General features: G+C 37.8%; 1 protein-coding gene across 4 annotated transcripts; it reads left to right on the top strand.

Moving 5' to 3' along the window:
- The first annotated feature begins 25,106 nt into the window (after positions 1-25,106).
- Positions 25,107-137,408, top strand: LOC131029208 (elongator complex protein 4). Of its 4 annotated transcripts, none has more exons than XM_057959612.2 (9): positions 25,107-25,362; positions 25,646-25,823; positions 26,524-26,761; positions 26,859-26,991; positions 82,068-82,224; positions 106,024-106,102; positions 136,466-136,625; positions 136,812-136,903; positions 137,014-137,408. In XM_057959612.2, exons 2-9 carry the CDS (start codon positions 25,699-25,701, stop codon positions 137,188-137,190), a joined length of 1,161 nt encoding a protein of 386 aa, XP_057815595.1. In that variant the 5' UTR covers positions 25,107-25,362; positions 25,646-25,698; the 3' UTR covers positions 137,191-137,408. The 4 variants fall into 4 exon arrangements, with proteins under 4 accessions (XP_057815595.1, XP_057815594.1, XP_057815596.1 ...); XM_057959611.2 differs by having other exon boundaries at positions 25,108-25,277; XM_057959613.2 differs by having other exon boundaries at positions 25,110-25,277; positions 26,524-26,758.
- The last annotated feature ends 6,771 nt before the right edge of the window (positions 137,409-144,179 follow it).

The raw sequence follows: 144,179 nt of genomic DNA, 5'->3' as shown, positions 1-144,179 counted from the left end.
ATGAAGAAACTATCGAGATTGGCAGTGGGGAAGCTACTCCAGGTGGTGCTGCAAAGAGGACCAGGGCAAGTGTCAAGAAAGTTGTGGTTGCTTCTACTAAGGATATCCCTAATCTTAGGGAAAACATCAAAGACTTGTATGGGATTAGCAATACCCTAGCTAATGCTATGAAAAATATCAATTAGTTTCTTCTCTCAGGTCTGGCTGGTTTTTGTTGGCTTTTTGGGGCTTTAGCTGGTTTTCTATGGTTTTTTGTTAGCTTTTCGTTGGTTTGTTCCTTTTGGTTTCTTAAACACTATATCTTTTAAGTTCCTTTTGTAAAGGGTTTCAGGATCCCTTCAAAACCTATTTTTACCTTAATCAAAAACATGGGTGTAAGCCTTTCTAACCAAGAAGATCATTTGAACCATATACATTATCTAAGAGAAGCCCAATACCATCTGCTAAACTCAACATCAATGAGTATAACTCATAATACATGAGGAGATGAACATACCATACACTCATGTGAACCCCTCAAAACCAAATAATTGTAGCTCAAGATCCCTATGCATGAAAAGACAAAGAACAAATCATAATGCACCTAAAAGTAACAATGGGTAATACCTCTCAAATGCTAAACCACCAAGTAGACCAAGAGTGGGGAGTGAGAATGCTCCTCATCCAAATTATCATCACTCGTCTAAGAAAAAACTCATCATAGGTCCATGTTGAACTCACATCTAACCAAGGTATAAGCTCCATGTTCTTTCATATTGAAATCCTAATCAAGAGTATATATCTCAACACATGTCTCTAAACCATGAGAGAAATGCAAGCCTTACCCAAGTCTCCAAGTATCCATGAGTACTTGTAACCAATCAATCCATGCCAAAATCTAAATACAACATATCATCATCATGGAGTAATCAAGCAAATGATCATATACTCAATACCAAGAGAACCAACCAAGATCAATGTCACATATCTAACCTACAAATCAGGGACATAATCATGACAACTTGATCTCACATCTCCATAAATTAAGAACATGTTCTCTAATCAACATAACAAGCACATGTATAATGTAATAACTCTAATATAGTAATTAAGAGTAAATCATAACATAATAACAAATATGTCATCAAACAAGAACAACATGTCAAGTGGCAAAGCATATACAATACCTCAACCAAAGACTCCACGAGTCCTCCGTGGCTCCAAGATGTCAAAATCTCCAAAACACATGAAAATAACCATATTTTATCAATGAAACCCAATATGCTAAAGAACCCTCACTATATATGAAACAGGATCCAAGAGTCCATCCATGATGCCAACAAATATTGAAGAAGGTAATCCATCATCGAATGTCAAATCCACATTATTGCCACAAGCCCCTACTAAACCATGATACCAAGCTCTCCATGGAATCATGATAAACCATCCTCTAATTGTAGATCATCCATGGATCCAACATAATCAAGGAACTCACAACAAGAGCTCCCAAAGGGAAGAGTCAAACTACAATTTCCATGCCAAGAAAAAACAAAACCACTAAACATCACTATTACTAGTTCTCATTGAAGTGTGTAAACAAGCTATCCATGACATCATGATAACAATCTCCTAACTGAGAATCAATCAAGGCCCCTACATAATCAAATAACTCAAATGTATGACATGAGCTCCCAGTAGACAAAGTAAAACCACGATCCTTAAATAAAAAGATACATAACCATAAAAAAAATTAGGAATCCAATCAAACATCACCAACAAAGCACCTACAAATATAATCATGACATGCCAAAGTCCCTAAGCACAAGGAACATCCATGACAACATGATCACCTCCACATAAACAAGCATCTAACTCCCAATGTGTCACACCTATAAGCATCACATATTCAATAATATAGGTCCTCCATAATGACTATACTTGGCAACACCATCTCTCCTCCTCAACATGATAGCCAAATCAACAAACCAAGTGACTAAACCAAGCCACCAATCTGAATATGCATCAACAATGAAAGATCTATAGGTACAAACAACCCACATCCAAGCCATAAATGCAACTCGCTAGTATCTACTAAGTACAAAAGATTGGTGCAGTATATCGTGCACTCAACTTAGCTAGGAAACTAATCCCACATGGAGTAACCTAATGTCCTAAGCAGAGGCTCATTTAATTATTGACCAAGTACTTATCTACTTGGATGATGTTGGCACTATATATGCAACAAAGGATTCTTAAGCGATCTATCAATTGTGTTAAAGGAAATAATAACTATCTAAAGAATAAACAATACTGATATGGAAATTCTATATATATACAATAACTACAACAAGTAACTTGGTGAATGACTTAGCAATGGTTGCACCTAAATAGTATAATGACTTGGCTACAACTTGGACTCTTAACCATTAACTATATTAATAGAACACGTGAACTAAATAAACTATAAGAATGATTCTAATAGAGTAGTGATAATTTGACTAATGTCTATATATAAATGAAATTAACTAAGAAGAGAAAGAGACAGTTACACTACCTCAAGTGGCCCTTGCTTGAGGAGGATGTAACCTCAAGAGATAATAGTACTTTTTAACTCAAAATATAATCCACTTTATTCATATTGATTAATGTACACTAATAGTAACAATAATATTCTCGATAAACAAAAATCTAGGTGCAAATCTTATCTATATTACATATATCCATTTGACAAGTAAAGATAAACTAAAGAAGAAGATTTAACATAGGTAGAACTATCTTTTATAACAACTTGTGAGAAAGTATAACAATTACTTCTTCAAAACTAAGGCATGTGTTGATCCTCCCTATTGTTAAGGATGACTTATTCCAAGGAAAATTGAAATAACACCTATTTCTATCATGATTCCTATTCTAAATTGGACTCCTTCAAACAACAACAACAAATTAGGAAGTATGAGAATCCATAATTTATGCAGATTTATGAAGCATAACTTCATGATTTTATATACTACTATAATCCTTCCTTGCATTTATTTGGCGAGAGAAAGTCAATATAATATTCATTACAAACACAGTTTGGTTTATAACCCCCTTGACATCATCCACATGAGCATCATGACAATATCTCCTTTGGTTGTGGGTTGACTACGTTCCCTTGAGCTACATGTTAGTTTCTTAAAACAAGCATTTATCCACATTAAACATCATATATAACATATTGACAATATATCAACTATAAAAAATCTCATAGAATATTCATATATGCACATGTCACATATATCATGAACTGGATAAAAGTATGGTTCAAGATATAGGTAAAGCATATAAAAAGTATGATAAAAGTAGTAGTAAACAAGTCAAATATTGACAATTCTATGACTCGTTAGCAATTTTTAAGTATAGATCACCTACGACATTGAACTACTTGTAGACCCAATAATTCAACATACAAATCCAAACCAAATGTTGATAACCATGTCAAAATGAGACTAATTTGAGATACATAACTGAGTATACAATGGCACAAGCTCCAAATCTCCAATTTTTAACTTTTCATAAACTCATAGAATTGTCATAGTCAAAAGAACTCATAAACATATTAGATTATAATAGTAATAAATAAATCATGTTATATTAGCTCCAAACTTAATCCATTATGTTGTTCTCTGAACAAGATTTTCGTTGACTATTCAATGTCCAAAATCTGACTCTGTTTGCTCAAGTTATGACTCCTTAAAGTGAAAAAGGTACACCCAAGTTCTAACAAGCATTTCATTATCAAAACAAAAATGTTTGGAAAAAAAAAACCACACTATTGCATAGTGCTCTAAGACACCATTCCAATGACTATAAGAAATAAAAAAATGGACATCATATGCTTGAGTTATGCTTTGTAGAAGAAAAACATCCGATTAGGCTATTTTAAGTCAAATGGTATACCCGAACTCCAAATATTTATTTCATTCTGATTAAATTTTAAATATGTTTTTTTCTTTAATTATGGGGTCGACCCCCAAATTTGACCAACATATCAAATTCGACACATAAAATATTTTATTGGAGCGAAATTTTAATTTTTGGGTGAAAATTTTTATTATTATTTTTTTGTGGGGTTGATCCTGCCCTCACACAAGATGGGATCCTCAACTCTAAAGGGGCTCGACAACTTGCAATGCATAGGATTGGCAGAACCGACAACCTGCATACTGTAAAACTGTTGGGTGCTTGCAGTTGTAGGTACCATGGGTTGCCTCCAACCATTTTTATTTTTTTTTCAAAAAGTTGATAAACTTATAAAATTGCAGGATTTTTTTTTAAATATATTTTTATGACAACGCCTTTTTGTAGGTCATTTTATTGTATGACTGTATGAGCTAGGCAAGAGACAATTCTTTTGGAATTTTAACTTCACCAAAATAGGTTGAATTTAATGTCAAAATTTGTCTATCAAGCTCTTTGAATCCAATGACAGTGTTACTTTTTTCCTAGGGGGTCATTTGTGAAAGCTTTCCCCACCATTAAAAAAAACCATCATAATGAACATCCAACATTAAGCTTTTGCAAACAAATTTTCATAAACCCAGATCTGCAAAAAATGCCCACCAATACACAACTCCAAAACCCCAAAATTTGCAAAGAACAAACTGCACAAATCCCTCATTTCTTGTCATGTCTTATTCTATCATGCAGTCCATAGATTCCACTTTAACACAAGATTTTCTTAACCTTGGGTTATACAACCACAACCATGGCTTTGATACTAAATGTTGGAAAATATGTAGCCATGTAATGACAATTTTCACATAACCCAAAAGAGATATATATGCAAATAAGTACTTAGAATCTATATGCAAAAGAATAAACATACACATCAAAAATGACACACTTGATATACCCTAGGAAAAATCTCATGAGAGAAAAACCTAGCCTCCAAAAGCATCCATCCACCATGTATAATTTAGCAATGCCACATTACAATTCATCCATGAGCACATCTGAATGGGAAGCCCTCTACAAGTACTCCATGTGAACAGGCATGCAATTGCACATCCCATACCATGCTTCAAACCCTCACAAATGTAGCAAGAGATTCTCTCAACCGCTTAGCCAAATTAGCCAACCTTAAACAACTACCCTCATGGTTGCTTTTATAGAAACAAGCTCCCATAAAACCACCAAGTGGTATTACATAAAACCATGTGACTAGTACCATGGGATTACAAACCATTGACCCCACATTTAGTATTAGGTACTAAGTTTTTACTTTATTAAATTACTTTTCCTAATATTAAATAAATACAATTACATGTAGTGCAGTCACCGGTTAGGAGGGACCCCAAAGAGATCGATCTGGATCGGGCAACAAGAGTAAACACAACGGAAACAAGAGGATATGATGGAGGCAATGCAAAACTAAATGAATTAGATCATAAAAACTAGTTACAGATAATCGGTAACATCCGGTTTACAAGATTCGGCTCAGTTGCCTGCTACATACATGCTCAATTACAGAATTGGTCAACCCTAGACCTCCAAATCCAAGAGCTATCTTCTAACTTCTCTCCGATTGAATTTTAATGCTTAATTACAATAATTTATACGATCCAAGGGGATCCGGTCGGCCCAAAAAGGATCAAACGCCGAAGAACAAGATCAAATGTGTAAAACCAATAGGTCAGCCTCCACCAAAGAGATTCCTTCGAAAAATCCAAAGGATTAAGTGCAAAACAAAGGGAAGGTCGAACACATGCTAAGGAACATTGGAATCAACGCACTAGGCTCCACAAGTTGTAGAAGGGATCCAGTAGATTCACCAATGCAAATAGGTCCAAACAGTTCTGGTACCAGAAAACTGTCTCGAAATCCAGAATCGATAACTTACCAAAAAATGATCCAAATGCTCCACGATTTAGGAATAAGGAAAATGATCATGTCCTCGAGCCAAATCCAACTTCACAAGATCCGATGAGCCAATTCAAGAAAATGCAGAATCAAATGCTAAAACTTCAAAACATAAAACAAATAGAAAATAAATAATTTTGGTTGATGCAAGATTGTCAAGAACCGGGGATGCTCCTGCATCAAACATCCAGGGTTGTTGAAAAAAAAGTGAGTCTCTCACTTTGCTGGGGTCAAAGGAAAACCAAGGCAGTCTACCTTTGCCTGATAAATCCAAGATGAATCTTCAACTGGTCCATCCTTCCATTTCACAAGATACTCCTTATACAGACTGCTTTGGGTGCTACGCCCAATCCTACTGTCCAAAATGTTTTCAATCTGATCTGGCTCCTTTCAGGGTAAATGTTTCTCCAAGTCTACAATATTGTCCTCACTGAACTTTGATTCATGATACTGATGTAGATCTGCAATATTAAATATAGGTGAAATACTCAAACTATTCGGTAACTCCACTTCATATGCATTTCCAAAATTGAACTTCCTTAAGATCTTACAAGGTCCAAACTTCCTTATATGCAACTTGTTATAGGTTCCAACTAGAAATCTCTCTTTTCTCAGATACACCATCACTTCATTTCCAACTTCAAATTCTTTATGTCGTCTCTTCTCATCTGATGGGATGGGGTTTGGGATAGACTAGCCTAGTTTATGCTCTTTGATCCTTCCCTGGGATCACCTGGTGTTCTCTCCACACCCTAGGGTCTCTAGGACTTCCCTTGCTTGATAAATCCCCTGACCTTGCCCAATCCACCCACCAATGAGTTGCAATGCTGCTCTTAAGGTCTCACCTACTCATGAGACTCAAAACCCCTTACTATGGCCAATAAGGGCTAGGCTTGTTCCACACCTTCCAAGGTCTTAGCAAGGTTAGGTCAAGTCTTAAACCATGTTTTACATCCTTCCATGTGCCCCCAAGAAGTTGCAACCTTCATCCTTCCTACCGATTTCACTATTTTGGTGTTTTTGCTTACAAAATAGGGCTACAAGGATTTTGACCAATTAGGCCTCCTACCCGGTCCTTTAGGGCTCCCTCTCACAAATGATGCACAAACAACCCAAAACTCCCAAAATGGACTACCGTTCATTTGGCAAGGGCTCAAGGATTTTCTAGGTTTTAGGCCTCCAAGTGGCCGTACAGTGCCTTGGGAGAATTTAGGGGTTTTTAAGGGTTTTGTGAGGGTTTTATGGTCTGCCTGGGTCACAGTATATGTTTTGTGTTATAGCCACCTTGTCTGGATTGGTGGAGGCTCCTCCTTCACACCAATGGGGCTTCACACACTCCTCTACACCTCCTCCAAATGGTGCCTTCTTCTCTGACCAACCTTGCTCTCTCAGACCTCTGCACCAACAACCATTCCTAACCGGGCACTGTCCAGTCTCGCCTAGGAATGGGACTTCAAAAGGCTTCCTTGCATTTCCAAGGGCCCTGCTTGCATTGAACTGTAATACAAGGTTTGCACTCTCATTCCCCATGGTTTCATGGTGGTTCCATAATGGGAAATGGAGTTATGCAGCCATTTACACAATCCTCTCCAAAACTGGACAGTAAGAAGACAATTTACAAACTATTTACAAACACACTCAATCTGCAAATAAAAACCTAATCTAATTGCCCACAATGAAAATATCTACACCATATAAGACATTCCACACATTTTTGCACGCAAATCAATCCATTAACTTGCTTGGTTGCTTCATTCAAACTGACTGGTAACAAATTGGTAGTCTCAGTCAGGTCTTTTTGCTTGGGTCGTACAATGTCTGACATCCAACCCATTAACTTAGGGTTTGGAAATACTTATACTACCCATACCTCGATCGGTGTGCCAAAATTAGGGCTCTCCACGCTCAACAAGGGTCTTTGACCATTTGGGTGGAAAAGTTGCTTGACAACTTTTAAAAGTTGTCATGCAACTTTTGCATCTTTTAAGCAACTTTGCCATTGTTGCTTTTCATGACTCCTAAGCCTATTTTGGGCTATCCTAAGGACAGTAACATGCCAATAAGGCCTAACACACATCCAAGGCACACTCAACCTCTCCTGCACAAGAAATCACAACAAAACACTAAGGACCTAAAACTAGGACCTAGTCTAGAACAAATGAGCTCATGGCTCTTATTCATATACAATGGCTTCTAAAAAAGCATAAAACCAACAAAACAAAGAAGGAGGAAGAGCTTGGAAGGGTGCTCCTACACCTTACTCCCCCTCTGCACACAACTAAGAATTAGAAGAAGAGATGAGAGCCGGGTCTATGCCCAGTGTCTTGAACTTGCTCTCCTCCACCCAAGTTGCTTTCGACTTAGGCTGTCCTGCCCACTTCACCAGGTGTTCCATGTAGACCTGGTGTCTGGTGGACTTCTTTACTCTGGATTCCAATATCTCCTCTTCTATTCATGGCTCTTATTCATATACAATGTCTTCTAAAAAAGCATAAAACTAACAAAACAAAGAAGGAGGAAGAGCTTGGAAGGGTGCTCCTACACCATACTCCCCCTCTGCACACAACTAAGAATTAGAAGAAGAGATGAGAGTCGGGTCTATGCCCAGTGTCTTGAACTTGCTCTCCTCCACCCAAGTTGCTTTCGACTTAGGCTGTCTTGCCCACTTCACCAGGTGTTCCATGTAGACCTAGTGTCTGGTGGACTTCTTTACTCTGGATTCCAATATCTCCTCTTCTATAGGCTTCTTCACCTGTGGTAAGACATTAACATCTAGGTCCTGCAGTACCTTAGCTTGGTTCTCAATCTGCCCTTCTATCTCACCCCTGTACATGATCAGGTCAACAACATTAAAGACTGGTGATATGGCCAAATCTGAAGACAGGTCAACCTTGTAAGCATTCTCACCATATTTTGACAGGATTCTACAAGGTCCTACCCTCTTCATCTGCAGTTTAGCAGGCTTGCCACTTTGCATCCTACCTTTTCTCAAATGGACCATCACATAGTCACCCACCTTGAACTGAACCTCTCTCCTTTTCTCATCCATCTTTGCCTTCAGTTTTTGAGTGGATTCAAGGATGGCCTTCTTGACTTGTTCTTGGACTTCCTTGATGGTTTGAGTGAAGTCCTCTGCTTGCCCACTCTTCATTTCCAAACTACCAAGGTCTCTTAACTCACATACTCCTCTTGGATGTCTACCATACAGAACCTCAAAAGGACTTCTACCAATGGTCCTATTCACACTGTCATTATATGCATACTTTGCTTGAGAAATGATTAGGTCCCATGTTTGGCCATACTCCTTAGTTAAACACCTCAACAAGTTACCTAACACCCTATTGATGACTTATGTTTGACCATCAGTTTGTGGATGGTAAGCCGAGCTAAACGACAAGTTAGTTCCTAGTCTCCTCCATAATGTTTTCCAAAAATGGCCCATGAACTTGTTGTCCCTATCTGAAACAATGCTTAAAGGGAGTCCATGAATTCTAACAATCTCATTAAAGAAGAGATGTGCAACATAGCTTGCCTCATATGTAGTCTTACATGGGATAAAATGGCTCATCTTGGAAAATCTATCTACTACCACATAGATGATGTCCATACCTATCTTTGTCTTGGGAAGTCCTACTATGAAGTCCATGATTATACATTCCCAAGGTTTGTTTGGGACCGACAATGGTTGATAGAGACCAGCATTGCTTGATCCTCCTTTTGCTCTTTGGCATACACCACATTGCTCCACATATCTTTTCACATCTCTTGGCAACTTTGGCCAATAGTAGTACCTCTGTACTAAGTCCAAGGTTTTGTTGACTCTAAAGTGTCCACTTAAACTGCCATTGTGTTTCTCTTGGATGAGGTTTTCCCTCATGGATCCTCTTGGTACACACAACTAATTACCCTTGAACAAGAGACCATTTTGGAGAGTGTAATCTGCATACTCACCATGGAAATGGTTCTCAAACTCCTTGCAAAACTTGTAAGCTAATGAGAAGTCTTCATCTCCTTCATAGAGGTTCTTGAAACCTTCTATTCCTATGCTCTGCAACTGTAGTTCTTGAACTGTCAACAACTTCCTGCTTAATGCATCTGCCACCTTGTTGAGTTGCCCCTTCTTATGCTTGATGGTGAAGGTGAAGGATTGGAGGTATTCCATCCATTTCAAATGCCTATTGCTAAGATTCTCTTGAGTGTTAATGTAACTCAATGCCTGGTTGTCTGTGAACACCACAAATTCTTTTGGGAGTAGTTAATGCCTCCATTTTTTAAGTGACTGCACTAATGCATACAACTCTAGGTCATAGGCTGAGTACTTCTTCTTTGCTTCATTAAGCTTCTCACTGAAAAATGCCATAGGTCTTCCCTCTTGACTCAATACACCACCTACTGCAATTCCACTTGCATCACACTCCAATGTGAATAGCTTATCAAAGGTAGGTAGGAGAAGGATAGGTTTTGTGGCTACTTCTTGCTTCAACAATTGGAATACTTTGTCAACCTACTTAGTCCATTTAAACTTAGTTTTAAGGCCTCCTTTAATGGTGTTAAGGACTGGTGCACATATGCCACTGAAGTTCCTCACAAATTTCCTATAGAATTGAGATAATCCATGGAAACTCCTTACCTCGGTCCCTGTTCTAGGTGCAGGCCAATTCAAGATTGCCTCCACTTTGCTTGGATCCATCTTCAAGGTTCCCTTAGACACCACAAATCCTAAGTAGACCAGCTCTTGCTTCAAGAAGTCACACTTCTCTAGGTTGATGGATAACTTCTCCTCATGCGACCTCTCTAAGACTAACCTCAAATGCTCAAGGTGCTCCTCTTTAGTCCTGCTATAGATGAGGATGTCATCTAGGTACACCACCACAAATCTGCCTGTGAAGTCTTTTAACACCTCATTCATCAACCTCATGAAGGTGCTTGGGGCATTGGTGAGTCCAAATGGCATCACAAGCCATTCATACAATCCCTTTGTGGTCTTGAAAGCAGTCTTCCACTCATCACCCTCGTTGATTCTAATCTGGTGATAACCACTTTTAAGGTCCAACTTGGTAAAATACATAGCACCTCCTAGATAGTCCATCAAATCCTCTATTCTAGGAATAGGAAACCTATACCTTATGGTGATCCTATTGATTGCCCTTGAATCAGTGCAAAGCCTCCTCTTGCCTCCCTTCTTTGATGCTAGCACTATCGGGACTGCACATGGGCTGATGCTCTTCTTAATCAGTCCTTGCTCCAATAACTCCTGCACTTGCCTTGCTACTTCCTTGTTTTGATTAGGTGTGAGCTTATATGTTGCCTTGTTAGGCAAGGATGCACCAAGAACAAAGTGTATTTGATGGCTGATAGACCTTCTAGGTGGGAGTGTTGCAGGTGCTCCATCACTCACTATGTCCTTATACTCTTGCAACATTTGCTTCACCTCCTTGGGTACTTCTGCCTGCAACTTGTCTTCCTCCTCTTTTAGTTTCACAAAGATGACACACTTCACTATCTCCTCCTCATGTAGCAAGTTTAAGAACTCTTTACCAGTAGCCATTAAGATACTAGGTGTTCTTGAAGTGCCCTCTTCGTTCTATGTCAAAGACTGAATCTTAAAGGTCTTGTTGTCCTTTTTGAATGAAATGGAGTTCTCCTCTCCATCATAGATCACCTTCCTATCAAATTGCCAGGGTCTTCCTAGCAGCAGATGACAAGCATCCATAGGCAACACATCACAAAGGATCTTATCCTTGTATCCTCCAATAGAAAACTCTACCCAAGTCTATTCATTGACTAGCACACTCTACTCATGATTCAACCATGTCACCTTGTATGGGTTAGTGTGGGGTATCCTTGTAAGTTTCAACTTCTTGGTTTCCTCCTTTGATATTATGTTATCAGTTGACCCTGAATCAACTATCACCTTGCAAACTTTACCAAGGATCTTGCATCTCACCCTAAACAATGCTCTCCTATGCTTAGGTTCACTCTTGACTGATTGTCTTATCAAGACCCTATCGAACATCAGATTTTCTCCAATCTCTGATTCATTATGGTCCACCTCAGGTGTCTTTCTACTTAAAGAGTCTTCATGTGCATAAGCAACCCTCTTTCCATTATTTGATGAGGTAGGCTTGTCAGGGCATCTATATGCCGAGTGTCCTAATTGTCCATTGTTGTAACACTTCATAGTTGCAAAGTAGGAGTTACCTTTGCCGGTACCTCTACCCCTACTTGGACCACCTTGTGAACCTCTTCCTCTAGAATGGGCCCCTCTGAGATTGGTTTCACTGCCTTGTTCAGTTAACTTGGCTTCTCCTTGGTTCCTCTACTCATTTGCCTTGCTTTGGTAACCACCCCGGTGGTTCATTTGTTCCCTACCTCTGTTATTAGAGTCTCCTTTCCTTTTGTTCCTCTCTTCCACCTTGACAGCAAGCTGATGACATTTTTGAATAGTAGTAGGAGTCCATAGGCTTATCTCCTCTTGAATGTTCCACTTTAGGCTGCTTAGATACCTAGCCACCTTAATAGATTCATCTTCTTAGACTTTAGATCTAAGACAAAGTTTTTTGAAATTCTTCGGTGTAGGAGGTGACATCAAGGTCTTTTTGCTTCAAACCCTATCTCTCCTTATGAAGTTGGACTTCACAATCTTCTGGTAAGTAGTTCTCTTTGATCTTACTCACCATGGCCTTCCAATTGGCAATAGGTAGCTTCCCCATGCTAACTCTCTCTTCCTGAAGGTACTTCCACCATGTTAAAGTTGCTCCCCTCAATCTTGATTTGGCAACCTTAACCTTTTGAGCCTCTGTCACTCCCTCACACTCAAAGTGGTTTTCCATGCCCTTAGTCCATTCCATGACAGTGTCTATGTCCATCCTTCCACTAAAATGTGGCAATCCCTCAAAAGCTTTGGTGTTCAAAGCCTTAATAGCTTTTACAAATGGTTCTTCATTAAACAAGGGATCTGGTTCAGGTATAATATCATCTATGTCAATGGCTTTCATGCCTTTATCTTTGGTGTCTTCTCCCCAAGGTTCATGTGTCCTCTGATCCACCACTTCCTGCAGCTTATCCCTTATCTCACTCATAGCTTCTTCAAGGAGTTTGTTCTTCTCCTTCTACTATTCTACCTCCCTAGCCAACTCTGCATTAGTGATCATTTTGCTCTCCCCTACTGATTCACCAGTATATAGAGACATACACAGTCCAACAAATCTTTAACCTGCTCCGATACCAATCTGATGGGATGGGGTTTGGGATAGACTAGCCTAGTCTATGCTCTTGGATCCTTCCCTGGGATCACCTAGTGTTCTCTCCACACCCTAGGGTCTCTAGGACTTCCCTTGCTTGAGAAATCCTCTGACCTTGTCCAATCCACCCACCAATGAGTTGCAATGCTGCTCTTAAGGTCTCACCTACTCATGAGACTCAAAACCCCTTACTATGGCCAATAAGGGCTAGGCTTGTTCCACACCTTCCAAGATCTTAGCAAGGTTAGGTCAAGTCTTAAACCATGTTTTACATCCTTCCATGTGCCCCCAAGAAGTTGCAACCTTCATCCTTCCTACCGATTTCACTATTTTGGTGTTTTTGCTTACAATATAGGGCTACAAGGATTTTGACCAATTAGGCCTCCTACCCGGTCCTTTAGGGCTCCCTCTCACAAACGATGCATAAACAACCCAAAACTCTCAAAATGGACTACCATTCATTTGGCAAGGGCTCAAGGATTTTCTAGGTTTTAGGCCTCCAAGTGGCCGTACAGTGCCTTGGGCGAATTTAGGGGTTTTGTGAGGGTTTTATGGTCTGCCTGGGTCACAGTATATGTTTTATGTTATAGCCACCTTGTCTAGATTGATGGAGGCTCCTCCTTCACACCAGTGGGGCTTTACACGCTCCTCTACACCTCCTCCAAATGGTGCCTTCTTCTCTGACCAACCTTGCTCTCTCAGACCTCTGCACCAACAACCATTCCTAACCGGGCACTGTCTAGTCTCGCCTAGGAATGGGCCTTCAAAAGGCTTCCTTGCATTTCCAAGGGCCCTTCTTGCATTGAACTATAATACAAGGTTTGCACTCTCATTCCCCATGGTTTCATGGTGGTTCCACAATGGGGAATGGAGTTATGCAGCCATTTACACAATCTTGTCCAAAACTGGATAGTAAGAAGACAATTTACAAACTATTTACAAACACACTCAATCTGCAAATAAAAACCTAATCTAATTGCCTATAATGAAAATATTTACACCATAGAAGACATTCCACATAGTTTTGCACGCAAATCAATCCATTAACTTGCTTGGTTGCTTCATTCAAACTGACTGGTAACAAATTTGCAGTCTCAGTAGGTCTTTTGGCTTGGGCCGTACAATGTCTGACATCCAACCCATTAACTTAGGGTTTGAAAATACTTATACTACCCATACCTCAATCGGTGTGCCAAAATTAGGGCTCTCCATGCTCAACAAGGATCTTTGACCATTTGGGTGGAAAAGTTGCTTGATAACTTTTAAAAGTTGTCATGCAACTTTTGCATATTTTAAGCAGCTTTGTCAGTCTTGCTTTTCATGACTCCTAAACCTATTTTGGGCTATCCTAAGGACATTAACATGCCAATAAGGCCTAACACACATCCAAGGCACACTCAACCTCTCCTGCACAAGAAATCACAACAAAACACTAAGGACCTAAAACTAGGACCTAGTCTAGAACAAATGAGCCCATGGCTCTTATTCATATACAATGGCTTCTAAAGAAGCATAACACCAACAAAACAAAGAAGGAGGAAGAGCTTGGAAGGGTGCTCCTGCACCATCATCCACTTTCTTCTTATACTTGTTGTTCATATCCTCCAAATGTTGCTTAACCTGAATATGCAAGGCCTTCATGTGATCTGCAAATTCTTCTACCTCTGCACTCCACTTGTCTTCATTACCGACATCTCTTAATTATGATATAGCTCTAGGGTGTACTCCCATAACAATCTCAAAAGGTGTTCTTTTGGTACTTCTGTTTACTAAATTATTGTAGGCAAATTTTGCTTGTGCAAGAATCAAATCCCAACTTTTGCTCTTTTCTCAAAACAAGCATCTCAACAAACCGGTTTACTACCTCTATCTGTCCATCAGTCTATGGGTGAAAATTAGAACTGAACTTCAAATTTGTCTTCATCTTCTTCCAAAGCATTCTCCAAAAAGAACCAACAAACTTAGTATCTCTGTCTGAAATAATGCTCTTAGCTAATCCATGCAACCTTACCACTTCCTTAAAAAATAGGTCAGCTATATGCACTACATATGATGTCTTCTTACAATGTATGAAATGAGCCATCTTCGAGAATCTATCCACTACCACAAATATAGAATCATTTCCTCTCTTTGTCTTAGGTAATCCAAGTATGGAATCCATGCTTATATCCTCCCAAGGTCTTTCTGGTATTGTCAAAGGCTTATACAATCCCACATTCTGACTACTACCTTTTGCAACTTGATAAACTCTACAACTTTGCACAAATTTCATAAGATCCTTATGAATCTGAGGCCAAAAGTAATTTTCATTCACCAATGCTATTGTTTTATCAACACTGAAGTATTTGGCTAATCCCCCACTATGTTTCTCCTTTATCAGATTCTCCCTCATAGAACTTTTAGGTATGCACAACTGAACTCCTTTGAATAACATCCCATCCTGAATGAAATAACGTCACCACTTACTTCTATCTACCATAACCGGTTCTTTACATGCTCTCCAAGGTTTTGCAAAATCCGGGTCATCATCATAAAAGGTCTCCAACTCGTCGAATCCTAATACTGTCATTCTCATCTCTGTCAGCAAATTCCTCCTTCTACTCAATGCATCAACAACTTTGTTTGACTCCCCACTTCTATGCTTCAACACAAAGTATAACTTTGCAAAAATTCTACCCATCTCATATGTCTCTGGTTCAACTCACTCTGACTATTCAAATACTGCAAATCTCAGTGGTTGGTATACAACACAAACTCCTTAGGAAACATGTAATGTTTCCATTTCTTCAAGGCTTGGACTATGACATAAAATTCCTGATCATACATTGAATATCTCCTCCTAGCATCATTGAAATTTTCACTCAAATAAGCTACTGCTCTCCCTTCCTGACTCTATACAGCTCCAATTGCAATTCCACTTGCATCACAATCTACTTGAAACACTTTGTTGAAATCCGATAAAGCTAACACAGGTTGCTCAGTCACTTTTTGCTTCAACAGTTCAAAACTTTTATTTGCTCTGGTTGTCCACTTGAATTCCTTCCTATCTCCCCTCATTGTCTCAGTCATAGGGTTACAAATTGAACTAAAATTTCTGATGAACTTTCAGTATAAACTAGCAAATCCATGAAATGATCTTACCTCTCCAATGCTTTCCGGTGTAGGACATTCAATAATTGCTTTTACTTTCTTAGGGTCCATCTTCAATCCATCCGCAGATACCACAAATCCCAAATAGACCAACTCTTCCTTCATGAAAGTATACTTCTTAAGATTTATCAACAACTTTTCTTCTCTCAACCTCTGCAAAACTTGTCTTAAATGCAACAATGCTCCTCTTTTATCTTACGAAAAATCAAAATGTCATCCAAATATACAATAACAAACTTACCCAATAATTTCTTCAATACCTCATTCATCAGTCTCATGAAAGTACTCGATGCATTAGTCAACCCAAAAGGCATCACCAACCATTCATGCAATCCTTCATTTGTCTTGAATGTTGTCATCCACTCATCTCTGTCTCTGATTCTGATCTGATGATATCCACTCTTCAAGTCTATCTTTGTGTAGTATTTGGCTCCACTCAAACAGTTCATTATGTCACCCATCCTAGGTAAAGGAAACTAGTATTTCACGTGATATTGTTTATTGCTATGGAATTAGTACACATCCTCCATTATCCATTCTTCTTAGGTGCTAATACTATTGGTATTGCACAAGGAATCATACTTTCTCTTATCAGACCTTTCTTCAACAATTCCTGCACTTGTCTATTCAATTCTTCATTCTCTGCTAGTGTCAACCGATGTGCAACTTTGTTAGGCAAACTAGCTCTGGGAATCAGGTCCATGCAATGACTGATACTTCTCACAAGTGGTAATCCATTAGGCACATTATCTTAAATGATTTCTTCATACTCTATTAGTAACTGCTTTATCTCTTTTGGTTGTTCTTCATGCTCCAAGTTCTCAATCTTTTTAGGAACTAAGGAAAAACACACATTCTCATGTCTCATTCCATCCAGGAATTTCCTTCCATCCACTAAACAGATTCTAGCATTCATACAAACTTCACTCTTTAGGGGTTCCTCCAAGGGTAACAAGGTTTGTTTCATCCCATTTGCTACAATAGTGTATGTGTTCTTTCTCCCACCATGTATTGCTTATCTATCAAACTGCCAAGGTCTACCCAACAAAAGGTGACAAATATCCATAGGCATAATATCACACAAGACTTCATCATGATAATTTCCAATTTTCAATTTCACCAAACATTTCTCACTTGCTAACAACTTATGATCTTCCTGAATCCATGTTATCTAATAAGGTTTAGGGTGTTTCAATCTTTCCAACTTCAATTTATTCACCATTTCTTCTGAAACAAGATTATCTGAACTACCACTATCAATAACAACTTTAGAGCACTTATCGGATACCTTGCATCTAGTTTTGAATAGATTTCTCCTCTGCAAGGGTTCCTCATCTTCTCTGGTATGACACAAATCTCTCCTCATCATCAACAGTTCTCCATCTTCCAGTTTGTTAGCTAATCTGGTGGGGCTTTCTTCTACTAATGTTGTTCTCCCAGTGTTCTTTGTCTTCTTACATTTGAAAGTATGATGTCCTTCTCCTCCACACTTAAAGCAAGTTCCTCTAAACACTTTCTCGTCTTCTCTTTTATCATCTTTTCCAAAACCTTCATTCCGGTAGCCATCAGGTTCTCTCCTTCGGTAGAAATTTCTATCATCCTTCCAGTACGAACTACCATCCTTGCTTACTTCCTTGTCCTTGTTCTGATCTGTACAAGTTCATCTTCCTCCAGAATATCCTCTTCCTTCGAAAAACCTTCCACCTCTACTTCTTTGTCTTTGCTCGTGTCTTTTGTTCAACTTCTCTTCTGCTTTCAGGGCATATTGATAAGCTTCTTCAACACTCTGTAACTTGATCAAATAGAGTTCATCCTATATAGATATTCACAATCCATTCAGACATCTTGCAACTTGTTCAACCTCATCATCGACATGTCTGGACCTGATATTCAACTTGTAGAATTCTTCGGTATACTCTTTCACACTAGATTCCTTCTGCTTCAAGATTTGTAACTTCTGGAATAGATTCACTTGATAATTAGCTGGCACAAATTTTAAATTTAACTTTGCAAGCATCTGCTCCCATAATTTTATCTTCTCTTTACCTCTCCTCTGTCTATCAACCTGCAAATGTTCCCACCAAAGAGACACATGACCTTTCAACCACAAGCATATTTCACTTTTCTTTCTTCTATTGTGCTCTCAAAATCAAAATACTTCTCCACCTCAGAGATCCAATCCATCAATTCATCTGAATCCAACTTTCCATCACACTCCAGTGGGGTAAAATGTGGTTTAGTGTCCACTCTACTTAAAACCCTTAGAAACATCTCTTCATCAGGATCAATCACCGGTGGATTTTCTACTTGTTCTATTGGTGCTTCTTCTTCCTCATCTTCATTCACATCTTCAATATGTCAGCCTCTTCTCTAGGCTATCTCAATGACTTCCAATCGGGCTGCAATTCCTCTCACCATTTCCATCACAATAGGGTTTTCATTCCCACTCGCTCCACTGTTCCTATTTCCTCTTTGTGCCATCTTTACGCCAGTGCTTTGTAGCTGCAAGTTGGATCCACAATCCACCGCCCCACAACAAAAATTCTCAGGATAATGCAATCTCCGGAACAAAATCTTGCTCTAATACCACTTGGTGTAGTCACCAGTTAAAAGGGACCTCAAAAAGATCAATCCAGACTGGGCAAAAAGAGTAAACACAATAGAAACAAGAGGATATGATGGAGGCAATGCAAAATTGAATGAATTAGATCATGAAAACTAGTTACAGATAATCAGTAACATCCAATTTACAAGATTCGGCTCACTGGCCTGCTACATACATGCTCAATTACAAAATCGGTCAACTCCAGACCTCCAAATCCAAGATCTATCTTCTAACTTCTCTCTAATTGAATTCTAATGCTTAATTACGATGATTTATACGATCCAAGGGGATCCGGTCGGTCCAAAAAGGATCAAACATTGAAGAACAAGATCAAACGTGTAAAATAAATAGGTCGACCTCCACCAAAAAGATTGCTCCAGAAAATCCAAAGGATGAAGTGCACAACAAAGGGAAGGTCGGTCACACACCAAGAAACGTCAGAATCAACGCACTAGGCTGCGCAAGCTACGGAAGGGATCCGATAGATTCACCAATGCAAATAGGTCCAAATGGTTTCGATGCCAGAAAACTGTCTCGGAATTCGGAATCGATAACTTGCCAAAAAATTATCCAAATGCTCCATGGTTTAGGAATGAGTAAGATGATCACGTCCTCAAGGAAAATCCAACTTCACAAGATTCGGTGAGCCAATTCAAGAAAAATGCAGAATGAAATACCGAAACTATAAAATAGAAAACAAACAGAAAAGAAATATTTTGGGTTGGTGCAAGATTGCCAAGAACCGGGGATGCTCCTGCATCAACATGTGACATACAACACATAAGGTGGCCCTCAGAATGTTAATACCTAGTGATGCATGTTCATCTAGGTTCCCCTAGGTGGACCACCTACGTAATGATAAATAATACATTGTAAACATTATGCAAGGTGTACAACACCTAATTCCCAACACTCTAGTCATGTCCTCCATCTCAATATGATATTTTGAATATAATCCTGTATTGATAACTTTGTTCCCTACAAAACAATAACTACCAAGGATCTACAAGATGACATAATGAATCTCTCCAACATTGGGTTCACATATTTACTCTGAATTAACCAAAGCTTTATGTTGGCTCTATATCTTGTGATCTCCATCCCTATTATATACCTTCGCACTTAAATCTTACATATCAAACTTTGTTGACAATTGAAACTTCAAATATACAATCATAAGACCACTCCCAAAAATAACATATCATCTACATACAATGCAATTACGAGAATGTGACCATTTACAATTTTGAAAAATACACAACGGTTAGATTTGGATATTTCAAATCACAAACTTAACACATAGGTGTCAAGTTTTTGGTACCATATCTTGGGAGATTATTTCAAAGCATATAGAGATTTCTTCATTTCACATACTAAATGATATTTACCTTCAACTAAAAAATGTTTTCGTTGTGATGTGTAAATATTTTCACCCGAATCATCATGAAGGTACACTAATCTGACACCCATTTTCCCAATCTCTAAGTCACATGGAGCTACAAGTGATAACAAAAGATAGATGGATGTTAGCATCACTATAGGAAATAAAATCTCACCATTTTCGATTCCCTCCTTTGGAGAACACCCTTTCATGGACAACCATAGGTCTTATGTTTTTGAATACTATCATCTAAATCAATTTTCCTTTTGAACACATGTTTACGTCTAACAGGTTTATGTCCTTTAGGAAAGGGCACTAGATCCTAAGTATTATTTTCCTCAAAGTATCCTTTTCTCCATCCATGGATTTTATTGAAGAATCTACATCATCCACACCTATAGCCTCTCTAATAGTCCTAGGCTCATCAGTGTTAGCAATCATTTGAAGCAAAAATGCAAATTGAATCCAACAAAGAATAACCAAGACTTTTCAATTGTTGCTTAAAAAATGTAGACCTCTTCAATGAATAAGATTAGGGTTCTTTTTCTTTGGAACTTTTAGAGCTTCTCAAGCTCTCCTCATCACCGGGTTTAACAAGAGTACATATTTCATCTTTCACCAATGTAGGTGGAAGTTTAAAGTTACCTCCTTTTCCCCCTCTTTATCCGGATGCAATACAATAATAGAAGGTTTCATCTCTTCAAAAATCACTCTATTTCTATAGAGAAATGTTGTCATTTTATGACACCCTTGGTCCATCAGTGACAACTGATCAGAGATATGTTCCATGGACCAGCGCTGCCCTAGTTTGATCAAGGAGGAAGCAATGGAATCATGAAGTGTGAAGTGTTGTCTTGTCAGAAGGAAGTTCCTAAGTCCTCTCTTCCTCAACCCTGGAACTCCGGAACCCCCTTCCTAAGTCTTCTCTTCCTCAACCTTAGAACTCTGGAATCCCTAGGTTCCCAAGTTCCTAAGTACTTGACCTCAGAACTCCGGAATCCCAAAATCCCAAGCCTAAGTCTTCCCAACTTCGGTGACTTGTGTTTTCGAAGTCTTCCCAAATTTGGTGACCCGTGTTTCTAAAGTCTTCCCAACTTTGGTGACTTGTGTTTTCGAAGTCTTCCCAACTTCGATGACTTGTGTTCTCGAAGTCTTCCCAACTTCGGTAACCCATGTTTCTGAAGTCTTCCAACTTCCTTCTAGCTTGCAACATTTCCAAATGGCATGATCAACACTTAAGGGTCTTAGTGCTCCAACAACTCTTGCGACTTGTACACCTTTCCTGGAGTTACAAGGTCACATTTAATGATTTTGCAAGATTTCCATCAAGAGAAGTACATGGCCATGCTTATTTGTGGTCACTTATGTCATGTCTACATGCTCTGACTTTGGAATGTTAGACAATCCACCTTCTGGAAGTCCCTTTCTTCTTGGGATTGCGTTGTCAAGGTATGGCCAGGTTGCTTGCATGTATACAAGTCGGGTGCATGCACTTCCCTGCATTCCTTGACTGATATTTACCTGCACACACAAGGGTCAAGGCTTCTCTTCCTTGACCAATGGTTTCTCCCCTACGACCAGTTTTCTATGTAAAGGCTCTTAAGCCTCATTGTAAAGGGTTCTCTCTATGTTGGCTTGAGCTATTCTATGCTCTTTCACTTCTCTCAAAGACTTGTATTTACCTTGCATTTTTTCAAACTGTATGTTTGGCCTTTGGCCTTATAGTGAATTGAAATCATCATTCTTGCCTTACTTCAACTTATGTATGTTGTGTATGTGTTCTTACCTTCATCGTAAGTGTATGTTTGTGGCTTTCTTCCACATAAATGTTGTGTTAACCTATTTCTAGGTGTGATATGTGGGAAGCCTTCTCCCCTCTTGACATTTAGCAAGTCCTAACCTCCATACATGCGTTAAGGTCATTCATGCAACTGAAGTTTGTGCATCTCTTAGGTATTTTAGTTGATTCTTTGTGCCATTTCGGGTGGGGAGAGAAACATATCTTATCTTGGTGCATCACCTCCTTTCATTTTAAGCATTTCTCTCTTCCCTTTTCCTCTGCAAGCTGTTAGGATAGGTTTAGAAGTAAGTTTTGGAGTGTTGAGTTGGTTCAACACCTGCACTTGGATTGAGAAGGAAGCCGACCTTCTCCAGAGATTCAACCTCCTTGCGCAAGGTCCCACACTTTGGGGTTGTTTCCATGTTTCACAAGGTTGTTGAGTTGATAGCTCAACAAGGGTGCAATCTTTTGTGACAACAAGAACCTTCTAGGCTAATGGATCCCAAAGCTCATACCCTTTCAAACTGACACCATAGTCGACGAAGCTATATTTTACATTTGCTCTCCAGCTTATACCTCTTCTCATTCCACACATGAGCATATACTTCACAACCAAATACTCTGAGATGCCTCGATAAAGGCTTTTTACTAAACCCCACCTCCATGGGTGTTCGCTCAACATAGTCCTAGCTTTCTCCATTAACATCTTGTTCATTCTTTCTACAATTCCATATTTTGAAGAGGTGTAAGGAGTTCACTTTTGTTTTTCAATATTGTGCTCTATAAAAAACTTGTCAAACTTTGTGGAACAAAACTCACCATTATTGTCAACCCTCAAATATTTAATCTTTCCATTAGTCTAATTTTCAATCAAGGATTCAAATTTATTAAATCGATTAAAGACTTAACCTTTACTCTTGATGAAATACACAAATTTCCTTCTCTCGTAATCATCTATGAATTGATAGGATGTCCTTATATAAGGTTTTTCCTAGGTAAATTATCGATTAGGCTGACCTCTAGTGATCAAGTTGAGCCACGAGGACCAAAATCCATCAGGGAGGGAGAAAGCCCGCCCAAATTTAAATTGGATCCTATTTAAGGGGGGCCAGGGTGCCGCCACGTTGTAGTCCTCCAAAAATAGGAGCAACAAATCAACAAATGGGGGAGGACAACTCCAAGATGGGGCCCACTCAATGATGTCAACATGTGACATTAGAGTTAGAGCAAAAATGGGGCCAAAACGGGCCTAGGGGGAATGCATATAGGACACATTAAGATAGGAGCATAAACAAGAGGTGTGAATTGTACTGGTTACAATTTATAATGCTACATAATCATTTAGAAAATAACATATGATAAGGTAATGCATTTACATTTTACCAACATAAATATGTCTAGATAGTTGAGGAATGTGTAGAGGAGGCTTGGTGATGCCTTGTATATTGCCGAGGATATTAGCAAAAAACTTGGATAAAATTAATGCTTTGAATATCACAAAGGATATTAGTAGAAAACTTGGACAAAATTGATAGTCTATTGTGTTGTGAAAATGAGGTTGCCTATTATCCCTCTTATGATTCATTCAAAATTTAAAAGTAAATGGATTCAATTTGGTTGTTGAGTGGTTGAACTTGAAATATGAATTAATTTAACTAGGATTCAGTCATGTGAATTTGTAGTTGCCATTTCAGTATGATTTGAACAATGACATGAGCAAATTATAAATTGTATTTTGTTTGATGTTTGATAGGGGAGCCTTACACCAATTATTCTTTATGCAGGGACCTATAATAAATGGAGTTGATCTATGAAGATGTTAAAGTATGAGATAATGTGCATTTGAGAGCCCAACAAGTTGATACCAACTTGAATACATGATTACCATTAGAAACCAATAACCCTATACTAGTATACTTATATTTTAAAAATATATGTAAAATATGCTGAGAGATATCTTATAATAGAAGAGAATCATCTGTAAAATAAATGTTCTTCTAAAACACTAAACACTAAGAATACAAATCCATTAAAATCCTGCATGCAAAATTGTGTGAATCTAGTTGGAGACAAGTGGCGAGGGTTTTATTTTAATTGGACTAATAAAATAACACCTATTACCTCCACAAAAGCTGAAACATGGCATATTTTATTCATTTACCTATCATTTGCATGTCAAATTGTTTCAAAAATGGATTTTTGTTTACATATATTTTGATGTTGTTGTAGATGCCTCTCGGTATAAAACTAGTATACCTATATTCTAAAAAAAATATACATAAAATAATGTCGAGAGATATCATATAATTGTCTTGCATGTTTATTAGTTGTCAAGAAGGACATGGCGCTGAATATTGCTACACTCTTTCACTCTCATTAAAGATGTAACATTTTCATATACTTAGAGACAAGTGACAATGATTCTATTTTATTCAAAGTAATAAAATAATACTTATAGAGAAATTGAAACATGCATGCATTTACGTGTCATCTACATGTCAAATTTATTCAAAATCAATTTTTTGTTTATGGATATTTGTATGTCATTGTAGATGCCTCTCAGCATAATCAGCATAAAAATATACGTAAAATAATGCTCAGAGATATCAAATAATTGTCACATAATTGTCTTGCATGTTTATTAGTTGTCAAGAAGGACATGGAGCTAATAATGCTGCATTCTTTCACTCTCATTAAAGATGTAACCGTTTTTCATATACTTAAAGACAAGTGGCAATGATTCTATTTTATTTAGAGATATAAAATAATACTTATAAAGAAACTGTAACCGTCATTTACACATCAAATTTATTCAAAATCATTTTTTTGTTTATGGATGAATATTTATATGTCATTGTAGCCTCTCAACATAATAAAGATGTATAAATATTAAATGTTTTGAATAATTATTTTTCTTACAAAATTATAAAAATAAATATTTTCAAACAACTTGCCTAATATATTTTTTAACCACCAAAGGTCTCCAACATTTTAAAAGTTAACAATTTTTTTTTTAAAAAAAAATATTAATTTGGGGGTCTACCTTAGGCGCCATTTACATTTTCTACTTGAACATTCCTGAGGGTTTTCCATTTTATTTGCTGATTTACAACGCTTTAATAATCAAATCAGGGAAAGGAGATCAAATGAACTTGAAAAAACGACACCAGGAGAGATTCACTCACAAACAACAGAAGGGACGCGAAAATCCATTGGCGTTATACCAAGAAATTCAATGTATTTTTTTCTAAATTCCTGCTCAAGTACTAATGTCTGCAACTACATTTTAAGCGCGAATATTTTTAATGTTTATCCACAATTGGTAAGAATTGCAAGATATTCAAACAGCGTAGCTCACAACATTGAAAATAGTTTTATCGTTCATGTGGAAGAGGTTATCCTGTATAATTTAGAGATGAAAAAATCATGGATTAATCAATATTTAGTCTTGGTAGAAAGGGTTAAAAATATTAAGCTTTGTTCTTTTGTTTCCCCCTCGTTTTTCAATAACTTTCTTGGTCCAACGAATATGGTTTGAGGTTTCTGAAACATTTGAATATTTGGGTTTTCCGGAATTCTGAGGGAATTTTTTGTCTGCTCTGCAGGTTTGTTTTTATGAGTAGTTGATTATCTGCATGAGATTCGATTACTTTAAGAAATGGCCGTCAAAAGCAGAAGCTTTGTACGAAATTCAGCACCGGCAGGCCAGACATATGCAGCTGGCACCAAGTTGAGCGCCAATGGAGTTTCACTCATGTCTACTGGATTTGCAGGCCTCGATAATATCCTGCTCTATTCTATTTCAATTTTTCCCCGTGTTTTTCCTACGCAGTTTTTGATTCTACGTTGTTCCTGGTTAAAAGCGTTTGAAGCTTGAATATTGTTTTCAACTTTGCAAAATGCGTCATTCATTTTTTTAGAAATTTGTTGTGTGTGAAGGTTGCATTGACTAAATCACTGATTACACTTAGTTTTGTCTAGCATCTACTTGTGGCGCAAGAGGCTTTATATCATCAGGTTACATCTCCGAGATTCTGTATGCAATCCAAGACATCTCCAGAAACTAAGGGATCTGCCATCTCACTTGCACCTGGCCCACCTTGGTTGGTGCTTTTGGACAATTGAACCTTATTGGCCCTGAGTTGTGCATCTCACTTGTCTGGCTTTGCGTCTTTGTAATTTTGGCTTTGAATATTTCCTATTATCATAGACATGCTCTGGAAACAGAGAAGAAGTTACATATGGTTGAAATAAGTTTATTAATATACCAGTGCAGTTTCGTTGTCCAAAGAGTTTGTACTTTTCACGCTTCCAGGCATTTTGATGTTTGGATAACTCATCTTTAGAAAGTGTTACAGCCGCTCTGCTGTTTCTTGGATAGCTTACACTACAAAAATGCATTATTTTTTATTAGAACTAAACCTTTGTCTACAGTAATGCATGTTGCTTGCTTAAAAGTAATAAACCTTGACAGCATTGCAAAGGTGATAGGCGGCGGGATACCGATTGGAGGAATTGTTATGATCATGGAGGACATTGAGGCTCCTCACCATCTTTTATTGCTACGTTACTTTATGGCTCAAGGATTGGTCCATAAGCATCCACTTCTCTATGCTAGTCCTCTTGCATCACCTCAAGCATTTTTTGGCACCTTGCCGAATATTGCTCAAATAAAGGAGAGCAAACTTGAGTCAGAAAGATCTCCAAAATATACAGAGGTGGTTTGTGATTTTATCTTATTAGTGGTCGAAAGCTTGTTTTCAAGGACTGTGCCTGGAAATCTTGTTCAAGTGGAAATGATAGCTTCTTCTGTGACAGGGAGAAAACTTGAGGATTGCATGGCAGTATCGGAAATACTTCAATGAAAAGCAGTCAGCTGAGAGTCACAGATTTCAACAGTCCGAATTGACTTCATTTTCTAGGATTGCTAAATCTAATCCACTGTCGGCAGGTTAGTTGATTTTATGCTTATTTTAGTCAATTGAGAGCATGATTTTACATGTTCAGATATAATTTTGTATCTTAAGATCCTTGCAGTGTTATCTAATAGTGCTAGTCACTGTGCACGGCAAAATCAAAATTTAAATTGTTTAGGATTTTTAAATCTGTGCTAAATAGCCCTCTCACTGTATGAGAAACACCTCAAACGGTAAACCTCTATATAGCGAGTCTGCACGTTGTGAATTCCTTCATAACATTTTAATATCTTTAAAATTGTCTTAATAATATGTCAAATGAATTTTGGCTGGCTTAGTTTATATATATTCTGGATGAGACCATCTTTACAAAGAGTTCTGATTCTGTATAGTTAAAAAGTAAACAACTTGAAGTAAAACATAACATCTGAACAGGATTGTATAAGAAACAGAACTTCCTTAAAGATGAAATGCTGAGCTACGGGTTTTCCTTGACAATAAGGTTTCTTTATTCTGGACCCTACATGTTTCAAATTTGACGTTGTAGTGTGGTAGCCCTGTTATCTCTAATATTCTGACATACTGTATCATGTATATTGCATCTCTTGTATGTATGTATATGTTTATAGGAAATACTTTAACCAATCCTTTGATTCTCTACATGTTATACCTTTCATACCATACATGTGAGTACTAGTTAACCTTACGGTTTGAGCAGAACTGTGAAAATAATAATATGTGGAATAAAATAAAGGCCAGCAGAATGTGCCATCAAGAGCGATACATTGAAGTTGGTCCTAAACTGAGTACATTGGTAAAGTACATGTTGACTCTGTAAAACTAATATGGAAGGCTGTTGTTGTTATTAACTCCAAATTGTAACTCATTATGCAAATTAAATGTTAACTAATAGCCACTGTTTGGAAACTTTAAGAATTCAATTATTGTCATGGCATTGACTGTTGGGGTTAACATTTTTGAGGTTTTACTAAACAACTTCCCGTGGTTACTGGTGTAAATTTGTGTGAGTTGAGTTTATAGTGGGTTCAGAGGTTGAATGTGTGATCTTTTATGTGTTTAACACATTTTAGATCCTATGGAGAGGCTTATTGAAGCCTTAACAAGCCAAGTTTCCGAGGTAAAGGTTGATATTTTTTAATTTTAAGTGCTCAACCCTGATGTATTCTTAGACTGGGTCCACGAGTTAGAAAAAAATACTTCAAGATGGAAGACATGGACAAAGATAATCCAAAAAGAGTAAAAATTGCTGCAGCTAAGTTGAAGTCGCATGCAGACCTATGGGGGGAGAACGTGTAGAGTTTGAGAAGAAGACAAGGAAAAGAAAAAAATTAGATTCTGGCCTAAGATGCTGAAACATCTGAGAGCTTGATTCTTGCCTTATGATTACCATTAATCTTTTTTAAAGAATTTCAGAATTTAAAACAAAGGGATCAGTCAGTACAGGCTTATCATGAATGATTTATGAGGCTTCAAATCTGGATGGATATACGAGAGAGTGAAGGGCATGCAGCAGCTTACTACATGGATGGTCTAAGGATTTAACTTCAGGATGAGATCGTATTGGTGGAAGTACCTATGGTGGACCAAGCTTATGAACTAGGTAAAGGTTGATATTTCTAATTTTAAGTGCTCAACCCTGATGTATTCTTAGATTGGGTCCACGAGTTAGAAAAAAATGCTTCAAGATGGAAGACATGGACGAAGATAATCCAAAAAGAGTGAAAATTGCTGCAGCTAAGTTGAAGTCGCATGCAGCCCTATGGGGGGAGAATGTGTAGAGTTTGAGAAGAAGACAAAGAAAAGAAAAAATTTAGATTCTGGCCTAAGATGCTGAAACATCTGAGAGCTTGATTCTTGCCTTATGATTACTAGTAATTTTTTTTAAAGAATTTCAGAATTTAAAACAAAGGGATCAGTCAGTACAGGCTTATCATGAATGATTTATGAGGCTTCAAATTTGGATGGATATACAAGAGAGTGAAGGGCATGCAGTAGCTTACTACATGGATGGTCTAAGGATTTAACTTCAGGATGAGCTCGTATTGGTGGAAATGCCTATGGTGGACCAAGCTTACAAACTAGGTAAAGGTTGATATTTCTAATTTTAAGTGCTCAACCCTGATGTATTCTTCGACTGGGTCCACGAGTTAGAAAAAAATACTTCAAGATGGAAGACATGGACGAAGATAATCCAAAAAGAGTGAAAATTGCTGCAGCTAAGTTGAAGTTGCATGCAGCCCTATGGGGGGAGAACGTGTAGAATTTGAGAAGAAGACAAGGAAAAGAAAAAATTTAGATTCTGGCCTAAGATGCTGAAACATCTGAGAGTTTGATTCTTGCCTTATGATTACCAGTAATTTTTTTTAAAAGAATTTCAGAATTTAAAACAAAGGGATAAGTCAGTACAGGCTTATCATGAATGATTTACGAGGCTTCAACTTTGGATGGATATACAAGAGAGTGAAGGGCATGCAGCAGCTTACTACATGGATGGTCTAAGGATTTAACTTCAGGATGAGCTTGTATTGGTGGAAGTACCTATGGTGGACCAAGCTTATGAATATTGTTGAAAATGTTAGCTAGTTCAGATACCTGATTATCGAATTTTAATGTTGTCAAATGACAATTAAAATTCATATGTATTATCTCAATTAATTTGTTATTGGGCTGGACCCAAATGTAACGTGGGAAGCAATTAATTATGTTATTGGGCTTGGCCCAAATGTAACGTGGAAAGGCAATTCAATGACTATTGGGCTGGACCCAAATATCTAACGTGGGAAATGTATAATGACAATACAACATTAATTAATTATCATGCAAGCCGACTTGAGGATGATTAGCGCCAAAAGGGTGATATATAAACCACTTGAAGATGAGGTCATTTACACACAATCATTTTATCAAATGCTATCTGCTCTCCTAGCAGCGATTCCTTCTCATGCGAACTTGTATAAGGCGATTGTGCAAAACTCTTCAAGGTTGAATGTGGCGAAGTTGTCAAGGTTCTTCATAAGGTCTCTTGAGCGAATCTGATCTGGACATCTGCTCCTCCTCCTTATCATCTGCTGTTAATAAAGGGCTGCATTCATCACTGATATCTTGAACAACAATCTGAGATAAGTCATTGCCTTGTAAACTGTCTATATTTGAGATAATACATATCACATTTAAAGGCTGGGTTTTTCACCTCCAAGAGGGAGGTTTTCCCAGGGTATCGGTGTCTTGTGTCTTGTGTTTATTGCTGTTACTGTTTATTCACAGTCTGATTATAATCTAATTGGTTAAATTAATATCTGATTGCTTAAAATCAACAAATATGTCTCAAGGGCAGAGGAGAAATTGACCTGAAAAGGCAAATTGGTGAGTAAGTGAGGTAATAACTACAAAAACAGAGGAAGAGGAAGCTCCTCAAACCCTTGCAAAGAAGAAGAGCCAGAGGCCACAATTCTGATTGTAATGTCCCTGATTAGTGTAATGGCAAAACCCTGATTCTATTTTTGATTTATTAATGAAACTGAATGTAACAGCCAATATTTAATTATGAAATTGTAATTTTTTATTTTAAAAGGTAAACCTTGACTGTGACTCACTGTGTACTTGTTGAGTTTGTAAACTACCCTTCAACTATAGGATATTTAAGTTTCCCATCAAATTCTAGTGAATCCTATTAGGTTTAGGATTCCATGCAATTCTAAAGCTAGAGTTCTTGAGGTCTGATATTTGCTAAATTAATCATGTTTGTAATACTTGCAACTTCCTCCTGGATTCTGCTTTTTATCTGCCTCTCCATTGTGACCCAGCAATCCTTCACCTTAGTTCACAAGGCTTGGGAAACAATTGTGGGTACTTTGGGATGCAGGGGTTGGGGTATTTTTATTGTCATTTACTGGTAGGTATCCCTTTGTGAGCAGATTTTATAATTCAAAACCAGATTTTGTAGCCTAAATTTGAGAATTTTATTTATTAGGCACAAAATGTTTCCAGCTATATCACCAAGTTTAGTACCATCAACATTTCCCTAAGTTTGTTTGTGCACACCAACATTATGGAGAGGGATTGTAAAAGATATCAGGTAGGCTTATTCAAAAGTTCCTTTAATGCAAAGACAATTCAAATGTAAGGTTTGCTTCAAATTATACACAGTATAAAATGAAGGTTAAAACCTGGTTGAACATGAAAGGTAGATGCACCATGCATCAAATGGTGTGGAGCTATGCTAGAAGGTTCACATGACCAACAAAAAAGTATGAAATTTATATTAAGAACCATACAGATCAAATTCACAGACCTACAGAACAAAGGTGCTTTATTAACATAATTTTTAGATCTTGTCAGTAATAGTGGAAAGGGTTCTGTTGAATCATGAAAAATAGCTGCATTGCATACATAATGATTTTGGAGATCATGCCATAAATGTTGTCCTAATTAGAAAGGTGAAGTTGATTGGGTTTGGGGATTCATTTGTGGCTCCTATCTCAACATGGATGAAGAATATGTACAAGTTTGATAATTGTACTCATTTGGTCCAAAAAGTGCAGGGTTTTGTTGGAGGTATCTTAATATATAATATTTCAATGAACCAAGGGGTACACATTCAATCTGAGTTGTACTGGATCATCTGAAGAGATTTGTTGACCAATTATCCATTTTGTCACAATGATTCATAAGGAGTCATGGGACTAGACAACTTGGTTTTTAATTCACAAATCTTATTTGTATAACTCTTGTTTATAGTGAAGTCTAATTTTCTTCTATAGTTTGATGACCAGAACAGTAATAAGAGAGGCATGAAATAAGACTAGCAGATAAGGGCAAACATTCCAATTGCTTTGACAGAAAAGCCATTCAAGGAGGTTTTGTTTTAATATTTGAAGAGTGTGCACCATCTTTAACTATTTTTTTCATTATTGTGTCTTAGAAAAATTCAAAAGAACCTTAAATATAGGGTTTTTGTAGTAACCTACCCCCAATTTTACCCCTTTTTTTGCACCTTCTTTCTAGTATAGCTAACAGGCATTATATCAAACAGTTGACGTGTCTGAGGGTGACAAGTTTCTGAATTCTTCTCCAAGTTTAAATGAACAGAAATTTTGACAAACAGTTTGCAAACTTCCCATTGACAGGTAAGAAGTTTATAATTTTCTGATTGCAAATGGTTTACTGTGGTCTGAGTTTAGTATTTTGCTTAAATAGAGGATTATTCTTTAGAAACCCAATTAACATTTCTAAGATACAAAACAATACTGCAATTGACAACAAAATCGGCAATACAACTCAGACTGTTCATCCATAATCAGAAATTACAAAATCCAATTGAGATATTTCTGACCTTCAGGTCGAGTTAATGCCTTAAGTGATTGTTGTTTGTGCCAGCAGACAATCCAATTTTCTGATGTATATTTCCTGCATATAATACTCGGAATAGAGCACAATCCACTGAAAATACAATACATATTTGTCCAACAGCTAGCCGCAATTGGAATATCAGGATGACCATGCATAGAAAAGAACCGGAAAGATGATAGTAGGAAGAGACCTCTGATTTAATTTGCAGTACTGAAGTAACTCCCTTGTGGCAAAGCTTTAAGCTCAGCAATAGATTCCAACAGCCGCAAGAAGTGACTCATCAATTGTTGGTTCAATCAAAACCACTCCTTTTTGCAATTTCCAATGCCATTGAAGCTCCTCATGAGTAGCAGGGAATCCACATCCAATGAAAGACTCCAAGGAAATCCACATCTATATGAAGGAAACAGGATGGCTGAGCAAATGAAAGAGGCGATCACCACAACAGCTGAACGCACTCCCACATATAGCATACAAGAAGCAAATGTTTGTCACAAGAAGTAAGTGGCTAAAAGACTTCAATCTCCTTCGACCTTCATTCCCATAGATTTTAGTGCAAAATCATGAAAAGGTCGCTGACCTTTCAATAGTTTTTAAAATAATACTTTTAACAATTAATGTTTTCCCCTATATCGCACCACTTCAGGGGGTCGATTCTGTCCAAGGAGAAAATTTACCCAATATGAAGGTTTTGGAATCCATGCTTAGTTTACTCCCACAATTTCCTCAATAAGTCTTCAGCGGTTATTATCGTGATCGCACACATCCTTTTCCTTTGCGTTAGATTCAAAAATAGTATAAATGGGTTATAAGCTCCCAAGCAGCACCCAACAACTCAATAATGTTTGGCAGACTCGGGATTAAATTTTGATTTAATTTCCATGACTTCTCTTTACTTCCCAGCGCCTAGCAAATCTCATTATTCTGGCAATAACAATTGATTTCTTTTTGTCTTTTTTGAAATTTGGATTTTCCCCTATGATTTAGCTTTTTGTGCTTTTGTCTCATTCACCTTGTCTATGGCGCTGAGTCGGATTTATCTTCTAGCACCAAATAATTTTGATATACTTTATCCAAACTTAAAACTGTTAATTTTTATACTTTCAGATTAATGTAGTGTTCCACGGGGACACGCCCCCCCCTTTTTGGCCACGTCTCCCCGTAAGAAACGTCTCAGGGATGGGGGGATGGGGACGCGCCGTCCCCTGCCGTCCCGCCACTGCCACCCAAGCGCCGCCAAGACGTCTCTGCTTCTCCGCGTCTCCTAGGGAGACGTGGAGACGTCTCCTTGGGAGATGTCTGGGCGTCTCCCAGAGAGACATGGAGACGTCTCCACGTCTCCTTGGGAGATGTTTGGGCGTCGCCCCATCCTTCGAGAGACGTGCAGATGTCTCTCGAGGGAAGGGGAGATGCCCAGACGTCTTCTGTCACCCCCACGTATATGCAATGTTTAAAATTAAAATTAAAAAAAAAGTGACTTTTTAAGTTTTTTGAGGGTTAAGGGGTAACTTTAATTGGGTGTGGGCCAATAGAAAAATAACACTCAACGCCTTTAGAAAATAATAAAAGTATTTTTGGCCTCGTGGGGTGCTGCCCCTCGACCCCGCCCTATATCACGACAGGGAATGCGCAAGGGGCGTTGCCCCTCGACCCCGCCCTATATTACGACAGGGAACGTGCAAGGGGCGTTGCCCCTTGACCCCAACTTGGGGGCGCTGCCCCCAAACCCCCGTTGAAAAATATAGGGGGAAACCGCGCCGATAGAAGTAGGGAAAATCTAACCTCCGAGTCTGATTAGGCTCCATATAACAACACAACTTAGAAATCTTGATATTTAGATTTAGTATTTCAAATTTCCTATAGTCTCATTTGAAATGTAATTCTTATACTGTAATATTGTCATACATCTTTTCAAAACTAGTATTTCAAGTACTATATGTATATGTATAACTATATCAGCACCACCACCCTGCCACCCCCCCGCCGCCATCCCCAAACTTAGGCCCTTGGTCCTGTTGACGTGTATTTTGTACACAGCCTAACACAGAATAAAATACCCAAGGGTACCTTATCCTCTCTTGAATAAAGTTTCCGAATGCTGAAGATATCGCGAAAAGGATCAATCGGAGAAACTTCAAGGTTCTTGTATGTAGGATCTCTACGTGTGGATAAGCTCTCTGTGGTATGATGTGATTTGCTGGAATCACAAGGGGACTTACATTTGATGATTGAACTTCTGATCTGCTTTGCTGGAACACAGGCTCTTACTGCCTTAGATTTGAAAAAATGGAAAAAAGATGAGGGCGAAGAGAGGATCTAATCCTAATACTAAGAATGTAGGAGCAATGATTGATCTTTGATGAAACTCTAACTAGGTCTTGTTTTGACATCGCAGGACCATCTCCACAAGGCTAGTGCGATCTTCGAAGGGAAGCTTTATGATGTTCAAATCATCACTGCAGGCATAGACACCATCAGGTTGATGCATATCAATGAAGAAGCGACAATTGAAGTTAAGCTTAAGTTGAACGATTCCAGTTGACTACACAAGGCAAGTCTGCAATCAACAAACTGCTAGTAGTATGGATATGCAAATTTCACCATCAATCAAGCATATTTCTTCCACTCATCTAATCATCTACCATCTAGGATTGAAGACTCAACAAGAAACCATGCATATTGCAAGAAACGACACACTTCACCATTACTTCAATGAAAATGGAGTTTGTTTACAATCAATGGCAACAATTTCTTGCCTTGTCCTCCTATTCTACTCTAATTGCTATTCTATCAACTTCTAACTACTCTCTATCTACTAACTGCTTCCAACTATTTTCTAACTAGCTCTCTAACTGCTTTTACAAAATGAAATGCCAGGGCTTATATAGTGCCCTCAATACAATTCGATGGCTTAGATCAATTCGAGATCAATGGCCAAGATTTTACAATGAAAACCCTAATTAGGGTTTGTTACAACCATTACATAACATTTAATGCTCGACCAATGAAATAATTGTATTGCTTGGACACATGTCCTCTCTAGAAAATTCCACCAATGGATAGTCGGGGTAGGTACATCGGAGTTTGTGCCACCTTCCATGAGTTAGGTACATTGAATCTGGACGTGCTGAGGTGGACCACACTGACTGGAGAAGTGATGACTAGGATGCCACCTCGTCCGACACTTGTAACTTGGTAAATATTCAACTTGATGTTGTTGAGAAACTAGCTTTAATTAATTCATCTGGAACTATTTGCTTCTTCAACGAACCCTTGTTCTAACTCCTTGTGTCCTTGATGTGCAGGATGATTGATGTACCTCGCCTTGGAATACTGGATTGGAAGAGGTCGCCCTTATCTTGATGATGCTAGATCGAAGAAGGTCGTCCTTGTCGATGCTAGGCTGGAGGAGGTCGCCCTTGTCCTTGCTTGATCGTCCTTGATCTGGCTTGATTTTCCTTGAGGAGAGTCTTCCGACTTGTGGATCTTTCGAGCTTGGGAGTCGCCATCTTGGTACCTACACAATATTTCAAAATTAGCAATATATCTTGAAATCTAAAAAAAAATAAATTAAACTTTAAAAGGAAGATTCAAGATTTTAATTAGGAAACCTTATGATAAATCTTTGAATTATCATTTCCTAAATTTAACTAAGCCACTTGAGATTGAAAATTGAAAATTGAAAATTGAGACTAGGAGAATCTCGCCATACCTCCACTTGGGAATTAACTCTAAGAAAAGATGCAAAATTAAGCAAGTTTGCTAGGCAAAATGTGGATTGAAGTCTTCAAAATGTGCTTCTTCTATCAACTTCACCACTTCTAGCCTTCAACGTCTTGAGGAAAATTCGCTCCACCTCTAGCCTTCAACTCGCACTCCTTCATTGCTCCTTCAAAATCGCACTTGGACAAATGATTGAAAGATGGATTAACATGCTCAACACACCCCTCCTATATAGGCGCTCATCTTGATAATTGCCCCTAGGCCGACTTGGAAAATAGGCCCAAAAAACAAATAAAATTTAATAAAAGAGGGGGCCGACCTTGCAAAATAATACCCCAAGCGCTCCCTTTTTTAAAATTTTAATTTAATAATAATTAATTAAATGCCTTTGTAATTAAAAACTTCGATTTTTTAAAGGCTTTAAATTAATTATTGAATGTCCATGCGCTATTTTTAAATACCAATTTAATTAAATCTTTCACATTTTTATCGAATTTGGCATTTTAATGTAATTCGAAAATATTGGCGCCTAAGCATGGGAAGAACAAGGGATACTAACCACATCGCTCTGGTCCCTGGGAGAGGGACAAGAGCGCTCCTTCATTTTGGCCTTGTTTTCTTGTTTTTCACGTTCAGAGTCTTGTCTTAGACGTCCAAAATAGCATTTTAATTGAGAATCTTGAGCTTAATTCGTCCCTTTTGTGGAAGGAGTATGCTTTAAAGTACTTTCGCCTTGGTCCCTTGGTGAGGGACAGGAGCGAACTTGCCTTTTTCCTTGGGTCTTTGTCTCTTTAATCACCAATTTATATCGCAAGGCAAGTAATAATGTTATCCATTCATTCCATGCATACTTTACTCGTCCTTTACAATGCAAATTTGATATTTGAGTGAATATCGCCCTGGTCCCTTGGTGAGGGACAGGAGCGAACCTTTGTTCCTTGTGCTCATCCTTGTTTATATCAACTTGCAACTGTCTTCACGGTGTAAAATGATGTTCCTTACTCCCTTTTGAACACTTGAAATGTGAGTGGCAACTTAAATTTGGACACACTTGAACATTTCGCTCTGGTCCCTGGGAGAGGGACAGGAGCGAACTTGGGCATTTCCATCACCTTTGCGGTCTTTGATACTTTACTTTCTCTCCGAGGCGTTCCAAACATCATTGCCCCTTTGTGTCTTAGCTTGGAGTGATTTAAGCTTGGAGGGAATATTAAATAACCTTGAGTTCGCCCTGGTCCCTGGCTGAGGGACAGGAGCAAACTTTCACTTGTAGGCTCAATCATGCTTTGCTAACTTTTAAAACCATCTTCAATGGATCCGCTATGCTCCCCTTCACTCATCCTTGTCATGTAATTTGCTTCATCTTGGCGAGAGATTTGTCTAAGGAAGAAATCGCTCTGGTCCCTGGGAGAGGGACAGGAGCGCCTAGGACAATATGGGCTTCACTTGGCGTTTTTACAATCTTCAAATTATCTTCAACGGACTCGTTACACCTCCTTTGCTTGCCTCAAACTTAACACTTACTTGATCTTCGCCCAAAACCTGTCTTATAAAGAAAATTGCTCTGGTCCTTGAGAGAGGGACGGGAGTTATCATTTAAATTCGCCCTGGTCCCTGGCAGAGGGACAGGAGCGATTTTGCTTCTAGGGTCAATTTTCCTCATGATTGCGCTTTCAAGTTATTCAAGTTATATTCAACTGATAAAATGTATCTCCTTTGATCTTCTCAATTCGCGAAATCGTTCAAATCTTTCAAGGACAAGGCAATTTTGGATTTGAAGCTCCGGTCCTTCAGTGAGGGACAGGAGTGATTTTTGTCCTCCAGGCCCAAATGCTTCACTTTTCACCATGGAATGTCTTTGCTAGGGAAGATATCATCCTGCTTCATGCTATGAATAAAAGTTAATGTCCAAAAAAAGGTCTAAAATTGTGCATATAAAGAAAATCGCTCTGGTCCTTCAGTGAGGGACAGGAGCGAATTTGACCTTCTGGGCAAAAACTTCATCATTTCATTGCTTTTGATCAAGTCTGGATGCTCTATCATGCTCATTTTACCCTTCACTATGCCTTTGATGTCTCAATTCGTCCAAACAAGGTCAAGAATGGCTCAAATAAGTATTATCGCCCTGGTCCCTTGGTGAGGGACAGGAGCGCTTCGCCTTGGTCCTCCTGAGAAGGACAGGAGCAAAATTCGCTTTGGATCCTCAGTGAAGGACAGGAGCGAAATTTGACTTTTCGAACTCTCTATCAAGATAACTTTTATGGAATATACTTTAAAGTTATATTCCATATATACTTTCAGGATGTTTGAGAGTGGTTTCAGACCTCCAGGAGTTATATTGCAAAATCTAGTTTTTTGAGGTTTTTCAGTTTCCAGACTTAGTCAAATTTCAGGATCAGGACATTCCAGACTTAGCCAAATTTCAGGATCAGGACCTCACTCAAGCCGGACTTGCTTATCCATGTGATCCCCTGGGCGACACTCAAAATGCAAAGGCTAACTAACAAAACCCTAAAAAACCTAAAAAGACAAACCCTAAAAAGCAAAAAAAAAGCAAGGGTCCCCATTTGCAATGGGGCGATGTGTGAAAACGTCACAACAGGTCCCCCCGTCCCGGAAACGCATCCCCCACGCCCGTGGAACACTGGATTAATGTAAAACTCAGAAATCAGAATTTAGTTTCTAATTAGTTGTTTGTTGTAGAATTTAGAGATTTCTAGATTTGGGCATAACATAGAAATGAACAAATAAGAACAAAACACAATTACTATGGGAAAGCCTCCTAGGAGGAAAAAACCCAGCCAGAAAAGATCCTCAGATCTGATTATGGATTAGATTCAATATTCTGATTACAATACTTATCTCAAGTACTTGTAGAGGTTTGAGATGTTCACTCTTAGGGCTGATGAAATCTTCAACAAATCTGCACTTTCACAAGCATGAGATCTGCCCCTTTAACGCACCAATCAGCAATCAGGTTTATACACTGGATCTGCACTTTTAGTGCATCTTAGATCTGCACTTATGCTTGAAACTGATTAGTAACCCTAGCGCCTTAATTCTGGAATAGTTTGCACTCTTTTATGACAGCATGTACTTGATATTGGCTCCTTCAATGGTAGGTGTGATTTGTATAAGTTCCTTCTTCAGCCTTCGCATTAGGTAGATGTATGTTTCGCATCATTAGGCAGATGTATATTTCGCATCATTAGGATATATATTGATTGTGTGTTGAATGAGGTGAAGATGTCTTTATTTATATGTGATGCAAAATCCATTTATGTTGGCCTATAATAAATTAATAACCTTTTATTTATTTATATCTCTTTTGCCGAAATGCTTTATTAGATAGGGTCGGCCCTATTCATGGGAGCACGTTATTTTGAATGTAGCGTGGGGTTTTAGGAAGTGTTGTGAGGGAGGAGAAGGGCCCAGCCCTAAGAGTGGCGTGTGAGAAGGGAGAGAAGGGCCCAACCCTTGGCGGATTCCAATGTTGCCTTAAGGCAATTGGAATCCGCATTCTACCTAGTTACAATCAACACTCCCTCTTAACTAGGGAGAAAGATAATCTTACAACTAGGTTACAAGATTAGGGCCCAGCCCTAAGTAATACATACAATGTTTAAATTGTAATCTGAACTTAGCTGTCAACTTCAAATACTCTTGAGAGAGGACCACAACAAGTAGCCACAAATAGTAGCCCATAGTATCCATCTTGTACTGCCTGTGGAGGGTGAATTTAAAACTTTAACATGCACACTTGCAAGTCATGAATACATACACAGTTATCCATGCACATCATGGAGTCTTTCCATGCCATCGATCACGCATATCCATCATTCATTGTCTTTACCTCAACCTTCTCCCAAAGAAGAATGTAACATCATAATCTTCCATCTTGCACCCAAGCATAGAGTGGAGTTACATAATCATTGTCCTCCATAAGCATAAAATGAAAACATAGTCCTCCATCTTGCACACAAGCATAGAATGGAATCTAATAAACATAATCCTCCATCTTGCACACAAGCAAGGAATGGAATAAACATAATCAGAATATTGTAGTCTTCCATCTTGCACACAAGCATAGAATGGAACTACATAACATAGTCTTCCAGCTCGCACACAAGCATAGAATGGATCCACCTTACATTGCCCGCAGAGGGTGGAGAGAATCTTTTCTACCATCTTACATTGCCCGCAAAGGATGGTAACAATTACTCTTCTCTCTGAGAGGATTACACTACCACCTTACATTGCCCGCAGAGGGTGGTTGATACAACACAATGTATCATTGAGGTTGAGACTCCCTCTCAACCAAGGCGGTGTTCTCCACAGCTCCAAGTCTATCTTTTGAAGTACTCAAGCTTCAAGAGACTTGGTGAGAACATCTGCAACACAAGATTGTCCTGCCATAAAACACCGAATTGTCAGATATCTCTATGCAACCCTGATAATAAATCAAAACAACATAACAAGAATTTTGAGAAACCACACTGCTTCTCTTGATGCAACACTTGCAACACTGTATTTAGCTTCAGCAATACTCAATGCAACTGAGGACTGTTCCTGTAGGTCCAAGAGATCGCAGCGGGTGAATGCTTGAAGTGTTTTCCTTGTCCGTAACACTTCTTGACCAATCTGAACCTAAGCGGCTTTAGCCCATAATCAATTGTGTTTTGCAAATATATCAAAATATGCTTGGCTGCAACAATATGCTTAGCTTTGATTAGCTGAAGCACTCACCAATCAACCTGCCTCTATTCAGATGAATCTGCAAGATCATAGTTGGCTGCAGACATACTCAACTTCTTCAAGTTAGTTTCCATATAAGTTTACAATCCATAATTCTAACAATAGAAAACTTGACTTAGAATAATTTCATTAGATCCTTGTCACACTTCTAACCTAGAAGTAATGCATTTTAGGTTTAGATCTTACATCTCAATTCTGAGGTAATTCTTTCTTATATTAAATCATGAGACTATCTTTATCAGTCAGAGTTAGATCATCCACATAAGAAATCAGAATTAGCATTTCAAATACTTTAAGTAACAAGTTAGAATCTTTACAAAACCCTAGGCTTATCAAGTAATTGACAATTCTTTCATACCAAGAGTTTTATTGAAGATCATAGGGCTCCCTCTTAATCCTCAATATCAGATTGATAGCCAAGCATCATAGTATCATAGGTATTCATAAACTAGGATGAGAAATGCCAACTTCACCTTTTATGAATTGGATCCATGGTGCAATTATGATCATGACACATCTTCAAACTTCTTCTAATTGAGTGTGAAGATCCTTATGCCTTATTTTAAAGCTCCCTCTGAAGCCACATCAATCCAAGCTTATGGATTTTTGATGTCAGTATGTCCTTGGCCCTCGCCATACATCATCTACTATATGAGGTTATATAAAAATGACCTTGGGTGAGGATTACAACACTCATGATAAGTTAGATGCATCCCTTTAACAATGAACCAATGATACATAGAATGCTGAGACAATACTTATGTGACACAAATTAAAAGAGCCAGCCTGTAACACACAACCTGAAACTTGTACATCACCATACAGGTTATAACAAAAATCATTTTCTGCCTCATTAGGGTTATAACCTGAAACCTGAAACTTGTACACACAATCATGAAGGATGTACAAAGAAACTCACAAGGGTTAAGTAAAGATCATTTTTTGTCTCATTAGGGTTTCCACAAATTTGAGAGTACATGCATTCAACCATTAGTATGACCTAATAGAGTCTACAATTAACTCACAAAAGTACGATAGTTATCAACTAGAATAATTCTAAGTCAGCAATTGAGGATATAGTGTATATTATTAATTTCCATAATACTTCACACTTCATGATAGCAAATACTCAACTGAAAAGTCAGTTTTATGTAACTATTATAGAATCATTCAATTGATAGTCAAAACTCAATCAGATCATAGGTGAGGAAGTACTAATACCTTTTAATAATGAAGCACCACATGATGGTGACATAGAATGTTGACAAAGAGAGTGAAGTATACTTACCAATGAAGATACTAACCAAGCAATGATAGTGAGAGCCTATACTTCCATGAATCAATAGCAATTAGTAATCTGTAGTATATATAATTAAAATAATTCTGATAAAGGATTTCAGATCAAACCTCTAGACATCCAACAACAAATACATCAAAGGAATTAATCTTTGGATCAAACATAAAACAATAGTCTAATATTATTTTCAGATTTGCACTTTTCAGCACCCCATATTCCAACAACTGCTGGTGGTATATATATATGTGTGTGTGTGTGTGTAATGTCCCCTAATGAGACCCTCTTATATTAAGATCTCTGCATAGTGATTACAATATGGGGACACTATTGTCAACTAAGCTTGGTCTGGACCCTGCACAACAGATTAGTCAACATTTCCACTATGCCTTGATAGACTATATGTTCAACATTCCTATGTATTGCATAGTTATATGAAGGATTAAAAAAAAGCAAAAAAAACAAAAACATTTCTCTCCCTACATCAGTTCCCATTATGGAGCTCAAGGAGAATCACCCAAGGTGCCTCGAGACTATCCCTCTCCAACAAGCCCAAGAGCACCAAGGACCCATCAACTTGGCCTCTTGGCTCACACTTGGGGTTGGGGTACCTGCTAGAACCTAGTACTCTTGCTTCCTTGTATTCTCCCTCCATAATTGGATGGTGAGATTGAAAGGTATTACAGACCCCATCACATAATTTACTTAATCGTCATATGAACAGTTAGTGATAGAAAGCATTATTAAACTGTCATACATATTACAGTCTTTATTAAATTCTGCATAAGAACATTATCAGGCTTCATATATTAAGCATACATATTCAACTCATCCCCATGCATACCACAAAGAACAAAGATGTTACTGCCTGTAACTTAATAACAGTTGTGATCTGATCCGATCCATGGTGATGTCATTGGATGCTTTTGATTCCTTTCCTTTATATCTCTTCATGTGAGGGAGAGGTCACACCTCTTCATCATGTATGCCCTTTCCACAATTAGCACCCTTTGAGAGAGTGCAACTTCTCATTATATCTGCCTTTTTTTTTTTGAAAGGGACACGACCTTTCATGATCAGATCTGCAACTCTTAATTAAATTAGATCTTAAACACTACATAAGTATGCAGCCCAAACGAAATAATAAGCCCTTAACAACAACCTTAATTAACCAAGAATCCTCTTATAATATTCGGTTTAACAAGGACTAAATAAAGATTCTTTAACAAGTAGTAAATATAAGGATCTCTCAATAAGACGACTTTGATGACAATGAAAACATTAAATGTTAAATGAACGAATCTTTTATTTTAAGTTATCGAGAGAATACACCCGAATGTGTCAGATTCACTATCAACCTGACGAAGACTTCCACACGAATTGCAAATACTACCATGCAGGCTTCTCCATTGGTCGAAGGTGAATCATATCCTAATTGTTGCAACTGCGTCCTCATTTTCATTAGGTTCGCTGATCAATGAAACTTGTTTCCAGCCTAAGGAAGATGTTCATAGTTTGAAGACCTAATTCATTGATCAACATGCCATAACCTAATCTTTTCTTTTGGTTTCAATGTTGCTTTAGATATGATTTCTATTTGGACCTGTCACCAAAGAAGGAAGGAACAAGAGACTAAAATTACATGATTAAATCTGGTGAACCTAGCTTTGATACCATGTTAATTTTTGTTGTTTGTAACTAGGGCTATATAGGGTTCAGATTGCCTTAAGGTAACATCCGAACCCTTTTAGGTCTGGGCCCTAAAGGGTAACATGCCCCAAGTCTAGGCCTTGCCCTATTCCTCACGCTATCCTAAATACACACGCCATAATAATATTGGCACCGAAACTTAAAGGAGGCCGACTTGCAAATAAGGGTTAAAGGTGCATATAAATAAAAGACATTTCACAAGTCAAACACAATCATTCAATCTCAAGCATTCAGCGAATCAGCTTTGCATGAAAAGTGCGAATTTACACTAGGAGGGTGCGAACTTGTGTGAACTTGTCTAGACTTATGCGAACTTGTCTAAGAGGACAAAGGCAGTCTTTGGTGCAGACTTGAAGAGCTTAGAAGTGCAAATCTGTCATACAAGAAGGGATCAGATCTGACAAGGAAGATAAGTATTGTATTTGTGATATTAAGGGAGAATATATATAATCTGACCCGTGGGTCTTTAATGTTAGGTTTTTCCTCCTTGCAGGTTTTCCTAGGGTATTTGTGTTTGTCTCTTGTTTACTTCCTTTATTTTTGAGTTTACCTAATTATGATTTACTAAAATGTTACAAATCTGATTAACAAACTAGGGCATAATTAAAGGACATAAATCTGATTACTAATCTAGGGCACAAAATTACAATTTTTGTACTTTCAGATTAATGTAAAACTCAGAAATCAGAATTTAGTTTCTAATTAGTTGTTTGTTGTAGAATTTAGAGATTTCTAGATTTAGGCATAACATAGAAATGAACAAATAAGAACAAAACACAATTACCCTCGGAAAACCTCCTAGGAGGAAAAAAACCTAGCCAGAAAAGATCCTCAGATCTGATTATGGATTAGATTCAATATTCTGATTACAATACTTATCTCAAGTTCTTGTAGAGGTATGAGATGTTCACTCTTAGGGCTGATGAAATCTTCAACTGTTGGTTTAAATAATTATTCATCTTGGATATTATTACACCTTACTTAAGTTTACTTAGGAAATACATTTCATAGTAGTTTGGGTATGAGACACTTGGGTCTTTGTGCCACATTGGGATAGTGTGTAGGAGAATTTCCATCTTTTGTGGACTTATCTTGTTGTTACACTCCACATTCAGTGGGTGATCCACCTCATGTGGAATATTATATTGTTTCTCCTACCTACCCACACCTATTTCCTACCTACCTTTGTTTTTTATTGAGCCACATGTCATGTTTGTGTGTTCACATATCCATATAGCCTTGCCTATATAAGGAGGCTCATATTCATTATATGTAACGATTAATGATCTAGTTGATCAATATTTTCATCTTGATAGAATACAGTTTATTTCTATCATCTATGTTGTTCTCTCTTATTTGTGCTTTCCATTGCCTCTTGATCTTGGCAAAATCTCACATGGTATCAGAGCCATTAGAGTGTCATTGGTTTGCCAATTGAGAGAAATTTGATGTTATTTGAGGTTTGCATTTTGGAGCTTTCTATTGTAGGTTATTATTGAAGCTTGATGGGTCAAATCTGAGGTCACCATTGGATCGAGGAGGTCCAAGAAAGTCAGTTTTGCCTTTTGTTTCATCCAGATCGGACTTCGGAGGCCAAATCTAGAGGCATTTGAAGTTTGAAGCTGCGGCGGAAATTTTCCAGAAATTATAATTTTGCAAGCAATTTTCAAATGGCGATATCTCACTCATCCGGACTCCTTTTTTCGAGCAATTTTTTTTGTTTTGGGGTAGAATTTCGTGATCTATATAATGGTGCAGGAGTTTTCTGATTTTCGGATACAAGTTTTTCGGAAATCATGAAATCCCGATTTTTACAACTTTGGAGGCTTCATTTGGGCTCATATGGACTCCTTTTCAGGTGCCGTTTTTTTTGAAAGTGCATAATTTTTTGTCTACTTTCATAATTTGTCATTTGTTTGCAGTGATTTTGAGTAGAAATTGTACTTTTAGTATTTGGTCATTTTTGACCTATTTGGTACTTGCATTTCGCTTGGATCTCAGTTTAGATCACTAGCAGTATTTTTTGAAGTCTCTTAGATCTCATTTTGAGAAGTTTTAAATTGAAATCAGAAGTCCACTTTGCCTTGTTTTGCAAGTGGCTCATTGTATACGCACTAAGTATAAAGTGCCAAGTCACCATTTTGGGAGGGTTCCTTGATTGAGTATTTTGGGGGGTGTCTTGTGTGATTGTGCCTCTCTTTATCTTGTTTTTTTTCATTTTGGTGCTATGGGTTCTGTTATCACAAAAACTTGCACCCTTGCTGAGCTATCAACTCAACAACCTTGTGAAACATGGAAACAACCCCGAAGTGTGGGACCTTGCGCAAGGGGGTTGAATCTCCGGAGAAGGCCAACTTCCTTCTCTATCTAGGTGCAGTTGTTGAACCAACTCAACACTTCAAAGCTAATTCCTAAGCCTACCCTAACAACTTGCAGAGGAAAAGAGTAGAGAGAAATTGCTTGAAAACAAAGGGAGGTGATGCACCAAGAAGAGATAGTTCCTCTCCCTACCGAAATGACACAAGTAACTAACTGAAACACCCTGAAGATGCACAACTTTCAGTTGTATTAGTAACCTCAATGCATAGATGAAGGTTAGAATCCACTGAATGCCAAGAGGGGAGAAAAATTCCCACAAGTCACACTCAGAAAAACAGTTAACATAGCTTATATGAAGAGAAAGAGCCACCACATACACCTATGATGAAGGTAAGAAAGCATACACAACATATATAGGTTGAAAGGAGGCAAGAATAGTGTTCTTCAATTAATCATAAGGCCAATCGTCAATCTTACAGTTGCAGAAATACAAAGATTACAAGTCTTCAAGAGAAGAGGAGAGCATAAGAAAACTCCAGGCAACAGGGAGAGAACCCTTTACAATGAGGCTTAACAACCTTATATAGAAAAATGGGTTACAATGGTGATCATGACCCCTGCATGTCAGTCTGGAAGTGCAAGGAAATGCATGCACTTGACTTGTACATGCAAGCAACCTAGCCATACCTCCCTTGACGGAAATCCTGCCAAAAACATTAAATGCACCCCTGTGGCTCCACAAAAAAAGTGCATAAGTCACCAAACTGTCGGAGCATTTAAAGCCTTGAGTGTTGATCACGCCATCCGGAAGTGTTGCAAGTCGGAAGTAGTTTGGAAAACTTCGGAGACCGACCCCGTAGTTGGGGAACTTCGGAGACCAGGGTCTCCGTAGTTGGAGAACTTCAGAGACTGAGGTCTCCATAGTTGGGGAACTTCGGGGACCGGGGTCTCTGTAGTTGGACAAGGAACTTCGAAACCTGGGGGTTCCGGAGTTCCGGGGTAGAAGACTAAGGAACTTGGGGAACTTCGAGGACCGGGGTCTCCGTAGTTGGGGAACTTCGGGGACCCGGGTCTCTGTAGTTGGGGAAGTTTGGGGATAGGGGTCTCAGTAGTTGGGGAACTTTGGGGACCGGGGTCTCCGTAGTTGGGGAACTTTGGGGACCGGGGTCTCCGTAGTTGGACAAGGAACTTCGGAACCTGGGGGTTTCGGAGTTCCAGGGTTGAAGACTAAGGAACTTCGGAACTTGGGGGTTCCAAAGTTTCGAGGTAGAAGACTAAGGAACTTGGGGAACTTCGGAGACCGGGGTTTCCATAGTTGGGGAACTTCGGGACCGGGGTCTCCGTAGTTGGGGAAGGAACTTCAGAATCTGGGGGTTCCGGAGTTCCGAGTTTGAAGACTAAGGAACTTCGGAACCTGAGAGTTCCGGAGTTCCGGGGATGAAGACTAAGGAACTTCGGAACCTGGGGGTTCCGAAGTTCCGGGGTAGAGAACAGAAGAAAAGCTAAGGGAAGGAAGGGAACTTCGGAAACTTGGAGTTCCGGAGTTTCGGAGCAGGAAAGAAAGAAGCTAAGGCAAAGAAACTCGAAACCTTGGGGGTCTAAAGTTCTGGGCTAGAGAAAGAGAGGGCCAAGGAACTTTCGACAAGACAACACTTCAAACCATGATTTCACTGCTTTTCTCCTTGATCAACTGGGCAGCGCTGGTCCATGGAACATATCTCTGATCGGTTCTCACTGATGGATCGAGGGTGTCAAAAAATGACAACAGGTTCTCCTAAATTTCCACTTTTAACTCCTCATAATTATGCATCATGGAAGATTAAGGCATGGAGTAAACTAATGGAAAAAGGACTCATTCATTATGGAAACGAAACTATTACAGCACCACCTGATCCTAAGGCTGATCCTAATGCTCAAATTGAATGACTTACTAAGAATGCTATGGCACTTGGAACTCTTAGAAAGTATGTATCAGATGACCTCATTTTTCACATTGATAAGTGTACAACAATTAAAAAGGCTTGGGATATTTTTAAGAAATTGTATGGTCAAGTTGATGAGATTAAGGGCTACAAGCTTGATAGTGAACTCACAACTTTGGATCCCAAGGATTTTGATACAATCCAAGATTATGTCACAAAAGCAATTGAGCTAAGAGAAAAGCTAAAGGATTGTGGAATTGACAAAAATGATACTCAATTGGTTTATAACTTGTTGGACAAGCTTCCTTCAGAGTATGCAGCCTTTGTATCTAGCTTTCACACCCATAGGTTAGCTCAAGGTTCCTCATACACTTCTCCCTCATTTGATTCATTCACGGAGATGTTGATACTTGAGCAATCTAAGTTGACCAAGATGGGGATTCTCAAATCTTCAAAGTCACAAGCTTTGGTGGCTAATAAAGGGAATCAAAGCAATCAAGGAAAAGGCAAGAATCAAAAGCAACCTAAGTCAAAACCACAACAAGATGGAGCACAATCTTCCTCTCCACAACAAGGTGATTCACCATTCTCACCTAAGAGGAAATCATATAAGGACAATCTTTTTTGTGGATATTGCAAGAAGTCAGGACATGATGAACATCATTGTTATAAGAAGGATATTGATGAGTTGAAGAAACTTCTTGAGAAGAACAAAATCAACCTACCTTCTAGAATGTCTACATCGGCTTCTTCTTCCCAGGATAAAAGAAAGGATCACTCTTTTGGGACAGATAAAAGAAAGGGACAAGCTCTTTGTGCTATTACAAGTCCTGATTCAGGGAGATGGCTTCTAGATTCAGGGGCTTCTCATCATATGGCATCTTCACAGTCTATGTTTTCTACATTTGAGTCTTGCCACATGCCGTAGATTTTGATGGGCAATCATACATACATGGATGTGATTGGGAAAGGATCTATTGCCAAGATACCATGTGAGATTTTGCCAAGATCTAGAGGCAATGGAAAGCACAAATAAGAGAGAACAAAATATTGATAGGAATAAACTGTATTCTATCAAGAGAAAATACTGATCAACTGGATCATCAATTGATACATACAATGAATATGAGCCTGCTTAGATAGGCAAGGCTATATGGATATGTGAGCACACAAACATGACATGTGGCTCAAGAAACAAGGGTAGGTAGGAAATAGGTGTGGGTAGCATTGCCTCTAGATCTTGGCAAAATCTCACATGGTATCTCTTATTTGTGCTTTCCTATTGATGAGGTTGATTCTTCCTATGTTGATAATTCAGATTTTGAGGAGAACTTTGGGCACTTGAACTTGGGGATTCTCACATGTGACCCCATTCTTGAGCCTTGCATTTCATCTCCTTCTCTTGATATCACACCACCTATTGCACCTGATGATGCAGCTAGTGCGACAGTTTTGCCTTCTTGTGATTCAGTGCAGCGGGATATTTCATGTCTTCCAGCTTCAGTTGATTGGGTTCTGTTGTGACCATTTCACACATCGCCCCATTTGAAATGGGGACCCCCTCTTTTTGCTCGTTTTTCACTCGCCTTTCGCTTTGCTTTTTAGGGTTTTGTTAGTTTGTCAGTTGTCTGGATTTAGGGTCAAGCCTTAGGGTTTTCATTACTGTCTTTTCAGGCCAGAGTCCAGTCAGTCTTGAGAGCTTTTTTGAGCTTCCTCTCGTAGGATGCAAATTTTGAATGAAGTGAATTCGCCAGAATGGTTTATTTTCAATTGGAATTTTGAGTGCAGAGTCTTAATTTGTCTAAGTGTTAATGATGAAATTGTGAATTTTGTCCAATTGAGTATTTTTTTTTGACCAAATTTTGAGTTTTTTGATTGGAAATGATTTGTTTTTTTCCCTGTGAAGTGATTAAACTTGTGAAATCATGATATTTTGGCCTGTAGGAGCAAAATCGCTCCTGTCCCTCAGTGAAGGACCGGAGCTCGTTTTCAAAAATCTTACTGTCTCTGCAGGATCAAGATGATTTTTCGAGTGGAAGTGGTAAAGAAAGGCGTGATCTTTCCGTTGAATATAAATTGAAGAATTTCACGAACATGGAAAGGCCCCAGGAGTCCAAAATCGCTCCTGTCCCTCAGTGAAGGACCGGAGCTCAAAATCAAATATTACTTTGTCCTTGCAGGATTTTAACAACTTGACGATTTGAAGAGGCCCAAAGAAGTGCATTTTACCAGTTGAATATAATTTGAAGGCACAAACATGAAGAAAAATGGACCAAAGTGCAAAATCGCTCTTGTCCCTCAGTCAGGGACCAGGGCGAAATCCATTGTAGCTCCCGTCCCTCTCCCAGGGACCAGAGCGAAATTCTTCATAAGGCATGTTTTAGGCAAAGATCAAGCAAGTTTAAGTTTGAAGGCAAGAAAGGAGGTGAATTGAACCCGTTGAAGACAAATTGAAGATTACAAAACATCAACAAGGGACCCAAATGCCCAAGTTCGCTCCTGTCCCTCAGTCAGGGACCAGAGCGATTTTTGTCTTAGACAAATTTCTTGCCAAGTTTGAATGATTTCCAAACCAAAGGTGAATGAAGGGAGGTACAACAGGACCGTTGAAGATAATTTTTGAGGTTAGCAAAGTTAGATGAAGCCTACAAGAACAAGTTCGCTCCTGTCCTTCAGTCAGGGACCAGAGCGATATTTACCATATTGGCCATATCCTTCAAAAATCACGTTAAGTCAAGATTGTATATGGTTGCGCAGGGTCTAAGGCGTCTTAAGAAGATGATATGCAAAGGTTTCAAACGTCAAAAGACTATCAATTGAGCCAAGGAAGCTATATCGCTCCTGTCCTTCAGGCAAGGACCAGGGCGATTTTCATTAAAACACTCATGTTCCTTCAGAAATCATGACAATGCAAGGGTACACAGGATCGAGGACGCCATTTGGAAAGCGATGAACAAGAAGCAAAGATTAAAAGTTAGCAAATTTGAGCCAGAACACAAGGATCGCTCCTGTCCCTCACCAAGGGACCAGGGCGATAATCCTCCAAACATCTAAATGCCTTGATAAAACAAGTGAAACAAGCGTGGAATGGAGAAACAATGTCATTGCTTGCCATATAAAGAGGATTGGTGATTAAAGAAGCGATCAAGGAGAGAAACACCAGGATCGCTCCTGTCCCTCACCAAGGGACCAGGGCGATATTTGCTAAAACACTTGTTATCCTTCGAAGATCATGTCAAAACAAAGTTGCAAAAGGTTTAAAACGTCGTTTGGAAGGCAACGAATGAGGAGTTAAAATCAAGAACGAAGAATTTCAAGTAAGAACATAGGGATCGCTCCTGTCCCTCTCCAAGGGACCAGGGCGATAACACCTCAAGAGGCACTCATTTGCAAGGTCAAGTCACCCAAGTTTGAAATTCCTAGCAAAAATGCCAACTTCAACGTAAGGATGAAGATTTTGAACGTCAAAAGCACAAGAATCAAGACCAAATTGAGATTTCGCTCCTGTCCCTCAGTCAGGGACCAGGGCGATGAGGTTTGCACTTTTCCATCTTCAAATTTTGGGCGCTCAAACATTTTTTGAATTTATTTTAAATGCAAAAAAATCGATAAGTTTGAAAATTCAATTAAATTGCATTTAATATAGCACAAGACATTAATTAATTGATTATTGCCTTGTAAAAAAAAAAAAGATCGAATTTATTAATTTAAAAACAATGGCAAATAATAATTAATTATTAATTTAGTAAAAAAATCAAATGAAGCGCTTGGGTTTATGAAGGTCGGCCATTTTATTTTACTTAAAGTTTGTTTTTAATTACAAAGTCGGCCTAAGGTAAGTTGTGAGAGGTGAGCGCTTATAAAGGGAGGGTGAAAATTGTTATTTTCACATTATCATTTTATCATTTCACATGCGATTTGAGGAGGACAAAGGGAGAGGTGCGAATTGTGTTTAGAGAGTGCGAATTTCATTTCAAGCAAAGGAAGGCGCAAATATCATCAAAGGAGGTGCAAACCTTAGTTTCATTTGTGCGAACTTGTCAAAGATATTGGAGATCACGTCAAAGACATCCCAAAGGTGGCGAAGTTGCTAATTTGAGAAGACATCACGTCAAAGCCATCTAATTTCAAATTTTGCCTAGGCGATTTTCTTCATTTTGCATTCTAGAGTTAGCTCTCAAGTGAGGTATGGCGATATGGCTTTATTGTTCTAATTTTGAATCGTTGATCGTCATAGCTTAAATTTTGAAATTTTGAAATTTTGATTTCCGTAGCTCAATCTTTTTTAGGAAATAATATCTCAAGGACTTATCAAGTTTCCTAAATTTACTCTCTAATTTATGTTATGTATTGCAAGATCTAGTTTCTCATTATGAAATGTTGTGTAGGTATGGCGACCCCGAAGGCGGGAGCATCCACCAGTCGTCCAGCTCTCATGAAGGAAGATCAAAAGACCGAAGAAATGGAGACGAAGATTGTGTCGAAGTGGAGCAACATTGGAGATACCAACTTAGGTAACTTCAGCACGAAGAAGTTTCGAGAGGTCCCTTACATTGGCAAGCCATCACTTGTCGCCCGGAGAATAATCGAGAGTGGCATCATTAAGGCGGCCGGCTTTCCTCCAGCTGTTCAGTGCCATGAGTTGATGATCGAGTGTGCTCGTCATTATGATCCTCAGTCCAGAACGATCGTGTCCAATGAAGGAAACACTTTGGCGTACCTTTCAGAGGAAGCTATAAGTGAAGCTTTCCATCTTCCAGAGCACAGAGACATGATATACAAGAGCATAGAAGGAGCCAGGTCAATGTACGAGGATGATCCAGATGCTTGTCTAAGCATTATCAACAAGAACTGGTTACTCAAGAGTCGTCCTCGCCTGAGCAAGATCCCGAACACACCGCACAGGATTGATTTCCAGGAGGAGTACAGAGATTTGATCACAATGCTCAACCGAGTTACAGGAGTCCCTCACGCCTTCTATTTTGAGAAGTGGATGTTCTACTTCATCCAGGTGATCGTTCAAGGGAAAGGAACCATACATTGGGCTAGAATGATTAGCCATTGCTTGGACGTACAGTTGAGGAGACTCAAGGCTACCAAGTCCTTCCACATGAGTTCATACGTCATCTATGCCTTGATCAGGAGTTTTGAGTACGCAGGACTACCTCACAGAGGAGTGATTGGAAGAGGACCCGACGAGGTCAGAGTTTGTGATTCCTATGTCCACTTGCATCATCCACCAGGAAGTAACTACAAGCTAGTTAATGATACCTTTACGATGAACATCACAAGGACGTTGCAAGGTGGGATTCACAACAGATTATCTCAGGATGCACAAGAATTAATAAAGAGGTACGGTGCTTGGTTTATCCAGTTTCCGAAGTTCACTTATATTAGAGTGCATGGATGTCCTTCACCTCCCTACATGTTGCCGAGATATCCGACAGACATAATTGTGTTACTTGAAGTAACAAGACAGTTGGCAGCATATGCGAAGGCATTCAGACACAGACATGGGAATGGAGTTCCGGTACCTATCATTTTGGGCAATTCAGTTGAGGTATGTCCTAATGCTTTAGCTATGGATGACGCAGAGAAGGAGTTAGCCTTGTATTCTTTTTCATCTTTTGCTTTGAGAGAAAGCTTTGATCCACATGGATATTTAGAGGAAACAGTCGGTAGGAAGTTTAAGCATGAGTACCAAATAGAAGATTTTATGATGAATCTCTTAGATGATCTTGAAGTGAAACGAAAAATGCATTCTAGATTGCCTTTGGATTTCATCAGGAAATGCAGGATTTACAGAGTGGCCGACCAAGCACAGGACAGTGGCAGACATATCCAATCATCCTATGATCGAGAGAGTAAATCAGTAAGGTTAGATTGGAATGAGCCCGAGGTCGTGGATCTAGATGCTTTGATGGCTCCAGTCTTGTCTTGTACTCGCAGATGGGTTGATGTACAGCATCAGAAGTTGAGAGAGCAAGGCATAGCTATGACTTTCACTTTGGAAGAGAAACCAGCCGAAGGTGGAGCTAGTGTGAGCGAAGGCAATCCTAATCCCAGGAATACAAGTGAAGGCGACCTTCGATGTGCAAGTGAGGGCAATCTCCATCCAAGAGGTTCGAAGAGGAAAGAGAGGCCAGAGAAGAAGGAATCTTCAAAGAAGAAGCAAGGGGCCCATCGAGATCGTTCATCCGGTACATCTTCTAGACCAGAAAAGAGGACACTTCAAGTGGAAGAATCTATGGAGTCGATGGTACAAAATGATAGGCAGGAAGAGGTACAGGCACCGCAAGGGTCACCAGATGGATCTCTCCAAGATTATGAGCTAGATAGAGAAGATAACGAGATAACATCTCCTCCCAGAGAAGAAGAAGTAGTGCATAAGGAAATTCAAGTCAAAGAGACAAGATCGGCCATCCCAGATTGGTTGAAGGAAAGATTAACCAAGGTGATCGTGATAGAGGACGAAGATAATGTAATTGATTTAGAGAGCCTTGTTGGACGTTCACACGAAGTAACAGAGAAAAGGAAGGCTACCAAGATGTCCAAGATGATTAGAGACGAGACTGGATCTAGAAAACTACAGATAGCTACACCGGCAGTAGACAAATATGAAGGGGAGATCCTAGCAGAAGAATATGATATACAGACATTTGAGCTAGGTCCGTCTACAGCAGAGCAGACACTAGATGATGCCACCGATTCATTTGAGGCATTGAAAGACAAGCTTAGAGAAGAAATGGAGAAGAATAGAAAGCTTGAGAGAGAGGTCGGTGCATGGAGGATATATTTCAGTCATCTCAATGAACCTTTGGGACGTCAGGATCCAGCTAGATCACCAGTGCAGGCACTTCCCCTTCAGTCAATTAATGAGGCAGAGAGATTCAGGAAGATGGTCCAGCGTATGAGTACTTGGATGGATAAATCTCATACAGTTGCCGTAGAATTTGTAACAAGGATGATGAAGACTATTCACCAAGCTATCCAGGTTCTTGAGATAATCCATAATTTGATGATAACAGTAGCTGCTTTTGCTCATACCAGAGATGTTATCATTCCTGTCTTGAAAGTAATTAGACACACATCTAAGAGGGTCTTAGCGCAAGAAAAGATCATGGATGGAGGACCTCACAGTTTGCTTCAGTGTTCAACCTTACTCCATATGAAGAGTGTTCTCTTCGAGGACATCAGTGTTAAATGTGGCCAAGTTGAGGAGGTGATCAATCCGATCCAGGACAGAGTATTTGAGGTACTTCGTACCATTCTTGGCAGAAGGATCGAAGTTGAGACAGATGTGGATTTGCAAGAATTAGAGGATAGAATCAAGGTCATCTTTTGCAAGGACGCTGATATCACAGACGAGCAACAAGACCAGATGTTTGCCATCATGCTTCTGATTGAAAGAACAAAGGAACTTGAATCTTCATGGGATGCAGCTCTTCTAGATGCATTTGATCAGGTCATTCACTTGGAAGAAAGTATGAAGAATCTTCCCGAGATTCCAATTGCTGAGATCGAAGGAATCGTGTCGAGATTCATTGCATATGCTAAAAAAGAGAATTGGAAAGGGAATAAGATTCTAGATGAGAGGTTGTTATAGATGACATGGCATCTTATTTGTCATTGGTCTATGTCTCCTAGGTTTTTGTGCCAAATTTAATATTTGGCTATGCATTTAATATTGTTCAGTAAAAAGGAGGCCATTTGTAACAAACCCTAATTAGGGTTTAGGTGTCATGATCTTGACCGTTGATCTGCTTTCAATCTGGACCATTCATTGTAATTGAGGATGCTATTTATACCCTCATTTTTCATTTCATTTGGGAATAGTTTTAGAGATTAGAGAGAGAATTTGATGTATTAGAGAGATTAGAGTTAGAAGCAATTTTACTTTTGTAGCAAGATTGAGTTTTGAGGAAAGGGATTCAAACAATTGTTGTACATGATGACTTTGAAATCAATGAAATATTGAAGTTATGGTGTTTTGTTGCAACTTTCTTGGTTATCTTCATGGTTGTTCAATTCACTTGAATCATGCTCAATCAAAGTAGTGTGTTAATTCGAAAGACAAAGTGTGAGACTTGATCTTTGGTAGGATTCGCTTTCCAAACCACTAGCTTCTTGCTGATTGTAGGAACGCCTTGCGTGGTCAATTGGAGATATTTGAATCACTTAACCTTCAATCATTATTATATCTTGGATATGTACCTTCGTGGTAGTGTCTTTGATCTTTGATGCGTTGAAAATCATTTCGTTACCTTAGAAGATCGCATCAATTTCAATTGAGTTGTTATTTTATGGCGAAATTGAAGTTGGTAGAATCTTGCCAAGTCTTGTCCACATAAAGTCATTCTTAGGGTTAGATTAGATTAGACCTCTTGCAAACCCTATCCTTTTGTTACTTTTTGAAAAGCTAGTTTAGTTTAGCAAGGACTTGGGAGTGTAAGGCCCCTTGAGGACATAGCAAATCACATCATACTACTGGTGCTTATCCACACGTAGAGACCCTACTAACCAGAACATTGGAGTCATCCTAACTGATCCTTCATGCGAATCTTCAGTAGTTAGCAACTTTATTCAAGAGAGGATAAGATGCCTTTAGGTATTTTATTCTGTGTATGATGGTGTACAAAATACACGTCAACAGGTTCCTACTTGACAGACATTGCAGGTTTGTTTGTGGAGTCCTACATTGCAGATTTGGGAGACATCATTGATGACATTCATCTTCTCTTTGATGAAGATGATCCTTCTTCGATTGTTGCGAGGGATCACTTTGACCCTCTTGTGCATTCTCTACATGATCAATCTTTAGAGGTTGACATGATTGTGGATACTTTTGTCCAGCAGTTGGAGGAGGTCTCTTTATCTTTTGAGGAGACATGTGAGTCTTTGGACATTGTTCTATATTCATCTCCACTAGATCTTGGAGTGCCTTTTTCAGCAGTGTGGCGCAGTTTATCACATTTGGAGGGGGTAACTTTCAGCATCAACATGGGGACACTTGAGTAGTTTTCAAAGATTCCTTTCATCATGAGTATTTTTTCTTCATCTTCCCTTCATGATTGGGGAGACTTCATGGTTACACCTTTGGTTTTGTTTCTTCCTAAGGGGAGGAACGTGGTTCGCCGTTCGTGGAGCAGTTTCTTCATTCATCTTCGAGCTTCTATCATTGGTGCAGATTCCACATTGAGGGGGGGCTTCCTAGTCTTCCTTCTTCTTCTCTCATATAGGGGGGACTTTTTCGTCACATGGGGTTTTGTCCTTCACATACTTCTATGAGAGTTCTTTGTATCTAGTTTTCATCTCTCTTTTGGGGGAGGGTTTTTTCCCATTGGGTTTTTCTCTCTTTCTCCATTTATGGGAGATTGCATTTGCATTTGTACATGGTTACCTAACATGGCCTCGTAGCCGGGACCCATCTTGCATTGCTTAGTTGCATTGTAGACTTTAGTGCATTCCCCTAAGTTGCACTTAAAGGGGGGTGTTGGTGTAAATAATTATTCATCATGGATATTATTACACTATACTTAAGTTTACTTAGGAAATGCATTTCATAGTAGTTTGGGTATGAGACACTTGGGTGTTTGTGCCACATTGGGATAGTGTGTGTAGGAGAATTTCCACCTTTTATGGTGTTGATTTTATCTTGTTGTTACATTCCACCTCATGTGGAATATTATATTGTTTCTCCTACCTACCCACACCTATTTCCTACCTACCCTTGTTTCTTATTGAGCCACATGTCATGTTTGTGTGCTCACATATCCATATAGCCTTGCCTATATAAGCAGGCTCATATTCATTGTATGTATCGGTTGATGATCCAGTTGATTAGTATTTTCTCTTGATAGAATACAGTTTATTCCTATCAATATTTTGTTCTCTCTTATTTGTGCTTTCCATTGCCCCTAGATCTTAGTTGCATTGTATACTTAAGTGCATTCCCCTAAGTTGCACTTAAGGGTGGGTGTTGGTGTAAATAATTATTCATCTTGGATATTATTACACCTTACTTAAGCTTACTTAGGAAATGCATTTCATAGTAGTTTGGGTATGAGACACTTGGGTGTTTGTGCCACATTGGGATAGTGTGTGTAGGAGAATTTCCACCTTTTGTGAACTTATCTTGTTGTTACACTTCACATTCAGTGGGTGATCCACCTCATGTGGAATATTATATTGTTTTTCCTATCTACCCACACCTATTTCCTACCTACCCTTGTTTCTTATTGAGCCACATGTCATGTTTGTGTGCTCACATATCCATATAGCCTTGCCTATATAAGGAGGCTCATATTCATTGTATGTAATGATTAATGATCCAGTTGATCAGTATTTTCATCTTGATAGAATACAGTTTATTTCTATTATCTATTTTGTTCTCTCTTATTTGTGCTTTCCATTGCCTCTTGATCTTGGCAAAATCTCACATCAACAAGTCTGCACTTTCACAAGCATTAGATCTGCCCCTTTAACGCACCAATCAACAATCAGGTTCATACACTGGATCTGCACTTTTAGTGCATCTTAGATCTGCACTTTTAGTGCATCTTAGATCTGCACTTATGCTTGAAACTGATCAGTAACCCTAGCGCCTTAATTCTGGAACACTTTGCACTCCTTTTTGACAGCATGTACTTGATATTGGCTCCTTCAATGGCAGGTGTGATTCGCATAAGTTCCTTCTTCAGCCTTCACATTAGGCAGATGTATGTTTCGCATCATTAGGCAGATGTATATTTCGCATCATTAGGATAAATATTGATTGTGTGTTGAATGAGGTGAAGATGTCTTTATTTATATGTGATGCAAAATCCATTTATGTTGGCCTATAATAAATTAATAACCTTTAATTTATTTATATCTCTTTTACCGAAATGCTTTATTAGATAGGGTCGGCCCTATTCATGGGAGCACGTTATTTTGAATGTAGCGTGGGGTTTTAGGAAGTTCCGTGAGGGAGGAGAAGGGCCCGACCCTAAGAGTGGCGTGTGAGAAGGGAGAGAAGGGCCCAACCCTTGGCGGATTCCAATGTTGCCTTAAGGCAATTGGAATCCGCATTCTACCTAGTTACAATCAACGAAAACTCTACAGCCCGATATAGTAAAACTTTGTTTTTTTCCTCCTTTGTTTGTACGGCTTCCTCCAGAAATGAGATGGCTGGCATTTCTAACCAATAAACTTGAAGTCCAGCAAATAACCTCTTTAAAATCCATGCCAAAGTAAAGGATTGTGAGATCAAACAAAACCAAGCCCAAGATACTCTCAAAAATGATAATCTTAAAACAAACTTTGCTTCAAACAATCTCTTGCGAATCTTAAATTAATTAATCAACCCTGAAAATCTCAAAGATGTATCTTGTATGAGGGTTTTCGTCCTCACACAATCTTCAGCACTCTGCCAATCCTTGTGTGGAACTGCTCCGGTGAAGCACGAGGGTTTCCATCCTCAGCTCTAGAAACGTTTGGGTTTTTTGTCCTGCTGACTGAGTTTGGCCTCAAATGAACCCTTAGCCTCCTTATATAACCTCTTTTGGGAACTTTCTCGAAAGAATTAATAAAAATCACTTTATAAAATATTTATCCTTATTACTCCCAAAAGTGACTTAAAATAAATATTTAATATTTATGCACTTAGTCACTTTTAAATAATTAATTAAAGTTGTCTTTTAATGTACTTTTCGGGACAACTTAAAATTAATTAATTAATTGCAGGGTTCACCGGAAACCTGAAAATGGGGACATTACAATTTTTGACATTTTGTTTTGTAATTTCTGTTTGTTAGTAGTGAAAAAAGTTGTAATTTCTTGTTAGTTTTCTTTTTGTTGAAATGAAAATAACCTTGGTGACCTGCCGTATGAGAGTTCTCTAGATTGCCAAAGAAAAGTGCTTGTAAGCTTCTTTTTTCCTTTTGACCTATAAGGTGCTATGGACAAAGGGCAATTTACATCATAAAATTCATCTGAGGTTCACACCTCACTTCAATTATTTTTTTCTTCAATCAACAAGGACCTGCCTGAATGTGGATGAGTGGACCAGGCCTGAACCTTCACCTTCTTTGTGACTTTGTTTCATCTTTTTGCCACCGAGCCAAGACCAGCATACGTTTCTTGTTAGTGAATGGAAATAGTAACTTTATGTTTTGTGAAGGGTAAAAGTTGAAAATAGCTCTAAGCCAAATACCCACATGAGAAAAAACAAATTCAAGTTAAAAGGAGAAAATAAGAAATGTAATTTAAAAATTAATGTTATTGAACCCACATATAAAAGACAGAATTGAAAGAGAAAAAATAATCAGAAAAGAACTTTAAGCTTTGAATAAATAATTTCCTAGGCCCTACCTTAAATGCCTCTTATTTTTTACAACGCATGCATGTAGACAGTTTGTGGAATAGTATCTCTTGGCCAACTGCATGGCCCATATCATAGCAGCACAACTCTTTTGAATTACCTCAGATTCTTGACTTTGAGCCGAGTCAGCCTGAAAAACTCCAAAGTCAAGAATCCAAAAATTAGATGTAAAAAATAAATGACTTATTAAAATGAAAAAACTGTTTTGCTCTTAATTTTTTCACTATTGAGTAGGGAAGGAGCTGAGAACAGATCCAGAGCAAGAACATTGTACAGTGGGCAAGGATGAAAATCGGTTGCCTTGGTGAAAGCTCAGAAATTTAATGATTTTTGATTTGCTGAGTTCTTTGTAAAGTCTATTGGCAGGAGAGTATGTCCTGTTGAGTCTTGAAAGCATGGCCTTTACCAATTTTGGAGGTTAGTTGACTTGTGTGTTGGAACTTGGTGCCCATACCTTCTGAAGAAATGTTGCTGGTAATCTTATGTACCATTTTTACTTGTTATATTTTATGATTTTGAAATTTTATGCTTTGGGTCAATTCTTCTCTGTGATGGGGAGAGTGATTAAGGGAATCAATAATGAATCACTGCTCTGCACTGTCATTTATAGTCACGTGAGAGCTGCATCCAAATTATAATTTGGATGGGAGAGAGATTATGCTCACAAATGACCAAAAGTAGGTCAATGGGACTCAAGAGTACAGCAGTTTACAGTAGAAGGTTCTGGGAAGAGAATTCTAGAAAGGCCCCACAAAGGGGAAGATCAAAAGAAAAGAAATACAAAACAATGAGGGACCAACAACAGAAGTGGTCAAGAACTAGTACATATAGCCAGCAAGTGGGAACAAGAACCCCAAAGAGCAAATGTTGAGGAAATTGGAGATCATTGAGTATTATTGTCTAGAAATGATGAAGTTGCTGCAGCAATCATTGATCTTTGTGAAGGGATTGATACAAGAGTTGATAATGCTCATTGAGGAGTGCCAAGGGTTGGGAGGATTAAGAAAGATTGTCCCCTAGGATCACAACTATCATCCAAGGCTTAAGTAATCTTGTATTAGTGAAATAGCTTGTACATACATCTGCCCTTGTGGCTAGGGGTGGCAATTGAGGGGAGTAGATCAATGCCAAAAAGTAGTTGAACCACGTCGTTGGGAAGAAACATGACCACGGTGTTGAGAGGGAACATGTTGATGTAAAAGCTGTAGGAGACATTGTCTAATAGGTTTATTTGATCTATAAGAGAAGTAGTAGTATCCAAAGGTCATTTAGAGTTGTTGAGCACTTAGAAGGAGGTGATCAACTTGTGGTCTCTAGGACCTCGAGAGACCTCATGTAAGGATTTGTATTGAAGGGTGATGGCTTCTCGAAGATAAAGAGACAAACACCATCGACTCATATATCTAAGGAAAGTAGAGAGACTGTTGCTTGAGAGGCGGTAATATCTCCCTCAATTCTCATAATAAATGGGGTGGGCATCAAAAGAGGGGACATCAGTTTCTGGCTCTTTAAGGGAGCAAACACAACAAATCTAGTTAGGGCAAGGACATGTGTTGCAAGGTGTGTGCCCTTGGTCTCCTTGTGTTGTGTAGTGTGATGCTTGGGTTTGCGAAATGGCTTAATCGCCTCCTGTGGATCATTAAGTCTCGCGGTTGTATTGGGCATTAACAAGTTGATCTTTTGGTGCAAGGGCAACTATGTTTCTAACAAGTGGTATCAAAGCCTTGGCCATGGGTTCGAACCCCTCGCTTGTGCTGGGGGGGGATTGCTGCAAGGTGTGCGCCCTTGGTCTCCTTGTGCTATGCAGTGCGGCACTTGGGTTTGCGACATTGCTTAATTGCCTCCCATGGATTCATTAAGTCTCATGGTTGTATTGAGCATTAACTAGTCAATCTTTTGGTGCAATGACAACTGTGTTTCTAACAACATGATGCTTCATCTTGACATATAGTTGGTGGGAGCACACACTTATCCCATGAGATCAATGATCTTGGAGATAGTGAGAACAAAATAATATTCTATCCTTCATCTATAGGAAATGTTTAGCAAAAAACCAAGCTTCAAGTTGAGTGGCATGGGAGGAAAGGTCCAAGTGATATGGATGTATTGTTTGCAGATGTCCATTCTAGTAGCTGTAGTGATGGTTTCTTTTGAAGAAAGGAGTTGAGGGGGAGCCTCCAAGGAATATGTGAAAGGAGGTAGCCTATTAGTAGAGATGCCAATAGAATGAAGGAGTGAACTAGTTTTAGAGTACAAACAATGGTGGTGTCAAATTGGGCCCAATAAAGTAATTCTCTTAGAAGAACAAATATTTTAGTATGTATATTTGTCACAACTAGAAGCCTAAACTTTTATGGATTTGAGTTTGTTTATGTAGAAAGGAATCTAGAAGATAGTCTCAAGATGGAGTAGGTGGGCAACAAACTCAATCTAGACAATGCTTTGAGGAATAGTTTGCTTGCATTTGATAATGCGTTGCAACATGATAGTTTGGATCCTCTAAATATGGGCTTAATCAATGAATATAGGCTAGGCCCGCAAACCTTAGAGCCATACAAAAGTGTAGGTTTGATGATGGCACTGAAGTGATGTATCTTTGAAGGGATATTTTGGAAGTGGATTTTGAAGTATTGATGTTTGAAGATAGAGATGTGAATGTGAAGTAGATATCATCTTGAAGGAGGTGCTTAAAAATTGGAGCCCCAAATATAAGGAGACATGATCTCCAAGGATGCTCCCCTATAAAAGAACTAGAATTTGGAAAGAAGATGTTTGGAGATGTTGAAAATCATGACCGACCACAAGCTGGGAAAGTTCACAAAGGAAAGCAAGGGCATCAACTTGTTGTTGTAACCCTTTGGTATAAGGAGAGAGGAGAACAACATTGTTGGAAAATAGTAGAATAGCAATAATCACCTCATGTAAAATGCAATTGTAGACACTTTAAATTTTCTATCGCAATCATCCTCCTAATTTAATTCTTCCGACCCATAGTTGAATCCATAACATTTTATTAATATGCTTCTTTGCATCCTAATATCCACTTTATATTATATTAATCCATTAAACAATATTAAAACCCATTTTCATTATTTCCATATTTATCCTATATTATGTATTTAACCCATTTATCATATTATTATGACCATTATCCCATTATCCACTTCATCCATTTCTAAAACTCCCCAAACCTATATCATTTCGTATTTATCATTGTGTACCGCCTTCTTTCTTTCCACCTAGTGCATGTGGGACTAAATGCTCAAACCCTATTCTTTATCCCACATTCATCCCATACGTTGGATTCAACCCGAGGATGCCTGTTTAAGCAAAGCCCCTCTCCCATTTTGGGATCCGTTATTGTGCACCCGTATTCTTGCTTCCACGAAATTTTGCATTCATCTTGCTTTCATTTTGACATATCTTATTTTCATAGTCCATTACTTTATAGCTTCTTGTGTTAAGAGCTTCTGAGAGCACCCATTTGCAAAACAAGACCTTGAAGGATAGGACAGCAATGGAGATTAATGCCAGTTTTGCATGCGTGTGTTTGTGTCTAGCATAGTTTGATTTGTGTGATTTGCATGTGTGTTTATCAGGTTACCTCCATTGTTGATGTTGGAAGGCTTTGAATATGAGATTCAGTAGCCCGTTTCCCTCATCACAACAACCATCATTCGTATGAGTATGTTGTCGAAGAAATTCCTCTAACTCATCAATGTAGATGCTAAAGAGGGTTGGAGAGAGGCACCCTTGTTTAATCGCAATAGTACTCCTCACAAAGGTGGAGAGACTGAGAGGTATGAAATTGCCCAATAATTGTTTGATAAAGCCTCCAAGTAGCAATAATGAGAGAATTGGAAATGTTGACTTTGCATATCTTTTGGAAAAGTAGGGTCGTACAATTGAGTCAAAGGCCTTCTTGAAGTCTATGAAACAACAAAAGACTATGGAAGATTGGTGAGGAGCCTTCTCAATTATAGCTTGGGTGTAAAGACATGATCAATGGTTTATTAATCTCCCTTAAAGCTGACCTACCCATGAGCTCCAAGATGACCTTTCTCTAGGTCTTAGTTGTAAAACTTTGGCCTCGACAATAACTTTGTAGGCCCAAAATATTTAAAAACTCGGGACTCGGCAAAAACTTCTGGAAAAAGCTGACTAATTTATTGAACATTTGAAAATATGAAAGTTTTTGAAATTTTCTTTAAAAAAACATATATATTGAATTTGTAGAACATATTATTGGTTTCCATCATATTATTGAACATGACCTGTTCCTGTGCCCAACACAAATATAATCAACATGTTTGCATGCTAATGATTAAAATTCCCTTACGATCCAACATCTTGAATGAAAGTGGCCCTTAAAACAATTGTTTAAAACCTAAGGTACTGGTTTTGGTTTGGATATTGATTTGGGTTCATGGATTCAATTTGTGGATCCAACAATTTTTTTTTTTTAAGGGTCGGGTTCGTCTGTAATAAAAACCACGTAAAACTCATATAATGTTTAATAAAATTAATATATTATCTAATAATAATTGATTATAAAATATATTTCTATAATAATATATAAATATTAATATTATAACTATAAAATAATAATATTATAAATATTGCATTACAATATGTATAAATATAATATTATTATAATTTATAATTATTAATAATATAATAAGATATAAATATTAATAATACAACTATAAGATAATAATATTATAAATATTGTAATACACTATATATTAATATAAATATAATATTATATCATTATGACATATAATTATTATTAGTTTAAATAAATAGAAATATAATTTTTTTATTTTTTTTTTGATCAGTAAAAGGCCGAAGCCAGATATTTTATTATTCATTTATGAAATTATACATAACTCCACTCATGCGGGCGCCGGTAGGAAAGAGTGGAGTCCAGAAAACCTCCGGCCTAGCCCGGGACCAAAGTCCGGCATATTTCTTGATAAATTTCAGTTTTGATACATGAAAAAAACCCCGGGCCAGGGTCATCAGGTGGGAAGGTTTTTAATATTTCCTTCCCTTACAAGCCCAAAAGAAATGTTTTCAGTAGCCAAATGCTCACTATCTTGTTTTATTTTGAAGTTGTTCTATAGTAATTCAGAGTTGCTCCAAAATTGCCCATGATCACCTGGTAGCCTGCAATAATAGTTATTCAAACACTCGGCAAATTTGTTAGTAACAACCTGTTCAACCTGCAATGTCAGTTATTCCACAGCTTGACAATTATGTTAGTATTATCTTGCCATTTGTATCATTCGATAGTTTATTGCCTGATAAAACCTTAAATTATTTCCAAAGAATACATATCTCCTAAGCTTTAGAAAATAATAAATTTAAGAGACAGAATTTTAAGTACCAAATACGCTTAGGATAGAACAAAATTGCCTAGAGATCCTGCCTGCCATAAAACCTCAGTTCTCCGACTCTTGTTTATGCTCCTGGACATTATCCTTAGTAAGGGTAAAATCCAGGCTACAACAACAAGAGTGGGAGAGGGGAGATTCATATAATCCATCCTCCCTTGCCCTGAAGTTTTATAGCATAAGGAGTTCACAGTTTGCATGGTAGCCACATAAAGTTAGCCAACTTAAAATTGACATAGAGACATCAAAATATAGAAAACATCAACAGATGGCATTAAAACTTCAGCAGATGTCCCTCGAAATAAATCAAAGTGGATACCCAAAGTAATATGCTATCTAGAATATCTATTTAACTGTTTTAATAGCAAGATGGTGATGTATATCTATATAGTGGCTATTCCTTCATGTTCCTTCGGTAATAGTAATTTGTAAAATATCATACTAATTTAGTTTTTTATATGATGCTTAAGTTTGTTTGTTAAAACTACTATACTGTTTGCTATCTCAAACATAATACAGATAACTATAATTGTAATTTTACTTTAAGTCAACGTATAAACCAGCCTCTGTAGTGCTATATCAAAAAAAAGGAAGCATGCTCCCCCTGAAAGCAGAGTCACTTCAATCCTCCCTAGAGGATGGAGAAGAAGCCCTATCCTCCTCCAAAACCAGACCCTCAGCTCTGAGGTAGTCTTCAAACCATGTCGGCTTAGGAGGGAGTCTCACATGGAATAAGAAAAGCAAAAAGTTAACATTTCGGCTAATTCCCTCAGTGCTTTCCGTGGATACTGGCTCTCCATCCATGGAGATAATGGGGAAACGAGGCACTGGCCTATTATTCCGAATGAGAATGTCATAATTCCTTGGCTGCGGAATAGTCCCTTCATTGTCAATATTAACTAAAACCCTCTCAAGGTCGCCCAGAATAGAGGCATCGAAGACCTCTCTGCACAGAGCATTGGTATCTTCACGGTTTTTGGTATAACTCATAGTGACAACAAGAAACATGGCGGCCACGTCCGTATTGGCCCTGGTTCTATCCGAATTAGTGAGGAAATCAGGGCCTAAGATGTTCTCAATAGCATCAATTACCAAGGTATGAGGGAGATGCATAATGCGCTTAAGGCAATCCCGAGTGATGGCCCCTTCAAAGGCCATTTGTCTCTTTGAACTACATAGTTTGATTGGGGTGTCCATTATCTGAAGATTCACCACACGGGTTCTTAGGAAAACAGTGGAGTATCAGCTTGACAGACCTTAAGCTAAGGCTAGAGGCTAAATGATTTAAACTCTCCAGAAAATCTCAATCTGAAAACATGAATTACAAAAACTCCACTTTGGAAGGAATTCATTGGTTTCCGAAAAAACACATAACCTAAAATGATACGTCCGTAGCGGTAAAATCATGAGGAGGAGCTCGAAATAATTTTGAATAGAAAAGCAATCACATACTCTACAATCAAGAGCTCTGACAACTCATAATTATTAAGACAACAGGGGGATCTTGCCACATTTTAATATTATTTAATTCATAACTGTGGGTTGATTAATCCTTAATCTAGGGGACCCCGCCCGCCCCAATAATGATCGGCCTCATTTTAAGTTATGGACCGATTATTCCCTTGATAGAGATCCTCGAGAATTTAAATGCAGGGCCATAATCATTAGTGGTAACTGATACTATCTCTGTTATTTATTATGGCTAAGATAGAGATCAGATTAATTATTGCTATTTGCTTCGGGTAAATGATCTCAATTATTATCTGATAAGAGTTTTTTTTCCCTTCTTTTTTCCTTTTATTTTTAAAAAAAATCTAAAGTCTCTTCATTGTTATATGATTGTCTAAAGATATTTGAGGAAATCTTTATAATTGGCCAGGGTTAGTTTTATTCCTAATTTTGGATATTTAAGTTTATAAAAGTGGTAAATATATTTGTTTTTAAATGGATGGATTATATAGATACCTGTGTATATACATAACCTTCCCCTTATATTTACACACAGGTATCTTTATATACCCAATGAATGATTTTTAGATGGATTACTTGATTCACTGTGTAGTGAATAGATTTTATACCAATATACAAATTATATATATATATATATATATATATATATATATATATATATGTCCAAAAAGTGTATATATATATACTGATATATATGTATTATATATCAATATGTATATATACATATATTCTTATGTATATGTATATACACATATATATTTGTAAATGTATATAGATATGTATAAGCATGTTTAAGGTGATAATTGTGTATAGATACAAGAATATAGGGTTTTAATTATGTATCTGAAATATTAGTGATTCTATATGAAATGAGGCAGAAATAGGAGAGTTTTGAAGACTCGGTTTAGTTATAGAGGTTTATATACAGAGTCATCTGTTATAACAGCTTATTGGTTAAGGGTTGATTTTGGGAACAACATGAGTCAATGTCTTCCATCTGCTCCCAAATTGGCAAGGAAGTCAGCTCTCCTATTGCCCTCCCTGTAAATGTGGTTAAAGATGGTCCTATCAAATGTTTTCATGTTTGTCAAGATTTTTTCCAAAGAAGCATTAAGTTTCTAGTCAGGCATAGACCCTTTTCTAAGGGCATTGATGATAATAGCTGAATCATCTTCAATGACAATCTTCTTAATATTGAGTAAAATGCTTAAGTTAATCCCTGCATCCAATGCTTGCATTTCGGCCATATTATTAGTACTAGAAGGGTAGAGCCATGAAGGCCACCTCGTCCCCATTTGAATTGTGGATGCTATAGCCTAGACCCGCCCGTCCAGGGTTACCCCGCGAGGCACCATCAAAGTTCAATTTAAACCATCCCTTGATAGGAGGGATCCTTTTACAATTTTTACGAGATAGCTCATTTGCTGGGGAACCCCTGCCCATGAAGGGAGGAATTTTTAGGCCTTTCCATCTGAGTCTCATTTTTTCATCCCAGTAAGACATATTGATGTCTCTCTAGAGATTTAGGGTTTGGTTTTTTACTAATTCAACTACTGAGGCTTCAATTTTATTGACCAGTTGATACCATTGCATTTTGCTATTTTTGAAAATCCTCCTATTTCTCTCTTTCCATATTTCCCAAATCATGATAGATGGGGTTATGATCCATAAATGTTCAAACATGCTGCCAATGTTCCTGATTGGCCAGGCATAAAAAAGATCCAAAATGTTATTAGGAATGGGGGAATACCAAATCAACTGCTTTCTTAACCAACCCCAACAATTATGAGCATAATCACAAGTCACCAGAAGATGATTAGAAGATTCTTCTGCCTTTTCACATAAAGGGCATCTACTTGGCCCTTCATATCCAAATTTCTTAAAAGTTTCAGAAGTGAGGATTCGGTTTTGAATAGCCAGCCAAGCAAACAGACCTGCTTTCGGAAGGCACCTTTTATCCCAACATAACGATAAAGGTAGGTTGGAGCGAGGGGTATGTTTTTTATTAAGAATATGTTTGTATCCCTCCTTCGATTCATATCTTCCCTTTTTAGAGCCAACCCATATCAATTTGTCAGAATCATGAGTCAGGGCAATATTTCTTGAGGCCAGAATCTGAGATAAGAAGGATCTCTCCATGGCCGAAATATTAGGAAGCATTACTGATTTCCATCTCCATTTTTTCAAATGTCCAATGCTAAATTCTTCAATGTAGTCTTTTACATGAGATCCCCACAGTCCTTCTAGGGTGGGAATAATTGACTTAAGGTTAGGAAGAGTGATGAGGGGAGGGAAAGCACCCCAGGAGTCTCTCCAAAACAGGGCATCCTGTCCATTGCCAATGGACCAAGTTAATTTATCAGAAATGATGCTTCTGCAATCTAGCATGAAGTTCCAAATTCTAGATCCCTTAGGAGGGTGGGCAGTTCTGAAGATGCTTATTGGGTCTGGGTTGTGCAGATATTTGTTGAAAAGGGTACGGGCCCATTTAGCATTGGGGTTAGAAGACATTCGCTAGACTAACTTGGCCCCTAGCGCTTTGCTCTGAATAAGGTGGTCTTTGATGCCTAAACCACCCATTTCCTTGGCTAAGCAAATCTTGTCCCAGGCAATCAGCGGAAGTCTGGCTTTATCTTTTGAACCTTGCCAGAAAAAGGTCCTTATGTGACTAGTTATTTCCTTCCTCTTGGAAGCGGGTAGGTCCATACATGAAAGTTGATAAATAGGCATGGCCGAGAGGACCGCCTTGATCAAAGTGGCCTTTCCAGCAGATGAAAGCCATTTGCCTTTCCAAGAGGATATTCTGTTTGTAATCTTGGTCACAACCTGGTTCCAGAGATTGGAGGATCTAGTACCTTTGTCTAAAGGGAGACCCAAATATTTACAAGGCAATTCTCCTTCTTTAAATTTAAGGATTTTTAGAATACTTGTTCGAAGTTCTTTGTTTGTGTTAAAGAAAGTTATATTAGACTTAATAGTGTTGATTTCTTGACCGGAGATATTAGTGTAGTTATTCAGAATTTTTTTAATTCCATTAGCCTCCATATGGCTACTTGATCCAAACAACATGGTGTCATCCACAAATTGTTGGTGGGTGATAGGCTCCATGTTAGAGGTTATTTTTATACCAACGAGCAGAGCCTTTTCTCTGGCCCTGTTGATCAACCTCCCAAGAGATTCAGCCATTATAATGAAGAGGAAGGGGGAAAGGGGGTCCCCTTGTTTGAGGCCTCTGGAAATTTCGAAGAAGCCCTCTGAGGGCCCATTGACAAGGATTGATATCCTTGGAGTTGCGATACATTCGAATACTAAATTGATCCATTGCTTATTAAACCCGAAAGCATCCAAACATTTACATAGAAAGTGCCAATCCACTTTGTCATATGCTTTCTTAATGTCAAGTTTTATCAGCATGCTCGGAGATTTGCTGTTTTGTATTGAGTGAATAGCCTCTTGGGCGATGATTATACCATCATAAATGGATCTATTTGGCACAAATCCAGTCTGTTCCTCACTGATAATAATGGGGAGGAGGGTTAGTAATCTATTTGCCATTGTTTTAGTGAGTAATTTATATAGAGTATTACATAAAGCTATTGGGCGGAAGTCCTTGAAACTTTCCATGACCTCCTTCTTGGGGATTAGGGCGATGAAGGTATTATTAAGTTCTCTGAGGATTTTCCCAGAGTTTCTCATCCCCTCTAAGGCCTCAGTAATTTCCCCACCCATGAAGCTCCAACATTTTTGATAGAAGTGAGCCGGGAACCCATCGGGGCCAAGAGCCTTGTCTGGACCCATTTGAAATAAGGCTGATTCTACTTCTTCTTTTGTTAATTTTTTGTTGAGCATTAAGTTGTTTTCTTTTGATATTAATTTCGGAATATTTTTTAAGAAATCACTCTCCTTGGTCCATTTAGAGCCCTCCCAATTATTAAGGATAGTCTCAAAATACCCCACAACAGTTTTAGCAATGATTTCCGGGTTGTCAGTAAAGTCCCCTGATGCCAATTTGATTTTGTTGATTTTGTTTAATGCTCTACGATGTTTAGTGCTATTGTGAAAGAAACTCGTGTTTCTATCACCGGCATCAAGCCAGTTATCCCTAGATTTCTGTTTCCAGAAGATCTCTTCACGAACTAAAATCTCCTCATAACGAGCCAAATTGCTTTTTTCTTGCTGATATAAGAGGTCATTCATCCCATACTTTATCACTTCCTCATTAATAATCTCCATCTCCTTTTCAGTCTCTGTTTTTTGTGAAAAGATATTTCCAAAGTGCTCTTTGTTCCACCTTGTTAATTGTTGCTTGATCTTCTTAAGTTTAGTTACTATTTTGAAGGTTTTGGAGCCAATGACGTTGGTGTCATTCCACCATTTTTCAATGAGTTGTAATAGATTTTCATCTCTGAGCCACATTTTTTCAAAGCGAAAGGGGGTTTTAGTCGGTTTAAGAGCTTCTGTTATAGTTAATTGGACCGGGAAATGGTCTGATCCGGAGATGGGAAGGACAATGGTATCAAAGGATTGTGACAGATTACCAAATAGAAAAAATCTATCTAGTTTTTCTGCAATATTGCAGAAACCTTGTCTTCTGTTATTCCAGGTAAAGGCCTCACTTTTGGCAGTTAAATCTAACAAGTTGCATTTATGCATCCAGTTCCTGAAGTCTAAGCATGTTTGAGTCATCTTGTTGATACCCCCCCACTTTTCCTTGGGGTCCAGAATTGCATTGAAATCTCCACCAATAAGGCATGATTGATCACATTCGTTAAGAAGGAAATTCTCAATTTCCTCCCAGACTCCCTTTTTTGCATGTGTTTGTGTAGGATCATAAACATTAATTAATGTGAAATTTAAGTTGCTTTTGAGGCTCACAACTCTACCACACATCCAGTTCGGGGTCTTCCTTATCATACTGAAGGAAACTAGCCTTGGATCCCAAATGATGGCTAGTCCACCAGATGCTCCAGAGGCAGATTGCCCTTCAAGTTCTTTGATACCTATTTTTTTCTTTAAGTTTGTTAATTCACTGTTATTAAGTTTGGTTTCTTGTATTAAGAATAATTCCGGATTGTATTTGGCAATGCATTGTTTTACGATACACTGTTTGTTAGGAGCATTCAGGCCCCTAACATTCCACGTAAGGAGTTTCATGGTTCATTGGGAAGGATCTTCCCCTTCCCTGCCTCAAAAATATTAGTGATTTTAGTCTGGCCAACTGCACACCCAGCCCGAGAGAGTAATTCAGTCATAGTTTTCCTACCCCTCTTCTTATGGTCGGTGGCAAAGTCAGGGGGGGAACAATGCTCAATAGTGTTAGCTATTCCCAGGCAGTCCCTGACATCAATTGTTGCATCACCAGAGGGAGGGGTGATCATAACCTAAGAGAAGGGCATACACAATTCTCTGGCTAACAGAGATTTCTGTAATGCAAGTTCTTCCTCATCAGCGATCTCATTAATAAATAACTCCATAAGATCATTTGTAACAGAGTTGCCCACATAATCAAGTATGCACTTATCCTCAAGGCCTCTTCTATTATCATCACCCTTCATGATGGTGCTCTTGTTTGTTAATTGATTTTTTTCCTTTTTATTCTTTCGTTTTTTGTTTCTATCTTTGCTTTTTTTGTTCTTTTTCTTCTTCTTTTCTTTTTTCTTTTTGTTTTTATCCCTATTTTCTAAATTTAGGGTCAGATCACTTAGAGAGTCATTTTCCTCCAAAGTATTCATAATTTGAGCTGATAGAGCTTCTTGGTGACTGAGGGTGGTTTCCAGAATAAGGGGGCCTTTAGATACGTCTGCAATGTTCAGGTCATAAATAATTTTGTTGGCTGTAGGTATAAGGATTGGCGAGAGACTCTGTTCGTTCGCAGGGTCTCTCCTCCTAAGTTCCACTACAGGATCTTTGAGTGAAGTTTCTTTTCCCTTGCTTTCTGATAACCTTAGTGTGTTATTTGAAACCACAGATCCCAAATTTTGTCTATTTAACATGAAACCTCCCTTAGGGTTGAATTTAATGTCCAAAACCTCCCCCCTTGAAGCTTTAATGCATGTTATTTTTGACCCATAATCAGAGGAAAAGCAAGTCTTAGGAATGAAATCATTCGCGGTGATCTCTAGTTTGATTTCATAGATTGAGTGATTTGTAATAATTTTAATGGGAACAAATGTTGATTTACCTATCTCAATATTGGCTAAAATATTGATATCAGAGGATTCCAGGTAGTTATCCTTCAAACCCTCGAAGCCTCCTAAAAATTCTCCTAGTTTTTTAAGGATCTCTTTATGGATTAATTCAACCGGCATGTTAGGGAGTCGAATCCACTTTGGAACCCTAATTTTCTCGACATCTTTAGGGGAGAAATTAGGTTTCCAATTGAAAAATTTAAAACAGTAACCCTTAAAAAATCTTAGATTATTTTTAAGTAAATTCTCTTTAAGATCCGCCGTGTTGCAATTGATAAATAAAAAATCGCTTTCTAAGTTCATGATACTTATTTGGTTTCCCGTGAGGGATTTCAGCCATTGTTGAATCTCCGAGGATGGGATGCCATAACTGAACCATTTGCCAAAGAGCCCGCGAGCGTTGTAACAATCCCATAATTCCTCAGTATGATTATTACTTATAATCATAATATTATCTGTATTGAAGACCGGCGGCTTCTGAAAGTTAGGAGGGCCATACTTGGGGAAGATCTCCTCCCTTGTTCTGGTAACAGAAACTGGATTAAATGAAGAGGGTTTTCTAACCCCAAGTGTGGTTCTGTTAGCCTCCGAAGCCATGTGTCCTTGGAACTTCGACAGAGTCACGGGCCGTAAGACAGGAGAACTTTTTTTGTAAGGGCAACCCAAAGTTGATCTATCTCTTGAGAGAAAGAGGGGCGCTTGCTTTTTCTGAGCAAAAGTGGATTTCTGATTTATACAGGGCGACCTTGCCCTACTCATAGGATAAAGCCGAGAGTTCTTCGCCGAAGAAGCTAAGGGGGCTTCTGAAAAAGGTAGACGGTCGGACAATGCCCCCAAGGCTCGTCTGCTGATATCATTAAGCTTTAAAGAAGTTAGGTTAGCCCCTGTAGCTTAAGGGATTAGGGCATTTAGACCATTCTCCAAGCGTATGTCTATAAATTGTTCTTCCAGAGGAGCAAAACTGTTCTTCCATCGCTCGAGATGCCTCCCGGACCCTGGTAAAAATCTCTGAGGTTTCGCAGGGGGGTTTCTGCTTTTCGCAGTTATATCTGTTATTCTTATTTTTTCCATCTTGAATTTTCTATATTAATATTGTTATAATATATAATTATTAATAATATAATAATATATAAATATTGATAATATAACTATAAGATAATAATATTATATATATTAATATGAATACAATATTATATCATTATAACATATAATTATTATTAATTTAATGTAAACATATAATATTAAGTGTGGAAGAATAGTGATTGTGACAGATTGGATTGGGCATCACAATTGGAGGTGCTCATTGGTTGGGGATTGAATCAATGAGAGCCATAGGCAATATACTAATACAATCAGCCATAGATTGCTATGCCATGCTCAAAATAACAATTATTGCTAAACAACCTCTATAATTGCCTTTGCAGTCGCATGCTGTGGAATCAAGTCCTAAGTTGCATTAGAAATCGAGTCCCAAAAACTCATAAATAACAATTAAAATTGCTATTTTTGGTGATGTTAGGTTTTATAGCAAAATTTCGGTGAGTTTTTCTCGATTTTTGGTGAATAAATGGTGATTTTATGTGATGAACCCATGAAAGATGAGGCCACCTGGCTTGGATGGCAATATTGGTTGCAAACTGTGCAAGTTTGTCTCCTTCCAGAAAAATCAGAGGAAGAAATCAGATTTATGCTAGCTGTTTGTCTTATCCTTTGTAGGAAAAAAGAACCAGATTTGGTCTGGAATATTCTATTAGAACCATCGACTTCTTGAAGAAGCTTAGTTTTGTTTTGTAGTGGCAGTTGTATCCATTTTGTCTTGTAGTGACAGCTGTATCCTAGAAGGGAAATTAGATCTGTTTTGTCTTTAGCATCAAACCACCCTAGGATTTCTCTTTGGCAGCTATGTGCCAACTGTCTGCAGCTATTTGTGAACCAGAAGCTTCTACCAACTTCAGCCAACTCATTGCTAACTGTGGTTGGCCTCTTTACAGATTGGCATCCCTTCATGGAAGGCAATCAGATTGTTTACTTGCCTTGTACTACAAGTTAATGTACTGCCCGAAGTGGGTATATATTGAAGACTCTACTTTGTCTTTTGGTATGCTGAATATTTTGGTTTGCCTTTGTGCACGATTTGGGTTTTGGGATGGAACTCCCAAGAGGTCACCACTGCTGTTGTGTGTTGCTATTCGAGCTCTATATGTTCTTGAGACGAAACCTCAAGATCATGTGTTGCTGTTTGAATTCTATATTGTGTTCTATGTAATCTGAAAGCTCAAATTACTGTTGTAAAGAAATTCTATATTAGTTCAATAGCAAATATATTCCTGATTTTGCAGTTCCCAAGTTGAAACGTGTTTATTGATGCTCTAAATCTGTGTAAGCACTAAAAATCTGAATGTTCTATAAGTAATTTTGAGCTCCTTATAGTGTGTATTTATTTTCCTAAACCAGTCTGAATCTATATTGTGCAACGAGTTTGTTTCTTTGAATTTAACAGTTTAAGTACAAGGATTTAGATCATACAGACCTTAAGGTCCTTACATTTTAGGTGGGTTTTATTTGACGAATTGCGATAAGTTTGAGGAAAAATCTGCAGCAAGTTTTACTATGAGTAACTTGCCATTGATTTGGATGTGCAAGTACTCGCAAGGTTTTACATCCTTGCTCTAGGTACATAGAAAACTACTTATCTAACATTGCAGCATAAAGTTTGGCAAATGTATGCCCAATCATGATAGGAATGTATTTGCTAAGATTGGGCAGATTCCTAGACTTATGAATAGGATGGATCATATGCTAAGATCAAGATTGAGGCAAGCTTGAACAAGCAACCTCATTAAAAAGCTTTGCCAAAGGGGAGGTTCAGGAATTTACAATAAGTTCATCTTGGAGGCCTTTGAAATCTGTTGCCTTGTTGGTACATATCTTTAGAATAGCTTTCTTGGCATTAATTGTGGAGAAAATGATAGAAATTGCTGGTGAAATTTGAGACCATGATAGTAGGTTGTTATGGCACATTGTAAAGAGAGCTAGCATTGGAAACTAATGCATTGGGGCTAGTCTTAGAGGCTATATTTGTAGGTTTCCTTGGGGGAAGAGTGTGCCAAAAACGTTTGGGGGAATGGTGAAGATCAATAAGGAGGGCAAGTTGACAAGGAAGAAGCTCTTGCTTGTGGTGGTGGTGAAGACAACAACATTCCTTACAGATGGAGGGCATGGAGGGGGGTCATGTGTTAGTGAAAACCAAAGCATTTGATGGAGAGAACTGCATTTGTTATCAAAGGTTCTGTGGTTGAAGATAATGTAAAGTGTGGGGACAAGATTTGAAGGTAGCACCCCAAAGGGCTTGGCAAAGGGATTTGTACATGGAATCAATAGTCGATAAAAAATGGAGAGAAAAACAACATAGTCAAGGGTACACTCACCAAAAAATTGGATTGTGGTACATCTAGTGATAGAAAATGTGATGGGAGAGGGTGGGTGGAAGACTAAGGAGTGAGAATTAGCGAGTAGGGTGAAGGTCATTGTGGCATGATCAACAAGTGGGAGTTGAGAGGAAATAAGGAAACCATGGATGTGGTGGATAAGGTACTATTAGATAAGATCATAATCCACAACACTCGCACCACCACTATGAGGAAAGCAAGTGAATCTATTTTAATCAAGGAAGCAAGGGAGTCTATTGAGAATATGAAGGCTCTAAGATTCCCCTAATTGGAGAATATTTTTCTAGGCCGTGACAACAATATTCCCATCAATAGAAACTCTTTGTAAACCAAACTCCTTTGGATCCATCTTATGAAAGCATAGCTCATCCTTTTGAGGATCATGAATGGGTGTCTAGTGGGTCCCAATATGGTATTAAAGTCACTCAAAAGAATGAGATTGCTAGTTGTGGAGTATTTTGAAATCCTGGGTCTCCATCAATGTGAATGACAGACGAAGATGGGGGTTGGTAGCACACAACAATGAAGACATTTTGAAGAAGAATTGGCCCCTTTTGAATTTGGAGTCACATGTATCTAGAGTGGACGTTAGAGGCTATCAGTGAAACTCTATATCTAGGTTATTATAAATGAGGTAGGCTACCTCTCTTGAACAACAAACACCATTAGATATAGGAGTCTCATGACGAAAAGCTGAGATCCAAAATAACTAGTAAAAGGAGGGAGTGCTTGTTAGGTTTTTTTTGGTTTTAGCGAGGAAGATGTGATTTTGGGAAGCTATTGCATCTTGAAAAGTCCTTAGAGAAGACCATATGACAGCAGTGCACTTCTAACAAGTAATGGAGATGCCATTAGCACCCATAGAGACTTGAGGACTATGTTATGTTGATGGTGTAGGGGATGACCACCTACGAGGGGGAGAATCGTGAATGACACACCTACAATTCTTAATAAGAACGCACTTGTTTTCTTTCTAGGTACAAATTGTTGAGACATGGACCAGCTAGGACTCGAACCTAGGACCTTCCATACGCTGCTGGAGTGCTCTACCACTGAGCTATTGGCCCCTCTTGGACCAGTCCATCGTCAATCTGGGTGTGGCTTATTTCCAACACCAACACCCCCCCTTAAGCCACACCTCTTGTGTGCTTGGGGCTCCTAGCCTGGACTTGGCTCTGATACCATGTTGAGACATGGACCAGCTAGGACTCGAACCTAGGACCTTCCATACGCTGCTGGAGTGCTCTACCACTGAGCTACTGGCCCCTCTTGGACCAGTCCATCGTCAATCCGGGTGTGGCTTATTTCCAACACCAACACAAATAACCCAAATATGAGCTTTTCAAAGCTCTTGCACCTAGGAGCATTTGAGATCCGTGTCGACATAGATTCTTTGTGGAAGTGAAAAGATTCTCTTTTTTGCTCAAAAAGCTTGTAAACGCTCTCTTCAGTCTTGAATTGAGTGACAAGGTTTTTTTCTGGTAGGGTCCAATTATTGTTGAGTGAAATATCATTCAAATTCAAAGATTTATGCAATAATGCATGATCTATCTGTAAAGAATCAGCTGGTTTAGGGAGCCCATGGACAAGAAGGTTTAGTGCCTTTTCTTTTTCAAACTTTGCTTGGATAGCTGTTTGCATAATTGGAGGTGGTTTTTTCCCCTTAACCACTTGCACCCATGGATTTTGTCCGTCAACCTTTTTGTTTTGAATAACTGCAGTTTCTTGAAGAAGGTGCTTGTGCTGATAGGGCTATCTCTAATTGCTTTTTAATTTTTTTTTTGAAACTTTTTCATTAAGTTGTTTGAGGCATAGAGAATCAGTTGCAGTGGCTAGGGTCTGTTTGAGTTATAGTAATCCTTGCTGTCAAATCAGCAATATTATTATCTCTCTCCTTCATTTGTGCTGGGATAGCAACTAGAAATCCCAGATTTCAGAACCTAAAGCTTTAATTCAATATACCTGGCTGTAAATGCTAGCATATTTCAGTTTGGGTGTCAGCACCTTGTGATAGCAAGGAGTTATACATTCCTGCATTGGGGGGAGCAACATTCTGCTCAGCTGTATATGAATGCTCCTCTTTTGATCAGATCAGAATAATGAGAGTGTCATCTAGGGTTGTTCGAGCCTTATCAAGAGACATTCCTGACGTTAAAGTCTCAGGTCTGAAAGTAATGCCAACTTGCAATGGATCAGTGGCCTTGTGAAAGCTTTGAATGTAAGGTTGAGTTCCTTAGCTTTGTCATGCTCTTCCTTTTCAAATTCGAGTCTAACAACTGTGTCAAGTTCAATAATTGAAAGACGTGTATTTCTTTGACCACTTGCATCCATGAGCTATATTTTAATTTCATCCAAGGGTTTTGTTTTAATTTCGTATACTTCTTCTTGGATACATTGAATGTGATTGATCACATTAGGCTTGGTGTTGCTTGAGTTAAGTAAGCCTTACCTTTATGTTGGCAATGTTATTGTCTTTCTTTTATTGTCGCTGAGGCAGCAACAAGAGTTCTGAAAATATGGTTCTTGGTTTATCAAATTCTGAGATTATGCTGTAGCTTGTTATGTGGTGAACCTTGGGCGTTTTGACCATACAAGACCAAGAAATCTCTTGAAACTAAAGAGTTACCATATTCAAGGGGAAATTCTAGTTCCAACACCTTCAGTTGTTAATCAATAGAGTTCCTCAAGGATCAAACATTCGTGAATGATGAATTCCCAAAATACAAAAAATTCAGGAAATTTGAAAGTAGAGTACACTGCATTCAAAGGAATGATCTTCCTGAATTCTTGAACTTGAAGATTTTTTTAACCCTCAAAGAAGTTGAGGAAGAGCTATCCTTTCACAAACGACATTCAGGGGACATGACTGAGACTGCACAAATGACTCCAACAAGCAATTCGCATAAAGTTTTGCAAATTTGTGATGCATTTGCCCTCTATGGGTCACAATTTCTTATTGCAAGGTTGGTCAGCATGTACAGCAAAATCCTCCTGTTTCAGTTAAGTCAAGCAAAGGAAGCTGATAATGACTGGATATCAGGAAATGACTTGTGGAATGGTCAATTACATTTGGAAAACAACATTCCATGTTTTTTGAGGAATATGAACTCAAAAAAATAGATCCCTTTCAATCTGTTATCTTCTCAAAATGTCCCTAACATAGCATCAGATCTTTTAAATTTTTGAAATGGGGACAAAATTGCGGGAGGATAGGTGACAGAATGAGAAACAATATTTGTAAGAATGAGGATGAAGGATGAAATTCAGGAATAGGGGCACAAATTTCAGGGCTTCTTGGAGGAAAAAGGATGGAATTAGAAAGGGATAACTACAGGAATGAGGCAGAGAGAAAGGATCACATGAGAAGGGTTTTCTTTCTTCCGGTAGGGCAGGCTTAGTTCGTAATCATTAAGATTAGATAGACATAAGCGGATTTGGTGCCAGGTTTCTCATTTTATATTTTGCTGTTTACTTTTGGCCTATAGAAATATATTGTATTATAGGCGTATCTGCTGAATCTACTACAACAAACACAAACTGTTTCCCTTTTTTTACCTGGGTTACATGATAGCTAGTTGAAGTTAGATATAGAAAGGAAGAAAGCAACGAGGAAAGAAATTATATGTGTGCACAAGTGATCAAGTAGGTCAATTGGACTCAAAAAGTATATTCAATTGCAAGATAAAAGTTCTCAGTAATTAAACAGTAAAACAATGTAAACTTAAACAGGAAAGGAAAGGCCGAAGTGGTTAAATTCTTAACTGTAAGTCACCAGTATAGATTCTGGTTAAGGTTTGGGTTGGTTACAGGAGTCAAATCATTTCTTTGGGCCTTAGGTATGGTACAGCTTGAGTACTTTTCAAAAAATACTATATTTATACAAATTATGGACAAGGTTAACAAATCTAATTATAATATGAATGTTATATAGATAAACTAATAAGAATAATAGGAAAACACTACTGATAATTGATACTTTAAAATATTGAATAAGCCATGGTGTGTGATATATCTCAGGTTTGTAATATTTGTTTATAGAAAGGAATATATTCAATGGTCATAGTCAAATCAAAGAATCACATTAGAAAATCACCATATTTCTCTTCATTGGGTGCATCCAAATCAGCAATTGGTTCATTAGAATCAAATGCAGTAGGATTTGTAGCAGTTACGTTTTTAAACATTTTTTTTATGCTTCTCTTTGTGTTCTTAAAAAAGTTACGCCTGTTGTATCCAGACCAGAACTGTTTTGTAATTACGTTCTAATTATGATAGTCAGGTACCATGAAAATTAGAACCTGTCAGGTGCATGTGAAGTACTTGGACAAGTACAAATAGCCTTGTGAGAGAAAGACCCCTCATTGAACAAATATGTGATGAAGAGTATAGCTGGAGAACAAAGTTGGAAGAAAGCACATGCATGTGTCTGCCACAACACTCAAGCTAGAAGAACTGATAACATCATCAATTGCCATGAGAGGGCGAATGCAGTATATTGATAATGTCAACAGGGGAATGCCCAAAATGAAGATGGCCATGCTGGATGATTGTCACCTGTCAGGATGTGTGCTTCTGCACATAGATGAACTACAGTGAATGTATGTGTATATGTATCAACAGGATAGAAAATATAAAGACATGCATCTATAAATAATTTAAAATTCACATTTTCTTTGGGCTGGTTTCATTTAGGACACGCAATAAAATCATGCAAGGTTTTCCTCAATCCAAAACCCAGTTGGGAAACATTGAAAGAGATATATAAACATGAAAAGATTTCAAGGAGTTCTAGCTTATGGAATATTTTTTTGGTAGGAATTGTGGTAGGCAAGATGTATAAGGGTTTCTATTAGTGTAGAGTTGGTGCAATGCAAACAATATTCTCCATGTAATATCCTAGGAATCTTGTGTAATGAAAAAATTCTATTTAGAATAGATAGCAATTGCATTTGTATTTCTAATTAATGTTTATAGCCAATTCACAACTTTTTCACTCTAGTGTTGTTATCATTTGAAATCATCTTCTTTTTCCATTATGTTTTACAATTTTTAGAGTCTCTATTGCAGTTATGATTTATCATTCAATGTAGTTTCAGAATGTTTTCTTTCTGAAATTGTATGAATGTCAAGGCTGATTGGCTTTGTTCCTATCAGGTAATACAAATGATTTTTGTAGCAATTTTGACTTGCGAAAACCTATGGAAAGGTCTATGCTGAATACGTCAAAAGTGGAGTGTGTTAGTCTTCAAGCCATTTCAGACCTAACAGTAATTAAGGAAAAATGCTCCTCATTTCTTTCCAAGTTTCCAAGGTTTGCCTTAGCATCAGCCATAGATTTGCATGCAAATTTTAACTGCAGTTTTATGCTATTATGTTCTTAGATTTTGGAACATGATCAATTTATCAGTTAGGCAAATGGAACTTTCTATAAGAACTGAATGTATTCTTGCATAAATGAAGATGGTTTGGGTTTTGCCAATGTAATACTGTATTAATTTTCTTGAAATGCCTTATGCTGCTTATGCGTTAATAAGCGTAGCTCTTCTACGATTCAATTGCAGAAACACAAAATCACACTCTGGAAATTTGATTTAAGATGACAATGCCCATTTGTGGACTAATCTGATACAAACCATAACCCTTTGTTCCTAAGCGGTAAAGAACAATCTTTTTAATTTTTGATTTACAAAGGAAGCAGAGATTTGATTTACAAAGAAAGCAGAGGCATTCTGTTAATACTTTTAATTCCTTATAAAGAACTAGTTTACTGAATCATAATAGGGTTCCGTACAGGTATGTGGGTATGGTACAATGGTATGGCAAATTTGTTTTGGGGGCTGGCTACATTCATACAGAAAACATATAAAAACCATAAATATAGAATGATATAAAATTAATAAATTATCAATGAATAATATTAATAATGCCAAAATGTTAATAAATTAGTATTTGCTTATTTTATGAAATAATATATACAACTTAATAGTAAATGTGCACATATAAATATAATTTAATGATAATATTAATATTAAACTAATGATGCATGAATGATAAAAACAAAATATTATAATATAGATATCACACATGCTTAGCTCGTTTGGTTAGATGAGAGTGATCCATGATTTATGGTCGAGTGGATTAGACAGGCAATTCGGATCTGTATGTCTTAGTTTCATGCAATATTCCATTTTTTGTGTTAAGTTGAGTCCAAAACACGCCACTGGCAACAACAATACTCAGATTAGCTTTTGAAGTGCCATCAGAGAAGAGATCTGGATAATTAATAGAGACAGAAGGGCTGCTAGAAATGTGAGAGCTGAAAAAATCTTAGAGGTTCCACCTTTGAATAAGATTGAGTTTAGCTGTAGAGAGGATGGTAGGGTTCTGGTTTTTACTTTGAAGTAGACTTGGGCATTTTCAATCACGGTGTGCTGGATTTTTTAAATCAGATCTTTCCTTTGGATGGCTTTATTTTCAAAGATTCTATTGGTCCCGTCCAATCAAATATTCCACATGCAGAAAAAGAGAATAGAAGACCATAAGAACTTAATGAGAGGTTTACCTTTTGAAGAGTTGCTGTAGCATTTTTTTCCATTTTGCAGTGCAGGTGTCCATTTATAATTTATTTCCTGAAGCAAATAAAAGCAAAGAGCAAGAGAGATCTAGACTATGGATGCTTCATCACAGTACAATAAGAGCTGATCTTTGGGTTACATTACCTTTGAAGCTTCTGAAACATAAGTAGGGGCCCACAATGCCCCTTTTAAAAGATATTATCTAGAATAAATCTTTTTTTGTCTAACAAGCCGTTAAAATATTTTTGTTGTGAGGTGACATTTTGGCTTCAGATGTTGTTCAAATAGCTGTCAGTAGGTTCACTATCCTTATACAGGATATACATGAAAACTATTTTTTAAAGATCATTAGACATTTGGGTTGAATTCGGCCCACTTCTGTTACAACATTTTTTGAGTTTATCAGGCCAGCTATGTTAGGATGAACTCATGACTTGTACATATAGTTGCTGCTATATACATCTCCATTTCCAGTGGGACAACTGCTAATTCTATTTTTCCATCTGCTCTACTTGCTGGATCCTTTTGCACTATCTGGCCGCATGAATGCCACATCCTCCAGTATTATTTTGCTGCAATCTACCTATAAATCTAGCTGGCCTACTACTTAACACACCTTATGGCACTAAGATGCCCTTAGAGAGAGTTGAACCTTGGTCTGCATCATAAGAACAAAATGATCCAACCACTTGACCACATCTCCATTAATGCTGTTCATGAAAATTTGTTACTTCTCATGGAGATTGCCTTGAGATAACTTAAAATACATATGGGTGAAATTTTACAAAAAATATACTTTCTAATATATTCAACACATTGCGAGAGTCATTTTCCATTGGTTTAATCTATTAGTTTTTTAATTTGCCCCCTTAACTACAACACAAAACGAAATAATGTGTAAGGATCATTGTATACATACTCATTGAGTTCTCACAGTCTTGGCATATACTTGCAAGTGAATTTTAAAATTGATTTACTCGAGTTGGTATTTGAACCTTGGTGATTTAAGTTTCGACAAGTACAAGGGCTGAACTAGTGTCAACTACACATGAGTAGTTGGTGAATTCTGTTGATGTATAGCTAGGTTGGATCCCTTGGGTGCGCCGACCTAGTCAACCGAATTACTAATGGGCCTTCGGCCTTAGCAATTTGCCTTTGTATTGGGCCCTATTTGAGTGGTCAAAGTAAATTCCTATAATTGTAACATGTAAAGGACTTCATGTAATGTGTGGCCCTAATTGGGCGTATCTACTTGGGCGTATGGGTTAATGTAACTTGTAATTCAATAGGTCAGGACCTATTGGATGTGTAACTTGTAACTTGGGGCAAGACCTATGTAATTTGCAATTTAAATTATGTAACTTTGCGCCAATCTCTCCAAGGCCGACCTAGATCTTCAAGTGTTTGAAGGCATATAAAAGGGGAGCGACTTGAGGTCACAAAGATATTCATTCATGCTATCATCTTCTTGCTATATGTGAATTCTGATCTGCACTTCAGAAGTCAACAAATTCACCCTAGAAGACAGCGAATTCTTCCTAGAGGACAGCAAAGTCATTATCATCCATGGCGAACCTGATTTCATGTGACATGTTGGGTTTCTAGGCAAGCGAATCACCCTCAAGTCTAGCGAATCTCTCCTCATGTTGGGCGAACATGTTTGAGTGGAAGATATTTGCCTAAATCTGCTCCTACAGACTGTGAACATGAACTAGGGTCTGCTCTTTATCATTCTGGAAATTCATTAAGTTCAGATCAGAACTTAAGTCATAGATAAGTCTGCTCCTATTCTGCCCTAACTGGGTGAACTTGCAACTGGTTATTTTCTGCTCCTAATATAATCAGATCTGAGATCTTAGTTGCTGGATTTTTCCTCCAAGAGGGAGGTTTTCCCAGGGTATCATCATGTTATGTGTTTACTTTACTTTGCATTCTTATTTTCTGTTAATTTCAGCATGGCATCATACATTAGAGCTGAAGATAGATTGGATGGTGCATCCAATTTCACTTCATGGAAATTCAGAATCATGATGGCATTGAATGATCTCTCTAAGTACATCAGCAAAGAGTCTTTCGAGCCCTCAGCTGAAGAAGATAAGGAAGCTTGGAGAAAGGAAGACTTTCAAGCTCAACAGATAATAGTGGATTCCGTCAAGGATCATATCGTGCCTCTCATCACCAAGCCAAAGACAGCAAAAGAAATGTTCAGCACCTTGGAGAAGATGTATGAGATCAACAACACCAGTCGCATCCTATCATTGAAGCAACAACTTCACCACATCAAGATGGCAAAAGGAGAATGTGTAGCTGTATACTTCAAGAGGATTTCTGATCTGAAGGATCAGCTCTCTTCTGTTGGGAAAGTTGTTGAAGATAGTGACCTATCCATGATGGCTCTTAATGGTCTTCCATCATCTTGGGAAGCATTCATTCAAGGAATCAACGCAAGGATTGAAGTTTCACAGTTTGATTGCTTGAGGACAAATTGTTTACAAGAAGAGTCACGGCTTATTGCAAGAGGACTTGAGCGTGATCATTATGATGTGGAAAATCAAGTTCTTGCTTCGCATATGGAGAAAGGTAAAGGAAGAAAGTGGGATAGAGACAGAGGTTCTGATTCTGCTCCTAAAGCAAAAAGGAAGGAGGACTTATCTCACATCCAATGCTTTAAGTGTAATAAGTTTGGTCATTTTGCTCGGGATTGCAAAATCGGGACTTCTCTTGCTTCCTCTGCAGAAGTTGGCATAGGAACTCCTCAGAAGGAACATAAGTCAAATGAAGACTTCCTTTTCTAAAAGGGAAGAAAATGTCAGAAGGAGCTTCAGAAGAAGCTCGTCAGCTCCAGAGGGAGCTTGTTGTTTTCAGCTTCAGAAGGAGCTTGTTTGTTGTTTCATCTTTAGAGGATGCCACATCCTTGGTTAAGGAATCTTCCGGGAGAAGATTGAGGTGAAAGCCCTCTGTTAAGGCAATCTTCCGGGAGAAGGTTGAGGTGAAAGCCCTTGTTCCACCCTCTGCAAGTAGGCATGGTGGTGTTGCATTCTTCTCTGGGATAAGTTTGAGGATAGAGCCCTCTTTCACCCTCTGCGAGTAGGCATGGTGGGTATCATGGTGTATTTGTCCATTCCCTGTGAGTGTGTATGGTGGGTATCATGGAAGAAATTCCATGATGAGTTTGTTCACCTTCTGGGAGTAGCTATGGTGAACGTATCATGTGTTTCATCCGTGGGAGTAGCCATGGTGGTAGTCACTATGTGACTTGGTCATTCCGAAGGAATCCTCCCTAGCTAAGAGGGAGTGTTGATGTATAGCTAGGTCGGATCTCTTGGGTGGGCCGACCTAGTCAACCGAATTACTAATGGGCCTTCGGCCTTAGCAATTTGCCTTTGTATTGGGCCCTATTTGAGCGGGTAAAGTAAATTCCTATAATTGTAACATGTAAAGGACTTCATGTAACATGTGGCCCTAATTGGGCGTATGGGTTAATATAACTTGTAATTCAATAGGTCAGGACCTGACCTATTGAATGTGTAACTTGTAACTTGGGGCAAGACCTATGTAATTTGCAATTTAAATTATGTAACTTGGCGCCAATCTCTCCAAGGCCGACCTAGATCTTCAAGTGTTTGAATGCATATAAAAGGGGAGCGACTTGAGGTCACAAAGATATTCATTCATGCGATCATCTTCTGCTATATGCGAATTCTGATCTGCACTTCAGAAGTCAACAAATTCACCCTAGAAGACAGCGAATTCTTCCTAGAGGACAGCGAAGTCATTATCATGCATGGCGAATCTGATTTCATGTGACATGTTGGGTTTCTAGGCAATCAAATGACCCTCAAGTCTAGCGAATCTCTCCTCATGCTGGGTGAACATGTTTGAGTGGAGGATATTTGCCTAAATCTGCTCCTACAGACTGTGAACATGAACTAGGGTCTGCTCTTTATCATTCTGGAAATTCATTAAGTTCAGATCAGAACTTAAGTCTTAGATAAGTCTGCTCCTATTCTGCCCTAGCTGGGTGAACTTGTAACTGGTTATTTTCTGCTCCTAATATAATCAGATCTAAGATCTTAGTTGCTGGGTTTTTCCTCCAAGAGGGAGGTTTTCCCAAGGTATCATCGTGTTATGTGTTTACTTTACTTTGCATTCTTATTTTCTGTTAATTACTGCTAATCTGATTGCTAAAACTAACAAGTTCAACATACAGACTTTTCGAATAAAATTTGGACCTTGCAACAGTGGCAAACCAGAAAAAACACAAAAAATATGTCTAAAGCACTGAAACAATATGATTTTCTTGTCTTTTTAAGGTTACATGCCTATGTCATCTCCTCACACAGCATTTGGGGCTTTGCTTAAATGAATTTGAATAATTTTAGAGTGGATTTGAAGAGTAAATTTGTGTAATTTTGGGTTCTAGGTCAGAATGTTTTTTTTTTATAATTATTTTTTCCCAAACATTGCAAGCATGCAAAATCTTTCCTAAAATTTCAGGTTTCTAAAATGATTGGAAAGCATTGAATTCAATTTTTCATAATTTTAAATGTTGATTTATACTTATTTTTATCAATAAAGTTGTATTTTTGTACATAGGGTTTAGAGTACGGGGACAAATAATTGTTATTTTGCATTAAATTATTATTTTTTTTGTTTTTAATTATGTTTGAAATGTATTTAATGTGAATGTGAATTTAATTTTTCTATTCATATCATTGTTTTTAATTTTATTTGCTGTTTTTTAATACTTAAACATGTTGTAGTTTAACATACAATGGTATTAGGCTTAGCATCAAGAAGTAGAAGCTGATTTGTGGATGTCGCTTGGAAACATGCCACAACTAGAATGGTCTAGGGAGTGTTATTTGCAAATTATATGGCAAGAGGACGTATGGAGGAATCAATTGGCTCAAGTACCATCTCACATGTATTCTTTGCTGTGACATCAAGGCATGTTTCAATGCCATGAAAGAGAAACAACAAGACATGTAGGCACCCTTGCATCATTGGTTCAGAACAAATTAGAGAAAGAAGGTCATATGTAGCTATAGGAGCAACCATTAAAGGCCAACTTGGCAACATAAATATAGGGTAGATAGGACAGATTGTGAGCTCTAGTTGTGGTCCACACGTGTAACACATCCATCTTGTTTAGCTCGAGAAGAGTCCAAACATGTTTTTCTTTTTTGTTTCTAGAAACACACTTGGAGAACAACCTTTGCTGGAAGGTATATGGTGGGACAAGGAGCTGCATGATAAAATAAGACTTGTGCAAATTTCTTGGAAAGGGTATAAGGTGCCATCTTCATGTGACTTAAGTGGGTGGTTGCTATAGAATATTTTTATAGATGCAAAATCAATTTTGAAAGAACCAAAGAAGCAATTGCAAAAGTTTGGATGAAACATATTTTATAGATGGGTGGACATATAGAAGGATTTGCACCCTTATGAACTTTTTTAGTTGGTTCATATGGTGAATTGTTTTCTTGAAGTCAATTAATGCTAAAAAAATAATGAATGTAGAAAGTGAGTTTTATGTTGGTGGAGGTTGTGTTAGAGGTGGGCACTGAAAATGTAGTACAAGCTGAAATTAACAATGCAACAATGTATGTGGTGACAATGAGAATTTCAAGAGAGGAACCCATCATTCTTTTGGACTCCTTGCATTGCCCATACCCTTGTGAGGCAGTCACCAGTGAGAAGGGACCTCAAAGATATCAATCTGGACCGGTTAACAAGAGTAAACACAACGGAAGCACAAAGATATGATGGAGGCAATGCATAACAGATTGTTTTATTGCTTGAAAATTGATTACATCAACCAGTAACAACCGGGTTACAACATACTGGCTCATAGGCTTGGTAGAATAGGTCACAACCGAGACCTTGAATCTTATGATCTATCTTCTACGCACAATCTAGCTACTTGATTCTCTGATTGATTACAGTCTAATGCGTAATTACAAATATATATATGTCGATCCAAAGGATCCAGTCGGCCCAAAAGGGATCAAAACTAAAGAACAAGACCTAACATGTGAAATAACAAGGTCGGCCTCTGCCAAGAGATTCCTCTAGAAAATCCAAAGGATGAAACGCAGATCGCGGGAAAAGGTTGGCAACACGCCAAGGAACATCGGAATCAACGCCCAAGGCTCCGCAAGCTTTGGAAGGAGTTCTAGTAGATCACCAAAATAGGTCTAGGCAACTGGTAACAAAGGAACAACAGGTAACAGGTTAGTGTCATGGAAACTAATAGCGATATCTTGCCGGAAAATGATCCAAAAGCGATGTGGTCTGGAAGCAAGAAAGATCAAGTCTTCAGGTAGAATCCAACTCCACAAGATCCGGTGAGCCAAAACCGGGACACACAGAAAGGAAAACTGAAACTGCAAACCAAAAAAGCAAAACAAAAAGGAAAATGTTTTTGGTTGATGCAAGATTGCAATGAACCGGGGATGCTCCTGCATCACCTTGACGTTGTTTTGAAAGACAAAGGCAAAAATTGATTAGGTGAAACTAGTTGTGGAAAATCTTAGGAATATCACAAAATACATTTATAGTCACCCTTGGGTTTTCAATTTGAGGAGAGATCATACCAAGGGAAAATAGTTTATTCAAGTGAGTGTCACTAGGTTTCTAACAACACAAGGTTCACAACAAACTTCTTTATGTTGCAAAGCATTTGTAGTTTGTTGATACCTTTGAAGTAGATGTTTGTGAGTCAAGCATGGCTAGACTCAACATGTTCAAGGAACACTAATGGAGAGAGGACCACAAAAATGAATTCTGATGGTGTCTTTATGAAGGGAGTTGCATAGGTCGTTAAGGAAACTTGAAATTGAATATTTTATTATAAAATGTTTAAAATATATACTTTAATTGTAACTTTAATTTGTTTGTAGGTGTCAAAGACTTTAGTGAGAGTTTTGCACTTGGTGGATTTGGAGCAAAACCCAATGAGATATATATATGAGGCCATAGACAAGGCTAAAGAGGTCCTCCAAATTATTATAGAGGAGATAGCGATACTTTTGATGCCATTTGGAAGATCACTGATCAGAAGTGGAACAATCAACTCCAACTCCAACAAGTTCACTCAACAATGTGTCACTGACCCAATTATTGTGCAATACAACATTCACTTTCATATAAGAGGTGGAGGTCACAACTGCATAAGAGCTTGTAGACATGAATGAGATTGGTCTCTATAGAGACTAGAATACACAGGATGAGGGTACCCCCTTGTGTACATAAGACAAGATTGTTGACTTCAAGAGGCAAGCTATGGAGGGTATGGGTACAATAGAAGCAAGAGAGATTGGATTGGATAACTTATTGTAGATGATTTTGAACATGAGGTAGAAGACTCATTGCCATTTAGTTCTAGCATGGAGCCACAATCGACTACGAGTAGACTCTCATCAAATTTTCATTAGATCGAGGAAGAGAATATTGGAGATTATTGTTATTTGTAACTTGAATATAAACCTTATCCCATCAACACATTTATAGATTCTTCTATTTGAGCAAGAGAAAACAAATCCCCATTAACACTCAGATGATTTTGGAAGGCTTCCAAGTTATTTTCAATGCCTTAAAGAGGAGCAAAGCCTTCTTCATTGCCCCTTCTTGAGAGATAGTGTTGGCATCAAAGATACCAACCAAGAAGCTAGATGAAGGTGACAATGGAACCAGATCGATCATTGTCATCACATCATCCAAGTATGCTGGAGCACCAAGTGCTGAGCGAATGCCCCATAGTCTTTTGCCCAGGATTTGGATGACCCCACAGAAGAAGCGATCATAAATAACCCCATCACAAATATGTTTGATGTGCCAGGCCGTTGCGCCTACTACTTTGATCACTGCATCCTGTGCAACTTCCTTCCATAGTTGGAATAGCATCCCGTTGATGTGTTTTTCATGCACATGCGAACATAGAATAAATTACCAAGGTATCTTATCCTCTCTTGAACAAAGTTTCCCCGAATGCTGAAGATTTCACCTAAGGATCAATCGAGGCAACTCCAAGGTTCTTGTATGTAGGGTCTCTAAGTGTGGATAAGCTCTTGTGGTATGATGTGATTATGCTGGAATCACAAGGGGACTTACGTTTGTATGCCTGAACGTTTAATTTGTTGGAACTTGAGTCCTAACTATTCATTGGGATAATAAAGAAATAACCCAAAGGTGCAAGGTTTAGAAAGTCTAATCTAAGACCTAGAATGCAAGAAGATGGATGAACGACTAGGTGGAGTCCTACTGGGCTGGGTCTCACCATCAGATTGAACAATTCGACACCAACTCAGTGCAATCTTCTAAGAGATGCCTCGAATATGTTCAAATCGTTACACTATCAGACACTTATCACCATTCAAGTTAATGCATGAACAATAGATGCATAACAATTCAAGATTAAGCTCATTCAATGCTAGTTGACCACGCAAGGCACCCTTACAATCAACAAGAGGCTAGTGGTTTGGACTAGGCGAATTCCACGTGAGTGCATTCAATAACTTCCTTCATTCAATCTAATTATCTATGATCTAAAACGAAGATTCAACAAGAGACCATGCATATTGCAAAGAAACGACACACTTCACCGTAACTTCAATGAAAATGGAGTTCATTTACAATTTAGGCAACAATTTCTTGCCTTCTCCTCCTAATCTACTCTAATTGCTATTCTATTCACTATTCTAGCTACTAACTCTTAGCTATTAACCTCTACAAATGAAGAGCCAAAGCTTTAAATAGAGAGCTCTTTACATTTCAATGGCTTAGATTGATTTACAATCAATGGCTAGGATTACAAGATGAAAACCCTAATTAGGGTTTGTTACAACAAACTCCTTTAGCCAATGAGAAAATTACATTTCATGAGTGTGGACCAATAGATGTCAAGGGTAGGTACCTCAAAGTTTGTGCCATCATTGGTGAGTCAAGTACATTGAATTTGGACATGCTGATGTGGACCTATCTGACTGGAGGAACAGTGATTGGGATGCCACCTTGTCTTGCGTTTGTGCTTGGTTAATCAAGGAACGTTGTATTTTTTGATATTCAATGTGATGATGATGAGAAGCTAACTTTGATTAACTCTTCTGAAACTATCTACTTCTTCAACGTACCCTTTCACTGACCTTGATTGATCCTCCTTCGTCTTTGATGTACTCGATGAATGATGTACCTCCTTGACTCTCATGTGCTTGATGAAGCCTCCTTGATTTTGCATTATGGTGATAGGAAGTCATGGTCAAGTCACCTTCTCTAGTAGCTCATTCCGCCTTGAAGTGTTTATAAAATCCTTCTTCTGATATCTTGTGATTTCTCCATGTGGTAGAATGAGGTCCTTGAATATGGTCAGCTCCATTGCTTGCAATTTCTTGAACACTTTAAGTTCTCCAACTTGGAAGCACTTTGAGTCCTCTTTCACGCATTTGAAGTGTCCTTGATGATGATGAAACTTGAAGAGGTCGGCCCTATCCTGGCCTAATCTTCCTCCATCTTGATTTTGTTGACCTACAAAACAAACAAAAGATGATTAAGAATACATGATATATTCATTCTAACATGATATTTCTCACCTTAAATCATCAACAAGAAGGCATTAGGATCAATTTCGCTATGGACCCTCTCCAAGGACAGGACCTATAATGAAATTCGCTCTAGACCCTTTCCAAGGACAGGGCCTATAATGAAATTCGCTCTGGATTCTCTGGAATGACAGGCCCTATAATGAAATTCACTTTGGATCCTCTCTAGGGACAGGCCCTATAATGAAATTCGCTTTGGACCCTTTGGAAGGGTCAGCAGTGAAAATTGACAAAGTTGCTCAATTCTTTATATTTTCATCATTTCTTTGCCTTGAACTTAACCTTTCAAACCTCCTTACATCATGATTATGCAACTAGCCTCCATCCTAGCTTGAAACAAGGTGAAATAGGGAGTCCCAAGGATTTTGCTCTGGACCCTTTGGAAGGGTCAGGAGAGAAATTTGTGATTTAGTCTCAATTCTATCATTTCCTTTGCTCCAAATTACTTTCAAGGCAAGTATATATCAACCTTCTCTCAACCACGTCATAGGAACAAAGATCTTTGTCTTCAAACAAGGAATAAATAGAGGTTTAAGAAATTTCGCTCTGGACCCTGTGGAAGGGTCAGGAGCAAAATTTGTCTTGTAGCCTTAAATTCATCATCTCTTTGGCTCAAATCACTTCTCAAGGCAAGTATACATCAATCTTTTTCCAACCATGCCTTAGGAACGAAGATTTAGACCCCAAACAAGGAGCAAATAAGAGTTCTAGGAAATTTCGCTCTGGACCCTTTGGAAGGGCCAGGAGCGAAATTTGCCTTTTGACACCATTCATCTTCCATTCATCATCATTATGCCTTGAACTTGACTTATCAAACCTCCTCCTATCATGATCAAGTCAATTTGCCATCAATTTAGCTTAAAACAAGATCTTTTAGTGCATTAGGCAAAATAGAGAGTCTTTCTAGGAATTTCGCTCTGGACCCTTTGGAAGGGTTAGGAGCGAAATTTGCATCTCTAGACTCTATCCACACTCAACTTGCCTAGGACCTGTCCTTTCCACCCTTATCTTATCATACCCAAGCCAACTTGCTCTCAAAGTGATGTCCATTCAATGCTTATGTTGAGGAAATAAGTCTTTAGAAGGATTTCGCTCTGGACACTTTGGAAGGGTTAGGAGCTTAGAAAGAATTTCGCTCTGGACCCTTTGGAAGGGTCAGGAGCGAAATTGATGTTTTAGGCTCAATTTTCCATCATTGACTTCATTTTCAACCTTTCCTCTTCAAAAACAAGTGTTTTGCCTTCAAAATTGCTTGGGAATGGATTAGTTCAAAGGTTTGAGCAAGGTATAATGCTTTATGAAGAAATTCGCTCTGGACCCTTTGGAAGGGTCAAGAGCAAATTTGCGCTTTATGGCTCAATTCACATCCTTTTTCACTTGGCTTTATCTTAAACTTGATTTTTTGAATCCTTTCCTTGCCATGCATGACCACCATTTAAAGCTTCTAGTGAGGAATTAGGTCATTTAGGGAATTTTGCTCTGGACCCTTTGGAAGGGTCATGAGCGAAATTTGCAATTATGCCCAAATTATTGACCTTCTCATCACTTGACTTTGTTGCACACATCAATACTCTCTCAATAACGCCCTAGGGACAAGGTTTATAATGCAAATTAGGACCAAGAAGAGAGATCCAAGGAAATTCGCTCTGGACCCTTTGGAAGGGTCAGGAGCGAAATTGGCCTAATTGCTCAAATTCTTAACGTTTAGTGACCATGACCTACTCAAATGCATGTCTAAGGGCGCCTCTAAGTTCAGTCAACCTCAATTAATGCTATGGAACCTAAGCTTGATGCAAATTCGGGAGATCCAAGGAAATTCGCTCTAGACCCTTTGGAAGGGTCAGGAGCGAATTTGAGGAATTAGCCTTAAATATCACTCGAACATTCAAACTTTAGCCTCACTCATATTGTCCTGGCTTTAGATCATGCTAACAAATCACCGTAAAGAAGCTCCTAGCTCAAAATGTTGGATCAAAAGCACATCCTGACAATTTCGCCCAGGTACCTGTTGATGTGTATTTTGTACATGACCAAACATAGAATAAAATACCCAGAGGTACCTTATCCTCTCTTGAGTAAAGCTCCCGAATGCTGAAGATATTGCAGAAGGATCAATCGGAGAAGCTTCAAGGTTCTTGTATGTAGGTTCTCTACTCGTGTATAAGCTCTTTGTGGTATGATGTGATTTTGCTGGAATCACAAGGGGACTTACACTTGATGACCTGAACGTCTAATTTGCTGGAATCACAAGTCCTATTCACTAACTGGAAGACAAACAAATGGCAAAAGATGCAGGGTTCAGGAAGTCTACTCTACTATCTAGGATGCAAGAAGATGGATGAATGACTAGGTGGAGTCCTACTGGGTTGGGTCTCACCATCAAGTTGAACATTTCAACACCAACTCAGTGCGATCTTCTAAGGGATGCTTCCAATACGTTCAAATCGTACACCATCTGACAATGATCACCATTCAAGACAATGCATGAACAATAGACATGTAACGACTTAAGATTAAGCTCATTTTATGCCAGTTGACCACGTAGGGCGCACTTACCATCAATAAGAGGCTAGTGGTATGGACTAGACAGATTCCACACAGGTGCAATCAACAATTTTCTTCACTCAATCTAATCATCTATCATCAAAAATAAAGATTCAACAAGAGACCATGCACATTGCAAAGAAACAACATATTCCACCATATCTTCAATGAAAAGAAGTCTTTACAATTAAGGCAACAATGTCTTGCCTTCTCTTCTTAATCTACTCTAATTGCTATTCTACTATTCTGGCCTCTATTACTAACTATTTACTATTAGCTATTATTGACTAACTATTCTCTGACTAACTATTAGCCTTTACAAATGAGGAGCCAGGGCTTATATAGTGCCCTCAATACAATTCAATGGCTTAGATCAATTTGAGATCAATGGCCAAGATTTTACAATGAAACCCTAATTAGGGTTTGTTACAACAAACTTAATTCTGACCAATGAAATAATTGCATTATTTGGACACATGTCTTCTCTGGAATATTCGACCAATGGAGAACCGGGGTAGGTACATCGAAGTTTGTGCCATCTCCCATGAGTCAGGTACATTGAATCTGGACACGCCAAGGTGGACCAATCCGACTGGAGGAGTGATGATTGGGATGCCACCTTGTCCGACACTTGGTTGATGTTCAATTTGATGATGTTTAGAAGCTAACTTTAATTAACTCTTCTGAACCTATTGGCTTCTTCAACGAACCCTTGCTTTAACCTCGTTTGTCTTTGATGTGCAGGATGGATGGCGTACCTTTCCTTCAAATGCTGGACTGGAAGAGGTCGTCCTTGATGATGCTGGGCTGGAGAAGGCCGTCCTTGATGATGCTGGACTGGAGAAGGTCGTCCTTGTTGATGCTAGATTGGAGAAGGTCGTCCTTGTTGATGCTAGATTGGAGAAGGTCGTCCTTGTTTTGGTCTGGTCCTGTGGAGGTCGTTATTTGATGCCTACACAAAAGTTTAAAGTTAGGGTTTGAGCATAATATCTTAGGGTTTGAGCATAATATCTTAAGGTATAGGATTCAAGACCTTTCAAGGGAATAACTAAATATTAATTTGAAAATGACAAGATAAATCCAAGAATTATAAATTTTCAAATTAATTAGATTTTACAAGACTTAAATTTTAAAAGATTGCTATGGAAATCAAAATAAATCTTGAATAAGAACTTCAAAAATTGATTCATCATATCTCTTCTTTGAAAGCTTAACTATCAACCTTGGAAAATGAAGAAAAGGAGATCAAAATTCGCTGGATAAGGACTGAATTTCTGGTCTTCCTTTGGATGAATTACGCCTCAATCAGCCTTCAAAAGAACTTCACCTTCCACTAGCCTCCAAACCTTAGCAAATTCTGAAAGTTAGCCTCCAACTTAGCAAGAAATTCGCACCTCTAATCTGCTCCTCAAATTCGCATTTGAATAATGAATGAATGATTTGCATTTTGTCCACAATACATCTCCCTTATATAGGGCGCTCACCTTGATTTCCCTCAAGGCTGACTTGACAAATAGGGAATAAAATAAAATGAAACTCCTCTCAAAGGATGGCCGACTTGTTTGTAAAGGCACAATAATGATTTTTGAGCACTCAAGCATAATTTTTAATTTTTTAAATTAATTCCAAAGCTCAAAGGTGGATTTTTTCATTTATTTCAAGGCCTAGAAATTAATTAATCAAATTATGAATGCCTTAATTTATGCGAACTTGTTTTAGTCTTCCAAATGTCTTGTAATAGGCAAATTTAGTGAAAGACTATAGGCTAGTTTAGGGAATGTTAAAGCTTGATTAAGGCTTGATGAATCTTCATTTTCCTTGGGCATTAAAATATTCAAAGTGATGGAGGCTTAAATTATTTCAAGGCTTATTTGAACCTCTCATCTAGGCTTGTTTGCTTCATGAATCAAAATCTTCACAACCTAGGTTTGTCATCACAATTTTGCAATTTGCCTTCAACTTAGCCTAAACAAGGTGAATAATATGTGTTTTCAAGAATTTCGCCCTGGACCCTTTGGAAGGGTCAGGAGCGATTTTCTCTTTTTAGGTCAAAATTCACCTTTGCTTGATCATTGACCTTCTCCAAGGCAATCTCCAGGATCCATTCATCTCAACCACTGACTAGGCTCAACAATATTTTGAAGGAAACATTGCATTTTGGGAATTTCGCTCAACAACCTAGCCAGGGACATGACCTATCCAGAATTTCGCTCTGGACCCTTTGGAAGGGTCAAGAGCGAAATTCTCTCTTGAGCTCAAAATTCACATTTTTTGAAGGTCCAAATCTCTCCAAGGCATTCTAAATAGCTTCTTTCACTGTAGTCCAGGCTTGGTTTTACTCAAATCTTGAAGGAAAAAGTGATTTTAGGGTTTTTCGCTCTGGACCCTTTGGAAGGGTCAGGAGCGATTTTCCTTGCTTAGGCTTACTCCTCCATCATTTTAACTTCAATCCACCTCACAAGGTTAGGAAATAGTCTTCTTCATTCACTCCATCCAAGTTTGATTTGTTCTTGCAAGGCAAAATAGGGGATTTTAGGATTTTCGCCCTGGACCCTTTGGAAGGGTCAGGAGCGAAAATCTTCCTTTGACCTAGAATCATCACTTTTGGAAGCCAACATCAACTCAAAGGTGGTCTCAAGGGCAATTTCTACCTTGGTCTAGTCTTGTCTTAGCATAAACTTGAAAGGAATGGGTAGGTTTTAGGATTTTCGCTCTGGACCCTTTGGAAGGGTCAGAATCATTTTATGGAATATAACATTAAAGTATAAGTGACATTTCCTTATATCTTTCTTCTTTCTTATACTTTAAGTTATATTCCATATATACTTTCAGGATGTTTGAGAGTGGTTTCGGACCTCCAGGAGTTATATTGCAAAATCTAGTTTTTGGAGGATTCTTCAATTTTCCAGACTTAGTCAAATTTCAGGATCAGGACATTCCAGACTTAGCCAAATTTCAGGATCAGGGCATTCCAGACTTAGCCAAATTTCAGGGCATTTGAAGATCAGGATGACATTCCAAACTTCATCACTCACCAACTCGACCTAACTCAAACCCTCAAGAATGATACCCACTCACAAAGCAAGACACAATTAGCAATGAGAGCAAAACCAGGCCCTAAGGAAGACTCTCAAAGAAACCCTAATTCTGGGGCATCGACTGACTCCCTTGGCTCAAGCAAAGCCTACCATCCTATTGATCCCCTGGTGACACTCAAAATGCAAAGGCTAATAGACAAACCCTAAACACCTAGAAAGCAAACCCCAAAAAGCAAAAAAAAGTAGGGGTCCCCATTTGTAATGGGGCGATGTGTGAATACGTCACAACAGTACCCTTGGAAGGACATGACCTAAAGAGGAATTTCACTTTGGACCCTTTGGAAGGGTCAGGAGCGAAATTTGCTTATTGGCTCAAATTCTCCAATTTTCTTCATCCCACTTGCTTAACTCAGAGACTTAGGTCTCAAAAGGCAAGACTCCTAACATGACACAAAGACTTCCTTAAGCTCAATCAAGACTCGACCCTCGAAGCAAGTCCCAAGCCTAACCAAGAGGAAGCTTTCAATAGAGACCCTGACCTGGACCATCCGATCCTAATGAGCCCTCCGACGACCCTTCAATGCAAAGACTAATAGCGAAGAACCTAGAAGACTAAGCCAGGGAGACTAACCCTAGAAAGAAAAAAGCAAGGGTCCCCATTTGCAATGGGACGATGTGTGAATACGTCACAACACATCCCAACCTACTATTCACATGATTCTTGTATGTATCTACACTAGACTCCAAAGTGAAATGCCATAGCAATTCTTTACGGAAAACTTGTATTGAGCCCATATTTAAGTTCTCTTCGAAGTCTGATCAAATAAAAAAAGAAGCACGAGAGAAGCCAAGACCGTTGCTATCACTCGCATCACGCACATTATTCTCATCTATCTATAGTTCAACCTCTTTACCAATGAAAAATTGACGGGCCCAAAGAGGTCAACTTGCCTCCCACCACATCCCAAGGGTGAGCACTCCGCCTACCATAGATGCTCTAAGATTTCGAGTAATTCAAGGAGAGTCACGAGCTAAATACCATACACTACCGCCCCTTAATCCATAAGTCGGCTATCATTGCATGATCTTAGATCAAAGTCTTCAAACATATGCACCACATTTGGCCCTCCCTCACAAACAATCAATGTGATTCCTGAAGTCAAGTCAACCTTCCCAAGCACCAAAATTTCTAGGACCTCCTGTGCTACCCATACTCTTTTGTAAAAATCACTTGTAATCCATCCTGTCTTTTAGGATGATTATCAACTATCTTGGCTGCACCACACAATACTCCCTCATTAGCTAATCTATCCGCCTCCTTGTTTGCCTCATGATAAATATGTAGGATAGAGAACTCCATTCTTTTTAGAACCTCCCATGCTCTAGGTATCCCTCTGAGCAATCTCCAATTCAGTGTAGACCGCTTTCTAATTGCATTTACGCATATCATTGAATCACCTTCAATGTCTACACATCTGACACCCCTCTTTTGACATTCTGCCAGCCCTCGATTTAATGCTTCCATTTTTGCTTCATTGTTAGTCGCAACCCCCAAAGAACCCAAAATGGCCCATGCCATATCACCTCTATTGTCTTTCAGAATGCATCCATATCCTACCAATCCTGGACTACCCTTTGTGGCCTCATCAAAATTCAATTTTAACCTACCACTTGTAGGGGCCAACCATTTGGTATGAGCGTGTGTAGATTTCTTGCCTCCAACACCAAACTTGATAGGAACCTTTTTCTTTGGCCATTTCTTACTCATGTCCCCATCCCAAGTAATAAATTGAGCCCCTCCTTTAATTGCTACCTTAGTATTCAAAAGCTCCACTAAACTATTCTCTATCTTCTTAATAACCACATTGACCCTATTCTCCACATCTTTGAAAATTCTGCCATTTTGTTCTCTCCAGATATGCCAAATAATCATTGAAGGAGCAGCTGTCCAAATACCACCCCACATACCCTTCCCACACAACCACAACCAACCAATGAGAAAATCAACTATGTTCCCATTCCTTGGGCCGAACCAGTTAAGGTGGTTCTGTAACCAATTCCAGTAGTGCGTGGCGAAAGGATAATTAAGAAGCAGATAATCAAGAGTTTCTTTCCCTAATTTACATAAAACACACTTGCTTGGGCCAACAATGCCGATCTTCAATTTGTCTCTTGTAAGGATGCCCTTATGCAAACCGTCCAAGTGAATGCTCTTTCTTTCGGTAGAACTTGACGTCCCTAGCACAAATCCTTTAACAAACCAGTCTCATTGCTATAAGATCTCACTACCTTCATAATCTAATAACCCATCTTGTCCAAATAATTTCTTGACCTGGCTCCACACCAAACTATTTCATCATCTCTCAAATTAGTAGAAATTCTTCATGAATAGAGCACCTTTCTGAATTTGTCTTTAATTCTTTCTTCCACTTGAACGTGACTAATGTTGACCCATTCCACCAGCCCATGCTCATTCGACTTGTGTTCCCTTTGGTTCCCTTATCTTTAATGAGAATATCTTTGATTTCCCCAAAGTCTTCATCATCCTCCAACAGTGGGAGTCCCTCCCAAGGATCTGACCAAAAGTTAGCCTTCTTCCCACTATTGACACACCAAGTTAGGTGCTCCACAATAACAAGCCTGCATTCCCACAAAAAACACCAAATGGCCAAGCCCCAATTACTGTAGGCCAACATAATTATTTAATTGGGATCATCGTTAATCAAATGCTTGCTTTGCATGATTTTGCACCATAGCTTATTTGGACATTTGAACATGTTCCATACCAACTTGGCTTAACAACTTGGCTCTGAGAGCCTTGTTTTGAAGCTATAGCTCCTTCATCCCAACATGACCACAGTCCGTGGGTTGGGTAACTTTTTCTCATAAAACAAGAGGGATCTGTTTCTCCGGATTAGCCCATTCCCATGATTTATTTTTCCATGAGCCTTCTAAAAGAGCCGTTGCCTAGTTAGATAAAGGCAGACATGACATTACAAAGATGGGAACTGCCCCACAAAAAACTTTGAGCATAGTGATTTGACCAACAAGCGTTAACCATTTGCTCTTCCATGCCTCAAATTTCTCTCTATTTTGCTCGATTAAATCTTCCCACAATTATATATGAACCACCCCATTGAGAATTGGAGCCCCCAAATGCTTGGTCAAGATTGTAATGCCCTACCCTAGGTGGAACCACTGAGAATTGTTCTGTGGAACCACTGAGAATGGTTTTATAGCAACGTACTTGTTAATTTTTTATTAAACATACTATGCTTTCTTTTCTTTTCTTTTTGTTTTCTTTCAGAGCTAGACAGAAGTTGCAGAGTGGTTTGTTTGTTTGATGTTTGAACAATGATATTGAGTAAATGAGCTATTTTTGCATTCAAGAAACAAGCTGAAAACAAACTGAAAACATGCAACCAAGTCCTTGAAATTTTCAGATTTAGATAGGGGCTAAGTTTTGCAATATTTTCTGATAATAATGATAACCCAAGACTAGAAAATGCCTTACAAAACTAATTTAGACATACCCAGAAAGTTTACTCCTGAATCTGGTAGTTGATGTGCTTGAGAACAGCAGATAAGGAGGTTTGATTAGTGGCAAGGTGGCAGCCAAGTAGCTCACCCAAAAAATATGTTTGCAGCACTTTAAAATCTGCCTCTTTCCACCAAAATATTGCCCAAAATATAAGTCTATTATGGATGCCAAAAATTCGTTAAAGTTGGTTCAACAAACCCCAACGTTTGGTAGGAATGAAGCTCCAATACCTTTGAGCTGTAGGGCCTGCAAATGGACTGGTCTTTTGTGTTGGAAACCCCTCTAGTGACTGAAAATGGTTGAAGGCTACTCCACACATGTTGAAGATGAAGTTCTGATGATAACCAACGTTGGAGAAGCAAGTTTGGGCTTCAAACAACTTCAAATTGTCAAGGAAAGAGGGTGACTAGGCAAGCACGCACCTCCTTCAGATTTCAACCAACAAAATTACCTCTAAACTGATTTCTTTTAAGCCCAAATGAAATCCCTGCAAATAGGATTCCGTTGAACACCTTGAGATGGTCTCTCACAACTACAGGTGTGTTTATTTATGGAGGATTTCATCCCCACAAGCAGCTCTAAACCCTAGGGTTCTAGACAAGCTCCTCTCAGGAGGCAAAAGTAAAAAAATATTTCACCAAGACATGTTCAAAATGAACTCCAAGTTGTTTTTAGTAGTCTCCTAAAAGGTAAGCCCTAATTAGGTTTTCCTCTAAAGCCCAACTTATAACTTTATTTACTTTTATTTTCTCCCTCTAATAGTTCACTTTGACATAATAGTCCCAAATAAGGTGGTGTCCAAATTGAGTTAAATTCATTCTTTATTGTTTCCAATGATTTTATTATAAAGGTGTTTTCATAATTTAATAAATTTATCTTTCAAGGTTACGTTTAATATCATTTGTAATATTACAAATAACCACAAATTGCAGTGATCCCATTGTTGCAAGCCTTGGGTAATCTTGAAAAAACCGCCCTAGGAACCATTCGCTGCAACAGACATCCTAATCGAAGAGATGCATGAAAATTGCAGCTCAATCACTAATTGCAAAAACCTAACCTTTCCAGCACCCACATTAGAAACCTCCACCCAACTCTTATCATAAGCTTTACTAACATCCAATTTGATCATCATGCAACACTGTTTAGACTCCATTATTGAATGGATTGCTTCATTGACCAAGATAATGCTATCCACAATCTCTCTACCGGCATTAAACTGTTTTGATTCTCTGATATAATATTGCCTAAATTTTTTTTTTGAGCTGTTGGCCAAAGCTTTCAATCACATATCATAGTGAAAACACTGCCAAGTCCAAGCATGCCATGTTGTCAAAATACAAAAGATCACAGGTCTTAACTCAGAGCCTGGGCATTGGAATATGATGGCAGCAATTCCATAAATGGAGTCAATTAAGATTAAACATTAGAATACCATGGCCAGCAATCCATAAAAGCATTTCAATTAAATTAAATTAAGAAAGTCAGCAATTACTTAAGGAATGTCCTTAAAATATTAAGGATCAAGACCAACGATTAACTATCAATATTTGCAATTCTGCCAGAAATTATGAAAGGTTGTGACCCCCCCTAAATAACAAGATATAAAGGGGAGATCATTTCTTGGTAAGAGGGCATATAAAGGAAGGATTAATGAAGGAAGCACTCAATTAATCTGGAAATAAATGATTATTCTCAGAAGACAGCAATTAAGGATGAATAGTTGTGACTCTTTCAAAGGTCAGGAATCATGAAAGGCTGTGACTCGCTCAAGAATAAGATATAAAAGGGACATCATTTCCTTTGGAGGAGATCATGAAACAAGGAATAACTAAATCATGAATGGGGAATCGAGTCAATTTGGAAATGAATTATTATTCTCAAAGGCAGCAATAAAGGGTGGTGACTCAATTCTTGTGAAAGGTGGTGACTCTTTCACCAAGAAAGTATAAAGAGTAGATCAATTGAAGAAGCATCATTGAAGTGACCATCAGTCATCAATCCCTGAAGAAATCAAGAAAACAATCAATCAATCAAATCCGCATCAATCATCAAGTCATCTTGGAATCAAGAAAACAAACAATTTAGCCATCATGCAAACATCAACTATTTAAGCATCAACCACTCAAGCATCAAATCATATAAACATCAATCATTGAATCATCAATTCATTCAAAGGATCATTCAAACATTCACTCATCAGTCCATCAAATCATCATTGTATTATCTATAAGGAACTCAAAAAATTCAGATCATCAATTGAAGAATAAATTCAGATTATAAAAACAAGTATATACAGCAGAAAATAATTTGTTGCAGCCATTAGAGAATAAACTTTTTAGTTCATCAAGAGGAACTTAGTTAGCAATAATCTAGCAAATTCCTTGAGAAATCAGTTTTGAATTTGTGGAAGTGTCTTACAAATTGGAAGAACAAAGTCCCTTCCAAGTTCACAAGAGATGAAAGGAGGGCCCCTCTTTCATGCTCATATCAAGTTGAACACGAGTTGGAAGGACAGACAGCCTTCCATGCGCTTTGGCTTGATCAAGGAGGACGGCCAGCCTCCCAGGTGGACTTGGAGACGGAAGGATGACCCACCTCCCATGCTCTCGGCAAGTCAACGATTCAGCCTTGATAATTGCTATTTGCAAGCGTTTCTAAGGAATTCATGAAGAGATTTGCTGCGAGGAATATGTTATGATATATTGATCTGAATATTAATGACGCTATGATTTGAATATTATCATGATTTCTTGATCTTTAATATTTCTAATAGCAGTTTTTAGTGATTAATATTGTTTGCAGATGTAGAAATTAAGAATGTCTCAACAAGGGACATTACAGAGCATATAGAAATAAATACATATACATCCAGGCACATAATCCATGCAACTCAATGGTCTCAATGGTAATCCACAAGAACATTAGCATTTCAGCAATACCAAAACACAAAATGAGTTCAAGCATATACAAATCCATATACATATATCCAAAATACATGATGCATACACCTCAATAGCAATGCAAGGATATCATCAAAATCTGAAGCTGATCAATAGGATGAGGCACAAACGCGTAGGGCCTTACAGATGTTTTGTCCTTGGGATGGCTTCAAGAGCTTGGGTGTATGTTCCTTTATCTCCATGCATTACATGGACAAAGTGCACAGCGCAAAATATGTTATTAGTATGGAAGCATATGTACTTAGTACCAAATATATTTTGTATTTGATTCCTTTGTAAATCTCCAAATTTTGTGTTTGATAATTTGAAATGGATATATTAATATAAAAGTTCTTGGACTTTGACTTTCACACTATATGCAAAATCCTTTATTGTTTATGGATCATTCTAATATTTGAATTTTAGCTTTGGTCACAAGTTTCTGAAATAGGAGGAGTCTGAATTAAATTTAGTGTTTGTTTGAGAAGCAAAGCATTGGTCTTTTCAACAGGCCTGATGCCTTAATCTTGTCCATAAAGTTACACAGAAAGCAAAAGTCATATTACAACATTAGCACAAAGGAAATTGTTTGTAATGTAATCCTGACAGTTGACTATACAATTGTGAGATTTATATCATTGTTAATAATTGAAGTTAAAACAGATTGGTTCTTATTTGTTGTCAGATGTTTTAGCTTTTCTGATTCTTAAACTATCTCTTTCAAGTTTTAGACATGCAATATATATAGCTCCCATTGAAAGAACATGCAGTAGATTGTTTTGATTTTTTCAAATAAAGTGTTTATTTTTTAGAGGAGAGTGACAAACTAAAAAAGCAATTGCTAAACTATTTTAGCTTAAATATCTGACAGAGTTCAAGGAGGAGTTTCAGAGGTTGGCCGTATTGCCATACAATCCCTATGCGCACCACAATGTAGGCACTCTGATGGGGTAAGATGGAAGTTTCTGTTGATTTTCATATACATAGTATTCTATACACGATTTTGTTACAAGTTATTTTAAGAATTTCAAACATTATCTGAGTTTTTGGCAGATAATCATTTGATTGGTAGGAACTTTATCTTCAATTATGTCTGGTATCTATTTCAAATTCAAATGAACCTACAGCCAGAAATCATCTTTCACAATTTTATGGCATAAATTTCTTATGCCAGAAAGAGCTGTTTTGTTGTGCATAAGAATCACCAAAACTTAAGTGGGAAGGTTGATTTATTCATCTCTTAGAAAAGAATCGGTAGCTGATATATTGGCATCATTGTCAAATTGTTGGTCGATAAATTCAAATGGGGGATTTTTCTGTAGCCAAAGAAATCAATGCTTGCCATACCTAAGATATGTATGCATGTCTGGAGTTGACCATTATTATATGGACTAGAAAGTTGATGTGTGTGAGGTGGACCTGAACATTATTATATAGACTACAAAATTGATGTATCTTTTAAGTAGATGGTTTGTCTGTTCTGAGCTAGACCTTGTTGTGCACACTTGGGTGATTGGTGTGTATATTGAAGTTTTTTTTATCTTTGAATGATTGTTTAGTGAAACAGAGAGTACATTGTAAGGAGCAGCACCTCCTGTATTGAAGCTAAATATTAAACTAGTGATAAATATTATTGAAACAGGTGAAAAACAACTACATGTAATGAGAAGAGAAACTGCAAATAATAATAGAAGTTTATTTGGAAAAATAATTACAAAAAATAGTAAAAGAAGTTGCATTTTTTTGTTTATGTAAATAGTATGAGTAAAAGAAGCTGAAATTTCTATGAAGTTGTATTACTATATGACAGTTTGCATCAGATACATGAAATCGTACATTGTCTTCACTCCTATCTTCAGTATCTTGATTGGAAATTGTACCATTAACCAAGACTTGACTATTAAAGAATGACAGTAATGCTGTAATCAATTTGTTCAAATTCTGGCACTGTTCCTGCAGTTGCTGCTTTCAAAGATAATAAAACCTGTTTTCATTCATCATCTGCGAAAAGAGTCTGGTTCCAGTATTACTCGTCAAAGGAATAAACAAAGATGTTAAAATCTGTTGCCATTCTTTATCTTAAAAAGGGTCCCAGGTTCCTGCATTATCCATAAAATAAAAATAAAAGCAGATATACCTTTGCCAGCCAAATTTTGAATGGGTTGTTTTATAAGTCAAGAGCTTCAGTGTGTTTCCAAGTAAGGGATCTGCTAGAGAATGGAATACGACAAAGAGATTGAAAACAAGTTCCATTGCCAATGTACATTAGCTGTAATTCCAAGCATCTTCATGAAGATCATTGTATCCACTTTCTGAATCATATGTTTAAAACCATGGTAGCATTACACAGAATTGGGATTGATTTGGCAAAGCAAGAGTTTGAATAGAATTCAGTTAATCGGGATTTAATCAGGAATAAGATGAGAAACTTAAATATCCTGAAATATACATAGAAATGAGGAAAAATGTTGCTTTTCTACTTTGCACTGTCAATAACAATTTTTTATCTTTGCTTTTGAAAACCAGAGTGGGTGTCTGGGGATGGCAGCCCCCCGTGGGGCCAACAGGCAGTGGCCCTCATGGGATCTTTATTGCTTTTAACCAAGCTCTATCTTTTTCGTTGGTTTTTCAATTTTTTTAATGTCTTTTTTAAATAGCTCTAGGGGACATCCCTCTAGAGTGGAGAGTCCTAGAGGATGTCCTTGCTTGTGCAAAGATGTCCTAGGGATGGTCCCTACAAGGGTTTGGATGCAGGGGATGATGGGGAGATGCTTTGTCTCTGTCCTGCCACACTTGGGACATCCCTGTTTCAGGGAATGAAACCTAGGGGATGCATCCTAGAGTTACTATTTTTTTTCAATCTTTTGTTTGGAGTGTCTGTAAATTATTGCCATGATTTATGGTCAAGTTTACTCCTGAAAACTCACCAAGCAAAATTACTTTTGGAGGCATGAGATAGAATGTCATTACCCCAGCTATAACATATTAGTCATCAAAAAATTCAAAAAATTGTCTTAAGACTTCACAATTTTCTGTAATCTAATCAAGCCAAGGCAAATAGAAAGAAAATACTGACTCTCTCATTTCAATCCAATTCAACTCCAGTGCTTATGATAATATATACCAAATGACTAGTATGGAACAGCGATGATAAGTTTAAGGGCAGCTTCGTGTAAAGATTAAGCAAGTCTAATAACCACTAAGGCAGTGGTCTATAATGTCAAAGAACATCAAAATGCAGCAACCTTATGAACACCCTGATGCTCGGAAAACTTAATCCATGAATCTGGTGACTTGCAATTAGAAGGTGGTGGTTTAATTAGTAAGCAAGTGCAATTTGTCTAAAGAAATTCTTCATAGTCAGAAATTAGTATTTACCAACAAAAATGCACTGATTAGACATCTTAACAGCAAAGGCAATATAAATAGAATTTGTTTATATTAAACAACTAACAAATGCAGCGATCAGAAAAGAAGATTAGTTTGTTTAGACATTAGGTATATTGAGATTATGATAGAAGTGAGAAACCGTAAATAATGAACAAGCAGTTATTATCTAAAAGGGTGCAATTCTAATAAGATTCTCAAGTGGTGCGATGTGTATTAATGAGACTTTGAAACAGTTAATAATATAAGAATATAGCGATTTGGCTAGAACAAAGCAAACGGATTAGGAAGAGAAACAACTGATGGGCACTATCAAAAGGTGCGATTAGCAAATAACAATTTGTAAACAAAATAAGAAAGAATTTGACCTTTCTAAAAGGTATCTTTTCATAGAAACATAAGGATATAAATTGAGATAGAGAATAGGAGTAAGGGTCTGTGTAGGATGTGAATAAGAAGAGAATAAAACAGATATACACAACAGATCGATCAGAAATGGATCAAGTAGGAATCTGAATAAAAGAATAATATGCAGCATACAGTCCCTGTGCATTAAATGAGTGTTTGGGTCTGATGCATAATGCATGAACCATGATCTTATTGATTTGCTATTTTGCCATCCATATAGGAATGGATGTAATTAACATATTATTCTTAATATATATATTTATATATTTCTATCATTACTATGTGTGTGTGTGTGTTTGCATAATTAATAATAATGAAGATTCCTTTAAAAGCTTCATTCGATCTGCTGTTCCAGTTTGGAGGGGAGACATGGTACATACGAAGGATTGCAAGCAGCGAGGCAGCCAAGCCGGGAGAGACACCCCGAGTGGGGCTGCGAGGCGAGAATGGAGGCTGTCATTCTGTGCTTCTGGGCAGGGTGGAATGGCTCGAGGCGCCTTGTATGGTCTCCCAAGTGGTGCTCCCTAATGATGATGAGTTGGTCGGATAGAACTTCAAAGGGAATTCCATATGTACATCTTGGATGTTACAATAGTAAATCTGAATTCTATTTGTCCAATATTGGTTTATATGTTTATTTATCTTGTAATACTAACCTGGTTGCAGGCCGTACATCAGGATACTGAGATAACAATTTCCATTTCCAAGCAATATATAAACCCTAATTGAAGAATTTTAGGGCAGATTAGGTTAAGTCTCAGTAGGGGACATTACATACAATTTTAGTGTTGGTATTCTAGTTAGATTGTCTTGAAAAAGGACCTTGGACTCTCTGTGGAAGCTAAGAGGTTCTTTAACTTCGCAAACTTTTTTTTTGGATGATTTGTTTCCTAAGGTCATAAATATCAGTTTTTATGCTGTCTTCTAGAGAAAAGTGCAAAAGAAATATCTAATATGTGGCAAAAGAAGGTAATGTATTTGAAAAACTAGTTTTTTTCCTCAAAAATGGTTGAAATAAGGTCCTTGTTATATTCCATTAGCAAAACAGTAGATAACGAAGCTATGGTTGTTATAGTGTTGAAGAGTTTGAAACATTTCTTGAGTCATTGAATTTGATGGCCCAAACTTAAATTCCAACATTAAGCAGATTAGATCCAATCTCTTCTTGACACACGAAGAATGGTTTTGCAACAAAGTTCAAAGGCAAAGCCAAACATCAGTCTCATTTTGTAAAAATGCACACGAATCTTTGCCCAAGGTGTTGATTGCCAAATCTGTTATAATGGTCTAACCATCTGATCGTTTCTATATGTACCTTACAGTTATATGAGTAGTTTGGGAAGCTTTAAGATGCAACATTAAGACATGCATGCTGTTTCAGCCTTGAAGGCTTCCAAGTGTTCGCAGCAGATGAAAACTAAGTTTAAGAACTATTTCATTACATAGCTAAAATAAGAAGTCAAAAGATGTCACTAATGAGTTCAATGGTCTTATTTATATCTAAACCATTGTTCTCATTCTTTTAAATCCTAGCAGATGATCAGCAGAACTCTCTCAGTGCTGGAAGCTGCCTGGACAATCATGTTCAATGCATGGCTTACACAGGCTTTATTCTTGTTTTCAATGATTGATATGGGTTTATCGAATTATGATAGTTTCCCTAACATTTATTGTAATAACCCACTTGTTCTGATATGTTCAGAGTATTCCCATTTCTTATTATGATTGTTCTTTGATCCTCCAATTGTAATTGATTTAGTGTGATATGGAGCATAGAAGACTGATATTGCATTTTTTAATTGGTCTTGAATTAATATAAGGAGTTTTAGATGTAGTTTTTCTTCACAAATTAGGGTTGATTGCCGCTGGATGTTTAGATGGATACTAACATTGAAGTCTCGCCAAGTGGACTTTGATGGACATCTGTCATTCATAGGGCCCGAGAATTTCCATTAATTTTTAGGATTTCCTTTTCTCACTTTACTGGTTTTGTCTCTCAAGTTATAATCTTGTTTGGATCCATCCAAATAAATAATGTTAAAATTTTCTCCTTTGTCACAATTCTGTCATGGCCATAGTGTCCCATAAGATTGCAACCTATTTATTGGTGGACACCATCATCTTTACTTTTCTTACTTGACCTTTTCATCTTGGAGTGTTGATTCCAAATCAACCTTTGGGGTCTGTGACTGCCATTGGGTTGACTTAGATCAACAGTATGCAGATCCTTTCTTTGTTGTCAGGCCAATGTCAGTTCTTAATGTCTTGAGGAATTGCCACCTGTACATTAGAGAGGTCTGTCTTTCTGAACAGTTTCATGCCTTATTTGCTTTCCAGAGTGAGTAACTGCTTTGCAATTAGATCACATGAATGGTTTGTGGGACATTTTGATTGTCATGCGGTTAGGGGACCTACAATCTCTTTGAAGCCTTGTCTCTTTATTCACTTTTTGGATCACCTTCATTAGTTCTACTCTAATCAATGACTGTTAGAAGTTATCTTTGTTGTCCTCAACGTGCCAAACCTTAACTCTCTAAGATGTTTCCACCTGTATCTCTTTTCAACTTTAGGAAAAGCAGTTAACTATGGAAGAAAGCTGAAGGATCTGCAGGTATTAGTGCATCTTTCAGTGGCTAATTCTTTTGTAAAATTCTTTCCAACCTTCTCATTGTGTTCCTTGTTGATTTTCTTGCATGTTTGGAGAACCTCAGATTGAATCAGACATGAAGTCTGATATCATTTTTTGAACCATGCCTAATATTAATTTCTGTATCTTCTACATTAGGCAAGATTGGTTGTCATGAATGTTCAGAATCCTTTGTGGAGAAAAATTGATGTTTCTGACAATGTGAATTTGTGTCTTTTATTCCTTTGGCATGTGCACTCTGCATTTTATTATGGTATAGAAGCTCATACTTCCGTGCAAGGCAAAGGTGAAGTGTTTTTACAATAAAAAGTTCTGCCATGTCAAGGACTGTAGAAAGCAACAATATGATCTTTCTCATAAGAAGCCTAGACGTGCAAATGTGGCAAAAATAGAAAAGGGCTTGAGTTTTGGAGAGGAATATAAGAGAATATAGATGCTATTGGCTGTTATTACTTTGATTCAGGTTACGATACTTTGATACAAGTGCATTGTGACTTTTGCTTGTTGCAAGGACTGTTGTGCATGCTATTGCTAAAACTGGTTCCATTAGTATTGTTAGGGGTGATGTTAGTATTGTTCTAAATGATGCTGTCAAATACATATCTTGGAATGTAATATAGGTTTCAAAAATGAATGCATTTTTTCTTTCAGTTAGCCAACTCGGAATCAAAATATAAATGTGACTTTCAGTGGCAATAATTGCTTGGTATAAGACACCAAATAGAATAGTGCAGGAATTGGGCGATGAGGTTAGCCATGGTAAATCTGCACACACTTGCTTTGGAGGGTAGCACTAGATTTCTTTGATATGAAAGGTAATGGCCATTTGAATTTACAGATTGCTCTTAATTGTTTTGATATGGCTCTTGAGTTGCCTTGCATTCAAGAAAAGCAGGAAACATGTGCAATGTGCTTTGCTGGCAAACAGAAATATAACCATTTGCAGCTGAGAGTGATTGATGGACCAAAGGGGTGCTTGACCTTATTATACTAACTTATTTGAATTACCATTGAAATCAACATTAGCATCAAGAGCAACGTGTTTTCTTCAACTAATTGATGATTTCTCTCAAAAAATGTGGGTTTACTTTTTGAAATGCAAGTCTGAACGTCTTAGTCAATTTTTTAAATTCATAGCGTTGGTAGAGAACCAAACTGGAGAATTTACTTCCAAACAGTTGAAAGTACTATGACAAGGAAGTTACATGCAGTTTTGAACTCCTTACACTCTACAACAGAATGATTTTGTTGATAGGAGGAACAAGGTAATTAAAGGGATGCCCTGATCTTTAATGCATAGCAGAGATATGCCATATGGATTGTAGGATGAAGCAGTTCGTACTTCATATAGCTGCATATCTCTTAAATAGAAGTAATGCAAGCCTTTGCAGCTCATTAGACTTGAAGAAGCATGGCTGGGAAAAAACCAGAGAAAACAATTTGGCATCTTTGATTCTATGGCATATGGAATGATTTCAGATGATATAAAGAGTAAATTGGGTGTTGATTAATTTTTTTTTCCTTTCTGGTTATAATTTACAGTGAATATTGTAAGTCATACAGACTCTTTGATCTACGTAGTGACAAAGTTATGGTTAGGAGAGATGTTGAGATCAGGGAAACAGAACTATTATGCTTTGGTACTTTTTTGGATGTTCTGATTAACCTGCAACAATCAGTAACAAAAGTAGGACTATCGTTGGTTTTGTCTGTTTGTTGCATTTCAATCTACTGGGAATTGAGTTCTTGTGGAGCACGTAAGGTTTTGTTGATTAATCCAAAGCTTCACTGTTATCTGATTTTTCCAAGACAGATTTGGGCCTCCAATGCTACTTTCGGTGGAGATTTTTGGAAGTTTAAGCATGCATTTTTTTAATCTTAGGTTAAACATAGCAAAAATCTCTTAGAAATTCAAAATGACCAAGTGTAATCCATCATCTACACTGATAGAGATTGGGTGGAATATATCAGCTCGTATTGATCCACCTTTGGTCAATGAATTGGTATTCAGATAGATGGTGGGCAGTTTCATCTATCTTATGACCATAATATTGGGTTTTTACTTTGTTGTCAACTATATTGTTGTTATATCTTGTTTAATCTCTCAAAGCCATGGTAGAGCATATCAATTGATTTTGTTGAGGGTTGTGTTGATGTGTTTTATATAGCACAATCGAACACAAAATAAAATACCAAGGTATCTTATTTTCTCTTGAACAAAGTCTCTCAAATGCTATGGTTTGTGATCATATGAGACAACTCCAAGGTTTCTACTGTCAGGTCTTGACTAGTGGATAAGCTTAATGGTTGATGTGATTGCTGGTAATCCAAGGGGACTTACGTTGAATACTTGAATGTTGAATGTTTGGATGTTGCAGGAACTTAGATTCTAACTACTTGCTTGGAAATAAAAAATGGCAAAAGACATGAGGTTTAGAGATTCTAACATAATCCTAAGAATGTAGAAACAATGGACAATCTTTGGTGAAACTCAACTAAGCCTTGCTTTGACATGCAAAACAACAACTCCACAAAGCTTAGTGCGATCTCCTAAGGTTAGCACGTGATGTTCTAATTAGTATCAACAACAAGGATACCATCAAGGCAGTGCATATCAAAGTGCAAATAGCAATTGAAGTTAAGCTCATTTAAGGATTCCAGTTGACCACACAAGGCAAATTTACAATCAGCAAATTGCTAGTGGTATGGATATATGACTTTCACCATTGATCATGCACAAAGTTCTTTCATTCATCTAAACAACATGAAAATGGATTGAGAAGTAGAGACCATGCAACTTGTTGAAATAACACATCAAATTCACCATAACTTCAATGAAATCATATGCTTTTTACAACAAAGTCATGGCAACAATCTTTGCCTTCTCCTAATCTAACTTCTATTTTAATGATCTAACTATTGATTGCTATCTATGAACTATTATCTATTACTCTACTCTTGTTGTCTTGCTATCATTAACCCTTTACAAATGAGAGATTTGAGCATTTTATAGTGCTCTCAATACAATTCGATGGCTCAGATTGATTCGCAATCAGTGGCCAAGATTACAAGATGGAAACCCTGATTAGAGTTTGTTAAAACAAACTCCATTTTGGCCAATGAGAAAATTACACGTAGGTTCAATATTGAATGTGAACCAATAGAAAATGAGGGTAGGTATCTCAAAGTTTGTGTCTCCATAAGATGAGTCAGGTGCATTGCATTTGGACATGTTGACATGGAATCTCTTGATTGGTTGAGTGGTGACTAGGATGACCCCTTAGTTTGCTTGTAGACTTGATATGTCATCATGAAGGAGTGTTGAGCAATATCTCTTGATATTCAACATTATTCAACTTGCTCCTTGCAATGATGATGGGAAGTATTGTTATGATCTAGCAAACTCTGATTAACTCTTCTAAAACTATCTGCTTCCTTGATCATGTTTGATGTAGACTGTGTGACGATCTTGGTTGATCTTCCCTTATTCATGATTCTATCTTGGTGAATGATACATCTGGTTTGAATTAACTCATCAATGTACTAACTTTGTTTCTTGGATTCCCGAAGGGAATTCAAGATTGTGAAACACTCTTTCCTCCTGTAGATTATCTCTCCTTCATGCTCCAATGCCTTAACTTCCTTGTGTTGCAGTGATTGGGATGCTTGAAGTCCTTCATCTTTGCAATGTCTTGATTCTTCTTTCATGCTTTTGAAACCTTGACTCCTTTACATTGTATTAGACCTGCGAGAACAAGGAAAACATCTTAAAGAATAATTACAAATGAGGAGCAATACTTGAAAACTTCTAAAGAATGTACATATGACAGCCCTCACTACTCTTGGAAATGACTATTTTAAGTCTGATTTGTGAATTAAGCTTGCATCTCTGATTTTCAAGTTATTTCTGGACTCAATGCAAAAGCAAGAAGATGTAGCAGAGTGATCATTTTCGTTTCGTCTCTCTTCAATGATTTTGTATAGTTTGAAGAAATTCTCTTCAAGATCTTGCTCATTTTCTTATTTGATGGCTTTCGTTTTTTCAAATCATTGAGCTGATTTCATTGCATATCTCACCCAAAAAGGCCTATCCATGTGGCTATAATAGATTATGCTTAATATGGGCTCAATGGAACTGATGAGATATTCAACACAATCCCACCAAATGTCATCTAGGATCATTTGTTGAACCTTTGTTGCCTTTGCAGTGCTAGATTGCATCCATATGGAGCAATTTGGGTTGATGACCTTGTGCCTCACCAATATTCACGTGTTGTCTCAACACGATTGTGTTGGAGGCAAAATGAGTTTTAGCAACCTATTTGAAAATGAAGATTAAAAAAATAAAATTTACAAAAATTAAAATTAAAACCAAATTAAAAACTTTACTAAAGTGAAACATATTTAACTTACCTTAAGGAGCTCCAATTTTGACGTGGCATATGGTAGTTGGTGGCGAACATTTCAATCTCTTTAGCCTCAGCATACACTTGTTTGATCAAATCCATATTGGTGCAAATTTTGTGTAGCACAAGGTTGATGGAGTGTACAACGCAAAGTATAAAAAAAAAGTGTGAATAATGCTTCTCAACCAATAAGCCAATTGCTCTACAATTTTCGGCATTGTTTGTTATAACTTGCATAGCATTTCAAAGGACCACTTCCTAATGGCTTGACAAAGAATGTTAGCAATAAATTCAACATCCTTCACCTCCCCTTCACAATCTAGTGCTCTAAAAAACATTGCCCCTTTAGGGGCATTGCAATAACGTTGAGCACTAGCTGTTTTTTGAATCTTCCCATCCATCAGAAGTGATGGACACCCATGTTTTGGTCCACGAATCCCTTATGGTTTCAAGGACACCTCTACAAATTTTGCTTCTTTTTCAAGTAAGGTACTACACACCTCAAAATCAGGGCCCTTTTTCCCATTTGGAGTCTCGTTAACTGCTTTCACCATTTGTTGCCAATATGGTCAGTGAACAACATTGAATGCCAATCAATTCGCATAGGCACATCTCGCTATATGTTAACCAACAATCTCCCAAGACTTATTAGGAAATTCCATTTCCAACAATCCCTTTGATCTCTTATGTTTATAGGCCACAAGTTGTTCTTTACGTGTGGACAAAAATGAATGGCTCTTTGAGGTTAAAGATTAAAAGGTGATTCTCAAGACTTGTTATGAAATTCCATTTCCAACACTCCCTTTGATCTCTTATGTTTATAGGCCACAAGTTGTTCTTTGGGTGTGGACAAAAATGAATGGCTCTTTGAGGTTAAAGATTAAAAGGTGATGGAGGGATTTTCAGCCTTTGAGATCCTTTATGCAACAAAGGATGATGTGATTTATGACTTGCTACGTGATTTGTTTTTTCTTGCTCATCAATATATGCCAAGAACTATGATTCTAGAATGTTAGACCATCTTTGCTTGGGAAAAATTTGATGCCTTGTCCATGGTTCTTGCACAAATGGCCTTTCACTCAATTGTATGAGCTTGAATATCTAACATTACATTTTTACAAATCCAAGTATAACCTCCGCCACCTAGAATTTGTTGTACTATTTCAACATATTTCCAAAGGGGAGAATTTGGGTCTATTGTGAAGTGGGGTTGATTCACGGAGCTAGAATCAAATGCCATTGTAATACCTAAGACAACAAGTTCAACATACAACACATTTGAAGAATTGAAACTAATGGAAACAAAAAAAAATATATACAATTTAATTCATTTAAAAAATTAAGCATGTATTATAGATTCCTAGAAGAACAAAAACAAAATAGAAACTTCTAAACAACACAAGAGAGTTCATTTGTAAAAAAAATGTAGGAAAAAAAACAAAAAACTTGAAAAAACCTACCTTTTTGAAAACATTTCCTCTACTATCTCCTTGGCAACAAATGGACTTTTGCAAGTGCATAAGAATAACAAACCAACCAATTTGGAATGTTCACCGATCAATCTTCAATTGTGTTTGTGCAATGGAAAGCAAGAAAAAAATCTCAACAATGATGAATAATAATTTTGTTTTTATTTACAAATGAGAAATGAGTTTGTTTTGTCTGTTAGATGTCTTATATACCACGTTTTAGGGTTTGGGGGCATGGATTTCACTTTTTGGTGTAAAAAGAAAGTCCAATTTCATTTTGTTATTTTTTTTAAAAGTAAAAAAGAAGCAATATTCATTGGTTGGGCACAAGTACTTGCCAAATTCACCTCGGATCCACTTGGGATGGATCCGTGAGTGTAAAGTAGAACCGTGTGCGGTCTCGTAGGTGGACTAGGTTTGGACCCAAACTTGGGACTTTCACCCAGTTGACTAGTAACACAACTTTAAACCCTAATGCTTATGGTTCAATGTTGAAAACCCTCATCATGTGTTTAAAGCCTAAACTTTGTAGTTATAACTTTAAACGGTAATTGCCTAACTACCCTAATCCTTTAAATAAATTAAAAACTTGAAAAACAAAGAAGCCATTAGGGCCTACCTCTTTTTTGTGCCCTAACTAAATGAGAATGAAACACATATTCACTTAAGAATGAATGCCCTTGAGTGTGCCCAAATCAATCCAATGTTTGGTAACAAGTAAAATCCAAATGTCGTATGAAAAAATCCAAATCTGCAATATAAAATGTGATTTTTTTGACTGAAAATACATTGGATACACCTTGGATAACACAATGAGGAAATCTCCTGCAAGGAAAAGAGGTATTGCCTTGATATTTATTCAATCGATCACCATGTATAATGCAGATACAAAAGAATGTTTCCAAAAGCAGAGCTATGTGCCATTGTGGTTCAATTTCTAAAGCTTGTGTGACAATCACATGTCCATTGCTCCGATGTGCACTCTGAAAAGAACCTCCTTTGATGTTTAACCCCACTTGGGACTAGAATTTTTTTTTAAAACAAACAAACCAACAAGATGACATTTTTGTGGCTCGTGATCACAATTGTAGGTTTGTTTCGACGGTGGCCCTCCCATTGGGTACCTGTTGTAACCTTTTCACACATCGCCCCATTGCAAACGGGGACCCCCTCTTTCTTGCTTTCCGGTTTTGTTAGTTTAGGGTTTTGGCAATCAAGTGACAATTTTGAGCTTTGAATGTTCAAGCCTCATCCTTGGATATGGTCATGTTTCCAGGTCTTCACAATGCAAACAATGTTAAATCTTCAAGTTTTGAAGGCACTAGGATCAAAGCGTTGAAAAGATGTTAAAGTGATCTTAAATGCCAGTTTATTTTTCTAAGTGTTGAAGTTGCAAGTTGCCTTAATATGTGAGCGAAAAATGATGAAAATGTTGCAAATTGATGTGAATTTCGTGCAAAAATGTTAAAGTCCCTATAGGAGTCATTTTTTTACTCTTAGGAAGTGAAATAAGTCAAGAATGCACAAAGTCTCGATGTTTTCTATTTTCCACCCTTCAAAACTTGGGAAAATTTGTAAAGTCCTGATGAAAATAGAATTTCCACTTCATAATTTGATGAAATTGGGTAAGTTTGGACTTACAAAGTGTAAAAATCAACTTAGTCCTGATGGAATACATTTTTCCACCAAGCATTTAAGTCATAAATCAAAAAGTCTTGATGGGAGGAGTTTTTCCGTTGAGCAATAAAGATGAAAATGGACAAAGTCTCGATGGGAGGCGTTTTTCCCCTAAGCAATAAAGATGAAAATGGACAAAGTCCCGATGGAGGTCATTTTTCCACTCCATTTTGAGCATAAAGGTACCAATTTAAAGTTAAGGACCATGAAAGTCTTGATGGAGGTCATTTTACCACCAGGTTTACAAGAGTGAAAATGCATAAGGAAACTGAGTCCCAATGACACATGTTTTTCCACTTGATGTTAAAGTGACCAAGGTAAGTTGAAATTTGTCCTGATGAGGTTCAGTTTTCCACTTGAGGGGAATGTGATTAAATGATGAAGAACAACATGAAGAGTGTGTCGTGATGACCCATTTTTTTCCACTTGATGGTAAAGTGACCAAGGTGTTGATGTGTTTTTTATGCACATGCGAACACAGAATAAAATACCTAAAGGGTACCTTATCTTCTCTTGAATAAAGTCTTCGAATGCTGAAGATGTCGCGAAAAGGATCAATCGGGATGACTTCAAGGTTCCTTGTATGTAGGATCTCTACGTGTGGATAAGCTCTCTGTGGTATGATGTGATTTTGTTGGAATCACAAGGGGACTTACACTTGACGACCTGAACGTCTGTTTTGCTGGAATCACAAGGGGACTTACACTTGACGACCTGAACGTCTGTTTTGCTGGAATCACAGGATTTCACTGGCTTAGATTTTGAAAAAAGGAAAAAGGACGAGGGCGAGGAAAGGATCTAATTCTGATACTAAGAAATGTAGGAGCAATGATTGATCTTTGATGAAATTCTAAGTAAGTCTTGTTTTGACATCGCAGGAAAACTTTATGATGTTCAGATCATCGCTACAGGCATAGACACCATCAGGCTGATGCATATCAGTGAAGAAGCGACAATTGAAGTTAAGCTTAAGCTGAATGATTCCAGTTGACTACACAAGGCAAGTCTGCAATCAACAAACTGCTAGTAGTATGGATATACGAATTTCACCATCAATCAAACACATTTCTTCCACTCATCTAATAGCATCAAATCAAATATGAGAAGTATAGAGACCATGCAAATTGTTGAATCGACCCATAAATTTCACCATTTCTTCAATGAAGTTTTACAAGTCTTTTACAACAACATCTTGGCAACAATCTTTGCCTTCTCTCTCTATTCTACTTTAATTGCTATTCTATCAACTGACTATTCACTATTTCTAACTATTCTCCCTCTAACTACTGACTAACTATTGTTGACTCCTATTCACTAACTATCAGCCTTTACAAATGAAGAGCCAGGGCTTATATAGTGCCCACAATACCATTCAATAGCTTGGATCAATTTGAGATCAATGGCCAAAATTTTACAATGAAACCCTAATTAGGGTTTGTTACAACAAACTTAATTTTGACCAATGAAATAATTGCATTATTTGGACACATGTCTTCTCTGGAATATTCGACCAATAGATAGCCAGGGTAGGTACATCGAAGTTTGTGCCACCTTTAATGAGTCAGGTACATTGAATCTGGACATGCTGAGGTGGACCAACCCGACTGGAGGAATGATGACTAGGATGCCACCTTGTCTAATACTTGGTTGATTCTCAATTTGGTGATGCTTTCCTTCAAATGCTGGACTGGAAGATAGATGGAGAAGGTCGTCCTTAATGAAACTGGACTGGAGGAGATCGTCCTTGTCCTGACTTGATCTTCTTTGATGAGGGTCCGCCAAGTAGTTGATCTTCCGACTCCGGGGGTCGCCATTTGATGCCTACACAAAAGATTAAAGTTAGTCCTTGAGCATCATACCTTAAAGCATAGAAATTAAGACTTTTCAAGGGAAAGATTCAAGATATTAATTTGAAAATGTCATGACGAATCCAGAATTCTTCATTTTTCAATTAATTATGAATGAAATCAAATTCTCAAGACTTAGACCCTTTTTTTAAAAAAATTGCTATGAAAATCAAAACAAGCCTTGAATAAGAACTTCAAAATGATTCTTCGTACCTTCCCTTGAATGCTTAACTATAAAACCTTGGAAAATGAAGAAAGAAGACCGGATTTTGCTGGACAAGGGTTGAATTGTGGTCTTCCTTTGGATGAATTACGCCTCCATTAGCCTTCAAAAGAGCTTCACCTTCTTTAGCCTCCAACACTTAGCAAAAATTCGCTTCCAATCTGCTGGATTTCGCTCCTCAATCTGCTCCTCAAAATCGCACTTAGAAGGAATGAATGAATGATTTGAAATTTGAAACAACACTCCTCCTTTATATAGGGCGCTCACCCTAATTTCCCTCAAGGCCGACTTGGCAAATAGGGCAAAAAATAAAATAAAATACCTCTCAAAAGATGGCCAACTTGTTTGTAAAGGCACAATAATGATTTTGAGTGCTCACTTTGTATTTTTAAAATTTTAAAATTAATTTTGAGGCCTTCAAGGTGGATTTTCAATTATTTCAAGGCCTAAAAATTAATTAATTAAATTGCCAATGCCTTAATTAATGCGAATTTAATTCAACCTCCCAAATGTCTTGAATTTGGGTAATTTAGTGCAAATTGGGGAATATCAAGGTTTGATTGAGGCTTAATGAAGCTTCCTGATGATTTCGTCCTGGACCCTCTGGAAGGGTCAGGAGCGATTTTTTCAATTTGGTCCCAAATATCCCATTCCTTGACTCCAAAATCTCTTGGAAGGTGAGTTCATACCTAATTAAAGTCTTGCATTTCAAATTTTGGTATTTCACATGAGGAAATTAAGTGAAAATGTGGATTTCGCCCTGGGCCTTCTGGAAGGGTCAGGAGCGATTTTTTCATTCTAGGCCAAAATTCACCTTAGCTTGATCATTAAACTCCTCCAAGGCAATCTCTAGGGTCCATTTCCTTCCATCACTGGGTTAGCTCATCAAAACTTTGAAGGAAAAGTTGCATTTTAGGGAATTTCGCTCTGGACCCTCTGGAAGGGTTAGGAGCGAAATTTACAATTGGGCTCAAAATTCTCACTTTTGAAGGTCCAAAACTTCTTCAAGGCATTTCAAATAGGCTCTTTCACTGAATTCCAGGCTTAGTTTCATTCAAATTAGGAGGAAAAAGGTGATTTTAGGGTTTTTCGCCCTGGACCTTCTGGAAGGGTCAGGAGCGATTTTTCCTCCTTAGGCTTACTCCTTCATCAACTTTTGTTGAATTTTTTTCACTCATAGCTAGGCAATGTTCTTCCTCATTCACTCCACCCAAGTTTGGCTTGTTCTTGCAAGGTAAAATAGGGGTTTTTTAGATTTTCGCCCTGGACCCTCTGGAAGGGTCAGGAGCAAAATTGCCTTCCTTGTCCAAAATTCTTCATTTTGCATGCTTCCAAATCTTCAAATGTATCAAATGATGTCCAATCTTCATTCCAAGAGACCCTGCACATAAAAAGTTAGCCATAATTAGTGAAAAATAAGCTCAAATAAGATTTTTGCTCTGGACCCTCTGGAAGGGTCAGGAGCGAAATCTTCATTCCAGGCCAAATTGCTCAGTGTTCAAGTTTCAAACCACTTCACAAGGCAAAGTTAGACCATTTTCCAAGTTAGGAACAAGGTTTCAAGCTCAAACAAGGTGGCAAATGAAGTTTATGATGAATTTCGCTCTGGACCCTTTGGAAGGGTCAGGAGCGAAATTCTTCTTCCAGGCTAGAATCCATCATTTTTTTCAAGGTTTTCAAACATTTCCAAAGTCCAAACATGTCTTCTTTTCCCTTCAAAATGCCTTGCAAATTAAAATTTGGTCAAATAAGGTAAGAAATGAGTCCTAGGTTGATTTTCGCTCTGGACCCTTTGGAAGGGTCAGGAGCGAAAATCACTTTTTAAGCAAAATCTTGATCTTTGAAATCATCCAACTCCCTCTCAAGGCAAGAACATTCAAAAACACCTCCAAACGTGCCTTGGAAACTAGGAACTTGGTCTTGATAAGTGATAAATTGAGGTGTATAAGGATTTTCGCTCTGGACCCTTTGGAAGGGTCAGGAGCGAAATTCCTAATTTTGGCCAAAATCTTGACTTCATTTTCACATTTTTCCATCCAAACAAGTGTTTTGCCCTCAAAGATGCCTGGGAACAAGTTGGTTCTAAGTTTGGGTCAAACTAAAATGTCTTAAGGAAAATTTCGCTCTGGACCCTTTGGAAGGGTCAGGAGCGAAATTCGCTTTGGACCCTTTGGAAGGGTCAGGAGCGAAATTTGACATTTTAGACTCTCCATCAAGATCATTTTATGGAATATGACATTTAAGTATAAGAACTTATACTTTAAGTTATATTCCATATATACTTTCAGGATTTTTGAGAGTGGTTTCAGACCTCCAGGAGTTATATTGCAAAATCTAGTTTTTGGAGGATTCTTCAGTTTTCCAGACTTAGTCAAATTTCAGGATCAGGACATTCCAGACTTAGCCAAATTTCAGGATCAGGGCATTCCAGACTTAGCCAAATTTCAGGACATTTGAAGATCAGGATTACATTTCAGACTTCATCACTCACCAACTCGACCTAACTCAGACCTTCAAAGATGATACTCACTCACCAAGCAAGACACAATTAGCAACAAGAGCAAAACCAGGCCCTAAGGAAGACTCTCAAAGAAACCCTAATTCTGGGGCCCCAAAGACTCACCTCGCTCAAGCAAAGCCTACCATCCTATTGATCCCCTGGCGACACTCAAAATGCAAAGGCTAACAGACAAACCCTAAACACCTAGAAAGCAAACCCTAGAAAGCAAAAAAAAGTAGGGGTCCCCATTTGCAATGGGGCGATGTGTGAATACGTCACAACACAAGGTAAGGTGAAATTTAAGTGTAGTGATGAGGTTGGATTTTCCACTTGAGGGGAATGTGATTAAATGATGCAAAAACAACATGAACATTGTGTCTTGATGAAGCTCGATTTTCCACGTAGGGTTGATTTGCAAAGAGTTGAATGAATTTAAGTGTCTAGATGACCATTGATTTTCCACTAGAAGCTATATGACTAAGTTTTATAAGGATTTTGAAAGGACTATCAGTCCCGATGCAAGGTGAATTTCCACTTGGGAGAAAATATGTAAAGGAAACTGAATTAATGATGTCCCAATAGCCATCAATTTTCCACCAAGGGCTGGAAATCAACATTACTTGAGAATTTTTGAGGATAAATGAGTCCCAATAGGATGCAATTTTCTACCATTACATTTGGTGGACGAAATGAAAGGAAAATAAGGTTAAAAGCTAATGTTTTTCTATCCCACATTTGTTGTGTGGTGAAAGTGAAAGGTAAAATGCTGAATAAGAACACTGGCCAGCAAGCATTAAAATATCATTAAGTCGCTGATTTGATTCCAAGTGAGCTGGAAGGAAGGAAGGTTGAGATTGCCTAGGGTGTTGAAGACATTACGCCACCATTGGAGATTAGATTGTGCCACTATTGGGAGTATTTGCAGCATTATCAAGGACGCCATTGTTGGCTGAGACCATCATTTTGTTGTTATGTTTGTTTTTGCGCCAAAAGCTCGAGTTGTCAACGAACGTCACAAACACCAGACTTGCCCAGATCCACGGGAGGCGGTTAAGCCATGTCGTGAACCCCAAAGGAGTTGTTGACCACCAAGTCAACAATCTCCCCCTCAGCACCAACTGAGGGTTCTGCACCGACGGAATGAAGGGGACCTCCCGGGATTCGAACCCGTGACCCAAGGCTCTGATACCAATTGTTGGTATGTTTGCTGTTGCGCCAAAAGCTCGAGCTGTCAACGAACGTCACAAACACCAGACTTACCCAGATCCACGGGAGGCGGTTAAGCCATGTCACGAACCCCGAACGAGGCGCTGACCACCAAGTCAACACATTTCTAGCCACCATCTCAAACTGAAGCACACCATTTTCAACCAAGCAAACACAAATTGCATCAAACATATGAAATGTGCCATGAAGAAAACCACTTCCAGCCATTAAAACATGATTTTCTGAGCTGTTTTCAGACATTTAAACTCAGAAATCAGACTTGAGACAGCAAATTTGATTGTAATTCCATTCATTTTCTGAGTTTTGAAGGGCATTTTCAGACTAACACATTGAAATCAGATCTATCCGAAGTCTGAAAATCAGGTACCATGTCAAAGGTGGGGATAGCTGCAAGGAAGACTCAGCTGAAGAATGTGCTTGAAGGATATTATCCAAAGTCGCAGATATCTTCCAAATAGAAGAAAGTTGGAGACACTAACATGGAGTACCTAGATAGGAAGAGGATGAAGCGGAGGATGTATGGAACGAAGAACCAGCTAGTAGCTACCCTCTCCCTTGGCTGTCAACATCATGAAGAGTGGAATCTACCACGCAGTTGGTTTCCCACCATCAATACAATACAATACAACGAGCTCATGGTTGAGTTTGCAAGGCACTATGATCCGCAATCAAGAACAATCCGAACACCCAAGAGATTAGTGTTTGCATATCTCGCCGAGGAGTCAATAAGACAGGCGTTTGGAATTCCTAGCCATTAGGACATGCAAGTAAGAACTAAGGAAGAGGCCCAAGCTATATTTGAGAAAGGATCAGAGGCATGTATGACGCTCATCAATAACGAGTGGGTCCTTGAGACAAGGCGTCACCATTCCAAATTACCTAAGAGACTCCTATGTTCAAATTTCAAAAGAGGAGTATAGTGACATGATATTTCTACTCAATAGGATTATGGGAGCACCTCAAGGAGCTTTATTGGAAACATGGATGTTCTATTTCATTGAGGAGATATCAGATGGAATAGTGATGATAAATTGGGCAAAGATTATAAGCGACAACCTAGACATCCGATTGAGGAGTTTGGAGACGATGAAGTCTTTCTACTTGAGTTCTTATCGAGTCTACATGCTAGCAGGGCACATCGTATACAAAGGACTAGTGTGCAAGGGCGAAGTTGGGAACATGCTTGGACAATATAAGGTGTATGAATGTTATCCACAACTCCACCTACATGAGAAAACAATATAGAAGGGTTAATGATACCTTCACCATGTATCTCACAAGGTTGCTTCTGGGTGGAGTACACAAGAGGTTGTCCAAGGAGGCTATGTCATTAGTAGAGAAGTATGGATCATGGTATATTCAATTCCCTACCTTCACATACCTAAGGATTCAGGGATTCACTTTCGAATCATACGGACTTCCTAGGTATCCAACCGACAAGATGGTGTTCCTTGAGGTAGTGAGGCAGCCATCAAAGTTTGATTTTATTCAGAAAGGGAAGCATAGGCAAGGTATCACTTTTTCTATCACGCTTGGGAAAATGATGGAGATATGTCCCATTGCAGCAGCAATTGACACAGTTAATGAAGAGCTAGAATTCTTACATCTTGGGATATACAAGGCAAGGAACCGTTTTGGTCCATTTTAGAGAATTTCAATAGCTAAAGGAGAAAAATTTGCACACAAGATTGACATTGAGGACTATTGGGCGAATCTTACATATGAGTTTGGTGTTAGGAGAAAAATGTGGTCTCAAATGGCAGTGGGCTTCATGAGGAAGTGTAACTTCTTGATTCTTGATCAAGTGAAAGATGATGAGAATCATATCTATCCTCAATATGCGAAAGAGAAGGACAAGCCAGTTCCATCACCTAATTGGACACAACCTAAGATGGTAGATTTGATAGTTTAATAAGAGAAGTAAATGATTGCTCCAGGGAATGGGTAGACAAACAGATAAACAAGTTAAGGAGGCATAATACTACCTTGACCTATGAGAAAATGAAAAGTGAGGAGTCTTCTCTCAATGATGATGAACGTACTATAAGTGATGTAAGAGCAAATAATGATGAGGAGCTCCTAAGAGAAGAAAGGGTATGCCTGGAGGAACACAAGTGAAAGGTAAGGAGATTGTTAGTCAAGAATCCAGACACAAGAAGCACAAGTCTAGCACTCCTCAATCTACCATGAGCTCCTCATCCATTAAGGAGAATGATATACTAGAAGAGGATAATGAATCCAAGTAGGGTTTTGATACAAAGTTCCTACTGGATAATGATCAAGATGAGCATGCATCAATACAATCAGCACGACATGAAGATGAAGAACACCAATCAAGATCTCCTAGCATTCAGTCCATTTAGGTGATGATGTGGTGGATCTTAGTAAGAAGAGAGCGGAGGATAAGGTTATTTTCGCTTTGAGAGGACTCGATGATGATCATCAACTCGAAGATGGGATGGAATTTTCTACAATTCCTGATTGGTTGATGAATAGTATGGAGAAAGGGAAAGTATAGAGGTGCAACTTGTTGAAGATATAGATGGCTTCTTAGCCTGGATTGGTAAGGCACGAGGATCCTACATTTGTTTCGCCTATTGCTATTGCTCATGGATCATCTAATGATCATGAGGCAATGAGGAGTACAATGCAGGAGGTTGGAAAATGGATAGAAGATATTTCAAAGCAAGCAGATGACTTCCTAGTCCAGTTTGTCCAAGCCTATGATAGAACAACGCTGCTCATAAGCAAGATACAATGCTTGGAAGAGTATGGGAAGAGTTCCAGCTAGTGCAAGACAAGACTATTCCTTGCCTCAAAGTGTTGAAGCAAACTCCTACATCTACATTGATCCAGGAGGGAGTTATTCGGGAGGGAAATGTATATGATTTCCATGGATGGTATTGTTCTTTGGCCATGAGGAAGTCAGTGTTTGATCATGCTAAAGATGAGTGCATGGAGATGGAAGGATCAATCCTAGAGATGCAATCTAAGATCCTCACATCAATTGAAGAATTATTGGGACAAGACGTCCACACTTCCAACACTTTGAATGTAGAAGAAAAGATGAATTTTGTTTACTTCAAAGAGTTGGAGTCTATTAGGAAGAATCAGTTAAACAATTTGGTTTCCCTCATGATCCACATCAGCAACTTGCAAAAGCTTACACCAGATTGAGAGAACATTTTTGATGCTTGCTCCGATGCCTTGGATGTGATCGAATTGCAGCTAGATAGTTTGCCAAGTGTCAAAATGGAGGAGCTCAATTCGGTCATGTCCAGATTTATTGAATATGCAGCTAGAGAGAGGGTTGGAGGAAGGGATCTTCTAGAAGACAGCCTGCTTGATGACTAGGCGACATTTCATTGGACCTCATTCCTTGAGTTTTGTGATGTGGATGAGACTCCACTTTTTTATGTAAAACCTAATTAGGGCTGTGTTGGCATGATCTCGGCCCTTGATTCTAAATGAATCTTGGCCCTTCATTTCATTTTGAGACTCTATATAAACCCCTTCCCCTCTCATTTGTAAGGGAGAGATTTTGAGAATTATCACTTAGATGTTGTCAAAATTGAATTTAATCATTGAACTTGGTGATTTTATGAGATCTTGGAGCATTGTGTGGTTCTTTAACCTCCAATTTTAGTTTAGAATTTGCTTTAAGTATTTTAGTTGGATGAAAGAAATTGTTGTATCAATCTAAGTGAAATTATTTATCCATACCACTAGCTATTTGCTGATTGTAAATTTGCCTTGTGTGCTCAACTAAAATTTAATCTAAGGTTAACTTCGATTTTACTTCGATTTTACTTGCACATTGATATTGATCCAATAGATGGTGTTAGAGTTGTGAGTACAAATTTGAATATCAATTGATTACCTTAGAAGATTGCACTATACTTTTGTGGAGTTGTTCACTGTATGACAAAACTAAGCCTACTTGAATTTCATTGAGTCACTCACTATCTCTTGCATTCTAGGATTAGAATAGAACTCCTAAACCTTTCCTTTTGCATTTTATTTTAAAATCTTTGTTAGAAATAGATCGAGTGCTCATCGTGCAAAATCATGTCATTTAAAAACCGTGGTAAACCTACTTCCATTCATAAGAACCTAAGCTTGAGAATTAGAACAATTGTGTAAGTCCCTTTGTGCATGCAACAAATCACATTAGCCATTGAGTTACCCTTACATCAAGAACCGACATTAGGAACCTTGAGTCGTCTTAGTTGATCATATATTTAGCATCCGAGGTGATTTTGTTCAAGAGAGGGTAAAATACTTTGGTATTTTATTCTATGTTAGAGGTGTCTAAAAAACACATCAACAGTACCCAAACAAACCACTTTGCCGAAGCAAATGCAGCCTACATTGGTCTCAAATTGGCTCAATCTTAGGGGCTTAAGAAGGTGTGGATTGAGGGAGGTTCCCTTAATTATCAACTGCTTAAGGAGGGCTTAGGAGCTTAGCTGGACTATTCATCGGCTGATCTTTGATTGCATTGCTATTTTGGAGTACTTTGATGAATGTTTTATATCTCATTTACAAGGAGGGCAACCGTGTGGCAGATTTCTTTGTTAATGTTGGTGTTGTTAGGGGCTTGATCCATTGGTGGGGGGCTAATGACTCTCTTCCCCTTGATTTTAAAGCCCTTATCATTAATGATGCTCAAAATTGCTAAGTTGTTTATCCTTTGGGGGTGGGGGGGGGGGGGGGGGGGGCTTGTTTTATATTTGTGCCCTACGTTTGGGTTTTGGCCCAAGATGTGGTCAAGATTTCTATGATCCCTCACCCCTTTGATGCTGTAAGATTTTGAAATTATTACTTGCTAAGGTGGCTCTTCCTTACTCGACCATTATTACCCCTTGTCACTTCAATATTGAAGTCACACGGATTATGGGTAGTATTGGCAATTTTAACTTGTTTATCCTTCGGGCTTTGGTTATTTCTCGCATTTCCCATGTTTGTGTCGTCTCTACTCATTTTGTTCACTTACCTAGTCACTATTTGGGTGGTCTCTATAAGATCATGGGTGGGGACAAGAATAGAATGGAATGTCTTGTGATAAATGGTAGAAGGACCATAATCTTTGGAATAAACTTTCTAGTGGTGGCATTACCCCTTACATGCAAAAGCTTCACGGCTCAAACCAGCTTGCTACTAAAGGTTTTATCAAAGGGTGGAAGAATGGGATGTTGTTGGTGTTCAAAGTTGAATTGGTTGTTTCTGAGGACTTGGTGGCTCGTGTTACCAGCCTCTCGGCTGATGGCAGGAAGATTTTCAGGGATCGTAAAGTGTTCAAAGAAGCCATTGCCCTATTCTTCAAGAGTGATGAAATTGACAAGGTGAAGAGGACCAAGTCTGGTAGCTATGATAGAGGTATTGTTAAGCCCTTTTGGGCTGAAATTGTTGAGGTTTTGATGAGGTTTGTTACCTTAGATGGTCATTTTACCAATTTGTATGGTCACCACTTCTTTTTGCTCAATCATTTTTGACATAAGAGGCCGGTGTCATTTCCTTTTTATCCTTTATCTTCTTTGACTGTTGGTATCAATGGTCATAAGAAGAAATCCACCTCTCTTGTGCTTCATGTGGGTCTCATTCTATTGATAATGGAATATGCTAAGTTGGTCTCTATTCCCCTTAAGCCCTCTAAATCCAAACTCAACATTGAATTTGCTAAGTATGTTAGGGTCCATTACTTTGAATCCACAAAGTCAAAGGATGTGGAGTCGGAAGAGTGGGTTGATGAAGGTGCTAAAGGGAAGTTGGCTTCTAGAAAAGGCTCAAAGAAACGCCCAAAAACCTAACATTTTGTGGTTGAATGGTTATTCTTGTTGTCTCAATTTTTGAATTTTCAAAAATACACCACCTACCAATTTTTACTCAAAATTTGTAGTTTTCTTCACTAAGGTACATTTTACAAGGTTTAAAACTCGTATTTGTTAATGTCAAATCATCAATGGGTGTGTTTGTCATCGTTGTCCATGTTTTGGTTGGTTTTTGCTTTCATTTTCCTAGCTTTTTGTGCAATTTCGGGTTTTGAGTTCCTCATTGCAAGTAGGAACTTTTTGCACTCACTACAAGTAGGAACTTTTGGATGTCATTGCAACAAGTAAATGAACTTTACTTGCAATAGGGTTCTAGAAACCCGATTACAAGTCAGCTCATTGTTATAAAGTTTGTTTTACTTGCAATCGAGTTTCTAAGACCTGATTGCAAGTATGTTCTTCTAGTTCATTGCCTTGTCTTCATAGTTCATTTGCACTTGCAATCGGGGTTCTAAAACCCAATTGCAAGTCACCATTGTGTGAGCTTTTTGATGTGCTTATTGTTGGTGTTGGAAATAAGCCACACCCAGACCGACGATGGACTGGTCCAAGAGGGGCCAGTAGCTCAGTGGTAGAGCACTCTAGCAGCGTACGGAAGGTCCTAGGTTCGAGTCCTAGCGGGTCCATGTCTCAACATGGTATCAGAGCCAGGTCCAGGCTAGGAGCCCCAAGCACACGAGAGGTGTGGCTTGAGGGGGGGTGTTGGTGTTGGAAATAAGCCACACCCGGATCGACGATGGACTGGTCCAAGAGGGGCCAGTAGCTCAGTGGTAGAGCACTCTAGTAGCATATGGAAGGTCCTAGGTTCAAGTCCTAGCTAGTCCATGTCTCAACACTTACTTGCAATCGGGTTTCGAAACCCCGATTGCAAGTTTGAGTCTATCTTGCAAACCTTTCATACTTGCATTCAGGTCTCAAAAGCCCGATTGCAAGTTTGTGCCTTTCTTGCAATTCTTGTCAGCTTGCAAGTATATCATTCACACTTTCTTTATTGCAAGTTTATCCTTATTACTCTTTTGCACTTGTAATCAAGGATGAAGGTGGTAAAACTCGATTCTACCCAAACGCCTTTGCATTTGCTTTTACTTGTAATCGAGCCTTGAAGACCCGACTACAAGCTTGCATCTATCATTCAAAACACACTTACTTGCACTTGGGTCTCCAAGACCCGATTGCAAGTGTAAGTATCAGGTTTTTCCCTTTATGCCCCACCATTTTCTTATTGCAAGCTCATCCCTGCCACTCATTTGCAACCGATTGCAAGCTCATGCCTATTTTGCAAGCTAGCTTACTTGCATTTGGGTCTCCAAGACCTAATTGCAAGTGTAAGTTTCAGCATTTTTTCCCTAACTTGTATTCTTCCATTTCTGCATTCCAAGTTCGCTGCAATCCACTTGCACTCGCATTCCATCTCCCAAGATCCGAAATTCCCCTTGTCTCCACATACTCTCATTCCCACATTTTCCCTTTGCAAGATCAATACTCGCAGTTGGATATCTAAGACCGGACTACAAGGAGACACACTTTGATTACTTGCAATCGGGTTTCTCAAACTTGATTGCAAGGGATTTCAATGCATGTAAAGATAGTCAGCAAAAGCCAGTGCTGTCATATGTTGATGACATTAAATGAAAAGAGTACAACATCATATGCACAAAGGATCAAAATAGCATGAACCACGAAGCAGAAAACAATGGCTAAGTCAAGTCCTATCTAAAATCAAGGATGACGGTTCTAGTCTCACCATTGAGAATATTTTCTTTCCTTTATTAAATGTGGAGGTCAATGCTATGATAAGAGAGAACCTAACTAATGAAGGAGTAATGCAGCAGAGGAATGCATTGTAGTAGCTCTAAGTGATGAAGAGCAATGACTTTCACTATCGCAGTGGTCAATAAAGAATGTTCATTATCTTCAAGTTCAATGGTTGATCTTCATAAGGTCGTTGTCATTACCATTCATGGTCAAATGATGCAAGTTGATGTTCCTGGACAAATACCTTCACTAATCTTGAATGCTTCAAGTGCCAGCATCTTGTAACAGCATGAAGACCTCCTAGACAAAGGATGTAAATAGATTCGTATCTCAGACAGTTAGATTAGTTTCAATCATGTATTTGTGATTTCCTTTTGACAAATTACATTTAATGTCAAAAATTGTAATTGCAAGTAGTCACATTACTTGTATTCTTGTAACTTGTAATTACATGTAAACAAAGTACAAGTCGAAAGACAATAGGATGTAATTTGGAATAAGTCATAGTTAGTTATAGCGGTTGTGGAAAAAGTCTTTCTTAGTTGGACTTCTCCCACCTTTTGCTCTCAGCTCCTCTCCTATATATATAGGAGAGTGCTCTATGTAATTTTTCTCTTTTTAGCAAGTAAGATAACTCTGCAGAAATTTACAGTCATAAAGACTTTGTGCTTCATACTTGTAAATTGGTTTCTCAAGTAATATCAAGAAAGCATTTGAGCTTTAGACTTTGTGTTGAAACCTTGTTCTTATGTCATAGTGGTACATTTTTTTGAATTTGCTTGAGGTTTTGATGAGATTGTTGAAAGAAGCTTTAATCTGATTTCTTGTAGACTTTGTGCTACAAGTATTAAGGATTAAATTATTACAGCTAAGCGTTCATAATAGAGAGGAATTGTAAGACTTTGTACTTGTAGTTGCTCCCATTTGTAATAGTTTAGAAGTGCACCATATCAACAGACTTTATGTTGTCATATGTTGTATACTGTTCTTATTCTAATCATTTTGAAAGGTAGATAGGATAGTAGGAAAGTAAAGACTTTGAGATTTTGTTTCTACATTCCTGTCCCGGGGAAGTGACGAAAGACTGAGATTTCATGAAAACTTCACTTCTTTTTGTACAAGCATCTTTTTTATTTGTTTAAGCTTCTTAGGTTGTTGTATTTGGTTCTTAATTGCAGTTTCTTTTCTATAAAGAGAAAAGAATATCATCTTTTCTGAAAAAAGAGAAAAGGATGTTGTGCCACCCAAGTTAGATTAGTGTTTAGTTGATTAGTAATAGTAGAAAAGGGTGAGCCTTCCCTTAAATTAGGAGAGTTTTTGACTCACGCTATGGCTGAAACCACAATTTTGCACCTCCCCAGGTGTACAAAATTTTCAACCAACAATTCCATTGATGATGATGATGTTGAGTAGATTAACTATTGTGGACCAGATGCCTAATCCTGATTCTAGGCTTGAGGGAAAATGGAGGGTGATTAGGGATGATCAAAGCATCGAGGTGGGAGACACTTCTAGACCCAGGATTGCTAAGAAAGGTGAGACAGGGAAGAAAGCTAAGAAAGGTGATGTGATTGGAAAGAGTGGTTGAAATCGATGTTGATGCTGTGGGTAATGTTTTTGATCAAGGTAAAAATGTGTTTGGTAAGGTGCAAGGACCTTCAACCAGGACTTGAAGCCAAGATAAAGTTGTGGGTGACCATTCTCAGTTTATCCAAGAGGTAATGGATCTTCAAGATCGCATTATCGAAGTCTATGTCCCTGTTTTGGTCGGTGTTAGTTTCCTGTGGTTTTGCTGATGATGTTGGCTGGCTGCTGGGTCTAGTCTGTTTTTTGCTTTCACAGCATTCTGTTGTTGTAAAGGGTTTTAGGGCCCTTTCAAACACCATTTTTACCTTAATCAAAAATATTTTATTCTCCAAAGGGGAAATCTCGATATTTTGTTTAAGTTGAATCTACCACCTAAGATTGCAAACATATATATTGGAACATGTACTTCCTGCTGAACAAATTTGGGAGGCTTGAAATCAGAGAGTTGAATCTATCCAAGCCAATTTCCACAAATACATAATTGAGACCTTGATGCGGCGTGTAATATATTTTTATGGTGAAGGATTTTCTGACTGGGAAATCTACCCAATTTTTTTTCCATCTTCTGACATATGGTATGTTATTGGGAAGTTTCGTTGATTAACGTGGTATACTTGGTTTCTGTACATCATATGTGCTGATGCAAATTTGGGGTTACTTGGTCTGTTTGCTAGCCTTCCTCATGGTTTTGCTGTTTGACATTTGATACCTTTGGCTCTTTGTTAATTGAGGAGGTCTAGTTGTCTGATGTACAAATTGTTCCCTGAGCATCTGATTCATTTTGAACCACTGCCTGGATTGTCCATGCTTGAGTTTTTTAATTTTTATGATGCTTTTTATTACAATGAATTGATCACAGTGGTTGGGATGTTTTGTTTGGCACTTGCTGGATATGTATTAGAATTAGTTCTCTTATTCTCTTCACCAATGGGTTCCTTCTAGCATGAGATGCAATGACATGGATCAAACATTGTTTTTACAAATTTTGATTCTCAGTCTTTTATGCACCCAATCCATTGAGTTGAGAGCAACAGATGTTGAAATGCATGAGTTTTTATTTTGTATGGCTTAGTTTCTATATTATAGACTCGTGTAGTTTCTGGCTTTTGATTGCTGTTTTGTCAAAGCCAACATTGCAAAATGGGTATGCTCATGTTTCCAGTTGAGCCTTTATCTTAATGCATTCTAGCTAATGGGGATCATGTAACGATGTGGGAATTCTTACGCTAAATAAGGCTTTCTTGGATGTCTTAATTCCATGAAAGGATGGGTCTGTTTATAAGAATTTTCTGAAAACATCTTCATTGGTTTCCATGATATTTCTTCAAATGTTAGGAATTGAGAGAAGTTTACAATCGTAACCTAGGATGTGTATGGTATAATTTTAAAGCTCGAGGGCATTTCAAAGGACAAAATGATGTCTGGTTTCTGAGATATTTCCTCAAATGTTAGGAATTGAGAAGTTTGCAATCCTAATCTAGGATTGTATGGTATAATTTTAAAGTTTGAGGACATTTAAAACGACAAAATGATTTCTGGGATTGAAAGTTTGGTACAAATTATATTCATTTTCTTTCTCCATAACTAACATTTTCTGTATTGTTCTGTTTAACAATGAATTTTTTCTTGCATGAATCTGATGGTGTTTTTGTACTTTTAAATAAATCCTCTGTCCCAAGTCTCTTTATGGAGAGCAGTGGGACTTGAGATGTAAGATAATTTATGTAGCTCAAATATCAGTCTTGTAGACTTGTGTATATTCTTGTTTATTTTAAAATGGGCAGAACAATGTCTTAAGTGGATAGTCTTTATCTTGATGCATTCTAAACAAGGGTAATGATGAAATGGTGGAGGAATGCTTTCACTAAAAAACGCTTTCTTGAGTATCCTTTATCCATTAAGGCATAGATCATCAACCCCTTGATCTTGAACGGATTAAATTTGACAGTTTAACATAAGACTAGTTTGTTGATTTCTCACAAATGGACTTCAGTATTGCCACAGTAGTGATATGATACTGCCAAATGAATGTTATGTAAATAGACATGTTTTTCTGTTTTTGAATGTTGTTTGGTTGGTGTCAAGATTACCAAATAGTCAGACTGCTGTATCCAGTGCATCTTGATGAAGGGTAAGTTAATGCTTAGACTAGAAAAGGTTATGTTATCTTTAGTCCATGAAGGCAAGTGGTTTTCGATGAACAAGTCCTGTATTGCAAATGAAAAGTGATGTAATTTTGTCAAATGCATGAATAGTTTAGTGGAATATGATTACAGATGAAAAGTGGGCCCTAGATTCTGTGCATTCTTTAAGGGCTGATGTACTTGTGTCTATCATTGTGCAATCTAGGATTGGGAGATGCTTTTGTTTCTTAAGACATTGAGGGCAATGCTGCGAGCTTCAAATGCAGTGGCTATGATTACTTTCCCCTCTTCTCTTCTTTCCCCATCATTCTGTACCAGATGGCAGCACCTGGCCGATATTGTACTATCTGTTAAGGCAATTCCTGGTAAGCTTTTATGGTCTTGCTAAATTTTATTGGAAAAACAGGGACTTTTGGATTTTGGATATCTTTTATCAATAATTGACTATGGAAATAGCAAAGCGTTGTTATTTTCAGGCCAATTAAGATTTTGTTATTTGGGAATTTTGATCTATTGATTGGCTTTTAAAGTTGATTTTTTGTTTCTAGCAGATGATGACAAGGAATTGGCCACTATGTTAACTGATTATCAAGATATGTTGGGCTTTGTACACATCCACAAATTAGCCTGTATCAATACTCAGGTGCACCTTTTCTCTTTGATCTTGTTATGCATTTGGTGATACATGATATACCCCATTTTATCTTTTGGTTGCCACAAATGTACTCAATTTTTGTCCTTATTAATATTCAGGTGCCCATTGTTTTGGAAGCAAACACATATTCTCTGAAGCTTCTACGTAAGAGAACAGTTGTTTTGGAACGCTTGAATCAAGCTCCAGTAGATGCCTCAAGTGGTGAATCTTATGGAACTGTTTCAACTGCTGCTTTATGCTCTAGGTCTAATACTGGTTCTGCACTTGATTTCTAATGTCAAAAATCAAATAATGATTCTTTCACCAAATTTGAGGGTATCCATTCACATATAAAACTATTGCTTCCTGATCTTGCTTTATTAATTCATTCTCTTTTTGACATACATACACACATGTTATCTCTGTTGTAATATGCTTAGATATGTGTATGAAGATTGAATTGAAGTTGTTTTCTAAGATGATTCTTGAATGTCAAATTCAATATTTTGGTCCATCCTATGCTGATTGCTTTAGCTTTTTGCAGGCCATATCTTGAAGCTCAAAACTTAAATATGACACATTGTTTCTTTTATGTAAACATGTTACACTCTTTTATGCAAAATCTATAGGAAGCTTGCAAGGATGGCTATGTATCGTCTAACAACTGCCCTTTTAGTGAGGACTGCACAGTCAATGAAATCACCTATGGGGTTTCTCACTGTATTGTCTCGTTATAACAAGGATGATGCCTCCTTTTGAGTGCCATCATTTTGCCTTTCGCTTTTCTTATTTAGTTCCTGGGCCAGACATCTCTAGTTCTTTACAAGTAGTTTTTATGTTACCTTCATCAACTAGGTTGCACTGGTTTCGCTGTTCAAATTTATTTTCCTGGTTCCAGCTTGTATTGTCTATGGACAGAGGCATAGTCGTATGGCTTTGGCTTTTCAAATTTCTTCCTAATGTAAGTATTTTCAGGTCATCTTGAAAACCTCATTATTGAGGAAAACTAAAGAGCATGTTTGCAACTGGTCGTGTGCAAAGCTTTGATGTGTTGGGGATGTCCTCCAGTTTTGTGTGAACTTGTCTATTCAATATTTGTTTAGAGATCTTTCCAATAATTCTTAATGCTATTCATCATTTTGATAGTTCTATTTTAAGCTCAACTTATGTGGTATTTATTCAATTTTATCAAAGCCGCCATCTTTCAAAAGAGCAATACTTAATAATCAAAGCAGATACTTGGCATGTCTTCATTGCGATCTCTCAAGGTGTTTTTGCTGGAAAATTTATCACTTACATGAAACAAACATAGTTGTCATTTCAGTTTTTGTACAAGGGGTCTACTGTCAAATTTATTGAATTTCACCATTCACTTCATATTGTCTCCATATCACTGCCTAAAAAATCATTAACCATATTGACGGGAGTTTTGATGAACTAGGATTTGCCTAGGACATACAATACAATTTTCTGATAAGTAAATTTTATAAAAGGACTTCCAGTCCCACAAATAAGCATGAAAAATCATTTTTTCCATGAATTCAGTCAGTCCACAGATAAAAAAAACAAACTGTAATTAAACCATTCATTGGAAGTTTATGGGAGGAATCACAGGAAATCCGAAATTCAGACATTTACATTACATCATTTTCTACTTTATCATTACACAATATCAAGTCTAGCTATGGGTTTTCCTCTTGGTTTAGAAATATCTATAGAACTAGAGAGAGTGTTCTCATCTTCACATGCAGTCTCACAAATCCCATTAAGAATCTTTGTCCCTTTGATGAGATTTGCCAGAGAATATTTGTTATTAAGACTCCAAGCCTCTGCAGCAGGACATAATTATTGCGAGGTGCTCCAAAATCTGCATGCTCCTGAATCTTTGAACATCATACTGCTGGACCAAAATGTGGCTGCATATCGGCCCGCTCAATTCCTCAAATCTTCCCCATGCTAACTGCAGCATCACAAGCATCATCAGACTGTCTGACCTCAGGGGTAGAGTAAATAATCTTCAGTCCTGCTGCAAGCTCTTAAAAATAGCTTCCTTAAAGCCAACCTGCTGGATAGGCATCAGGAGGGGTTGAACTCTGTGTATTAACTATTGTCAGGTACCTCGTTAGGAACCTCATCTGCTTGATTTTCAGGCTCTGCTTCCAGTTCTACAGCAGGACCTCTACATGATCAATCTCATGTTTATATTCCTTGGGGTCAATGTGCAGCTTTACACATATCGCATCCAATTTCTTCCTTTGATTGATTGAAATGCAGAAGCCCTTTGCAGCTTATGATTTTTTCTAACATACTTATTATACCATTAATTCAATTTTATGTTTCAGCTTATTTTTATTTATTAATAACAACACGCACATGGTAAAAAAAGTGGAATAAAAGAAAAACTATGGATCATTATAATATTATCACTTTCCAAACTAAGTATAATGTAATTTTTTATTTTTATTTAAACATGTATCATATCCTATGTTACACATTTCCAATATGGGACAGCAGGGGATGAGAGGATGAGTTTGGGGATGACGATTTTTTGGATCTTTTTTGGGATGCTGACTATATTAAGAAAGGGGAAATTTTAAAATATATAGAGAAATCTTAAATGTTAGTATGATAACAATGATAAAACATTCATATATAAATTATAGTTCCTTAATGCATAACATTTGTGTTGAATTGAGAATTCACATGAGAATCAAACAAATTAGCAAATTTCAAAATTTAATATAAATTACTTTCATAGTTCATTGTCAATATGCATGTGATATTGAAAAATAGTATACAAGATACAACAAAATACAATATAAAAATGCATTGTTGTCCCTAATTTGCAAAAGGAAAGTGCATTGTTGTCCCTAAGCTGCATCTCCCAACACTTCATCTAAATTAGAGTTCTTTAAGTCACTACCATTGTGAGGGTTTGCCTCATGTGTCTCCTCATCAACTTGGGGGGTGTCTTCTAGATCAACATCCCACCTTAAAGCTAGAGTTTGTCAATACTCTAGAGCTTGACGATCTTGAAGTTGAACAACACTATGTGTGACCACTAGCTTCTTTGCTCTCTAGATAAAAGAATATTCCTCTCGATGGAGTGGATGAAGTCGTATGTGGACTGATTCCTCTCTGCAATAAAGGGACTAGCAACTTGTGAAAAGAGGCAAATGGCAAGCATCCTCAATCATGTTGTATCCTTCCCATGCTATGGCTAACATTCAATAAGGTCAGTTTGAGCTAATGTAGCTCTATCTATTTTTGCCTTTGGTTTACTGAAAGTTGGACCACAAAGATTTGTGAAGGGAAGCTATTGTGTACGAAGTATTTTAGATTCCACAAGTGAATATTTCTTTTGAAAGGCTTTTGTTAGCCTTTCTTTCACCTTTTCATTATCACGAGGAGGCAACCTTCCAAGCTTGGTGCATATCATTCAGGATTTAGAGCAAAGGTTACCATATGCAATGGGGTGTTCATTCCGTTTCACTTCTACATCACAATGGGCTTAATATGTTGCATGTATAATCCCTAAGTGGATCCTTAGCCAAAATTGTTTATTTTGTATTTTCAAGCAAGTTGTCAAATGTCTCATATATCTCTCCAAGATTAAGAGAAATTGTATCAACATAATGACATCTATAACAAGTGAAATGAATGAGCAAACATATTTATAAAATGCAAACAAAAATTTCACAAGAATTAATTGACAAGTCAGAAGCTTTGAAAGTTGAAACATTTAACAATAAAATTAAAATATTAAAATAAAAAATTTAATATGAAAATAAGTAATGTAATATTTAAAAAATTAACAATTTCATAATAAAATCAACATTGTCTTATCTCATAATGAACCAACAATTGTCATTAAGAATCTTTTGTTTGATGATTTTTCTTTTAGAAGAGCATGAATTAAGCTATCCACTCTATTTTGAATTTACCATCATCAATTATAGAGGCTCATACTCTTCAAGCATCTTTATAGGTTTGAAGAATATATTCTTTGAAAGCGTTTTGAAGAGAGCGAGGTGTGGTGGTTGCAAATGAACATTTGATTATCTCTAGCTTTCCCACCACTTCCTTTACCCAATCTATTTTCTCTTATCTTTCAATGCATTGTTCAATGGTTGAACACGACATAGGTTTCAAAAGATGTGCTTGTAAGCACCTTCCACCATCATACTAACCAATTTGTGCACACATGTTGAATTAGGGACCACTTGTACAACATTCAAGGTGCCAAGCTCCTCAATGATCTTTCAAAATGTTAAATTGAAAGCTTGCATCCTTATGTTTCCTTGAACAATCCACGGCTCTAAAAAAATAAGAGCCACTTGGGCATGTGACTATGATATTGGTGAGTGACCATTATTTAATATCGGTCCACTTGTCCATTGCAATAGAACATTTTTTCTTCATCCAAGTTTGCTTCATATTGTCCAATAAATTAACCTTGAATATTCTTTGTATAGGAGGGTAGTGTGTAGTTTATGATCTCCATGGGGGACAAATGAAGGACCAATAGATGCTACATTTTTAATTATTTGTTTAATGTAAAAAGAACTGGCCACATGAAATGGGATTGCATCGGCTTTTTTTTTTTTTGGCAATTTGCACATTAAAACGTATTTGCAATTGTCCTTGGTTGTTCACTACCACTAATCATTCTCTTTCCTCTTCTAACAATATCATTACTACCACTACCAACCATGGATGGCATAGGTAGAGATGATCATCTTGAAGAATGTATTGGCATTGTCCCATGTTTAAACCTCATTTCCATCTCCGTGTATAATATATTAGTCTCTACCTTCTCGTGCTCCTTTATGGTTGAACAAACCTTAATTATAGACTTGTAACATCCAAGAAATGAGTACCTTTGTGTAGCTCTCTCTAAAATTTGTCCTGCAAATGTGACACAACCAAAAACCTACTCCCCCTTGATTTTTTTTTCTTTCTGCTATCCAGGGCTATCACAAGTGGGAAGAGAGGCATTTTTGGATTAAAAAGGACCCTTTGCATGAGGTTTTGGGACAACAAAAGGGCACTCATTGATTTGTTAGTTATTGACCTCCACCCCCAACACTTATACACTATAATGAGGTTGAAACTTTTACATTTATTTGAGTTTCTTCCACTTCATTGTTACTACTTGAAGAGGGGGAAACGGATTAGAAGGTCAAAGTGATTAAAACATAATGAAATAAGCATGAAAATGCTAAAAACATAAAGAGACCATTTCACCTTGTTATTTTACCTTCTCCTTTGGATTGAGCTTGATGAAGTGAAGGCACCCTTTGATGATGCTCCACTTGATGTGCTCCTTTGATTGATTTGGATGTGGAATGCGCTCCTTTGTGCTCAACAAGATAGATTGATGTATTATTGGATTGGATTTGAGTGATGGATAGGATGATCTGGATTAAAAGATTAGAGAAAAAAGAGGAGAAAAGGGCATCATAACAATGCATGAGAAGATGGATCTTCTTTTGTGAGGAGGATTGGCTCCAATTTATAGATTGGAGAAGGCCAATGGAGGGCCAAAATTGATTTGATTATGAAGGGTTGAGATTGATTTTGGATAGAAGGCATGGATCAAGGGCGTCTTGGGAAAATAAACATGAACATAAAATTGCTTTGGAAAAAGGGGGGAGAAATTTGAATTTCAAACTTGAGGAATTAAAAATTCGAAAATAAGGATGCATTGAGAGATTCAAAGAAATTTGAATTTCTTTGAGAGATTCAAAGTTGATGTGACATGAGTGGGAATTAAAAATAGGAGAATAATGATAAGCATGATTATGAGAGATTCAAGGAGGATTAATTAGGTTGAGTGGGATTTGGAAAAAGTGATTTGTAGGAATCACATGACTAGGTTAATTAATTAAAATTAATTAACTGAGTGGGTTTAGAAGAAATAATTGTTGAGACGACTTTAGAAGAATAAGGGGAATAATTAATAAATTAATTATTGGACTATAGTGACAGGATTAATTAAATTAGATTTAATTGATTTTGAGAGGAATAAGGATAACACAATTAAGTTAATTAATTATGTTGATAGGCTTAAATTAATTAAATATTAATTTTAGGTGTCTACACTACTATCATTCTTATTGTTGCTCATGTTGTTTTTATAGATTCAATGTAACATTAAATTTCAAAAAAAAAAAAAACAGGCATTTCTTACTCCAAGCTTTAAAAAAAAAAAAAAATTGATAGAATGACTTACCTCTTTGAAGAAATTATTGTCTCGCGACAAATGATGCCCTAGATTCAACCTATTTTCTTCTTGCTCTTTCAATCCTTGCTAAAAAATTGGTTTTCCTTCAAAGCTTGTTGCAATATTCTTACACAAACAAAAAATACATTTGCAATGAAATGAGGTTTTTTTTCCCTCATGCTCACAAAGAAAGGATAAAATAATGTTTTTAATTAAATTTTTGAGTGTCTTTAAAAGGAAAGGAATGGGGACAATTGATTAGCCATGAGACAATCAATGGACATCACATACGTCCTTTTTTGTCTCGATTTATCCTCTACCACTCTTTGCATTTCGAGAACCTTTCTTGTGTGTTTTTTAAGGGGATAGCCTAAAGACGTTCCCTTATCTTCAAAATGTCCCAAAAACAAGGACATGGCTAAAAAGGCCTGGTATCCATCCTCAAGTTTCCTTGATTATACATCTTCAAATCTTTAAATCATTGGATCATTGATTCCCCTAATGGCTACTCAAGTTGGCAAGGTTGTTGCAATCATAAAATCCATGAGCACTTCCAATGACCTTATTTATTGAGTATCTAATAGTTCACTAAAGTGTATTCACTTATCTACGAATGTTTCTAAACACTATTATGTTTTTTCTATATTGTTTTATGAACCACTTTTTCATTCTACATTGTTGTTGCCTTGAAACCATAGTCACAATAACTATCATGCTTTAATGGTTATTTGTTATGAGCCAATACTGTGATATATTTATTTGGTCTTTGTGAGGGAAACCGACCAACTTTAGTCGAGGCTCAATTATGTTTGTTAAGCGTTCAACATCTATAAATTAGTGAAAGAGGTGATGAAAGAGCATCATTGGGTCAAAAAAAAATCAGCACTCAAAAATATTAGTGATTTACAAGCACAAGCAATTGAAGATTGTGTTAAGTTGGCTAATGGTGATGTTTGACAATAATTACATAGTTCTTGTAGAAGGCATTTCACAATATTCACACTTGTTGCATAAAATTGGTTCGCAACAGTTACATAGTTGTCATGAAAATTTGATTTC

This window comes from Cryptomeria japonica, chromosome 3 (assembly GCF_030272615.1).
Source record: "Cryptomeria japonica chromosome 3, Sugi_1.0, whole genome shotgun sequence".
Lineage (NCBI taxonomy): Eukaryota > Viridiplantae > Streptophyta > Pinopsida > Cupressales > Cupressaceae > Cryptomeria > Cryptomeria japonica.
This window is presented reverse-complemented; position numbering and strand designations above follow the sequence as displayed.

Excerpts from the sequence above, each read along its gene's own strand:
- LOC131029208 (XM_057959612.2), top strand. The coding sequence starts at position 25,699 with ATGGCCGTCAAAAGCAGAAGCTTTGTACGAAATTCAGCACCGGCAGGC. Across the intron at positions 26,992-82,067 it reads ATCTAATCCACTGTCGGCAG|GTAATACAAATGATTTTTGT; the intron begins GTTAGTTGATTT and ends TGTTCCTATCAG. Across the intron at positions 136,626-136,811 it reads ATCTGTTAAGGCAATTCCTG|ATGATGACAAGGAATTGGCC; the intron begins GTAAGCTTTTAT and ends TGTTTCTAGCAG.